This window comes from Onychomys torridus, chromosome 3, assembly GCF_903995425.1.
Source record: "Onychomys torridus chromosome 3, mOncTor1.1, whole genome shotgun sequence".
Classification (NCBI taxonomy): Eukaryota; Metazoa; Chordata; class Mammalia; order Rodentia; family Cricetidae; genus Onychomys; species Onychomys torridus.
In genome coordinates, this window is record NC_050445.1 from 109095934 (window position 1) to 109230598 (window position 134665).

The following is a 134665-nucleotide window of genomic DNA, read 5'->3' on the forward strand; positions in this document are numbered from 1 at the left end:
GGTGGGAAGCACTGTGGTCATGGCAGGAACAGGCTGGGTGGAGTGCCAGCAGTCCCACACCCAGGAGAAATGGCTAGCATTTGCGGCTTTTCACAGTGTGAGAGGTCCTGTGTGGCTGTCATTCTGTGCAAACCTGGGCTTTCTCCTAGCCTGTGGCAAATGGGTTTGTACCAAAGGAGTGCTGTGCTTGTTTCCAACTATGTAGTTTCCCTTCCTGAGACTTAATGAGACTGTAGAGTGATAAGTGGCTTCTGACCATAGTCTTGCTTGAAAAATTATACCAGGTGGACCTTTTTCAGAAGATGGAACCAATTACATAACGGTTTAGCCATGCAGTCTTGCTGACCGTGAGGGCCTTGAGTGAGTTAAACACCTTTTCAGTTGCCTTTACAATGGAATTAGCAATAGTTAACCACTGACTGGCCTCTGTGAATTAAAGGAGTGTGTGAATATTTGTAAACTGTTAATCAGTGACCACTACTACTTTGTTCCCAGTTTAGAGGCTCTCTAGCCACTGTTTCTTTTATTACCACAATGATACTTATTGCCCCAACCAATACTGAAGTGTCATTAAGAGAAAGAAGGTGCCAGTAGGGGTACACACTGCATAGAATGTGTCAGACACAGCTGTCTCTGGAGCTTTCTGTTATCTTCTTCCAGTGGTTTTCTTTTTTGCTTCCATGGGCCACATGGAAGATACCATGTTCTGGCTGTAGTCCCTCATAGCTGAAGCCTCCTTTCTTCTGTCTTCAACATGGACAGTGCATGCCCAGTCTGGGTAGAAGTGGAGATGTACCTTTAGCATGGCAGCCCATGAATGGAGTTTTTGGAAGGACACAGCATGAGAAGACACAGTCTCCAAATGAAACCTATTTTCATGTCACATTCTCTGATAATAAAAGGAAATGCGGGCTGTGATAGCTCAGCAGATGGTCTTGTAATAGAATGTTTTCTCAAAGTTTTCTGTAAGGCATCAGTGAATCTCAGGAATGCACGAGGAGTAATGAGGAACAAAAGACATGGCTTTGTGTGTCCCTCTCAGCAGAACCTATATGAATTGACTCCTTCCTGGCTCAGGTACGTGGTTTTGGAAGATGAGAGATGTGATTCTAGAAAAGTGGCCTGTCCTGTTGCTTTATGGACTCTGGGCAACTGACACTTGACCAGTGTTGTCAAGCAACAAGCTTCTTCTTGGCCCCTGCCTGTTCCATTGGGGTTCGCTTTGGCCAGGACATCTGATAATCCATGAAAGAGGCTCTGCAGCTCTGTAGCCCTTTCCTGAACAGTGCTGACCCACAGAATGGGCTCACTGCCCCATATGGAGTGGAAAGGCAAGAAGGAAAGGAGGACCAGATCCAGAGAAAGCAAGCCCAGGACCCTGGCACTAGAGCATAAATGTACCAGTCTCCCACAACAGCACTGCAAGGAATTGAAGGGGCTTGGAGCAAAGCAGTACCCCATTCAGTGCTCATGACAAGTCACTGAGCCCTCTCCCTCACTACTCATGTCTTCCCCACATCAGCTTCTCAGCAGTGCTGTATTCCTTCTGTCCTCTCACCACACACTGGCTGGACAGTGTAGGAACCTCACTGGTAGGGAAGATACTGTCAGGGAAGCAGGCAGACAGAGCCACATTCCTTCTTTGTAGCTTATCTCTGAGCAGACACAAGAACACACGCCGTGATGTCAGTTCTGGCAGTAATTTGGCGGTTATGCAGGTTCTTGAGCCAGCTTTGTGACTGCGGTGATGATGTGAGGGCCACTTAGGAGAGGAAGGCTGCCTGTGGCATCCATCATTACAGTATAGGCAGGTGGACCTTCCCACATCAGGCTGGAAACCCAGGGCCTTGTTGTGTTCTGCATCCCGGGACAACAGCAGAGGTGGTGGCTGCTGCTTTAGTGGTGGCTGCTGATCCCTCTTCCTCCCTTTCTTTGTCTTCCTCTTCTTCCTCTTGTCTTCCTCTTCTTTGTTCTTCTTGCTTCTTGCCAGTTTCTTCTTCTGTATCTCCGGCTGACTTAGAACTCACCCTGGAGTTCAACTGAAACCTATGGCGACCCTTTTGACACTGCTTCTGTTATGAAGATGTGCTACCGTGCCTTACAGATTGGGCCTTACTCCTTATTCTCTTGGAGTACTGGTCTCTTGACTGCTGGCTTTTCTTGGGTGTTTTATGGACTATATTCCAATATGATCCATTTCCTTGGTGACCCACTATTGCTAATGATGTTTTTGAAACAGAGTTGCACAGCTAAGACCAGTCTTGAACTCATGGTCATCCTGCTTCAGGATCCCAAATGCTGGGATTACAGCTATGCACCACCAGGCCTAGCTATTTTAACATCTTTATTGAAATGTAATTTATATCCCATGAGATCATCCAGATAAAGTACTCTATTCCATGCTTATTAGTGTATTTGTTGAAGTATACTAGCCATTACCACATTGAAGCTTAGAGCAATTATCATTCCCAGAAAAAGATTCTTTTGACCCTAGAAGTCATGTCACATTCCAGTTGCTGACAAGTACTCTCCTGCTTCCTACCTCTGTGTTTGCCTGGCAGGAACACCCCCCACACCTGAGCATGATCATGTAGTATGTGATCATTTATATCTGCTCCCACTTCCTCTCTTACTCTCTCACCTTTGAGAGTTTTGTGCCATGTGTTTTACATATTTACTATTCCTCCTTGACCTGTCCCCATTCCTGCTCGCCCACCCAACTTTGTATTCTTTTTTCTTTTTCACACATCAAGTCCAGTTTATGCTGCCCATATATTCTTGGTTATATGGACTTCCACTGAAGAGTGGTTGACTTACCAGTGTCTACATACTTAAAGAAAACTGATTCTTTCTTCCCAATAGCTATTAGTTGCCAGTAGCTCCTCGTTCAGAGTGAGACTTCATACCCAACTTCCCCTCCATTTTCCATTCTGGGATTTGGCCTGCCTTGAGCTTGCACAGGTCTTGTACATGTTGTCACAACTGCTGTGAGTTCATATATGCAGCTGTCCTGCTGTGTCTGGAAGACACTGTTTCTCACAGTTGTCTACTACCTCTGGCTTTTATAGTCTTTGTGCTCCCTCCTATGTGGTGATCCCTGAGAACTGGAAAGAAGGAATGTGATATAGATGTCCCATTTGATGATGAGCCTCCAACAATCTCTCATTCTCTGAACCTTGCCAAGTATGGATCCATGTTAATTGCCATCTATGGGTATTACAATAAATCATAGGAGTCGGTTTACTACTCTGTCCATTTAGCAGAATAATAGTAGTAGGCTCTCCTATAGGGCCTGTGACCTGTCTAACCACAGGTTCTTGGCCTGATAATGGTGCCCACATAAGGGTTTCATCTTGCAGAGTGGGACTCAAAAACAATTAGAAAGTGGTTGATTATTCCCATGATGTTTGTGCCACTACTGCACCAGTGGGTGTGTCTTGCCAGGCCAGTCATTATTGTTGCTCATAGGGTTCATAGGTGGGTAGGGTTGTGATTACTTTTTTTCTCTGGTAGCATGTTGTATGAATAGCACCTTCCAGTACTGTGAAAGGTAGTCAGTAGGTATGAAGCTTCCAGGTCAGTACCCACTTTATATCTCCATGTTCTGTGACTCAAGTGTGTGGTCGCAAGTGTGGACTCAGCAGAAGGATCTTGCTGCCAAGAAACCAATGCTATTGGTATAGTTTGGGGTTCTATGGGCCCTCGCTGGTCAACAACTCCTGATGGGATAACCCATTCCTGGCACTGAGATTTTTATTTGTTAACCCATGGCTTGTTTCTTACTGTGTAGTTTTCAAGGCTCATTTGTGTTGCTGTGTGTATCAGGACTTTCTTTCTCTAGCCAAATTGTATCCCATTATATAGAAGCTCTGCATTTGAAATCCATTAATTAGTAGATGGCATTGGGTGGCTGGGTATAGGGAAAGAGAAGGGGATTGCTTCTGAAGGTGTAATTATTATATGCAAACTGTATATTGATGCTTAAAGTGCAGGAATGTGTTTTAAATGCCCGTGGCAGTTCTACAGGAGATACCTGGAGGGAGGTAGTCAGAAAGTAAAGGTAGATACAGTACAGGCACTGACACTACTTCCACAGCCACCTTTGTGCTGGTGCCTTAGTGGAGATGATCTCAGATCATCTCAAAATTCTATTTGTCTTTGAGATTTGGCTTTTTACGTTGAAAGCCGGTTAACCATTGCAGTGGTGAATAGGCATGTCTTTTTTCCTGATTGAATATTTAATAATAACACTTTTATTATCATGAAGACAATTCTTGGCTGACATTTAACTTGAAAGCAGTACATTGAATCAGATACTATGTTGGTGCTTTATATGCACACTCTTAATTAACCTCACTGCAGCCTCATGAGACAGAGCTGCTGTCAGTCTGCTTGGTGCAGAAATTAAGAAACTGAGGCTTAGAGAAGCTGGCCATGGACACTCAAGCAGAAGACAGATTCAGGTCAGGTTTTTCTGACTGCAAAGCCTGCTCTCTGGAGCCCTGTGGTACATTAGTGAATACTCTGACAGTTGTAAAGAAGAGACTTTAGGGACTGTAATCTAGATGCCTCATCATTTACTTTCTGCTTGAATCCTGGAGATTGTGAGCAACATACACTTTTGGACCTATCTCAAAACCTCCTGGTTCAGGGGCTACCCTTTATCAAAAGCCTAGGTAACTCAAGTGCACATAAGTGTTTGAGACACACTGTTGAAATCCATGTTATGCATGGCATCCAACTTGAGGGTCAGTGGTTTTCTTTTATCTAAACACAGTTCAAGATAGGCTGACTGCTTGAAGTTGGTTGCCTAGGAGTCAAGATTCTGTCTTCATAGCCCTACATCTGTGCCACCTGCACCAAATTACTTAATCCAAGTCTTACTTAATTCATATATTCAATGAGGAATTTGTTTAAATATTAATTTTTACTAAATAAACATGTTTAAAGCTGTGAATTTACCTCTTAGATTCATTTGCTTGGCTGTGCACTTTCTTTTTGGGAGGGAGCACATTTTGAGTCAGGGTTTCTCTGTGTAACAGCCTTAGCTGTCCTGGAACTCATTTTGTAAAACTAGCTGACTTTTAACTCACAGAGATCCACCTGCCTCTGTCTGCTGAGTACTGGGATTAAAGGCATGTGCCACTATACCTGGCTTGGCTGTGCAGTTTTAAATATAACATTTTTATCCCTTTTACAAAATTTCAGAGTTTTGTTTGATGAATAATTATGCATATTTATGGAGAACAATGGTAATTTGATTCATGTATATAATGTCCAGTAATTGAAATTTCTATTATATGCTTTTAGTTCCCAAAACTTACTCAGAGGGCCTGGAGAAAAAGAAAGGAAAGCCTAGCCGGCAAGGCAGTGACTGAGGCATATGCCTGTGGCTACAAAGCTCAGACAAGCAGCTTTTTCATGAATTTGTGCCCCAAAAAGTGTGATTCTAATTAGTGTAAACAATAAAAACCAGGAGTCAGATATTGAGGATGAAAGTTGAAAAATTAGAGAAGCTGAGCAGCAGCAACTAGAGACTTCTTACCTCTATGAATCCTCATACTGAAAGGGCCTGAGATCCTGTTTCCACCCACCTTATATTCCTGTCTCCACCTCCAGAGTGCTGGGTTTATAGGTGTGAACCTCTCAAGTGCTGGGATTAAAGGTGTGTGGCAGCGGCTGCCACTGCCACCACCTGGCCTCTGTGGTTAACTAGTGGCTGACTCTGCCCTCTGATCTCCAGGCAAGCTTTATTTGTTAGAATACAAACAAAATATCATTCAGCAGTTATTTAGTAGGGTGCATTACTAAAACTGACTTTTAGCTGTCCTTTTCACTACATTGAGCGGTTATTTTGTGTTGTACCTAAAGGAGTGGTGAGTTTTCACAGCTGTCAGATCAACTAAGGAAAGAAAGTGTTCAGCTAGGGGACTTGGGGTGGGGCATCTAGAAATGTATCTGTTCATCAGTCTTACTGGTTTTTTAATCAAACATCCTAAACCCTCCCTCATTTATCTTCTTTTCTCTTGGGGGAAAGTGTGTCACCAAGCCAGTGTTACATGCTTTCCATGTGTCTTCAAAATGATCACATTTTGGTAAACTGTGCTGGTTGATTTTTTTTTTCCAGAGAAAACATTTATTCTTTTTATTTCACATGAAGAAACAAAGATGGCTTTCCTCTTAAAAACTTTCCCAATTGAGCTTTTGCTGTTTGGAGGGGTAAGAAAAGGGAGGGAATGGAGAGGTAGTCCAGTTGACTGAATCTCTATTGTGGACTTCTAGCTGGCCTTAATCATTGGATCAGAATACAAATATTCAAAAGGCACACACATACATATACATGTGCACAAAATTATATGCACACATGTAAGCAGCCGTACACATACAGCCCTACTCTTCTGACAAGCTAAAGGCTAGCTTACTGCTCTGCTCTTCATTCTCCACAGCAGGACCTGAGAAAGGCTTCTTGCCTCCTGACCAATCCTGCAGGTTGACCCAAGAAAAACCTCCATCCTCACTTAGTCAGCTCCACTTTGTCCCCTTGGTGTCACCTACCCTCTCTCTAGATATGTGTGGCTAAAGTTTTACTGAACCTTTCTGGTAAATGTCAGAAAAAATCTGCTTCTCACCCAAGAATGCAAAACATTTATAAAAATATTAAAAAACCATTTTGTACTAGAAGATGCAGAAAAGAAATTCTGGAGATGGGAGAGAAGTATAAGGCTGGTAGTTAGGGATTTATTCTAGACAGCACACATTTTCCACCCTCCAAAACATGATTAACCAAAGTGATAACATTTGGGAGAAATAATGTGTTCTGAATTTTCTTTTTCTTTCTTTTTCCTCTTCTAAAAAAAAAATCTCTTTATTATACCCAAATCTTCAGTTTAGCTTTCTTCCCCCCAAATAGCTATGTTTCCCCATTTTTCTTTTATGAAAAATAGATTTTTCATACAATATGTTTATTATGATTTCTTTTCCCAGATCCTTATCAGCTCCCCTCCCAACTACATCCACACCCTTTCCTCTCTCTTGTTAGAAAACAAATAGGCATCTGAAAAATAATAAAATTAGTAGATAAAACACAAACTAACCAACCAGAGTAGGACAAAACAACCAAACAAGAAAAAGAGCCAAAGAAAAAGCACAAGAAACACATACAGATGCAGAGATACACACCTCTCTCTCTCTCTCTCTCTCTCTCTCTCTCTCTCTCTCTCTCTCTCTCTCTGTGTGTGTGTGTGTGTGTGTGTGTGTGTGTGTGTGTGTGAGAGAGAGAGAGAGAGAGAGAGAGAGAGAGAGAGAGAGAGAGAGAGAGAGAGAGATCCTATAAAAACAGAATTCTGGAAATCATAAGGTATATGCAAAGGGCCTACAAGGTAATAAATAAATGAATGAATGAATGAATGAATGAATGAACAAACAAACAAACAAATAAATAAATAAATAAGCAAGCCCTGACAACACATGAGACAAAGAACTTCCAAAAATGACATTGATCATTTTGTGTTGGCTGTTTACTGCTGTGCATGGGGCCTGCCTTTAAGAGTCGTTTGTAGCTGGGCTTTGGTGGCGCATGCCTTTAATCCTAGCACTCGGGAGACAGAGCCAGTGGAATCTCTGTAAGTTTGAGGCCAGCCTGGTCTACAGAGTGAGATCCAGGAAAGGCGCAAAGCTACACAGAGAAACCCTGTCTCAGAAAACCAAAAAAAAAAAAAGAGTCGTTTGTATACCCAGTGAGACTCACTTGAAGAAAACTAATTTTTCATTTGCAAGCAGTTATCAAATGGGGATGGCTTCTGAGTTAGGGATGGGGCTTGTGTCCACTTCACCTCTCAGTGCTAGGGACTGCATCTGCCCCAGATCAATGTAGGCCTTGTAGATGCTACAGTCTCTGAGTTCATATGGTTTTGGTCCTGCTGTGCTTAGAAGGTCTTGTTTCCTTGGTGTCCTCCATCTCCTTTGGCTCTTTCTGTCTTTTCACCTTCTCTTCCATAGGGTTTCCTGAGTAGAACTTTGGTGGAGACATCCCATTTTGGATGGAGTGTTTCAAGGATTCTCACTGTCTGCACATAGTCCTGTTGTGGGTTTCTGTATTTGTTCCCATCTTCTGCAGGAGGAAGCTTCTCTATTGATGGCTGAGCAAGGCACTGATCTATGAGTGTAGCAGAATGTTGTTGGGAGTCATTTTGTTGCTAATTCCTTAGCAGAAATGTAGTATTTTGTTTTTCCTAGGGCCCTGGTCTCCCTAGTCTCAGTTTCTGGACCACCCAAGCAGTGTCAGGGATGGGTTCCATATCATGTGAGTAGGCCTTAAATCCAGTCAGATATGGGTTGGTTATTCCCTCAAGCATTGTGTCACTATTACACTAGCACATACTGCAGGTAGGTCATCATTATAGATCTAAGAGTTTGCACCTGGGTTGGTGTTTACCTTCTCCTTTGGTAAAATACCGTGTACCTTTCAGTACTATGATCACTAGTCAGTATGGGCGAAGGCTTTAGTAGGCATCAGCTCCACTTCTCTATGGTCAAGTTGTGTAGGTGTCTTCAGCAATAGGGCCTTACCATTAGTTTGTGGAGAACAACCAGTAGCTTTGACAATAACCTGGGTTGTTTGGGGTTTCCCATGTAGCCCCTTTGGCCAATGACTCGATTAGATGCAACCTGTTCTCAGAACTGGAGGCTTCATTTGGTGAGTAGAGATGTCCATTTGGGGGCTCTGTCCCCACCATTACTTAGCGATTCCATTTAGATCTCCTTCATACATGTTTATATTTTAGAAAGCCTCTACTGTATTATGTTTCCATATCAAAAAGTACTTAGTTTTGGGTACCCTTCCTCTTATCCCCTCTTCCCTCTCCTCCCAATTGATTCTCCTGTTTCAGTCCTACCCCACCCCATCTGTGGTGGTTTGAAAGAAATGGTCCTCAAAGGGAGTGGCAGTATTAGGAGGTATGGCTTTGTTGCAGTGAATGTGGCTTTGTTGGAGCAGGTGTGTCACTGTGGAGGTAGGCTTTGCAGTCTCATATATGCTCAAGCCACACCCAGTGTCTCAGTCCACTTCCTGTTGCCTTCTGACCAAGATGTAGCCAACATCATGCCTGTCTGATGAATTTTGCCATGATAATAATAGACAAAATATCTGAAATGTAAGCCACTCCAATTAAATGTTTTTCTTCATGAGAGTTGCTATGGTCATGGTATTTCTTCACAGAAATAAAGACCCTAACTAAGACACCATCCATCCATAACTGTTCATTCTGTTTCCCCTCCCTAGGGAGATCCATCCTTTTGCTCTAATCTCTTTCTCTATACCTACCCTGTGTGGTCATATGGATTGTAGCCTGTTTACTGAACAAAAACTTAACAGCTAACATCTCATATAACTGAACATGTACCATATTTGTCACATCTGGGCTCATGGTCCCTTTGCTAAGCAAAGTAAGTCCCCAGTTGATTTACACACACACACACATACACACACACACACACACACACACACACACACACACACCACTACAGTAACCTTGCACTCCTGCTACAAGGCCCAGGTCATGGAGTGTTATCTTGTATTTCATTTTTAATCTGAGTAGTACTGATTTGCCAACGAATTGTTGTTTGGGATTTTCCCCATACTTTTCTTGGATGTTTGGTCTGGAAATGTCTTTTCTTGACATGTTCTTGTCTAGTTTCATAGCAAAATTACAGTGGCTTCTCAAAGGCTAGTAGACATTTCTTCTCTGCTAAAAGAACTTGCCTAGTCCTGGCAGTTCTCCCTTAAGAACCTAGTACAGATGGTCAGTGGGAAACCTTTCAGATGAACTTGATTTTTTAGAATTCCAGGAAAATGGCTTGTTTTAGAAGATCAGGTGCACAGTGTTTATATTTCTGTCAGTATTTTAACCACATTGTGTTATTTGTGAGTTTGTCAGTAAGCTTCCTCGATTTGGTTTTTCACACATCTAGAGGTATCCACCCTTTTCTCTTAGGGACTCAGATGTTTTCCTGCTGCCTCTGCCTCCCAGGAACTCTGCTCCATGTGAATATTGAGCACTGAGCACCCACTGGTGCAGATGTCCTGTAGTGTGAGGCAGACTGTCAGTCCAGTCGTGTGACGCTGCTTATACCTGCCTGTCCTTCTTGAGAAGTCCACTTGTTCCATCAGCATTTCCAGAGTAGAGTATTCAAGCCTCCAACTGTGGTTGCAGAATTATTTGTGTTCTACATTTGCCTGTTAGCTTTGCTTTGTGTACTTAGTTTATTAAATATATGTACATTTAGGGTTGTTATTTCCTGGGAATACTGATCTGCTTTATTGGGAACTGCTTTCCTTGCATCTGGTAACATTTTCAATCCCAGGCTTTCTTGTCTGATGTTAATACAGCCACACTGGCTCTCCTCCACTAGAGAGGTGTTCAGTGTACTTTCCTTTATCTTTTTAAGAACCTTTTTATTTATATCCAGAGCATGTCATTAGGACTTTGCTTTTTCATTAGGGAGTAAAATAATGTGGCCCCTTAAGATCTTTAGAACCTATGACTATATCCCTTATGCAAAAGGGACTCTTCAGGTGTGATCAAATTAAGGACATCATGAGATACAGAGGTTGTCCTTTATTGTCCAGATGGCCTCAGGGTAACCGAAGGATCCTTTGAAGAAAAGAAGGAAGAAAATAAAAATTGTAAGGAAGGATGAGGTCACGCTCAAGGTACAGTCAGGAACCAAGAGAAGAATACAGTCCCTAGACCCTAAAGTCCATTAGGAGCCAGAGACAGTAAGGAAAAAATTCTTCCAGAACACCACATCCCAGAGAACATCATGGATTTAGCCAGGTAGTCCCCACTGAAACATCACTAAACCTGTAGGATACACATCCTTCATGTGCTTTAGGCCACAATGGCCTGTTTATTTTATGGTTGTTGTCTTAGATTTCTTATAACAGCTCTCGAAAATGAGTATAAGAGTCCCATCCCTCTCTGAAAGAATCAATTTATTTGTAAATCTGTGACGTTTGTTGGTTTTTATTTGGTTACCATTTTAGGACTGCTATACAGATTGCATTCTGTCTGTTCTGTCTGTCTCTCTGTCTCTCTCAACTCTATGACTGTGTGCTTTCAAGAATATTCTGTTTCTTCAGGACTTATTAAATTTACAAAAACATTTGCTTGGAGTTTTTCTGAACATCTCAGATTTGTATTTGGAGATCACCTACCCTACTCTCAGCCTTGGTGTCTATGCTTACTTGCCTCTGAGCTCTGGAATGCTCTGTTCCACTGTGTTGATCACTTGTATATCTTTCTGGTTGATACTTTTTAAGTATTTTATTTCATTTTTATATATTTTTTAGTTTTTAGAAATTAGTCCTTTCATAATTTCATACAATGTATTTTGATATTATCCCTCCCCCAACTCCTCTCAGATTCACCTCTTACTCCGAACCTCCCAAACTTTGTCTCATTTTATTTTTAAAATCCATCAAGTTCAATTTGTGTTGCCCATATAGTCTAAGGTTTTAGCTATCCACTGGAGTGTGGTGAATCTACTAGGGTCCACATCCTTAAAGAAAACATACTGTTCCCCTCCTAGTTGCTAGCAGTTGCCAAAAGCTCCTTAGTTAGTAGGACTTTGTGTTACCCTCCATCCTCCATTCTGGGATTTGGCCTGCCTTGAGCTTGCACAGGTCTTGTACAACTGTGAGTTCATATATGCAGTTGTCCTGCTGTGTCTGGAAGACACTGTTTCTCACAGTTGTCTACTACCTCTGGCTTTTATAGTCTTTGTGCTCCCTCCTATGTGGTGATCCCTGAGAACTGGAAAGAAGGAATGTGATATAGATGTCCCATTTGATGATGAGCCTCCAACAATCTCTCATTCTCTGAACCTTGCCAAGTATGGATCCATGTTAATTGCCATCTACTGCAGAAAGGAGCTTCTCTGATGTGGGCTGAGAGGTGCACTAGTCTATGGGTATTACAATAAATCATAGGAGTTGGTTTACTACTCTGTCCATTTAGCAGAATAATAGTAGTAGGCTCTCCTATAGGGCCTGTGACCTGTCTAACCACAGGTTCTTGGCCTGATAATGGTGCCCACATAAGGGTTTCATCTTGCAGAGTGGGACTCAAAAACAATTAGAAAGTGGTTGATTATTCCCATGATGTTTGTGCCACTACTGCACCAGTGGGTGTGTCTTGCCAGGCCAGTCATTATTGTTGCTCATAGGGTTCATAGGTGGGTAGGGTTGTGATTACTTTTTTTCTCTGGTAGCATGTTGTATGAATAGCACCTTCCAGTACTGTGAAAGGTAGTCAGTAGGTATGAAGCTTCCAGGTCAGTACCCACTTTATATCTCCATGTTCTGTGACTCAAGTGTGTGGTCGCAAGTGTGGACTCAGCAGAAGGATCTTGCTGCCAAGAAACCAATGCTATTGGTATAGTTTGGGGTTCTATGGGCCCTCGCTGGTCAACAACTCCTGATGGGATAACCCATTCCTGGCACTGAGACTTTTATTTTGTTAGGCTTTGGTGTCTAGTGGGGGCATTCTCATCATATGAAAGCTGCATTTAAAGTACTTTTTCTAGTGTTTGGGTGTTTCGTCTGCATATGTGTATGTGCACCATGTAAATGCAATGCCCACAGAGACCAGAAGAGGGCATTGACTCCCTTGGAACTGGAGTTACCGATGGTTGTGACCAACCACTATATGGGTGGTGAGAATTGAACTAGGTCTTCTTGAAGAGCATCCTCTCAACTGCTGAGCTGTCTCTTCAGTCCCCATTTAAAGTCTTTTTATATCTGTATGTGTCTATATTTTACAAAGCTTTTACAGCAAGTTTCATATGGCTTTTTCAAAAGGTCTTTAGTGTTAGTTATCCCTGCCCTCATTCCTTCCTTTATCCTGCCTTCCCTCCCCACCCTACTTAATCTTTCCTGTTCTATTATTTACCTTTAACCTTTTCTATCACTGTCTTCTGTATCCTTTACTCTTAAGCCCCATTCCCCAATGGCCCATTACTAATTTCCTGACCTCCAAGGGTGTTCTTAATAGAAGATAATACCTAAAAATTAAAAGCTAACAAGCACAAATAAGAGAGAACATGTGCCATTTGTCTTTCTGGGACTGAGTTACATCACTCAGAATAATTTTTTTCTAGTTCTATTCACTTTGACATTCCATAATTTCATTTTTCTTCATAATAATCCATTGTGTAAATGTAACACATTTTCATTATCCATTCATTAGTTGTTGGACATCTAGGCTGTTTCTACTTCCTAGCTATTGTGTCTAGAGCAATTAGGACTAAGAATAAAATAGAAGAGACTGGAATAAAAGAGCTAGGGATACCCTGGGTCTGCACCCAATGCCAGAATATAGAATTTTAAAATATGTCCTTATGATCCTTTGAAGTTCCTCAATGACTGTTGTAATATCTCCATTTTACTATTCTGGATTCTCTCTCTTTTGGTTAATTTAGGTTTGTCAATATTGTTAATCTTTCAAACTCTTCATTAATTCTTTGTATTATTTATTTAATTTCTATTTTATTAATTTTGCCCTGAGTTTGATATTCTCTCTCTCTCTTGATTTCTCAAAATTTTTTATGTAGGCACTATCATGGGCTGTCTCTGTTCTGTGTGCCAGTAATCCCTGATTTTGTATCATGCCATCCGCTTGTCAGTGCAAGTAGTCACTAAGGCACTCTCTACCAACCTGTTTTCAGAGAAGCAGTGAAAACAGTGACAGAAAAGAGAGTTTACTTTTTCACATTTTTAAAACAATCTCCCTATGTAGTCCTAGCTAGCCTAGAACATACTATGTAGACCAAGCTCTGTGAGCTTGAAGCCAGCCTCTGCCTCCTGAGTGCAAATGATGGAATTAAAGGTGTGTGCCACCACACCTGGCCCTTTGTCACAATTTTGACCATTAACCCAATATAGGAACATTTGTATAAGAAAATAGAAGACTTTCAGTCAGAACAGTAAAGCTTTGGCCATTTTAACTGACCCTACTCCATCCCTCTCTCTTCAAAGCTCCATTAGAGTCTCAAAACCAACAGCTCCCAGGTAGCATGCCAGCTTGGAGGAGCAGAAAAAGACTATAGCTCTTGTCAGTGTTGTTCCTGCCTACTGTTTTGCTGGAAGATTCCACTTTAAAAGTTCATCTTCATCTGACCTGACTCAGTCTCTCATTGCAAACCTTCTTTTCACAGAGTGTTTGCCTAAAAGCAACCATAGATATTTGTTAGAAACATGGCTGCCTGCAAAGGCAAACAACCTGGTGCCAAGAAGTCTAGAAAGAAAAGCCAGGGCTTTGAAATTCTGCTGCAGGTTCCTAGAAAATTAGACCCAGTGTCAATGTGTGAGATCCCAGAGACCCACACTAGACACTTGGTAATCATGCTGGCAGAAGCTGAGGTCCAATCTCAAAGGACACAAGAAGGAAGCCACATGTGAGGAGTCCTCAGTGAGATTATCAGAGAATTTGTACTAATTGGAGGCCATTCTCATCACTGTAAACATTTTTGTCTCTTCATATACCTCTGCCTTTCCCTGCTAGATCCCTTACATGTCAGCATAGTGTACTGAGCTGTTGGCGATCTATTATTTTATCTCTTGGTGGTGGTAGTGCACTTGCTCTCGCCTGCTTTCGCTCTCTGTCACATATTTTTAGGGTTTTGATTGAATATTAAACCTTCTGTGTACAGAGTGATATACACTACAGTGTTTATTTCCGTCCAGTGAAGGGTTTGGTGTGTTTTGTATGACTGCTCATATAGGTGTCTGGATCTCTCAGAAGTATCATCTACTTGGCTTTTTTTTTTTTTTTAATCCAAAGTGATCCTCTTTTTCCCAAAAGGATGAAATTAATCAACTTAAATTTCATATTTATGTATTGCTAAATACAGTTTACAAAACTTAAGGGGCTTCCGTCAGTGAGGGGTGTTTGTACTGCTGGATGAGGGATCTGGCTCAGTGGGTGTGCCTCAGCCTCCAGGCTTCCCAGTGCTGCTTTCCAGGTATTTTCCAGTGAGCTGAAGACCTCACTGGAGAAGGAGCCTTGCATGTTCCCTTCTGGCTGCTGGAAGCAGGTGAGGGTCTGCAGGCCTCAGCCTCTAGCTGGCTGCTGATAGTGCCCCCTTCCTCGCTGTCCTCAGTTCATTATCGTGTAAGTGTCTCTCTAGGGAAGCTCTTAACACAGAAGCACATGGGCATGAGTAAGCAAGAGGGACAGGGAGCAGGGAAGCCAAACAGACTACTGGCTTGTAGACACAGATATCCGAAGTGACATCACACCGTGTTTGCCATACTCTGTTGACTAGCACTATCTCCAGGTCCAACCCATTCTTAGGGAAGGGGACCGACCACACAAGACCCAAGTGTGGAGGAGAGTTTGGGCCTCTTGGAGGCTTTCTATCACATATTTCCTGTGACAGCTTTATTTTTTCTTTAATTTTTTCAATGTTTTCTCTTTACTATATCTGCCCACCTTCTTCCAACCCTTGTCTCTCTCCTACCTCTATATCTTGCTCCCTATCTTCACGTTGCCCATGCCCACTGCTGCCCTCTTGCCTGCCTTCTATTCTTAGGGGTCCCTTCCCTTTGCCTCTGCCATTCTGTCCATGCTGTTCCTCTGTGGTAGCCATTATACCTGTGCTGGCCAGTTCCCAGCTTCCCCTTCGGACCTGTTTGCCATCCCTGCCTGCTGCCTCTGGTGGGTAACTGTACCATGTCCACTTTGCTTATTTCCTTTTACTGCCCTGTGCTTAGGGTTTATCTTATCACATTGCAGTTCTTATTTTGAAGACTTGAGTATTTATATGCTTTGAGGTTTGCTTATTTCATACTCATAATTTCTTTTTTATAAATGAGAAGTCACTCATTAGTCTTTGAGGCAACATAAACATGTATATTAAAATACTTTATCAGTAGGAGATTATAATACTCTGCATGTTTGATGAGGAACCATATTTTTTTTAAGTGATACTTTTGTTCTGTTTAGGAGAATAAAAGTTCTTGTCTTTAGGAATAGCACATTGACATCTACACAGATGAAGTTACTTGCTGGGACACTTGGGACAGGTGTTTGTGCATGCCTGTGTGTGATTGAGCATGTGTAGGTGCACACTCTTGTCTAAGTTCTTGGTTGTTGAAGCTTACTGATATCATCTGACCTTTTATTACATCATTTTGTCCTGTTTGAAGTTTTCACTATAAAAAACTTGTCATCCTTGTGATATTGTTTCATGACATTAATTTGATCTGGGGTGAATCTGTCTGGCTACTGGTTTTGCCAGTATGTTTCCTTACCTAAATGAGTCTAGATTCGCAGTGTGAGATTTGTCTGGCTGCTTTCTTTCCCTGCTCACCTTCAGTATGGCCTTTGCACACTGATGACATTTTTCTAATTGCCTGTACCTACCAGGTCAGGCCCAGATCTTCCTTCTGTCTTCATAGCTGTTATGATACACTGTAGAGATCCCAGAAAGCAGGTGCTGCTGGGCTTGTCCTGGTTTGGGTCTGGGGCCTCTCACTGTTTATATTGAGCAAACAGAAAACCATGTGCTAGAAGGGTCTATGGAAAATTGTAATGCCTCCTTTTTGCTTCAGGGTTCACTCTCAGCCCCAGATGTCCAGCTTGGTTCCTGCCCCTCCTCTGTAGGATAGGGTTTATTTTTATCCTTCAGGATTGGAAGGTCCTTAGCTGCCCTGGCCTGCTCCTGTCCCAGCCCAGCATGCCTGTGGCTCCCACTCCGCCTACTGCTTTGTGGGTCCCTTCTGTGTTGGCTCTTTAATCTTAGTTTTGAACCTGACTGTCTTTTCAGGCATGCGTTTTTTTTTTTTTTTTTTTTTCCTGCTTCTGTGTGTGTGGAGCAGCAGCGATGCATCAAAGTGTGAACTAACAGTATAGTCTTGATGGAAGGAGAACCTCTACTAATCCACTGAAGAGCCCCTCCAGTCCTGCTCAAAGCCTCCCTTCCACTGTGCACAACATCATAATGGTGATATTTGTCCTGTATATTTGAAGCAACATACTTGGTTTGATTTAGTATTTGTTTTCCCAGAAGACTTGGTTGGGAAATTTTTTTAGACAAAATAGCAGCCTGCTAGCTCACAGGTTTTTTGGTTAATAGTCTCCCCAGCACATCAGACTCTGAAACTGACTATCTATACATATATTTGCTTTTCCCACCAGGACTGAGTTCCATGAACACATGTGATACAGCCAAGGCCCCTTTTCAGAAATACTCATTCGTAACAGATACTTGGGAGCAGCCAAGGAATTACTGAGCCAGTTACTGGGACCATGGTGGCCACTCCAGTGTCACCTGGAGAGATGCCTGTTTCTAGGAAGCCTGCTGACTGTGAGCCTTGTAGTGGAGCTCCCATTATCTGATGCACTCTTCATTCACCAAGATCAAGTTTTGGGTGCCTGCAGTGGGCTCTCTTCCCTGCATTGCCTCCTGTCCATTATTGCTCATGGAGATTTTATTACCAGCCTCGTGATTGACTAGAGTAGGCACTATGGTAGGGACATCATGAGAAAGTGTACAAGCCACAGAGCTTCCTGTCAAGTGGGCTGTCCTTACGTTTCCCTCTCTGAATTCCCATTACATCCTTCCCTGATCCTGCTTTTGTCTTTCCCTGCTGATTTTGGTCAGCCCCAGTCTCTAGCTTAGGCAGTAAGTCTTATGGTGAGGCATCTCTGCCTGGAGCTTTACTTCTGCAGCTTTTTGCTGATGTGTGTCCTAGTGGCTGCTGGCTGAGTATTCTAGGAGCCTCTGCCCAGAGACAGAATCACAGTATGCCATTTGGAGGGTGGGTACATGCCTGGATGAGCCTCCTTGTCCTTCCTGCCCCAGTAGCCCCTAGGGAATGGCAGCTGAAGAGTCTCATGATAGCTTTGCCTTCAGATGTCATATTTCTGCTTGGCTGGAGCTACAGGTCAGAAAATGGCAGGTCCGAGCCCTGCAAGATATTCCCATACTGACTGCTTAATTGTATCAGATGCACTTCTCCTCTGATTGCACCAGAGATCATTCACAGTTGATTCTGGGCTGCTGAGAGGCCCCACACAGATTAGCTCTGCCTGTGTGCCTGGGACACAGCCTCATCATCTCATCATGGTGCTTTGAAAGATCCTGTGAGAAATCCCTGGCATTCAGTCCACTGCCTATGTTTAGCTTTGCTGGAGTATTGGCATTCCAGAGGCATTCCAGGAGCCTTCTTGAAGAGTCCTGTGAGAAATCCCTGCATGTAGTCCCTTGTCTGTGTTTAGCTTTGCTGGAGCATTGGCATTCCAGAACCTTCTTGGGATTTTTAGATTCTTCAGCCTCTGGGGAGACAAGTTGTTTCTTTGCTCCACTTGACAGTTAAGGAGAAATACACAAGGAAGGTAGTTTACCCAAGACTAGAGAGGCCACTGGCCAGAGCCAGTATCAGAATTCCACTCTCAGACATGCTGCTACCCAGCCCCTGGTCTCACATTGCCTGAGCTGTAGCCCTTTCCTTACGTCCTTTAGCACATGCATGCTCACACTGGTATGCAGGTAGCTCCCACTGCTGCTTAGTTTGCTGCTGCTCTGAAAGGCTCTAGACCAGCAGGAATACTATTGCCAAGGAGAGGTGCTTTCAGAATCTTTGCCTCTTTTCTTCCCTTGTATTTCTGAGGTATGCAGATTATCATAGGGTAGCTTAAAATAAAAAACTCAAGACTTGGAAATCTTGTGGATTCAGGTTCATGGTGGACCTCAGTCATCGATAAGCTTGTGCTCTTGGAGATGGTGAGAATAAGTACCACCAGGAGCTTGGGCACACAGCCCTCATATGGGTAGATAGCAATTAGGAGAGAGATTCCTCTTCTAGGTACTCCAGACTGTCCCAAGCTCTTGGGCCCCTGATGGCTGCATCTGTGTAGGGAAGACAGAGGCAGTGGAACTTGATACCTTGTACTGGAAAGCCCCTAAAAAGATGAAGATGGGTATTCCAGTAAGGGGCATGCCCTCCCAGCTGCTCCACTGCTGGGAACCTTTGTAGAGGCCTTCAAACAGTCTTGTAGGTGTAGGGAGCAGAGGACACTTCTGTTTCAGTTTTAGCCATTGCACCAGAGAGATGTTCTGTACAAGCAAGGAAGTTGTTCAAAGTCATATAGCTACCTAAAGAGAGTACTGGACTGACCCCAAGGCTGGTAGCTCCTGGCTGTTCACCCTGGCTAGCTGAGCCAACAGCCTTACCATGACTGAAGGAGGAAGGCTCTGTTAATCTGGCTTCCAAGGACTCACTCACACACACCACCTAACGGACTATATCCCCTCCTCTTTAGAACTCTGCTTCTCTTGCTGTACACAGGGACCCCTGCCATGACAGCTTAGCATATGAGGCAGTGTTGTGTTGTACCACCCAGTATCAGGACTCCAAAACCAGTGCCAGGCTCTGCTCTTTCCAGACTGAAGTTGGAGGCAGCGTGGTGCTTTAGCCAGACCCAAGTTCATCTCTGCTCTGCATGGCTTTTGAATAACTTGGCCCCTCTGTTTTGTCTCCTATCGTGGGGATCCTCTGTGACTCTCGACCCTAATTAACTTATTACACTCTACCTTCCTCTTAGGCAGTGGAAGGAACCTAGAAATGCCCAAGAAATATGTGGAACAGGACTTGGCAGATAGTAAGCATTCAGTAAATGTTCGTGATTATCATCTGCAAAATGGTTGTGCTAATTACCCACCTTGAAGGGCTGTTGTGAAAATTGAGCGTAACACATATGTACGACCTGCCACAGCATAGGCTTTCCATGCATTACCATTGCTCTTCTCTCTGAGCACTGTTGTGAACAGAAATGTCAGTCGCCTTCTCCCTGCTGCCAGCTAACACAGGCTTTGTTCTCTTCCAACTAGGCCAGGGAACTGGAGAACAGAGAGGCTGAGCTCAGCCGCCGGGACACTTTCTACAAGGAGCAACAGGGGCGCATCCAGGAGAAGGTAAGATTCCCTCAGGCCTGGTTCCCTCCAGGTAGGTCCCAAAGGTACCTGACCAGAACCCCACCACCACCATGGTAGGGGAAGAACAGCAGACTGAATGCCAGCTTACCCCAACACCAGTCACCCTGTGGACATGCCCATCCTCCTGCCTCTGCAAGAGCACCACGATCCCAGCCTTTCAACAAGTTGCAATCACAGACATAATTGCTTTTTAATTGGCCATTTTCTGTGAATGTGGCTGGCACTGCTACAATCCAGTTTTAGAAAAATAATTCACTTTCACCACAGGGCGGTGCTGAGACCCAGTACACCTTTTTCACTTGAGTTAAGCTGCATTGGGTAAAAATAATAACATGAAGCCTTGCTGTACAAATGCATTAAAGTTGTATCATCGATTTTCTCCTGGGACTTGGGAAGATCAAAGTACTCTGCTGCTGCATGCTTGCTGCTGTTCTGAGGATGAGCCCAGGAATGCAGGAGAGTCACAGGCATTCTACCTGTTCAAATGTTGGCAGTGGATGATTGAAATTTATTTGGTAATATGCTTACTTTGGGGGCTTTAATTTGTTGATTATGACAGATTTTTCCAAAGAAATGGCTTATAATGTGGGAGAAGATGGTTGGGAAGTTAAAAAAAAAAAAGAAAAAGTATTCTCTCTCATGCCTGAGAAAAGTATTCTCTCTCATAGCAAGCAATCTGAGCCACCAGCTATTGTAGGCAAGTCTTCTCCTGTCATTTGTCAGGGTTTGGAGCTTTAGAAGTGACAGTTTGCTTGAGGGGGCCTGCTTTCCATGGAGGTTTTCTCCTGCAGGATGCCACAGCAAAGCCTGGCGGAAGTATGGCTTCTGGATTTCCAGGTAATGGGGACAAGAGGGTGGTGGCTCCCTGCTTCACAGCCACCTGCTTGCCCACTTCTGCCAGGCATATAGAGGAAAGCCTGCAGCACTGAGGATCGAGCTCTGACAGTGACACCCTGCGGTCGTAGGCACGTGTCTGAGCAGTGCCAAGAGGCCTTTCAGAAGCCAGCATTCTCAAAGCAGCCCGTGTACAGGTCTGACTGTAGCTTGCCATGTTATGAATTGTGATTTGAGATTACAAAAAGGAATTTAAAAAAAATCCACCAGCCATGGCTCTAATTAGCACAGTCGCCCATATGTTCTCAGGCATGGAGCTATTCTTTCTGGTTATATGTACAGTACTCTGTCTCTTGCTGTGCTCTCTTCTCCTCTCTCTTGGGCTTGGCACTCAGAGCATGTGCTTCTGTAGGGTGGAAGGAAATGGTCTTGTAGCAGTTCTCCTCCTAAATCTGTTTTCCTCTCATCCCTCTCCCCTTCCACCTGCACTCCAGGGTTCTCCATAAGACCAGCCTTGTGCTTTGCCAAGGGAGAGGTAATTCTCCCACCTAGCTCTTCCACATCCTCTCCTCCTCCCTGCTACTAGTAAAGGGGAGTACGGCTCCTTACACACAGAGATGGGCGCTTTTGAAAGAGGAGAGGTTTACGTGCTTGTGTGTAGTTCCTCACTTTCAGGAGGTGTTAAAATATGCTCTCCTTTCTGATAGTGCTTTGCTGGCAATAATAGAGAGGCAAACACCCCACATCCCAGCAGATGGAGTTCAGGCTGAAGGAAGCAAGGTTGTGGGGAACCCACAAAAGACAGAAGAGGCCAAAGAGTGAGGCTTAGCTATACTAGTTCTGAAAAGGGTTTGCGATCTTTCCTGTGGATAATGTTCTTCTGGTAATGGCTGGGAAGAGGAAAACACAGCCCCTGACAATCTCGTTATCAGCTGCTGCTTTTCCTCAGTTCCACTTCTGTTGGTTGAGCACTCAGACCCTAACATTTGCAGCTCCCAGACTTTCCAGTCAGCGTGCTTCTCCCTCCCCATCTCCTCTCCCCCTCTCTCAACATCCCTTCCTTGTTTCTTTCTCTCCTCCCTTCTTTCTTTCCCCTTTCTCTTTCCTTTCAGTGTAGATACTGGCAACAGAGCCTGATCTAGGAGGGAATGAAGCAGACATGGACAGTGGAACCTCATCTGGGGTAGGTGGGCTAGTGTGGAGAATGGACTCCTGTCCAGGAAGAGATGGGCTCATTCTGGACCTCTGAGCAATGCAGGGTGGGCAAGGCTGGAGTAGGGTGGAGTGGTGGAGGCCTCAGGCTAGAATCCTGCCACCTGCCACTTGTGGGGTCAGTCCCAGGGCTCCATGTGGGCCTCCCCTGGCCACAGTGACAGACAGGGAAGGAAAGCCTGTACCATTCAGGCTCACAGTCCAGGAGGTATGTGGTGCTTTTGTACCACCATGTTTATTCTGCCATGATAGTCTCCTAGTGTGGAAATGGAGGCTGCTGTACCTACAAAACTTTCTGAATAATGATTCCCTGTGCCCACATGGAAAGGTATAAGTGTAGAGTGTTGAATTTTGCCAGAGAACAGTGAATTGCTAAGGACATGGGCCAATGGAAGGTTCCCGAGCACCTGAGGGAGAACTGTAGGCATACTAGTCCCAGGGACAGTAGTACAGCCGAGCTGGCAGAGTCTGACGGGCTAGGGTGTCTCTGCTGCGCTGCAGTTCCCATTCTTCCCTGTGTCTCCAGTTCCTCATCTTTAAGACGGAGTCATCTGTGGAGACTGATGTAGGCAGTACTTGTGGAAGTGTTGCCCTGTAGCCAGTGACTTGGGATCCTGTGTGATATCATAGTGAGTTCTCTGTTTAGGATTAGTGCATGAGCAGAGGTCCATTGCATGCTGTGAGCTTGAACCTATGCAGGCTGGGGTGAATTTCATTACTGATGGTAATCTGGCCTCATCTTCTGTTCTCTGGGATGGAGAAGCCTCCTCTCTGGGCTTCATAAGGCTTTTTCCAGATGCCTGCCAGGAGCCCCACAGGTCAGGCATTGGGCAGGAGGCTGGAGCCAATTGCTGTTCACACTAGCACTTTTCCCACACCAAGAATACTTTTATTGTGTGAGGATACATGATATATGCACTAGGAAGGTGGTACCCTCAGCCATCTTCAGCGTCTTGCTTATGGGACCCCTTGGCATCTTACCTGCCCTCCCACTGAACATGCACTCAGCTGTCCTTTTGTGACTTCTAGGAGATGAACAAACTGGGGCAGGATCCCCACACGTACTGTGCCTGGAATTGGCTCTCTCAGGGCTGGAGTGTCTCTTCAACTGGTGCATTTTATTTTCTTCTGGCAGGAACTCCTGTGAAATGCCCTCCAAGCCCATAGACTGCTTTTGCTGGCAAAAGCCCTCTTGGCTGTGGCTACCCATGGCTACCCATGGAACTGAGTAAGAAAGGGGACAAGTATGCTTTAAGGTCCCACAGGCATCATCTAGTTCTGCCTTGGTAATGGAACAACCTTGAGCTGAGATGATGTTTACATCCTCCAGTCTCAGTTTTCTAATGCTTGAAGTGGGGTGGAGTGGTAATCTGCCCATTATTTTATTATGAGTGATTATTTGTGTGAAGCAAACAACAGAATGCACACTGACATAAGTAATTTGTTCTCTTTAATGCTACTCCCACCTTTTCCCTCTTTTTAATTTTAAATACATAACCATTTATTAATTACACATCAATTCATGTTGGCCAACTGCCAGGAATAGAGATAGTCCAAACAGGTGTGTTTCTATTTCATGGACGCCTCAGGTATAGAGGGGGTGTAGTGAGGATTGGGGCAAGGTGTGGCTCCACCTTGTGGAGTCCTCTAGGGTAGAGAGAAATGATGCCTATGTTCTGGCATCTGGGCCACAGAGACCTCCCAGTTCTGTAAGACCTCATCTTACCTTTCCCAAACTCAGCAGCTGCACAGAGGAGAAAGCTTGCAGGCTAGCTAGCTTCCAAGACTGAATTTGGGAGAAAACCTCAGAAGTATTTGTGTTCTTCCTGGACTTTGGCTCTTCCCATCTTCCCTGTGTACACATCCTGCTTGCCTGTTCCTATGAATGGTCAGCACTTTGTCTCTGCTCTCCTTGAAGCATGCCTGACCCACACACAGGTATCTTTGTCTCTTGGGGTGTTGATGAGTGTATTCACTTGCTAGTGAGCATGTACAAACCAGGGAGTCATAACCTTCACCCACAGGGTGAAACTGTTGTGCCCTCAGCAGAAGGGCCAACATGGGAGAGGTGAGGACAGTTCAAGTCTCAGACACTGCTGTTAGAGTACATTGGCACAGCCACTTCAGAAAAACAGGTCCAGTTCTATTAGAACCAGATACAGATATGCCCAGTGAGTGACCCAGCAGATTCTCCAGAAGAAATCATATGGCATTCCTAGCATCAGCGCTCAGGAGAGCCTCAGACCAAAATCATGGAGTCCGTTCATCTATCCAATCAGGAGCGAGTATAAGCAGCCTACATCTGCAGGAAGCAGTGGCAAAGATTGTAAACCCTACAAAGGAAGCAAAAGAGGCCAGGTGTGGAAGAGAAGTGTGTGATCTATATGCATACAATTCAGAAGCAGCAAAGCAAAGCTGTGGGTTACAAAGTTGAACTGTGGTCACCTGAGGAGAAGTCCTGACTGGAGAGGATATGTGGCATGGGGGTGGGACACTGGTCACCTGAGGAAAAGCCCTGACTGGAAGAAGATGCATGGGTTGGGTAAGAGTCACTCTCTGACCTGGGAAGGATTCACCTGTCAGTATGTTAGACATTAGAAACAAGGGGATGCCACTGAGGAGGGCAGGCCACCAGGGAGTGCCTGGTGCCTTCTGCTGCCCCGCCCCCTCTTCTGGGGCCTGGGACCCTCTCATGGATTCTAGCACATAGCACAGCATATACCATGTTGACCAGTACTTGCTAGTGTCTATGGGAACCCCCTTCTTCCTGTAAAAGTTATTGAGTACAGTCATGACGAGTGTCATTCAGAGAGGATGATTCATTAGTGGGGGGTCAGGAATGCAGTATCTGGCATATAGTAGGTGCTCATATAGTATTTTCCAGAATAAAGAAAGGAAAGCATGTGCACATAAACAGGAAACAAATGCATTTGGGTTTCTGGAGAGGAAGAAGGGGAGCTTTGCCAAGAAGGCTGCTTAGTGGAAATAGTATTTGGAGAATAACCAAGATGCCCATGGCAGCCTGAAGGGTGGGACAAGGAGCAGCTGGGGCTTCTGGGTGGAGGCCCCAGCCTCAACAGAGGTGCCTCCCACAGAGGCCATGGAGATGAGGCTGAACAGAGGCTGGCATGTGATTTTGATGGACCTGGCTGAAAAGTGTGGCCTTAAATAGTTTTAAGTTCTGCAAGTACTGAAAACTGGAGAGAGATTTGAGCTTGAAAGCCCAGGAGAATAATGGTGCCATTTAGAGAAAGAAAGTCATGTGAGCCATTCCTCTTAGGGAAAGTGGTGAGTTTAATTCTAGACACGTGTATGAGACAAGATGACCAGCAGATGATTGAGAAGTGTCAAGCAGGAAGTATAGATCCTACAAGACAAGCCTGTGCCATGTGCCAGACCCCTTTCATAAGTTATCACTAGTCCTGGCACAAGCCCTGCAAGCTAGATTATATTACATGTGTTCTACAAATGGAAGAACTCAGAAGCAGGCTGAGCAAGCTGCCAGAAGCCATGTGGCTGATAGATGGAGTCTGATCCTTCTACCACACCATGCTGCCTCTCTACATCAGCTTGGAAGAGAAGGTGGGAAGCAGGCCTGATGCTGTGGGGCAGAGAGCTCAAGCCCAAGAAAGCCTGTGTTGGCAGGTTGGAGAGGACATGTGAGCCACATCCAGGGAGCCCTTTGGCATCTCAAGGGAGGTTAACACTGGACTTTATGAGGTTGAGGTTGGCATGGATACAGGAAGCAGGTTGGCTGGCCATTTTTTCAAGAAGTTTCATCAAGGAGAATATGTTGGTAGTTGAGAAAGGAGTGGAAAGCCTGTCGATATGGAAGGAGAGAGCTTCCAATCACCTTTTAGAAAGGGATCCAGTAGAAGCCAGTCCAGAGTTAGAGGAGGATGTGCAAACAAATGGCTGCCTTCTTCAGAGTCTGCCACAGGTTCTAGGAGTGAAGGTTTGGGCCACATCGTGAGTAAGCTTGTTCTGGTTGCAACAGCTGTATAGGCATGTCCATTAGACACCTCTGTTGAGCACAAGAGGCCTACTTTGTGTCAGGCCCAGAGATGCTATTGAGAGGCAGAACAGGGCACTTTTGTGGAGATGAAACCAGATGACAAGGACCCCAAAAGAGAAGCCTTGAGAGAGATGCAACCAGAATGGGGATACAGAAGAGAAGACAGAACAGTGACCTGAAACCAGAACAGTGGCAAATAGGGACATCAGCCACAGAGAAAGGAGCCTGCCTCCAGAGCAAGTGGGCACATGTGTCACCCACTGAACCTGCTGCTAATAGTCTAAAGGAGACATCTGAAAATTTTTGAGTCCAGAAGTCTTTTACCTCGGTACCAGGCTAGGTGAAAGCATGTATCTGCCAGCTGCTCCACCATGGCCTTATTTTGCTCACGGCGCCTCACTTGGATGTTCTTATGAGCCTTGAATGGGAATGGATTAGCACATTGTAAGAGACAGAAGATACAGTGGAGCTGGAAACCCACACCCTGGGCCCTTTCTTAACCAGCTGTGAGAACATAGCCCTGCACTTGAGTGGCTTGAGAACCATGCAGCGCAGTATTGAGTGCTGGGTTTTCAGCCCCACTGACATCTTTGTGGAGTTACCAAATCACAGAAGACCTTGAATGTTCAGAGTCTGCATATTAACAGGGACAGCACTATTAGCTTTGGTTACAGGTTACATAATGAAGGCATTGCATAGAGCCCGTTGCCTTGTATCCCTCCATTAGCTGAAGCCTCTGTTAGTGATCCCAGCCAGGGATAATAGAACAGTGTAACTACTACTGTCCTCAGGTCTCTGTTTACTGACCCTCTAGTTTTTCCATTGTAGTATGAGGAGAGTGCTAAGCTCCCAGTCTCTGGAGTTAGGTGCTTTCTTACCATATGTACTAATCATGTTGTTATTTTTCTCCTTGCTGTGAACAAACACCTTTTAGATTCAACTTAAGTGGGGATTATTTTAGCTCATGGCTCAGAGTACAGCCAGCCCATTTCTGGTGGTGAAGGAAGGCATAGTGGTAGGAGGGTGTGGCACAACTTACTTACATCTTGACTAGTCATGAGGCAGAGATGACGTGGAAGCAGGGCTGGACTATATAGCCCTTGAGGTCCATTCTTGGTGGCCTGTGTCTGTCAGCCTAGCCCTTTGTCTCAAAGGTTTTGCAACCTCCCAAAGTGGCTTCCATGTGGGGACCAAGTATGCAAGCAAGTCTGCGGACAACAGTTCACATTCAAGCCACAACCTGCCTTATCAAGGGTCGAGTTAGTAGGCCTTCCCAAACTTCATTTTCTTATCTGTGTAAGGTATCTTCCTTGCTTCATTATGAGAAGAGGTGACATAACCTATACTAAGTGCTCCTCTAGCATTAGCTCTCAGTAGGCACTCAAGATTGACATCCCTATATCTACCTCCATCACCTTCATCGTCCCCATCACCCCTGCCTCCACTTTCTCCATCCTCTCCATCATATCTACCATTACCACCATCACCATCTCTAACAACTCTACCTCCTCCACCTCCGTCTCTACCACCTTTACTACCTCCACCTCCATCACCTCCATCATTTCTACTACCTTCATCTACACCTCTACCTCTACACTATCGCCTCCATCACTTACACCACTTCCTGTCCCATCTCAGCACCTCTACTACTTCTACAATCTCTTTTACCACCTCTGTCATCTCTACCGCCTGATCTATTTTCTCCTCCACTATCTCGACCTCTACCACCATTACCTCCATCTTTACCATCTCACCCTCCACCCCTTCTACCCTACTTCAACATCACCCATCACATATGCCTCTTCAACCTCCACCACCTCTACCATCTCCTCCACCTCCATCACCTCCATTTTCATTCATTCATTTGTTCATTCATTCATTCATATATTACATCCTGACCACAGTTTCCCCTCCCTCCTCTTCTCCTTGCCCCTCCCACCTCCCCTCTCCCCCAGATCCACTCATTCTCTGTTTCCTTCAGAAAAGGGCAGGCCTCCCAGGAATATCAACCAAACATGGCATATCAAGTGGTAATAAGACTAGGCACCTCCCCTCATATTAAGACTGAATGAAGCAACCCAGTATTTTCACCATCTCCACCCTTCTACCTCCTTTACCTTTAATCTCATCTACCTCTTCATCGCCATATCCATCTCTCTTCACCTCTGCCATCAGGTCCTGTACCCAACTCCAGCACTGTCATCTTTACCTCCTCTACCCTCTCTCCTTCACCTCTGCTTCTGTCAGCTCCGCTTGCACCTCCTTACCACCCACTCACTCTACCTGTCACCTCTTGGATATCCACCAGCACTGCCACCTTGGTCACCACTTATATTACTGCTGCCAGCGTCCCTGTGCCCCTTCCCTTCTCTGCGCTGCTTCTGCTCCGTCACCTAAAGTGGGTTCTTCACCATGCAGTCTTATCTCCTACTTTGCCAGACCCTGCTCCACCTGACACCTCCCCGAGATGAAGAACACAGAAACTACAACCTCGGAGGCCTGCTGCTCCCCAACCTTGCAGCCACCTCTTTGGGACAGATGTCTAAGTCTAGGACTACTGACACACCTATACAGCTGTTCTGTGCTAGGTACAATACCTTAGTTGTATTGCTTAGGTTTTGTTGTATGGCTTTGGAATTGTAGGATTATTTGTCACATATGAAAATGAAGACACAGAGAGGCTAAGTGACAATCGGAGGTTTCTTAGCTATCAAAGTACAAGCAAAGAGGGAACCAGGTCCTTGAGAATCTGCCTCAGGAAACTAGCAGCTCTGACCTAGTTAACTTTGGCAATTGCATGAGTTAATACACAACAAATTAAACCCATCTCTAAAGCTGCTTTTCCTGGTACCTGTCAGCTAATATTTATTGAGTGCACTCTGCATGCAAAAACATTGACCGTCCCCTTTACCCTTCAAAGTGACCCTGAAAGCTGGGTGACAGCAGTGACTGCTGCCCTGGCTTGAGTGATTGCTGGGAAAGCAGCAGGTCATTCTCATTCTATTTGTTCCAACCTCAGACAACTCCAGGAAGCGGAACTCTCACCAGCCTACTGGACAGCAGATACAGAACTGGCATGGACATCCACAGCAGTGGTACCATGAGTTGAGTGGGGTCACAGTAGCAGCCAGAGTTTTCGGCCCTAAGACCCTACCACCTGAATTGAGGGCTCAGTACTTAGCAGCTGATGGCACCATGCCAGCTGCTGCAGGACTGAGTCAACACTGCTCGTGGGGGAGGGCTCCTGAATGGAGGGAGTCACAGGAGTAGAGCAAGCATCCCTCCCTGTGGCATGTTTGCTTATGGCTGTGCCATATCTGTTTATTTAAGCACCTTAAGGCCAATTCCCAGCCGCCGTGGCCTTTCTCCCCATGTACTTCACACAAGTCTCAAAAATGTAATTCTTACGTAACTACAGTGTCCTCATCTTACCTCAGAAAAGTGACATTAATCCTTACGCTTTTTTTCAAAAATATCTTCTTTCAAGATATTTGGCTTTCTATTAGTTTGGGGTATGAGTCTGTATCCAACAGTCACATTGAAGTTGATTCTTGGTTCTAAAGTTCATGGGCATCATCATGTAGTTCAGGCTTTTTCATGACAATGACTTGTTCCATTTTTCTTCCTTCAGTGCATAGAACCTGAGCCAGAAACGTTAAAATAAATGCTTTGAGAGCCTGCTAGCAGAGGCGAGTTCCCTCCTAGGTCGAGGGCTAGCCCTGTGGTTAAGCTGCTGCTTGCTGCTACTGATTTATGTCATTTGCCCTTTAATGTTGCTAGGGTCCTTTTCAGCCCAGACTCACTCAGAATCTGCTCCTGAGGTGGTTCCTGTGCATTCCTGCAGTAGCCATAATATGCAGTGCTTCTTGCTCACGTGCGTTGGATGGTGGTCCCCCAGCACTTTAAGTCTCTTAAATGGACACTTACAGGTTGGAGAGCCAGGGGTGACTTTCCATCACACGTGCAAGTTGCCACCCATTCCTCCATTGGGAGGACTCAGTTAAACAGATAGTTTTAGGTGGCTAGCTACTACAGGACCCTTCCTACCCTTTCCTTTTTTAGTGCTCCCCTCCAGGCCTAGATCATCTGGGTGTGACCAGGTAAACCTCTTAGTATTCCCTGCTGGTGTGGTAGTAGGAGCCAAGAAAGGGCACACTGACAATCAGGATTCAGTATACTGTGCCCCTAGTGCTGGGAACCAAGTGTCCTGCTCATATCACTGAGCTAGTGTTTCCTGGCCCACTTTAATCCTCCCTCTATCATGGCAGCCTTTAGAGTCTCTCATGAACTGCCATGTCATCCCTCCCTCTATTGTACTTTTTTCTGGTTATCCAACATCCAGTTGTACAGCCACGTTTTTTGGTGTTCTTCATTGACTTTTCACTGCAGTCAGGACAAGGCCAAGATCGCTCAGCCTGGGCTGCAGCACTCTAGTCTGAGTTCTGCCTGTGTCTGTAGGCCCTTCCCCAGCCTGGCAAGCATTGCCTGATCTGGAAGCCCCTTCTGACCCCCTGTGCTATCAGCATGTGCCTGCTATCCCAACAGAGCTGTTCCCTATCATGGCCTCACCTAATTCACGTTTGGCCTCCCCAGATTCTTTTTTTTCCCCACAGAGTACAGCTCAGTGCCTGAAAGACCCTGTGGTCAGTAGACAGCAGCATACACAACCAGGCCAAGGTGGACCCATAGGATAGAGAATATTCTCCAAATGTCACTGAGTATTCTTTGCCACCTTCTCAGTCCCCAAACTCTGCCTGGGTACTTGTGTCATGGGGATTATTGGGCCATCTGCTTGGAGCTTATCCAGCCATGGGATAACATTGCCTTTTTCTTAAGTTGCCTGTTATTTATTTCTGAAATGTGTTCATAGTAAGAAGAAAAAAAAATACAGGTATGCACAAAGAATAAAAGGAAATTGACTGAATCAGCCTGCCCTTAAGAGAAACGACAATTGTTCCACCTTAGTTCTTACTTACTCAGACCACAGTCTGTTACAGTAGTATTGTAATGTCTCAGAAATTTCGAAAGTGGGACCATAAGCACGCATGTGTCTCAGTGTCCTTCAGTTCTCAGCCTGCCATCAACCTTCTTTCACATCCAGTCTATCTTGATCTAACTAGCAAGATCCTGCCCCTTGTCACCTGTCCTTGCATTGTGTTGCTTCACATTTTTCCATCATTAGAACTATCTGAACTGGTTTTCTAGGAAAATGCATATTTAGACCTAAAATTACTGGGTCATGAGTTCTTACATCTCCAGGGGAGTTCAGATTCTACACTGCCACATGTAGGAGGAGCTCACTCTCCCATGCTGGTATTTCCTGACTTTATACCTGGGGTATTTTCCTCATTACGTTTGCAGAAAGCCAAAACACCAGAGAGCATGGGCAGCATGGCCTTCCATCTGCAGATCAACCCTGGGACAGGTCTTGCAGATGCTTTGTCTGTTGGGTGCCTTCCTGCAGCAGTACAGACATTGATTTTCATAAATGGGGTTACAGTTTATTTTGCAACTTATTTTGTAGCTTGAACATAACAGAATGTCTTGAAGAACTTTACATACCACATTAATCTCACATGTTCCTTTTGACAAGTGCATGATGGGAATCCCTTTATTTGGCATTTTCCTGTTGATGACAATTGGTTTTAATGCTTACTTCCAGATTTCTCTTCAGAAATAATACCAGTGAAAAGGCTGTTCAGGTTGCAGCCCCATACCTGTGCCATTGCAGCATCTTATCCTCTGTAAGAATGACTATACTTTACAATGGTTAACATAAATAAACTTTTCTAAAATAGTGTTTTGATCCCTGTATTTCTTCTCTTGAGAGTAGCTTCTTTATATCAACCAGCTATTTTCCTATAGGTCATTTGTCTTTTTTAAATGATTTATAGGTCTTTTTTTATATGATATGTTTATTAGTGAGTAATTAAACTATTTATTGTTAGAAAATTTATTTTTCTTGGTCTGTTTACCTTATAGATATTTATTTATTGGGATTTATTTATTTATGATTTACAGAATTGCTGTTGCCCGGAGTGGGCTCAAATGATCCTTTCACCTCAGCCTCCTGGTGGCTGAGACAACAGGCTGTTTGGGCAGCTAGATATTAGTAATCTATCTATTTTATGATAAACTTAAATGCTCCTCCTTCCTCGGTTTTACTCTTTTTGTCATTTATGATTATTTTGAAATCATATTCATTAGTAGTTACCTGGTTCCATTCGTTTTTGATTTGGAACTCTATTCCTTATCATAAACGCTCGTGTGTGTGTGTGTGTGTGTGTGTGTGTGTGTGTGTGTGTGTGTGTGTGTGTGTATAGGAGCTCTTACAGATGCTGCAACCCTCCTGCTGTCTCCTCACAGGTGATTAACCACTGATGGAATCCATGGCCACACCCAGATCTGACTTTTTCCCTGGCACTTGCTAACTGACCTTAGGTCAGTGAGTCACCTCTGCTGAGCTTAGAGTCCTTGTTCTTGGGGAATCAAGCAGATGAGGTCATGGGTGGCCAGGCCTGCCAGGATGGAGCTAGATGGCCAGCAGTCTTCTTTTCTTTCCTTCTGTGCTCAGAATCACTGTTGTTACATGAAACTCAACTCTGCTTTCTAGTGCAGGATGGTGGCCACTGGTTTTGCTTCCACCCTGAAGAATGGCAAAGTTGTTACAGAGCCACAGGGTCCTCCTCTGCCATGTGTGCTGTGTCAAGAATTGGGAAGAGCTGCTTTTCAGTCTCCATTTTGTCCTGAACTCGTGGTCCTCCTGCCTCTCATTAGAATACATGAAAACAAAAGGCAGGAAAATGGTTCTGGGCTGGGAAGAATCTGACATCCTATATCTGCTCCCCTATCTGTCATTTGTGATGTTCTGTCCTTTTTTTTCTTTCTTTTTTTTTTTCCTTTGTTAAATTGGATGTTGCTTGTCTTGGGCATCTTCTTATTTACTGTGAGTCCCCAGGAGTGCTGCAGCCCCAAGGTTTGTCCTGTGAGTGAATCCACTCTGAGACTGGATGCATCTGGATGGAGAGATTTGAATTCATTTAGTGTGACTAGATGTTCTCTTGCACTCTCTCCTGCCTTGAGTTTCAATTCTCTCATATCAGTCTTGATTCGGTCTCAGCCAGGAGATTGTTCTCTTTGATAGTGGAGGGAGTTTAGGAGTTCTTTCTTTCCATCTTGCTAACTGGCCACCTTTTACCCCAATATGAGCCCAGCCCTTCCTGTTCTTACTACTCCTAATCCAATTTTAAAAGCTTTTTCCTCCCCCTTTACATTTTTTTAAGGCTCAACTTTCCAAGCCTTAGCCCTGCTGATCTGTCCTCACAGGCCTGGGCCATTCCTTAATGTCTCTAGTCAGTGCTCTGCTCTCTGTTGGAAATAGGTGTTTCTGGGAAAGTGACTGCTAGGTCATATCCTTAGGGGTCTCTCCTAGAAGCATATGATGGAAACCCACGAACTGCCTTGCTACAAACTGATGTGTTCCTCTGAGCCCTGCATCCGTCTCTCACCTTGTGAGCTGCATCGGTGGGTATCATGATCTTCATGATCTCACAAGCACCTCCTTCCTTTTAGGAGTGCTCATTTTATTTCTCAGGAGGTTTTCTTTTTGTTTTTTGCACTCTTATCCTCACAGAGTGTGGTCCTCCTTGGTAACATCTGGAGACAGTTGAGGAGATGGTACTTTGGGCAGCTAGTGAGGGCCCAAGGGTGTTGCTTTCCACCTTACAGTTCAGGACAGGGACCATGGCAAGGAGTCACTTAGCATGAGACAGCAATGGTACAAGAATTGCCCAGTGACCCCAGTGCAGAGCAGCTTCCAACACCTCATCAGCCTGAGGTGTTTACCAAGCATGATGACACATGCCCATAACTGGGAGCATTGAGGCAGGAGAATCGCTCAGTCATCAGCCTTATCAAGAACCTTCTGTGGGTAAGAGAATGCAAGAGCCAAGAGAGACCACAGGACTATTTGCCCGTTCTGTGTTGGAATGTGCTGTGGTGATGGCCCCATGCCTGAAATACGTGTTAGTCCCTTACTGTCCCCTGAAACGTCTCTGCCTTTCTTTGTTTGCTACCTCACTGTAGTCCATTATTCAGGGTGTGCTTCATAGATATCAGCAGGGTGTGCCCAGTAAGAGCTGAGTAAGGGAGGCTTCAACATCTGATGACAGAAGGACTCTAGGGTGTCTGATGGTTATGATAAATGGCAATGGTGGCAACGCTGGTGGTGGCTCTAGTTACCGCATGGAAACGTCACAGTCATAACAGAACCAACCCAGTGGTACTTTTTAGAGCTTTATTAGGAGGGGAACGGGGGAGGGAAAGAGGGGAGCCAGGCCTGGGGGAGGGAGCAGAGCAGAGAGGGAACAGAGAGAGAACACAGAGAGAGGGGGGTGTCCATGTCCAGCTTTTTAAGGCACACACGTAGCTACCAGTGTCCCTTGATGATGTAATGCACAATACCCCAAACTGTGCATGTGCCGGAGTGAGGGCAGAATCCTAATAGTGTCCTCCTCTGCCCTATGGCCACTTGCTCATGACACCATGAGGTGCCAATTCAGCCAGGACTTGGTTTGGGTTGGCTAGCCAGGGGAACCTAATCCACAGAGCCAGGGCTGCTGCAGTGCAGTGATAAGACCTGCTGGTCCATGCTGCTTCTGGGGCCTCCACAGGCCTGCCTGAACATCACCTCAAATGGATGGGGAGGAGGGCGCCTTTTCTGTGGCCTCCTTTTAGGCCAGCATTCTGGGAACCTTCTCTAGCTGCCATTTGTGGAGTGCCTCAGTCCTTGGCACTTTGCCAGGGGCTTTATCTCTAGTCACCACAGGTCTTCTGAGTGTATACAGACATTCTCTTTATATGGTGGAAACTTGGGGCCCTGGTGCACAGAGTTGCTTGGTAGGTGGTGGACATAAGAGTTTAAGTGTAGCACTCACTGATCTCAAGTCTTTGTTTTTGTCTCCATGTTGATCTATGATTTCTGTTTTTCATTGGCAGGAATTTGAGCCATAAGGAATGGGAATGACTCTGAGGCCAGCTGAGTCATATACCTTGTTCTAATTATTCTGCTTCTCTGGCCCAATCATGTCCCCTCTAGATTGCTTCAATGTCACCTGGGAAAAATTAGTCCCAGGTACACATGGCTCCTTAGGATGACCCTCTCAAGGTGCCTATGGGATAAGGAATCAGTGTCATCAGAGACACAAGGTGGCCAGGTTCACTTAAGATTCAGTGTTACTGTGTGAAACCACACACCCTGGAGGCACTCTGTCACCTCCAGGTACATGTGCTCTATACATACTGTTACCTTCCAAAGAGTACCCCCTGACCAGATATCAGGAAACTCAGAGTCTAGTGGGGCCTTTCTTCCTCCTACCCATGTCAGTCTATTTCTGAACTTCGTAAAAAAAAATGGAGGGGTTGGGGATTTAATGCTCAATGGTAGAGTACTTGCCTAGCAAGTGCAAGGCCCTGGGTTCGGTCCTCAGCTCTGAGGGAAAAAAAAAAGGAAGACCTCCTCTTCATCCCTGCTGCCAGCATCTGTTCACTGGACCTTAATGGCCTCTTGGCCTTTAGCTCCAGCCCCAATGAGTACACAAGGTAGCCTTGTCTATGCCATGCTCATAGGATGCTTTTATCACATGATTATTGATTCTTAGTCCCCAGCCTTGCCTACTCCCACCAGTAGAACTGACCTGCTTCTGGGTTCACTTGATGCTCCTACAGGCCTCTCTGTTCCTTGAGCCTCACTGAAAGTGTCTTTTTGTTCACCTGTGCCCATCAGACTTTGACACCTCCCCTGAACCTTCCTGGAAAAGTCCTGTGCTGGCCTCCACATGCTAGTCTTTTCCCTGTCCCAAACTCTGCAGGTCAGAAAAAGTGATCCTTAGACATCACAGCTGCAGATACCAGAATCTCAGGCAGAGAAAGAGGGAGAGAAGATGGATGCCCTGTGGGACCCAGTACAGGTCCTGGGAAAATTCATGCCTTGTGTGCCTGCACACCCAGCAAGGCACTGGCTGCGGAAGACTGCCAGGGTCCATTGGAAGCCTAGGAAAGCTGGAGGTGGAGCCTTGAGCTGGCCAGGTGTATCCTGCCCAGCTGCAGTGGCAGTGTGGCACCTGAACACCAAGGAGAGGCTTTTCTTAGACATTTAGAAAGCCAGTGAAGGTGGAGGGAGGCCCATGTGAGGTGTGTTCATGTTTTATAGTGTTTTCATTAAGGAGTAATGGGCATCAGGTAAGGACTGTTGACATCATACTTCATGCTGGTCTAAGCAAAGCAAATTAGTGCAAAGGCAGACAATGTTTTCCAAATCTGAAAGCCCAGATTGTAACCTCAAGCTCAGGGAGGTTCAAGTTACTTACCCAAGTCACAGGGTATGTGAAAGCCCTTCTTAGGAGTGTGCACTGTGTTTTGTTTCTGTCTGAGATGATTGAGAATATTCTAAAGTTCCTGTACTATCACAGACTCTCCCTAAGGAATACCGCCTGAAAACCTGTAGGCGACTGAGCTTTCTGTATCTCCTGGAGGAATGTAGGTCACATCATTGTCGCTTGTTAAAATGGTCAGCCTTGGCAAGTATCTTTGCTGTTCTAATGGCATCTAATGAGAACATCAACTTCTGGCAAAGTAAGAGACTAAAATGTAGAATCTGCTAATTTGCTGGTGCTTCTTGGATATTAGCCAGTGACTTTGCCTGTCTAGAATAAAGACTGATATTTACTGCGTTCCTGTGTATGGTAGACACTGTGCAAGTATTTCATAAGTATTGGCTCCTACAGCCTGCAGATCAGTAAATACTCAAGAAATGCCTGTTGTGTGAACTCAGTAAGTTAGAAAGGTCTCCCCATCCCTGTGGCGAGGCTATACTGTGAGAGGAGGAATGGGAAAGAGGCCTGGCTTTTTCAGAGGATCCGAGAAAGAGCTGGTGTAAAGGGTGTTGCCTCCAGTGAGAAGAAGCTGAGTCAATTCCAAACCTCCAGGGATGTTTGCCTGTTTCTGTGAACTGGGTATGAGGTAACAGAGCAGCCTGCCAGCACTGTGACAGTGTTGGGTGTCGTTTCTATTTTGTGACATTTTAAAAAATGGTGAAGTATAATTGTTAACATTTCATGTTTTATCAACCATGTTTTGTGAAAACTGTCTTGCTTTCCTCCTGAGCATATGATCTTAAACCATAAGCAGCACATGAGCACCTGGTGTAGGTATCCTCCGGCCACTCTTATTAGTGGATTAGAATGTGAGTCGCTGGAAACCTTTCACAGCCAACTCTAACAGAGACTGCGTTAGGATGCACAGATCCCTCATTTCTGTGCAAGGGACTCATAGATGTAAGTGATTGATGAAGAGTAAGAATTATGAGGAAGGTCTGGGAAACACCCTGCACCAGTAACATAAGAAGGGGGTGGCAGCAGCCAGGGCATGAGACGGATTGAGGAGTGTGAGCAGAATGGAGGGAAGGGGTTTACGCAGAAGCACAGGCCTCTAAGGGTGCTGACAGGAGATGCTTCCAGGTTGTGAGGACTGGGAGTCTCTGGGGTGTGAATCATCAACTGCTAACAGACTCTCAGGCCTCTGCTAAAACAAGACAGCAAGAATGCAAGGATATGAACCTGCTTGTTTTTCAAAAAGAAGTGCAGGAAGAATAGTCATGAACTGATGTTTCACTGACAAGGCTGAGGAAGAGGAAGACGTCGGGGATGCACTTGTCTGAGCGGAAATTTTATGTGTAGTTTGAATTTTGAACCATATTGTTGTTTTCTTTACTCAGAAATTATAGTACTAAATAACCTCCCCCATGTTCCAGCAGGCAACCCTGATTAAACTCTAGGACACACACATTCACACACCCCTACACACACACATGATATCCAAGTTGGGATACTTGTTAGAAAGAAAGGTTTCAGCAGAAAAGACAGTGAGATAAATTAATAGGAGGTGAAAATGAAATTTGTTATATGTGTGTGTATGTGTGAAACTGTCCAAGAATAAAAAATGAATTAAAATTACATCCATAGCTGGTGTGGTGGCGCATAACCAGAAGCCCTAGGACTTGGAGGATGAGCCAGGAGGATGTTGAAGTTCTAGGCCAGCCTAGGCTACATAGTGAGACAAGCAAACAAAACAAGAACATAGATCAACAAAGACAGAAATAAACCTCTCTGTTTCAAGGGCACACCATAACCCTGTGAAAGGGACAGTATCGGTAGGCTTTTGATCAAGATGACTGGACTAATTTCTCCCCATTCTTACCTTCCAAGAACAGCTGCAAACCTGGAAGTGTTCCAGGACAGCCAAAGCAGAGCTCGGAAAGGTAGGTGGAAGTACAGGCTGACTAGAGACCCAAGACACAGCACAGGTGACTGAGGTCCACTGTCTCCCAGCCCTGGTATAGTGCCACATGGAATCAGGCACCTGTGCTCCTTTGGATTGAAAGTGGCATACCAACAAAACTAGGTGGGCCCTGCAGCACCAGCAAGGGGTAGGGGGTGACATTAAGTGGCAGAAGTAACTCTCCATCCTACAGGTCAGACACCTCCTGCCCCAGCTTGTAGTTTGGAGCTAAGAACACTCTAGCCAGAATGCCGTCTTTGTTCTATGGACCAGACTCCATTCTCCACCTAGAGCTGTTAACTGGACCACATCAGCAGGGGGATGCTACCACAACAGTGTCCAAGAAGTCCTCTCTTCCCCCACCTGGAAACACCTGGAGCCGTGACACTGACAGGGGTCCCCTTCAAAGCCCATAAACAGAAGCATTCTTCCCTGCACAGGGACATGGCTTTCCCCTTTCGGGTCTGCAGGAAACCCATTGGCCTCTGATGGCCCAGATAGACCCGGAGAGTGCAGTGCTGCCTCTGATTCCAGAAACTGAACACCAATCACATAAACCCAAAGAAGTCCTCACCTCTATAAGGATATAGAATAAATTAGTTATTTTCCACAGCATTGTGACGAAATACCTGAGGGGTTTTTTTTTTTGGCTCACAATTTGAGATAGTATACTCCACCCTAGCGGTAAATAGCAGTAAAGCCATAGTGGCTGTGTAGGTCCATTCCTAGGGGTGAGAGCTTGCAGCCATCACCTCCTTAACAATAAAAAAATAAAAATAAATAAAAAAGGAACCAAGGTGGGAGTTTCTTCAAAGACCTACTTCCAATGACTTACCTGTACTTTTATCACTTCCCTTGAAACCCACAGCAAAAAGTTGCCATCTGTAACACTAGAACAGAAAGACAGGAGTGGGTGGAGGAATGTGTAGTATGAGGCTGGGGGCAGTACTGATAAGAGGCAAGCCACTGCCAGGCTCTGCCCAGGACACCTACCATGCTGCAGGCCATGCAGGATCTAAGACTGCCACTAAACAGCAAGCCTCCTAGAAGGCAGGCATGGAAGGGACCTGGGAACAGTAATAGCTGAGTCTGCACAAGAATAAGGGGACCTGTCTCTGTACTGTAGTCAGAGTTGAAGGCCTAGGTGGGAGGTGCGTCCTGCCTTCTTCCTGACATCTCTTCAGGCAGGTGATGACCCTTCTAAGGGACTGAGATATGAAAATCATAAGCAAAAGGCTGAATGCAGAGGGGAGGGAGGGAGCCAGAAGAGCCATCAAGCACTCAGCTACGGCTTCAATCTACAGTCTTCTGTGCAGCCAGATTGGTAATTGAATGTGAGAACAGACAGTTCAAATTTGCTTTATCCTTACACCTTTCTTAGGAGGGTGCAGAGGCTGTACTGAGGACAGACAGGAACTAGGGAATTGTTCTTTAGCAGGAGCTGTGCTAAAGAGATGCTCAGAATTTGGCCAGGCTATAGGCCAGGAGCTGCCCTGGGCTCTGGAGTGGGAACACTGCTGGCCAAGACCAGAGATCCAGGCAGATGCAGAATGGCACAGAGCTGCTGAGAGAACTGAAGAAGTGGAGCTAGGGCTGAAGAAAATAGATCCTTAAATGGGGGGATTATTCATTGTGGGGAAACGGATGCAATTATGTTACAGAGTGGCTCAGCAGTGGACAAAATGTTGTCACAATAGCGAATATCAGCTAAGTGTACAGCCATATTTCTGTGGGAAGAGGCATGGAAAGTGAACCCTCACCGCCGTCATAGGAAATTCATCTCTGATATTGCAAGTTGACAAATCATGAAATCGCTGTAAAAACAGCAATTTAGAGACCTGGAGTGAGTGCTGAGGAGAGGAAAATGGGCTCTCTGAGAGGTGGTGGTGATGTTAGGGTGGGGGCAGAGTACTGCTGAGTTTTGCTCTTACTATGCATGCTTTCTTTGATTAGCATGGAAACTCATCACATTTTTTAACAGATGAATACTCAAAAAAGTGACATGTGGTACATGTGTTGGGAGATGTATCTGTGGTCTGAAGGTGGTGGTGAGGTACCCCAAGTACTAACCACAGATCTCTAGGCCCCCTTCTTTCCCCTCTGGTCTCCTCTCCATCTTGAATTGTTCTCAGGTTTTCATGGTTCCAGTGAGGAAAGCAACCCTCTTGGATGGCAAGCCTTAAAGTGAATGGTCAGCCCCACTGTGTGGCACTGCTTCAGGGTAATCCATGGAGGACTGATGTCCTCAGAAGACATGGGGCAGGTTAACCTAGGCCAAACCAGAACAGGTAATACGTCAGCCTTTGAACTGCTCACCTGGTCATTATGGATTGTCCTAGTAGGGGTACTATTGTGATGAAGCACTATGACCAAAAGCAAGTTGAGGAGGAAAGGGTTTATTTAGCTTATGTTTCCATGTTCATCATTGAAGGAGTCAGGACAGGAACTCAAGTAGGGCAGGAAGCTGCAGGCCCAGGAGCTGATGCAAAGGACATGGAGGGGTGCTGCTTACTGGCTTGCTCATAATGGCTCATTCAACCTGCTTTCTTATAGAACCCAAGACTACTATCCCAGGAGTGGCACCACCCACAGTGGGCTGGGGCTGGGCCCTCCCCCATTAACCCCTAAGAAAATGCGTTACAGCCAGGACTTATGGAAGCATTTTCCTAACTGAGGTCCCTCCTTCAGATGACTCTAGCTTTTGTATCATGTTAACGGAATAAGCTGGCACATGGATGTGGAGATGGGTCACCCCGAAGTCTAAAAAGAGCTATTGTATCCATATCTGGAGAGCAGAGGCTTCATCTGCCTGCAGGTAGTTTATCCCCTGAAACTGACCCTGGAGCATGAGGACAGCTGAGTGGCAGAAAGTGGTCTGGTCAAGCCTCATCCAAGGTGCAGCCACATGTCAGTCAGTCATTGTCCTCTTTCCAGCCTGTCTGCCCTCCTGGCTTACTATTCCCAGACTGTGTGCTGATAGATGCCTTGCTGATTATCAGCTACTCATAGTCCTTGGGGTAATGCCCCGAGGGGTGGGATATTGAAGGCCTATAGGAGGTTCTTAGCCCCATAGACCAATATGTTTGCTAAGAGACTCCTGATCTTTTTTTATTTAAGAGTATATTTCTTACTTCTATATAAATAGGAGCAGATGTTTTGCAACCAGCTATTTTGACTTGGTATCATATCCTGGACATCTTTCCTTGGCAGTGTATACAAGAATCTGCACAGCATTTCCTTCTTGGGGCACACCATAATTTATTTACATATTCCCTTCATGGCAGTTACTAGTGTTTTGCTGTTATAAACAATACAGCTGCAGAATCCCTTTAATTTACATCTCTGTACCCTATATGCTTCTCAAGACAGAGCGTGCTCATTAGCCATGCCAGTGCACATCACAGCTTCTCCTCCAGAAAGGCTGCATGGATGTGTCATGACAGCCTCAAGGACTATGCCTAGTACAGCAGGCCTTTCATCTTGGCCAATTTGATCAGCAAAACATATCTTAGGTCTTCTTAGGATTTTTGTCAATTAATAGTAGAGCTGAGAGTATATTTCTGAGTTTATTGGTAATTTGTCAATGAAGTAGGTTCTGAAGGCTATGCTATCAGCTTTGGGGACACTATGGCAAATATCTCAAGAAAAGCCTCCCCCCACCCAATTCTGAGTGACAAAGTGTGAATGATGGCCTCTCCTGTGAGGATGACCTGGAGTGTGACTGGCTGAGAGATACTTTGTGGGGACATATGGCTGGACCAGACAGATCCCCAAGGGACCTCAAATGTGACCCCTGGTGAAGCTTCAGTCCTGAACAGTGGAATGCCACCTATGGAGCCTGTTTCTCCTGCCTCTCATGTCCCCAAGTGCCCCTTATCTGTTGTCAACTGCCAGCCCACATCACAGGAAGGCAGGAGCCTGAGTAGGTAGAGTTTTACAGGCTGAGTATGTTATAGCTTCTGCCCAAGCTTCTAGATTTATGGGAATCTGAAAGTATGACACAGCCACTCTCCCACAGGAGGCAGTATGGAGCATGGGAAAGTGCAAACTCCTAGGCACCAGCCTGGATTTCCCTCCTGGCCCTGCATCTTTTTAGCTAGTGGGCAAGTAGGGAGTTATATGGACACCTATCTCCCCTCTCCAAACCCAGAGTCAAACATGTACATGTGACTTCTCAGAGCTATTATCAGGACAGAGGAAGAATGTGCCAACTAACAGAAGCAAGGTGCTATGTGATGCTAGCTGTGGTACTGATTGACAGGCCTTCCCTCCCCACCTCCCTTTTTAATTCATTTTCTCATGAATGGATTTCTTTTCACCAATCAGTGTTGATAATAATAATCATGACAGTTATAATTCATTTGACACCTACAGAGGCCAGGCACTGTACTAGACACATAAACAATCTTTTGTACTCTCTCAGCCATCTGTAAGGAAGATAAGTTACTTCCCTTTTATACAAGTGCAGCTTGACATTTCTAGCACTGCCCAGAGTTGTGGGAGCCAGGATTCCTGAGTCCATTGCCTTCACTCAAAGCCCATGTTTCAGAGGCTGCTCATGGGGACAGTCTCTCTCCTCACCTGAAGACAGGTGTGTCAGCCGTACTGTCCCCTCCACCCTTAGGCTCACAGTTCCTGCCACCTGAGCTGTATCAACAGAGGGTCAAACATCCAAGGGGGCTGTGGGCTGTGCCTTCTCACCCTGTCCTGTTTTATTTATGAGTTAGTAATGCTTCTTAGCTGTCTTTGCAAATGCTGGACTGTATTTGTGGATATGAAAATGGAACCTTTTAGAAAATACCTTTTCAAAGCCCCCAAACATTAGGATTATGTTAAAGACTCTCAGTTTTCTCAGTTCAGTGACATTTCCTGTTTGCCTTTGCACAGCAGGGAGAGCAAATATGCACTTGGGGCTACAGATTTAGTTCCTGTTCTCAATTGCATAGTTCAGGGCTTGAATCATCTGCTCTTTGGTTTGTTTAGGAGCAAAATACTTGAGTCTGTTACTTTGCTTTGTAACAAATTTTTGTTTTGTTTTTTATCTATGATGGATACTAATGCTGGGTAGGGAGAACACAAGGCTTGAGTCTGCTGTGCCCAGCCAGATTGCAGCTGCAGGAAGCCCTTGGGAATAGTGCAGGTTATCTTCCCCAGGCCTGTAGTAGTGAGCATCCAACAATCTCCTTTGCTGGAAGAGTCTTACAGCCTTGAATACACACTAAACTAGAACCTTTTGTGTGCTTAATATTAGTAATTTTGACAATAAAAGGTAATTATTTTTAACTCAGGTAATAAATTGCACAGCATACACAGTGAACTATATTATCCCACAAAATCCCACTGTCTACCAACATTTTGAAACTGTTCTAAAATTGAAAATTGGAATTTGTAGTTGACAAACCATGAAGAAAAGCCGTCCTGTGAAAGAGAAACAAGTGAGTTTGCTGTTCTCCTGAGACTTGACAGCAGCAAGAGGAGGGTCCGTGAGAGGGGGTGTGGGGTTTGAATGATAGGAAAGTGTGCTAGTGGGCCTTTAGTCTTCTTGTTTTTTTAACTTTCTTTCGTAGATTAAAAAAAAAAAAAAGTCCATTCCTATCTAGCAGTTGCAAAACTGAATACAAAGGACCACATTGCAGTGCCCTGTCTTCCATTCCACATTTTGAAAAGTTAGATTCTTAGACTAACAGTGGTCTTTGAGGGCATGTTTCACACATGGTACAGTGGGTTTCTTGTGGGGTCCCTTGGAACTCTGACTCTTGGAGCTCTTAGAAGAGCCTGTCCTTCACACTTCCTGACTTCTTGTTCCTTCAGTCTGTGGAGTAGACACACATGTGTTAAGTGGTAAGCAGCCCTCTTGGGACCATAAAGTTGGACAGGACTTGCCTGGTGTCTGGGTCCATTAGGCAGAGAGCCATTCCTGAGGCCCATTCCCAGACCCAGCATGGCACCCTCACCCCAGGTAACTCTCCACTTGGAAAGAGAGAGCGCAGGGCAGAGAGGCATTGACACAGACAGGTGCTCAGGACTGTGGTCACTTGGGCTTATTGTAGCTCCGAGTGCTACATACCTTACTCCTTAGAGAAGCTGTTGGTCATTGAGGATTCAGATAAGAAGAATGCTGAGAGTTCCTGGCCTCCTTCTGACTCCTCAGTAGCTGCCATATTCCTTTTTCTTCCCCTCCTCAGCTGTGAGAACTTCACCCCAGTTTAATGAGGTTCCTGGATGCCACATGCTGAGCTATACACACTTGAAGACAGAGTACCTCAGTAGAAAGCAGTTCAGAGACATGTATCTCAAAGCCAGTGAAATTATGGTTTGAAAAATGTTTTGAGTAAAACATCTTGTTCAGAATGCATTTGTAGCAGAAAATCTCTTTCCTGTAGACAGAAGCAAAAGCTACTGAACTGTGTATGGACTGTGAAACTGGGGAGGGCTGGCATGTGCTTTGTCACCTTGCCATGGTCTCTCTTCTACTCCTAAGTGAGAAGCAGAAGAAGGAGCCAGACCCTAGGAGTCATATAAAGAGGAAAGGAGAGCAGAAGAAGGGCTCTGGCTGCCAGGGTAGTGCCCCAAGATTGAATCCCTGGGAGCTCAGTTCTACATCAGAGTGAAGGCATGGTGGGGGTAGGGTGGGTGGGGAGCATAGGCAGTTTTGGAATAGGCCTTACCATGCATGAGGACAACAGAGCTAGAGAGGCTGCCTGATGGTATTGATGGCTAAGTGCGGATGAGTTGTGCTTGTCAGAGCACCCAAACTTAAATAACACCAACAAATCAAGGCCTGTTCTGTTTCAAGATCATTCCCTCTTGCTTGTTTTGTTCTGAGGAATGGTCTTACCATGTTGCAGGTGGCCTGGTACTTGCAACATTCCTACCTCAGCCTCTCAATTGCTGAGACTTCAGGCCTACATCCCAACACCTGGCCATGAAGCTCTTCCATGAACAGATGTCCTTACAGGTATAGCTGTGTGCCAGCATGGAAACATGGAAACCTTCTCTAGGACAAGAAGCTCACTCAGCCTTCAGTTTCAGACAGGTGGACTCACAGGTTGTCTGAAGGATGTCTAGTGAGTTCTTTCTGTCCATGTGTTCAAATGCCAGGAAGGAAGGGGTGAGGTAGCTCAGTGGCAGAACATACGTTGAGTTTGTACTCAAATTTGGTCCCCAGCACTAAAGTAAGAAAAGAAAGAGACAGTGTGGTTTGATAGACACTTCATTTCAGCCCTAAGTGTAGTATATGAAGATGGTCTGCTCTTCTGGTGTGGGGGTTTCTGAAAGGGAATGAGTATCCTGGGCTCATCCTCCAGCACAGCCTGGTAGTTGAGTGCTCACTGCTCAGTCTGCAAATGACCATCAAGCCAGAGCACACCTGGGGTCTGGGCTGGAGGGTCAGCCCCAGAACTCAGCACCCAACCTAAAGATATGAGAAAGAGGGTATGGCCTATTTCTCTACCTTCCTTGCTCCTTTTCAGGACAGAGAGTTTCTTACCTCAGGTGGGGGCCCTGCTGACCTTAACAGTCTCTTGGCAACATCCACCCTGCTTCAGCACTGACTGGAAGGGACGGGATCATCTTCAGGTCTCTGGGTTCATCAGCCTTGGAGATCTATCCAGGGCCTGCTCTGCCTCTCCTAGCCTGCAGGGAAGATGAGCAGGTATAGGCAAAGCACTGGATCAGGGCAGGAGTGGCCCAGAAGAAACCCTCTTCCAAGTCCTTACTCCTCAGCTCAGACTGGAAGAGCAGTGTGAGTTGGACAAATAACCACCTAGAAATGACACTCAGGAAAGCTAAGGTTTGAGTCTTAAAGGTGGTATGAGGTGAGGTGGAGGGCTTGGTTGGAACCTGTAAGAGTACATGGAGTTGGGAGGCCTTCTTTAGGGTGCATTTGAGGCTTGGAGTGTCACTTGGGACCTACACACGTCGGCATGGAATGGCTTAGCACACTGCAGTATGAGACACCAAGGAGAAAGACAAGCAGAGGATGTAAATGGGCAGGAAGAGAAATGCTGGGTAAGCTGACAGCAGCTTCAGCCATAGTGCTGTGCTGACCTTCTACAGTGAGTAGCATCCCAGCTCGGAACTAAATACCTGGCACAGCAGCTGGTAAGGAGACAGGCTTACTGTGGTTCATGGTCTCCGAGATCTCTTGCCACACAACTCAGTCCTGTTGCTTTGAGCTTGTAGTGGCATAGCATGGTGAGAATATGGGATGGAGGAGCCCATTCATTTTACAGCATGCTAGGAAGCAAGAAGAAGAGGAGGGGTGGGAAGGGGTGGTGGTGATGAGGCTTAACACTCCTAGAATGACAAGTGACATAGGCAGAAAATAACTGTGAGTGAGGGAGGCACATTGTGTGTGTGTGTGTGTGTGTGTGTGTGTGTGTGTGTGTGTGTGACTTATAGTTCATAGACTATAGAAGGGTCTCAGTGACCTTACAGATTGTATGGGCCCAGTCCATATCCACTAGGTATAAGTAATTTCAGCATAGGACTCAAGAGTCACTTCAGACCAGGATATTGGGGTCAATGACAGCCAATGCTTACATATCTCCTACAGTCATATTCATTAAGAATCCATGTCAAGAGGTCTTTATATGGCCCAGCAGGCAATGGCACTTTGCCACCAACATGATGATGACCTGAGTTTGATCTTCAGAATCTATAGAGAATTGACTTTTATAAGTTATCATCTGACCTACACACACATGGTAAATAAATACACATTTTTAAAGAATCCATGTGAAGTGCCTGCCTTGACATCTTGTACTTTTGCCTTTTTCTCTGTGCTTCTATGAACATTGCCAGTACTCCCATCCTTAGTGTATTAGGAATAAAGAGCCAGTAGTCTGCCTCACAAGCTGGTTCCAAGAATGCCCAAAGAGTAGTTCCCAAGCCATTTGGTTTGGAACCATTTACACTCAGGAATTACTAAGGACATAAACATGTGCTTCTATGGGTAATAGCTCCTCATTCTGGCTACACCACATCGAGTTAATCAAACCAGATACCAGAGGATGAAAACCACATGTTCTCATCTGTGGAAGCGAAGATTGCTGCTCTCCCAGAAAAGTGTGGAGGGGGAGACAGATTGTCAGTAATGCTGCAGAACAGGCAGGAGGAACTGTGCTTGGGTTCTGTAGCACAGTAGGATGAGCATAGTGTACAGCAACCTATGGTGTGTTTCAGAATAGCCCAGTCTGAAGGTTCTTCACACATAGAAATGATGAGTGTTTAGGTAGACAAAAATGGTAATTCCATGGTTCAGTCATTACATACCACACACTGGGGTACTGTACTATGCCATAATTATGTACAAATATTGTGTGAAATTTTTAAATATCTTAGGACAAAATATTTTAAAATGCTATATTTAAACATTTAAAAATAACTGCACAAAACTTTATTATGCTAATATATGTAACACTTTAAATGAAAATAACTTTTTCTAAAGAAATGTTTGAGTAATATGAAGGGCCGTGTTTTGGTGCCTGTGAGTCCCATGGAGTATGGCTTAATGAAAGCGGCCTCTGTCTCCTGTCTGCCTCTGTTCTGTCTGCTGTGACACACTGACTGAAGCCATAGGAAGATAGTCTTGGCTCACTCAGTCAAAAGTAGCAAAAGGAAGTCCTAGTTGTCCCCATCCTCCTTTGGAACTGCTGGTCATGAGTGCTGGTGGGAGAGCCCTTGGCCCCTGAGGGGCTGTGTACTCCAGGCAGAATCCTGTTTCTTTTTAGCTCCCAGTGGAATCTGAGTTGTCACTAGCAACAGCACCCCTCCCACACCCCCACTTTGTATGAGCCTGGTAGTTGATGAGGCCTTTATACACTGACTCTGTCTCTCCATCTCAGCTTTCTCAGTGTTTGTTTGTTTCCTGGATCCTAGCCCACCTTTTTCTGGGATTTGCAGGAAAAGCCTGCAGGCAGAGTCAGGAGGCCTCAGGACCCTGGAAAGAGGCAGGTGCCACTTGGACCCAAATTTCTGTTCTTCAGACCACTCCCAGCATTACCCAGCTTCTCCCAGTGAAGCCTGCCAAGTAAGGCCTCCCACTGTGGCTTCCAAAGCACTGGGTAGTCTCCCATGCCAGAAGCCATAGTCCCTCCCAGCACCACCACCCCCAAGCTCACTGTGTTTTTCCCATCTCTTGGTTATCTTGGCATTACAGCTCAGAAGCTAGAACTGACCTGGGAGCTGTCCCTACTTCTAGGGCAGACTTTAGTGAGCCTGCTGCCCCAGGTCCCTTGGTTTCGTGTCTGCTCTGAGTTTAAGCTTTGTGTTTCTTCCTGAGCTCCATGCTGTGACTTGGTATAGTAAGATGGACAGCCATCGGCCTCAGAACTGGCTGTCCTGGATGAGAACCCTAGCAGTGCCACTTGGTCAATGCCCAGTTTAGCAAGCGCTTCCTTCAGGGTGGTTTTAACCAGCTGTGAGGGGGGCTGCTCTTCTGTGTGGCCATGGCAAGTGTCTACCACACACTGACGGTCTTTACTGTAGTCATTATTGTCTCTTCTTTCATGAAGGGATTCTGGACTTCTTGAATCTGAATGCTGCTATTCCTGTCAGCCTCTGGGTGTTCTGGAGCTGTCCTAGTGTTGGTAGGGCTTCTGAGAAGACCTGAATTGGTCCTTATACCAGGAATGTCCAGGGAGTGTCCAGGGGCAGGGCTGGATCAGGCCTTAGAGTCTAGTCTCTGACCATGGCCACTGAGTTCCACAGCTCCAACAGAGGGGCTACCAGGAAAGAGTCACACAGAACAAGCTGTAAGGTGCTAACTCTATCCACTCTGACTTTCTCCACTGATCGAACCCCAACTGCAATTGGGGTGGCCTAAATATTGCTCAGCCTCTCTGCCACCCAGAGCTCACACAACTTCATTTAAGACAGAGGCACAGGAGCAGGGTACGGCTGATTGCAGGCCACTGCCTTTCCTGCCTACAGAGTTGGGATAGTGTTCAGAAATAGTGACCTTGCTGAATCACATGGACATGCAGCTGGAGGCCATGCTGCCTGTAAGATCAGCATGTCACTACAGGACCTACATGTTGGCTTCTTGTGGAAAGAGTGAAGAGTTTCTGTGGTTAGAACCACTGTTACTACAAGCTCTGTTATCTGTGGCTGAATCTAACCCTAACAGGTAGAAGATAGCTAACCACTCATCTAGCCACAGAGCTTGCACAGGACAGGAGCTGTGCCTGTGTTTACCACTGAGACCTTCCTTCTTGAGTCTGTAGGGCTGTGCCATGGCTCTGTTCCAATTAATACTGCTGAAAAGGAGATTCTCTCACCACTGTGCCCACTCCACAACCTACTGGATCTTATGGGATGGCATTTTCTGATTGCATACCCCCTCAGCCCCTGCCAAAGAGGGCTAGACAGAGCTAACAGGCAGGACAAGCCCTGAGTCTGGGGCTGAGGAGGAGATGCAGCCCTTGGGCAATACTGGGACTCTTGCCCAGAGGCTGCAGATTGAGGATGGGGCTTGTGGGGGAGTTATGCATGGCCTGATAGTTTGCCTCCAGGAGCAGGTACCCCACAGGAAAAAAAATAAAAAGCCTACATACCACTTTACCCCCTCTCCAGGGCAGCATACTTCTGTGCCCTTATCTTCTCCCAATATCCATTTTAGAGGCCACCCCCTCTAAACTGAGGCTGCAAGAGCTAGAGATTTTTGAGAAAGAGGATCATATACATTGAGTAGCCACAGATGTGCTTTGAATGTTAGTGGAAAAGTTCCTGAGCAATCACACCCAGAGACAGGAGATGCCCCTCCTCTGTGAGTAAACATAAAGAGAAAACACCCTCTCTGGCCTGCATCTCAGGCCATGCGCTTATTCTTGATGGCAGGGCAAGCTGTGTCTATCCTTTGTGGCTATGCCTTCACTTGTAACTCTGGCCCCAGCAGACCCTGGGATTCTCTTGGACTTTCTTTCCAAAAAGAGAACAGACAAGCCAACCCTTATCTCTATGAGCGATCCTTCATGGTGATCATCTCTCAGACAGATTCCACCTCCCCACTGTTCAGGAGGTAGAGGCAACCAGACTCTACCCTGGAGAGACTCTCACAGCTTAGTGAAAGCATCAGGTCAGGTCTGTTGCCAGTAGCACTAGGCTGTAACAGGCTAGAGTTGCTGGTTAGTTCTGTCAGGTCAGAGGAAGCTTCTTGAAGGAGACAGTGTGGTGGCAACTCATTAGGAAGCTCTGGGGATTGGCCTTGCCGGGGACGTGGAGAAGAGGCCAGGCTGTCCAGTGAAACAGAGCTGGTGACTTGCAGATGTGCTATGGAGAGGAGGGGGTCCAGGCAAAGCAGCCAAGGGCACTGAGGAGCCTGGACTTGGCTGGAAGCAGCGGAACATTGTTTTCCTTAGTGTCTTGCAGAGGACAAGTCCCTCTCTTGCTGTGTCCCTGCCCCAGGGGTAACCTGATATATTGCCCAGGGAACCAGGTCTTGTTGGTGCCAATAGACCCTGCCCACAGCTCTGTTAGACTCTGTGGTTCAGCCTTTTCCTGATGAGCCCCTGTCCTGGCAGGTGCCCACTAGAGCCAGCCTATCATCCCAGCTCCTCCATGTGGTAGAAACACTGCATTCCAGCATCATCCCTGTAACTCAGTGGCCCTTTCTGCTGGGTACTTCCATGTATCACCACTATGCACCTTCTGTCTTTTCCACCTCCTTTGTGTGATACTCTGAGGCTGAGGACTCTGAGTGTCAAGAACATCATTTATGTGAAGAAGCCTGTTGCCACAGCAACCCAGCGGTTTTCCTGCTACCTGGTCTGCAGTCTCCAACTAGGTCCACAGAAAGTGTTCATGGAAGGAGGAGTACAGCCAGCTGGGCCTTGCTTCTCTGTTCATAGTTTGCCACTCATATAGATGCAGAAGCTGGGAAAGGAGCCACACCTGCCCTGAGTGGGCAGTTCACAAGGCCACTTGATTGGCAAGCTTTTTGTACAGGTGCTCATACTTGCTACAACTGCCACTGTTTCCCCCCACGACCTGCCTAGCCTGTACAGAGAGGCTAGTAAGGGACAATGCACTGACCTCAGTGACGTGCTGGCTTCGGGGAGGTGGGGGGCTTCCCAGTTCATACACCAGCTGCTTGGCAAGTGGGGTGGGTTTTCTTGGGAACTGTGGAAACAAGGAGAGCCAGGATTCAATAGCTCTGGAAGGAAATAGTTTCTAAGAAGACTGAAAATGCTTTACTCTTCTGGGTAAGATGTAGGTTAGCAGCACAAGGCTTGCTGTGGTGTGCTAGGTAAAGCAGGAGCTTGTTCTCAGCCACACTCCAGGCAAGTACATGCCTGACTAGCAGGCGATTTGGCTGTGCTCCTTCGCTAACTGCTGTGCTCCTGTGATGCTGAATTACATAGGCATACCATGTCCCTCAAGGCGTTCCAAGCAGCTGAAACATCCCACCTGAAATGAAGACAAATGAGACCTGCTGAGGACCCTGTGGATGTCCCCAAAGCTCCCTGAGGCCCTAGGGCAGCAGAGTAGGGGAATAAAAATAGGAGCTAAGGTTGAGTCCTGTTCCATGCTCACACAGAGCAGCGACCCTGGAGTGTCAGATATATATCTGGCTTCCCTGTGAGAGTGTCTGTTTGCATGGTAGTTTTGCCACCTAACCTGTAAGGCCTCTGGGTCATGCTGCCCAGCACCTGCTGAGTCAGGATTGTGAGATGAGGCACTACCATCATGCCAGCAGCTAGAGGCCCATCTCATTTTGCTGCTGTGGTTCTCCCACTATGTAGTGGGTAGCCATTCCAGCCTTGGCCTGGAAGTTCCAACCCCCATTGAGGATTCGGTAATGGTCACGCCTACAAGGTGGGGCTGAGAGAGGATGCTGAAGACCCAGGATCAAGAGGAGAAGCTTCTCTTAGTTCCAGGACCCTGGACGCTGGAGGTAGACTGAGCAGAGTTCTCCAGAGAACACCGCCGGACTGCGCCATACCTTTCCCAGACCCTGCAACCTATCCCTTCATTTGTAAGTTACCCCACAAAATAAACCTCCCTTTTAAACTACGTGGAGTGGCCTTAATAATTCCACCAATACCACTATGCTGCTGATCTGTGACCCTCATTTTTGTTCCTGTCCCCAACCCACCTTAAGGATCTGGCAGCAGTCCCCAGGGAGCAAGGATAGTGACAAAGGGTCTGACCAGAGCTCCCATTCTGTGTGAGATTTGTTGGTGGAACTGTACTGAGACTGGGATTTAGCTGCAGAGGGATGGAGGTTGAGTTTCTCAGCAGCTGTATGCCCTGGGTGGTGGAGGTTAGCAACAAGCAGGACAGTGCCCTGCCTGAGGACACACAGACCTTGGAGGGTTGTAGCCAGATATTACAGAAGGTACTTCTGAGGTTAATGGGGGTCCTAAGGCCATCAGGGATATAGTGTCGGAAAGGGCAGGGAGGGAACCTCAGCTAGGCTTATGGAATAGCTTCACAGGGTGATGGGTAGTATTTCACTGTTCTTCTGAAGGTCTGGACACATTAGATGAGATGCTTTTATAGGTATCATGTGGCTTTTGAAAAGATGGCTGCATCTTCTGGAAGGAACCAGAAGAGTGAGCCTAGAAGCTGGAGACCAGTTAGGAGGCAGCTGCTGAGTCATTCTGGTGTGAAAACAGCATGACAGGAGCCAGGGCTGAGGGTGTTGGACCAAGAAGTAGTTAAACTTGAACTGTGTTTGGGGTTAACATAGCATACCAAAGGCTTCCAGGGTTCATTTACAGTGAAGAGATAGCTCAGAGATGTCTTGATACTCTTGTCTTGGACTGCTGGGTGAGTGGGGAACAGGGAGACTAGGCTTATACTGGAACATCCAGCCCAGAGCCCCTTGGACATCTGGGTTCTTTTGTGGTGATGCTTTCAGGCATTTGGGAAGCTTTATACATGAGGCTGTACTAGAGCATCTGGGAGAAGCATGCTGCAGAGTCCACAGTAGACATTACAGGGGACAGGAGCCCAGCCATTGTCACCTTCCTCTAGAGTTGTCCGCTTCCTCGCGTGGACCCTAGCCCTCTGTTCAGAACCAAGTATGAGGGGTGTTCCCTATGCTTGTGGCCACTCCTCCCTCAGAGGACTGCCATGGTGACCTCAGAGCCAGCTCAGCCCTTGGGCTGTATAGCCTGGAAGTCTCTCATGGAGTAGATGTAGTGTTTAAAGAGACTGAACTACAACCTGAGACCAGAAGCCACAGCAACAACACAGTCAAGCTGGCCTTCATCAGTGGACACCATTCATCCCTGCCTCCAGTGCTGTCCAGAATATTCCCTACAGCATCCCCAGAAACAGCCCCTGACCCCAACCTTTCTCTCCCAGGACTCCAGCTCCATAGAATAGCTCATTGCTTCAGGCTACAGTGAACTCTTAGCACACTATGTCCCTAGTCCACATCGGAATTGGAGATGACAATATCACCTTTCCTACTGCTGTCACAAAGTATCTCATCAGAGAAAGTTGAGGCAGGAAGGATTGGTTTGGGCCCATAGTTTGAAGGTGTCTCCTGGCAGAGATGGCATAGTGACACAGGAATAAGACCACTGGTCCCATGCCACTTACTGTCAAGCCAAGATGAATGCTAGTGCTCAGCTCACTTTGTCCTTTTTATGCAGTCCTGGATCCCAGTCCATGGGATGGTATCACTCACATTTAGAATGGATCTCTACACTACAATTAACCTAATCTAGAAAATTATACACAGACCTGTCCAGAGATTTGTCACTTAGGTGATTATGGGTTCTGCCAAGTTGACAATATAACCCATCATAGTGGCATTCATGCCCCTGCATCTGTGCATTAGCCCTGATGCTCCAGTCTCTGACCTCCTGGGTTTATTTCCACAGAACACTAGTTTAGAAACCTCCTGGTCCTGTTATCACCTGGCTCAGGACCCATCATACTGGCTCCCCTGAGGTACATGCTAAACTCAAGCCTTCTGTTGTAAGGCCACGTGTTTATTCCTTGACCCACACTTCAGTCTTCCTGTGTCTCCAGTGAAAGCAGTGCTGATTAGGACTGACTTTCCCTTTCTCAAATAGCTCTTATTGCTTGAAAGTCACTTCAAGCTGATTTGTGTTTAATTGAGTGATCTCTGAGATCTGACAGAGCAGTGTGTAATGATCTGATTCCTGAGATGGGAGTATCATCTTCAGCTCTGTTAGTGAGGGGTCTGTTGGCCCTGAGTAACTCATTCATATTCTCCACCTCATCTCACTCATCCTGTGGGCTGGTGATGCAGCTTTCCATGCTCTGGCCTACCTTGAATGAGGTCGACACAGATGTTAAAGCATGCCTAACAGCTCTCAAGTCTTGCTCAGGAATTGCCACGAAAGCCATTAATATAGTGAGTCCAGTTCTTTATTATTATTACCAAAAAAAAAAAAAAAAATGAAGTAAGGCCATACAATGACTGCAATACAAGGGCTGCAGAGGGAAGAGTGAGTCTGTGACAGGAAGCCCCGGAGTTGGCAGAGATCGCTGGGGACAGGAACTGAAGTCCCTGAGGGAGGTAGATGAAAACATGACTTGAGGGCCAGACCCCTGCAATAGAGTGGAGATGCTGTAGCCATACCAGTTTCCAGCATGGCTCTGTTCCTGGGCCTGGTAGAGAACCCACCCAAATAGGTATCTTTGAGCTGTGGGAGAAGCAGGCTATTCCTGGGATAGGGGTCCCAGTACCCCCAAATACAGAGGATTTAGGGAACAAGCAGAGGATAACCGCTGATGCTGCCTGAGACTCTGTTGTGCTGTTAGATACCGTGTTCCATTAGTGAGTGTTACAGCTGAATCTGAAATGTTTCCATGGAGCTCATGTGCTCAGTGCTTGTCCCAGCTAGAGGCACTGTTTTCAGGAGGCTGTGTCCTGCCTAGAGTAAGTAGTTCCCCAGGAGGTAGACCTTTCAAAGGTTCATATCAGGCTCCTGTTCCCTGATTCCTGGGCATCTGCTACCTACTCTGCCTCCCTCCTTGGTGATGGAAACCATGAGCTGAACTAAGTCTTCCCTTCAGTGGTTTCTGTCAGGTGTTGTGTTTACAATGACAAAAGTAGCTTACGCAGGAGCGAGCAGAAACAAGCCTCCCAGGACCAGCTCGGAAGAGCCGAGGGAATTTGGAAGGCTGTGCTTGACTGGCACTCCACTGTATTTCCTATGTCACCTTTGCAATTCCTTCCTCTGACTATATCACAGTGATTCTTGCCCCTTAGATGTCCAAGGAACACCTCAGGGTCCCACTCTGCTGAGTACCTTGGTTTGAGGATACATGTTCCCCTTCTCTGAAACACAAACTAGTAGAGATGCTTCAGGCCCTAACCCTAACTCCCTGGTTTTATCCATACACACACTACTGTCCCCTCTGTTTCTCCTGAGCATTAAACAGGGAGCCCATGGGGGATTCTGAGGGCTTGCAGTCCAGGAGCAATACCTCTGAAGCTGGGCAGCTTAGCTTGTCCGCTCTCTTGGACATCCCATGCCTTTGTAAACAAAGGGCTACAAGATGTGTGTAGCTGGGCCATACAAGCAAGGGCACTGGGTTGTGCTTCCAGCATGAGAGATGCAAGCAGAGATGAGGAGCCCTGCCAGAACACGTAATGACAGGTATGCTCTGTGCATGTATTTATTTCATTTAGAAGTCATGTCTTCACGTGGTCCAGCACTCAAGCCACTATAGGATTGAGCACTGCCTTCATGCCAGCCCCCATCCCACCCAGCAGAGAGTCACCTTTCTTAGTGCTTTCTTGCATATCTTTCAGATTTTTAATGCATATTCAAGCATATATTTTATCCACATGGAATCACACTATATTGTTCGGTAACTTGCTTTTTTTCTACTTTAATAATATGTCTTACAGTTCCTTCTGTTGGGATGGAGAAGCTGTTCTCATTCTTGTTAACTATAACCTAGCTAAAATAATAAATTCTTCCAACTGGAAAGAACCTCCAAATCAATGTGATCTAATTGCCTCATTTTGCTGCAACCTAGAGGACTGAGGTGACTTGCCGGAGGGCACAGAGTAATAGGAAGAGGAATAGATTCCTCTGAGAGTCTTCTCGAAGGAAGAACTTCACTAGGGCCAGCACTGGAGATGACAAGTAGGAATGACCGTACCCAGCTGCCCATTTGCAGTGGAGAGGCAGAGCTGCCCTCTGCACATGCTGAAAGGGGTGCTCATAGGATTCTGAGTGTCCTGTGGGCTGCATAAGTGTAGGTCTTCCATTCCTGTCCTGCTCAACAGCTAACTCACCAGTATCTAAGCATTTTCCTGAAACTCCCTGGGTCTTTGCTGTGCTCTTCCATAGTTTTTACAGGGCTCCATGGCAGGCAGATGTGGCTCCTCTCTCCAAACGTGACCCTTTGCTGTTTCCTGGCTTTATCCCCACACACTACTGTCCGCTCTGGCATTCGCATACATGGCATAGGTGAGAGGGAGTGGGGCTGAGCCACAGCCTTTCTGAGGACTGTAGGTGCTCAGGGCTGCATGGTTGCCAGGCCTGAGTTGGGTCTTTTTGCCCTAAATGGCCCTGGTCATATCCAGGCCAATTTGTATGCAGCAGAGCGCTCTGGTACACAATCTGTAGGTGCAAGTCCTTAGCCCAGCTTGTCCCTCCAGGTACTTATCTACCAGTATGTGCTCCCACCCCTGGGATATGGGATGTGAAACCACAGACCCAAAAGGGCATGTCTTCCTGGTACATCCAATTGACACAAAGCTTTGAGAGGAGAAATGCTATTTTTATATTAAAGCAAACACTGATATTATGGAATAGCACAGAAAATTCAAGTTACAATTCAAGATAAAAGAGGCAATTTCAAAGCAATTTTGTCCTTCTTTGCCTCAGGCATGTCAGGCTTTCCCCCCCTGGACCCTGGAGGGCGTGTGCTAGCTCCACTCTGCTCATGGGGACTTGACTAGAAGTGCATTAGTTAGATTGAAGTCCTTTGTCCCAGAAGTGGAAGTTTCTCTTAGGAGTGAAGAGGCAGGCCATGGTTCTCCCCTGTACTGGGCTTGTCAGCTGGCCACTGCCTGGTGTCTGTGCACACATAGGTTTTCGCGGCCTCTTTAGCATTTCTCTCGAATGGCTCTGGTTTACCTTGGCCCTGACCACCATGGCAATCTCTTGTGTCACCCCCATTGTCTACTGGCCTGCTGCTTCTCTGTTTATCCCTCTGGAAATCTGGTTGACTCATCTCATTTCCTTAGATATGCTCATAGAATACTGGCCAGGCTGAGAATTGGCTGCTCCTGTGTGTCCGGGGTCACCTTAAAAGACACTCTTGCCTGAGCTGCGTCTGCATTGGTAAGCAGACTGGGATGACTTCTAGAAGGGTGTGTGCACTGGTGATGCTTTCAGTCCAGTGTGTTCCCAGAGAAGTGAGCTTCTCTGCCCCTAGCACATCCTACCCACTCCATGGACATCCTTTCCCAGGCCTCCTTGCCTTACCGTACTCACCACAGTACACTGAGGTTGCAAGGAGCGCCTGTCCAATGCTGCACAAGTGGCCAAAATGGCTTTCCTCCTAGAAGCTTGCCCAAATAGTCTTCCCCTCAGGCCAAGCTAGAGCATGGTATCACTGGCAACCAGAGGAAGGGGTGAGGGAGCAGAGCCTCAGTGTGACGAGGCCCTGATTGGTAGAGGAGATCTGCTGACAGGCCTCATGGATGGATCATTAGCCCTCCTGTGTGTCTGTGTGCCATGATATGTATAAGGTTCTCATCAAAAGACAGCCATGCTATCTGTAGCTAGCAACTCTCAAGTATTTTTCTTCTTCTCTTGGATTAAAACAGTGGCAACACTGTGGTTAATGTGCTGGAGATCGGGTGTTCCTCTAACAGATATTAGGAACAGAACATACTTGTCTCTCATCTGACTCATCCTGTCCCTGTTGCTCTCTGCTTATTCACTGAAGGACTCACTCAGTATTGTGTGATGGAGAGTGACATGTGGGGAGTCACACAGACCTGAATATCCACCTTGCCTCTGCTGCTCACAGGATCTGTGACCTTGTGCAGGTTTCTCCATCTGTCTGAATCTCTTCGCATCTATATAGAGATGATGCCCTGGCCTCTGGCTGAGGGATCTTAATGAGCTCTTATGTCTTAAGTGTTGAGAACCTCGGGACATTCTTACCTTTTCCCAGGGTATCCCCATGGGGCCTCAGCCTGAGGTGTTCTCCATACCTTCTTTTCCTCTAGCTGCCTGACATTGTAGACTCAATTGGAACATGAGCATGGAACTTGCTTTGTATGGACCAAGTGCCACTGAGACTCTCAAGGAAGGTGGTAACCTCAGTCTTTGTCTGTAGGGGGAGACATAGAGTCTACTGTATGTTTCAGTGAGAACCACAGGGTGGGGCACATGGAGAGCTCCCTCCTGAACAATTGTCAGGATGAAGCTTTGTGAATGTGGCTGATATAGGCCTGGCAGCGTCAGACCAGACTCCTCAGGTCTACAGCTTCAGCACTGAACTTAACCACGTCTCCAGCCCAGTTCACTTCCTGATGGGCTGGCTTCCTCTTGAGACAGGCAGACCTGGTACTGGGCCTCCCAGTTTCTCCTTAGCAAAGATGAAAGGTAAAGACTTGGTAAGTTTGTCTGCTACTTGCTCATCCCTTCTGAGATTTCCTTTTCTCCTCAACTGGAAAGTTACTAGTTAACAGACATGGTTATAAATATACAGTGCACTTGAATATGCCAGGCACTGTGCTGGGCAGCATGCCCTTACCTCATGATAAGCAACCATACTTCTTGCACACAGATACCCAGGTAGCAAGTGAACAGGGAACAAGGCCACTAAGCCTGTCCTTCCCAACTCCTCATAATCATGTGGGTAGCAAGAGATGGAACAGGCCTGCCAAGCTCCACATGGCAATAGAGATAACAAGTGAAGGAGCAGGCTCTCTAAGCCTGGATTGTTTGACTTTTTTTCCCTCCTTTTCTTCCTTTATCACTTAAGTCTCAGCACTTTGGAAATGGTCCCTTCTCATCTGCAGTGCAGCAGTAAGCTCCTCCCTTCCTTGCCAGCTTACCGTGTCTGCCCTTCTCCAGCCCACAGGCCCCTAAAGAGACCCTCTTTCTGTCCTAGATCACTGTGGTCCTTGAACCAGTTCTGGTTCTAAGGAGGTACTGCTGCATCATCAGCTAAGTGGTAAATGACATCTGCCATGGCAGCACAAAGTGTCTATATTTTCTAGGATCCCAGAACAAAGGACCCCAAGCTAAAACAAAGCTCCTGAGGCTGGAAGCTGCAAGTCATGATATGGCAGGTCATAAAGCCTCTGAAAGTGCTAGGAAAGGGTCTGCTCTAGGTCTGTCTCTCCACTCTGGTAGTCTCTTGGCTTGTAGAGGAGATGCAGCTCTAGTTTTTACATGACAAACTCCCTGTGCATGTGTCTCATGTCCAAATCTCTACTTCTCATAATAATGCTAGACATGCTAGATTGGATCACCCTTCTCCAGTATGACCTCATTTAGCTAATTACATCTGTAGTGACCTTTATTTTCTAGTAAGGTTATATGCTATATATAATCAGAGTGGGGTGGGGGACACACAGTTCACTTCATAAGTTGTGCTTTGTGTTGGAATTCCAGCAGGCATCTTAAGTTTAGTTTATCTGGGCTGGACCATCACCAGCTACTCACCATACTGGGACCAGGGATCTACTGGATGCCTGACCATGGACACTTCACACCAGCCTTCACCTCTGTAGACCCATGTGGATTCCCCAAAGGATATCAAGAGTAGTCAGAGAGGAAGAAAAGGTATGGGGAATGGATTGACTCAGGTGCACTCACCCTGAAAGCTCATAGTCTCTAAGAGGCATTATATTGGATGTTGTGTGGGTATGACCAAAATGCCTGGCATAAAAAAAAAAAAAAATGTCAGGGTGTAATTGTTTCCTTTAGCTGACTGGAGGATTCAGTCCATGGTCACTTGGCCCCATGCACTTCAGCAGAACATTATAGTGGCAGCAGCTTGTGGTGGAGGCTGTTTTTCTCTTCTTGGCAAACAAGAAGCAAGGAGAAAAGAGAGACAGGAAGGGAGAAGGACACACTCTCAGTAGCCTACTTCCTCTAGCTAGGTCCTATGTCCTGAGGGTTCTAGAACCTCTTAACATAGTTGGAGACCACATACTCACCCCATGAGCCTGCAAGGACATGTTACATCCTAACATGTCCTGCAAGCAAGAGGAAGCAGCAGGTTCCAGACTCTAGCTCAGGCTCATTTTCTTCTCTGGAACTTAGGCTTTTTCTAAACAGTGCAAGCAGAATTTGGAGGTGGCTGGAAAGCGGCTTTCATGAGGAGGAAGGGTTGCATGCTTATTGAAGACTCAGTGGCATCAGTTACTGTATGTTCCAGGTCTTCTCTGTGACCTCATATGAAGGTGGGTCAGTGACCACTGTCACACTGGCTTAGTGACAACTACATTGCCAGTTGTACCATGTTCTCCACCTTTATGGTCTCCTGATTCTTGCATTACTTTGAGGAAGGGAAGAAACTTGCTAAGTGTTTTCTTCCCACTGTCATTGGGTAGTTGGGGAGACTAAGATGGAGAACAATTAAGCATCTTGCCTGAAGGCACAACAATAGTAAGTGGAAGACCTAGAAGGATATCAGCTCGGGTTGTGACCCTCCACCTTGACTTCACATTAACATCCCTAAGGAGAATGGTTTTTCCATCCCTGTACCCACAGGACCCAGCCTGCACCAGCAACCAGCCTCTGGGGCTGAACTCAGGTGTAGCTTATGAACATGACTCAAGCGATTCCAGAGTATAGCCAGGATTGGGAACCATAGACCTACACTGGACAGGCTGAGCTGAGGGCCATAGCACAGCTGCCTTTAGAGCCCTGTGGGGCTGTCAGGCACATGAAATTGTAGTTATGAAAACATAGTGTTATATAAGAACCAAGGTAAGCCGAAGAACAAGACCCAACCAAGTAGACTCAGTTGTTTTTGTTGTTTTTGTTTTGTTTTGTTTTGTTTTGTTTTGTTTTGTTTTTAAAGCAATGCAGTGCTCTAAAGACTGAGCCCTGGGAGGACTGCTTTTTCTTCCCTCTTATCTCAGGCATCAGATACGCATGAATCTGCAATCTTGTCAAGAGTGGGTGTGTGTGAGACCCAAGGGATCCTGCATTGTTGGAACTCTTGGGCCATGTAGATCCTAGTGGCTCAGCAGCAACCTTCTACGCTACAAGGCCACCACTGCCTAAGCCCATCCAGCTAGAAACTAAGTGGAAAGGCTGCTTCAGTGAGGAAAGGGGCGGGACATGCTCAGAGCTGCCTGCCTGGGGCACATCCTTCTCACAGAAGTCTTCTAAGAGAGATAAGACCTTTTCTCAGGAGTCTCCCAGAAGGGACCTGTCACAAAAGGCTGGGAATTGCTGAATGTGCAGTCTCAGCCAGCCTTGCTTCTGTAATTCCTCTGCAAATGGAACCTTTAGGATCAGCACAAAAAGCTGAAATGTCTTCAGCTTCTGTGGCCTGAATGCACAGCCCTTCTGTGCACCTCAGCTTGAACTAGCAGGCTAGATCCCCAAGGCCTACAGCTGTTCCTTAACCATGGCATTTCAGCCTCCAACTTTACAGCTATGGATTTGTCCTTGAGAATTTGTGCTCTTTCTTTCTACAGAGAGTCAGTGTAGGCCACAGCATTGAGACCCTATGTAATTTTATTGAGGGTCACATCACCCATCAGTAGCAAAGCTAGAATTAAGACTCACACTCTTTGTGTCAGGTTATGCATTTTGTTTTCATACTCTGGATATTCATTATTCAATTATGTTTGCAAATGTCAAAAAATACAAAAACAAAACCCCACCTAACTAGCAGTCCCAAAGCATGGCTGGCTGCCTGGTGTTTGTTGGAGTACCACCGCTCCCTGCTGCATGGCCGCCTCCTCCCCGCCCCCACCAGTGGAGTGATTACAGTGGTAGATTACTTTGTCACTCCTGCTTACTCCAAGTACACTCTTAAATTCATTCCTATCTGCTTTGGATTTTGTATGTCCAGGTTAAGGGCTGCTCCATTCTCACAGGGTACAAGCTCTGTGCTAGCCATTCTTCCTAATACCTGTCCCCTGGCTTCAGAAAGTTCAGGGACTCCAATCCCCAGCCATAAACTCAGGTCTAGACAAGTGAATCTGACCTCTCAGTACTGCAGCAATCTCAGAGATTAGTTCTTACATTCCTTCAAACAGGACTTTGACCTTTTCATTCTTGACTGTTTAGCAGGAACTTCTGGGAAGTTTTTCTGTAGCAAACTCACAACCCCGAATTCACCTTTTCAGACCCATTCTCACATACTCAAATACAAAACCTTCTAAGAATTCTTGGGCTATCTCTTGCTGGGTCAGGGTCAGGGAACACCCTCTTACCTATCTGTTACAGGCTGCTCTGCTCTGGTGGAAGGAGCCAGACACACAACTGGTCATCTTTCCTTCAGTTCTGATCAGTTCTATGGTATCTGCCCTACCGAAGGAGCTACAGGGTACACCTTCTGTCATTTCCAGACCAAAATTCCAAAAGGTTACTCACATCCAGATCCACATCTTGCCCTCACATAAAAAGGGGTTTCTGGATGAAGCCTCTCACACCTGAATGTCTGGTGGCTCACGTTTAGTATTCAGTGCAAGTCACTAAAGAAAATGTTCAGTTATCGTCAATTAATACAGCCTTGCAAGTTTTTGGTTACTATGTATGATGTATATGTATGCAAGGATAAAACAGTAAATCCCTCTTCCACCCCAGTACACCCCAGCTATACCCCATCTACACCCCAGCAAAGCATACACAACCCTAGAAATGGCTGAAAGGCTGGGAGACACAGTTGAGATTACAGAGATATGTGTGTGTGTGTGTGTGTGTGTGTGTGTGTGTGTGTGTGTGTGTGGTTTCCCTCTCCCTCTGCCTCTTCACAAATGCAAATACTTCTGGAAGGGTCTCACTTAAACCACATCATCGGGGCTCTAATTAGCAGTTCATACCTGAAAGGGTATAGGGGGTTTAGACAGCAAGTATGTTAAGAAATAAGAGCATAGATTAATGTCCTAAGAATGAGGGATACCTGAAAAGGTGAGGGTGGGATGCCCTGGAAGAGGAAGGAGAGGGTATGATAGAATTGTTTCAGAATGGTCCTGCTGGTTGAGGGACTTAGATCTAATCATATAGGCCAAAGGTGATGAGCACAGAACATTCCAGAATGAACTGAAAATGCCTTTCAGACATTCTTCAAGTATACATTGGTTGGGCCTGGTGTGATAGCACACACCTTTAATCCCAGCACCTCAGAGGGCAAGGCAGACAGATCTCTGTGAGTTTGAGGCCAGCCTGACCTACATAATGAATTCCAGGACATCCAGGGCTACAAAGAGAGACCTTGTCTCAATAGATAAACAAATAAATAAAAAAAAATTCATTGGTTAGGCCCAGGGCTTGCCCAAACATTGGCAGTAAAGATACAGAGCTGCCCTGGAGCTCAAGCAGTTCCCAGGGGAGACAGATAATTAGCAGATGGTTGCAATGCACAGTGAGAAATGCTACTGAAAAGCATATCTTAATACAGAGCATGGAGAAGGCTATGAGAAGTCTGACTAGAGAAAGAATAGTGTGTGTTCAGCGGAAGGGAGGCTGCTGGGCCTCAAGAGAGTAATAGCTTCCCAGGTGGACAGGGAAGAATTAGCAGAGGAAGGAATGTCCAGAACATCCTGGAGGCTTTGAGAATAAGGCATTGCAAGTGAAGCACAGAGACTGAGGGTAGTACCAAGGTCATTAGCAGAAGGCCATGTCTGCAGAGGGGATCTTAGGGGTCTTTGGAAGTTCCCAGTCCAGAGTGTCTGTAAAGATCACTCTTACCACTGTCTGGATGGTGAGCTGGAAGCAGAGGCTGCAGCCACAGGGGACATCAAAGGCATGCATACAGTCCACTGAGAAGACCACAGTGGGGAGCAAAGAAAGGAGTTAAGATGACCAGGAGGCAAAGTCATCATCTGAATTCACTTGCAGTTTGACATGGGGACCCCAGGAACAGGAAGCAGTGATAATTGACAGTTAATCTCCAGGAGTTGGGGGAAGGGTGGCATTCTCTAGTGCAGGACTGTAATGAAAACACCAGGGATGGAGTGTGAGAGATGGGGAGGCTCTCTAGAAAGAAACTGTTGAAGGGACAGAGAAAGAGGAAACAGGGTGTAGTCAGTAGGATATTTATTGTAGACAATCTTAAGGACATAGGCTTTCTGTGTTCAGCCAAGATTTAGCAAATAGACCCTGACGAAAATGCCAGCCTTGTCCTGAGCTGATCACCTCCACAGACCAAAGCTAAGGTTTGTGCCTCATTCTCCATCACTGCTGTTAGAGATGGTTTGTCCTCCACTAAGTGACCTGGCCATCTCACCAAGGTCACTGCAGTAGCCTCCAGATAGACAGGCTCCTCCACTGCCCTCCATTTAGGCTGCTACATGCTGCATGGTCCTTCCAGAAGGGATCTCTGGTGCCATTTCCCCTTTAGCACACCCTCCAGTGGCTTTCTGTTGTCCCTAGACTAGGCTCTGCATGTGTGGTCAGCGCTGGATGAACTTCAGTATCCATTCTTCTCATCCTGGAAGTCTGCCTGTGCTCATTTTGCTATCAAGAATTCACCAAGTGCAGTCACCCCTCAGCATCTGCCCAAACCCTGACTTCACGTCTGTTAGCTGTCTGCCTGAAGTGACCAGGCAGAGGGAGAGGCCTTCCCTGACAGCTATTGAAAACCACAGCTCCTTAAGCATTGTGTGATCTTTTAAGTGGCATTGCCACTGAGAGAAATTATCTGTTTACTTCTTCCCTATCCAGACTGTTAGCTCTGTGGAACAAGGACTTCATCACCTCACTGCCTGCCATGTTCACTGCTTGTAGAGCAGGCCTTGGCAAATAGCAAGCACTCACTAAATGCTTACTAAACGTACAAAAGAAGCAAGTGGTGGAACTATGGTGTGTTGAGCTAGGCATGCTAGGCATGTTTGGATCCATTCATGGCTGTGTCTTCAGTACATTTCTAAGGATCACTGGGAATCACTGCCCACTAGACTCATGAGTAAACAGACTTAAGGATGGTACCTGCCATTCTATATTGAAACTGGGATTAGCACACCAGATGTGTGGCAGGTATCCCTCTAAGGCTAAGAGATATAGGTGTGGTGCGGCCATCACTGGAAAAAAGTGTTATGGCAGGAATGGGGTACCCAATGGCATCCTGAGTCAGACAAAATCATCTTCTGGCAGTGGGAATGTAGATCTTGGGGACATATGAGGCTGAGTGGCTCACAGGGAGAACAGACAAGGAAACCAGCCCAGAGCCTCAAGAATTATAAACTATGTTGAAGGTAGGATGGAGTCTAGCCTCGGGAGGGCTAGGTTGCCACAGACAGGTTCTGAAGGTAAGAAATAGAGAGTGTGAGGGTGAAAGATAGAACCTTGTGGGCTTTGACGTGGGACACCGTCTTGGGATGGATGCCCTATACCTGGGGCTGGAGGCAGGCTTTAGGGTAGAGTGAAGCAAGCCAGGAAGGGGTTCCTCTCTACAGAGTGATACAGGGTGGGTATTTCTGGCTAGGATCAGCTGTGCAGCCACTTAACAGAATTGAATTTCAGTACTCCTGGGTAGTGCAGTGGTTCCATGTCTAGCATTCACACTCTTGATATATTATGCTAAAGATTTAGACCATTTAAAAATGTCTGGTGTACTCGGTGTACTCTTTTCATGTTAGAGACTCCAAATTCTAAATACATTAATCATCTTAGCATTCCTTCCATCTCTAAAAGCTTCTGACAATTAGGCTGGTAGGTTCCAGACAGCCAGTGTTGGCTACTCTGGCAGCACCTTGTCCTGGAACTGTCCTATGATCAATCTCTCAAAGTTCTGGTATTCCCTCTGGCCTGCAGCTCTGGGCCCCTTCGAGCCTATACTGATGTAGCTAGGAACACTCCTTACCCCACCCCACCTCTAGCGTCAAATAAATTTCCTTGGTTGTAATTGCTTCAGATCTATGTTGTATCAGTACTCCCATTATTTACTACTTTTCTCCCTGAGTCACAGCAGGCACAGCAGGGAAGTAAGTATAGGACTGTTGGAGAAACCTGTGGCTGTTCTACCCTGCTCTTTGGCTTGATGTCTTTTTACCCTGGTTGTCCCTTTGCCTTTCTGGGCCTCCTCAGTTTCTTCATCTGCCAGGTTCTTACCTCAGGATTAACTATTATGAGCTTTCCAGGAATTGGCCTTCTGGGCTATTCATACTATAGTGCCTGGCCAGGCAGGGCCTCTGAACTTTCTGAAAGGGCATGCCCCTCACCTCCATTGGATACCAGTTCTGTGTGCATTGCTGCTAGGGCCAGCACACGTGTGCCTGTTGCTTCTTGTATCCTCCCACAGCATGTGCTAAAATACTCCCACTACTTTGGAAGGATTCCAAGTCCCTGAGCTTCAATCCCCCCCCACTTTCCCCCATAAGCCATGCCATTAGTATCCTGTGCCCTGGTCATACCATGTGCTACCCCAACTTGGTCTGCCAGGTCCCTGAGTGCAGGCCCAGTACAGAGCTGGAGCTTAGGAGACTGTCTTGCTAGAGCTTCAGCCAGTGGCTGCCTCCTAACTAGCGTGTGCATCACTCATGTGGTTCTGGCCTTGGTTTGCATTTATTCAGCAATTCCTATGCCAGGCCTTCCCGTTGGCTCTGGGGATAGATTATGAGCAAAAGAGACTAAAAGCCCTTGGTGGTGAAGGTCATGCCCCCTGAAGAGCCTTCTTTAATTCCTCAGCACTCAGAACTCTTCCAGACACTCTGCTGGCCTTGTTGGTTCATATGCATAAAGTCGAGGGACGTTTGTTAAGTTCTTAAAACATTCTATGAGTGTCTACTGTATGGCAGGCCTTGTATAAGTACTTTATAATGTATTGCCCCCCTCATTCCCACCAAGCCTGTGCCGGCTACTCCACCATCATTCTCACTGTGCAGAGTAGAAGCAGAGGGGGTGGCATGGAAGTCCTGCCCATGACACACATTAGGAGGGCTCCTGTCCTGAGCACCTGTAGCCTCACTCTGTTACTCATTCATGGCCCTGCTCTGTATCTCCATAGTGCTTGATCAGCTTGGGGGAACCTTAGTCCTCTCTAACACTGTGGGCTCTCTCAAGCTGGGTCTCTATGATACCCAGCTTTACTTCCTTTAGTAGGTCATTCATGAATGCCTTTGGCCTAGTTGTCTGTGCTGGGCTCTGGCCCAGGAGTTGCTCTTTTCTAGACATGAAGAATAAGCTCTTGTCTTTATACCCATCATTATATACATGGACACATGGGCCTCACCCTGACCTGCACTTGCTAGACCTGCCACAGATCTCTGTGCCCCTGCATCCTCCCATTCTGCTTCTTCTCCTGGCTCTGCCTGGGGACAGCAAGTAGATGTCTCCTGCCCATGATGTGTTTTACTGCTGTCCTCCCCTTCCCGCCTTCCCGCCTTCCCACCTTGCTTCTCTCACCCTCACACTCTCTTTTGATCTTGCAAATCCAGGCCCTTGGAGAAATCAGACGGTATGAAATATGAAAACTGCTTGGGAAGTAATTGAAGAAACACTGCGACTTTTGAAACCCACAGAGATAATACTCACACCTTCTTACTCGCGTTATTTAATTTTTAATGGCAGATTTAATTAATGGAGATCAGGTCTTCTGCCTTCAGATGTGCTCAAGAAGCAGCTGCAGGCGCAGGAGGAGGGGCAGCTGTCTAGAGCAGGGAAAAATGCAATCCAGAAGTGGGAACCTGAGGAATCTATGGGGAAGAAAAGTCTCCAAAACTAACAACAGTTCATGATGGTAAGGACTGATGATGTGGGCTCAGTGCAGTCCCATCAGAGAGTATCCAGAAGCCCATGAGCTTCTGTGGTGTCTGTGACTCCCAGTCCCTGGGCCTCAGTGGTAAGGACCCTCTAGTGCTGATGGCTCTCTGGGAGGACAGGACTCCATCACCTACTGCTACATCTGTCCTTTTAAAAATAGGGCTCTCTGCTATTCCCTCACCTAAAAAGCCAGGGCTTGACCAGGTGTAGTGGCTCGGGCCTGTAATTCCAGCACTCAGTAAGCTGAGATAGGAAGATCCAGCTTCAAATCTAGTCTTGCCTACATATTCAGTTCCAGGCTAGCCTGGGCTATAGAGCAAAACCTTATTTCAAAAACACAAAAGAAAGAAACAAACAAACCCAGGCTCTGAGCCTGAAGTTGAGGCTACTTCACCGAGGGCACCTCTTGGCTCCTCCCTGCCATCACTCTGAACATTTGACAGACTCATCTTCCCTCATATACCCACACTGTCCTTAGAAACCCCATGCATATTGCTGTCTCTCCTCATGAGACCCCCTCCTTGCTTGGCTCATATCTGCTCACCCTTTAGTTTGTTGGAAATGAATATATTCTTTAACTCAAGAACCTGACTTATAGAATGTTCCCTGTAGATATGCTCATTCACATAGAACTGCAGGTAGGCACTTGTTCTCCTAGGACTGTTTACAACAATAGAATTTATTGCCCTAGAGGACATGATGGGAGGTGCAGAGCGCTTACTCACAGAACCCTCACCTACACTGTGCTCCCTCACAGAGTGTGCTCACTCAGTGTGTTTGCTCACAAAGTGCTCCCTCTCAGTGTGCTCACCCACAGTGTGCCTCACAGAATGCTCTTTAATAAAGTACTTGCCCATAAACTGTTTGCCAACAAGGTGCTCACAAGTGTACCATGAACTCACCCAAGGGGGTATAAAGAGGAAGGTGGGCTGGGGTGGCTAGGATACAAACCTCAGCAAGCTCACCACTCACTATGGCCCCTGCCCTGCTTTCACTTTTGGAAAATATTGGTGAGACAAAAATAGTGCCTTAAAGTTAGGGTGTCGGTCTCCCATGAACTAGGTCATGGGCTCCGTTGTCAGAACCCCCAGAGGCAATGAGAGGGAGCAAGAAAGATACTTTGGATTGCTTCAGTTCAGTTATCAGCTTCCAAGAAGACAGTCTGATCAAATTTGCAGGCTGCTTTGGTAGGTGCCCACAGAGCATCAAACTACTGGCCTCATGCTCATTTGTAATTGTGACATTGTGTTGTCTGAGTACCCCCACATGGCCAGGGCACAGGCTCCACTTGCCTTGGACCCCACTCCCAATACCAAGTGGTTCTCAGGATGAGCAAGTTGGCCAGTACTCAAGAAGCACACAATGAAGACCAGTAGTCTACAGGGTTCTTGTCCTCAAGGAAGAAGGCTGGAGAACCAGGGGCTCATGAACAAATGTAGTGACATGATGTGCCCCCATTGTGGCTGGGAGACCTTCCTGTGCTTCTGACCAGCGGTTATTACAAAGACCATTGCCAGGGGTCTACAAAGACAGGATGGGACCAGCTGGGGATTTTCACTGAGTCATCCTGAGGAAAATAGAGGAAGCTACAGTGGAGTGGCCATAATCACTTCTTGGCCTGTGGACACTTCCTATGACAAATCCTACTGACCAAATAATTGGCTCCATGTCCCCTGGGACAGATGTGTCCTGCTTACCATACAGAGCAGTAGCTCCTCTTGGGTCTGCCCACAGTAGATGGGCCCCATCTCAGCCCTTGGGTCCTCCCTCTGAGAGGGACTCAGCAGGTGGCTGGGCTTGGAAGCCTGTGACCTGACCCTGTGAACACATATAGGAGAAAAGAAACTCAGAGCTAGTTGAACCAAACAGATTTCTTATGGGGAAGAAAGACCAGGTTCCATGGAAGGAACATTGTATGAGGTTCTTTGTGGCTTCAGAAACTACACAGTGCTGTATGGGTTGAGGAAGATCTATGTTCCTGGTTTTCTGTCGCTCTACAGTTAAGAAAACAAAGCTTGGAGGAAGTAAGTAGTTTACCCAGAGACTGTGGCCAGCACATGCCCAAGTGCTGTCATACTGTGGGTCCATGAATCAGGCCATATCCTCAGAAGGCTCTAGCAGAGTCCCAGTGATCCCAAGGATGTCACAAAAGAATATCTCCTGGAGGAACAGGCACATACTGATCAGATTGCCTCTGCCCTTAGCCTTAGCCAGGATAGCCATATCAGGGAATGTTACACTATCCTAAAGCAGAGCTGACTCTCTTGATGTGAGTGCAAGGACTCCAGAGGAGAAGCAGCAAACCTTCCTGGGCATAACGTAAGTATAGATCTTCCACTGCTGGCTGTAGGAAGACCTGTATTTACTTCATGCCTGTTGTGTGCTGGAGTTAGTGGCATGCCTTGGAGAAGGACCTCCCTGCCGGTGACTATGTGTTACTAAGCTCCCTTGCAAGAGTCTCCTTTCCATGCTGACCCCCCAGTCAACCTTCCCTGAAAGTGTAGATGGTAGGAATGTCAGAGAGCAGGTCAAAGTAGAGCCAGGTTGCAGCCCAGACCTGCATGCTGTGGTCCCCTAGAGGAAGTCCTCTGTCTTAGTTCCCTTCCCTCTAGATGTTGTTGGGCTCCATACCACAAGGTGTGCTCTCCTGGCAACCCTGATCCAGACCTCTATCCCTGTTCATCCAGGGACTGGCTTGGCTTTTCTTCAGCAGGTAGGTAGGTGGAGCCAGGCTGAGCCTGACAGATGTGCAAGGAAGCACAGCCCTGAGACTTCACAGTCCCTTCACTGTCACATCAACTTGTTGCAAGAACTGACTGATGAACCTGAAACTGTTTACTCCTCTGTGAAACAGGAAGAGTCCCTTCTCAGGCGTGAATGTAGTCAGCTATGCAAACGGCCTGACCTTGGCACACCACACAAAGGCATCTGTTATTGGCTTCATACCCTACTCAAGACACCTGACCACTTACCCTACACCTCTGCACAGGGGCCACTTGACTCACTCTGTCTCGGCTCCCAAGTTTGCCCTTCCCCCATCCCCTATATGTCTATCCAACCATTCATGGGACTGAGCACTCCCACCTGAAGTGCAATGTCCTAAGGCTAGAAGGGGTGTCAGTATCAGTCTCTGAGAACAGGTGAAGATGCTGGAGCTTTAGAGAAAAAAGGAAGTGCTAGTCTAGACCTGTGTGGCCAGAGTGACTAACAAGTTAAGCAACTTACCCATCACCACAATGTGGCACCAGGATCAAACCCAACTGGCTTGTTCTTGCTCCTAGGCTTTCCCTGCCAACCTGGCCCTGTAAGTGTATGTGCAATGGATAACTTCAGAAAGGACAAGGTACATGCCTTCAGAACTTCCCACAGTGCATCATGGGAAGCAGCAGAGCCTAGGAATTAAGACACTGGATAGCCCTGGCACTGCCCCCTTGCTATTTTAGCTTGTCACTTGACTTCTTTAGGCACCATGGTCCACTTGTCCAATAGGGATTGGAGTAGATCAAGGTCAGCACATTTTTCTTTACCAGTAATAAATGTTTCAGGCTTTGCAGACCATGCAGGCTCCACCACAGCCATTCCACTGATCCTATAGCATACAAGCAGTCAGAGACATGGGTGTATATGGTCATGGGCCAGTGAAACTTTATTTACAAAGAAAGTGGCCAGTAGATTTGACCTGTAGCCTGCAGCTTGCCATGCCTTGAACTAAAAATCAGCAAGTCACTTTTCTGGGTTTCCACCACAGTGGTCAGCATGCTGTGGGAGCTAGAACCTAAGCTGTACTGACACCAGTTAAGATTTTAGCATCTGTCCAGTTCTAGTGTAATTTTGTCCCACAAGCTTCCAGAAGGAGACTGCAATCTTTGGTAACCATTTCTGTGTTTTCTTTTTGTAGAATGCCGAGATATATAAACTGTCTTCCCAGCAATTCCATGAGGCGGCTTCAAAAGCGGAGAGCACAATAAAGTAAGAATCTACTTATTGTTCTTTGTAAACTTGCCTACATTTGTGAAAATCCCCTTGTGTGGCTTGAAACCTGCCACCACCTGCCTGATGGCAAATTTCTCTAATAACAAAACAGCCATCTGTTCCTCAGCCCCTCAGCTGGGCTACAGGTAGCCATTGGCCATCAGTAATTGCCCAGCTTAGCACACAGCTCTTCCCAGCTCCTTGGCATGTTACAGTGTACTGCAGTCACTGCCTTTCTCTGGGGCAGCAGCTTCTTTATTATCTAGCTAGGTAAGGGGCAGTGAACAGGCTCCAAGGGACCTGGGGGTTCGTCCTGGTCCTCTACTTTGTGAAGAGTAGGGATGGGGTTATCTCAGCATATCTCCTGTGGGAGCTTCCTGCTCCTGATGAACACACAATGTTCTTCTAACCTAGGCCACTCATGCTTAGGACATTCCATGCTGTGCTTCCAAATGAAAAGGACTCAGAGAGGTCAAAAGCTCATAGGCCAGTGCTCTGCACTATCTGCCATGCTCCTGTGCTGTCCACAAACACTCTGAACCAGGAAATCAGAAGCAGGGAGCTATGAGCTTGTTTTTGAATCATTTGGGTGCAGATCCTCGGGGAAGGAAAGCCTTATTTAAGTGTGAAAATGGTCTCTGTGCCAGGAGACTAGAATTCTCCATTGAACTCCTATAACCCCTTCTGCTTCCTTGGCAGTCTCTCTCCCAGAAAATTGGGTGAGTCACCAGGAAAGCCCATCATGGTACAAAATGGTTGATCTGGCAACATAAGAAGGTTTGATTAGCTGTGAGGTGGCAGAGTACTTGTGAAAATGCTATGAATAACTGTAGGCAGAGTTTTTCATCAGGATCACCGGTCAGCTCTGTCCCACCAGCCAGTTTCCCAAATAACCACACTCAGTCTTATTATTAATTATAAATGCTTGGCCAATAGCTCAGGCTTGTTACTAACTACCTCTTACAACTATATTTGTTTTTTATATTCTGCCACATGGCTCAGTACCTTATCTCAGTGCAACAAGTTCATCTGCTTCCTCTGTACGTCCTCAAGACTCCTAAGACTCTTATGACTCCACCCTTTCTCCTCCCAGTGTCCTCTTTCCCCCGAAATCCTGCCTAGCTATAGGCCTTCATGTCTTTATTAGCCAATGAGAGTGATACATATTCATAATGTACAAAAAAAATTGTTCCACAGCATTTTTCCCTTTTTGTCTAATTTTAAAAAAGAGGGTTTTAACTTTAACATAGTATAACAAAAATAGTTATCAAGTAAGAATTACAGTTACAATATCCAGTTGATTTATATTTGGCAAATTTAGAGAAAATATTTTCTTATTTATCTTATCTTTATGAGTCTTATGTTTTATACCTAATTTACCTTTTATCATAACTAAGGAAAACTTTAAGTCTAATTATTTAGTCTTTAACTCCATCAAAGACCCCAGAAGCATATAATGTTACCTAACCACAGGGACATCTGGCTGCCTGGACAGTCACCCAAAGTTCTTCTGCAGCGATGGGGCATCTGACTTTGGCCTACAGGCTTAATATATCTGAAAGACATTTTTGAGAAGCAGGGAATTTTGAAGGACTGCTCTACCTTGTCTTTGCAAAATTTGGCAGTCTTTTTTTTTTTACATCCTGCTGGTTCAGTTTGGACAGTATACTATCAGCAATTGAGGCAACAGACTAGCTTTGCAAGGGCAAAAGCACAAATAGCTAGCTTTTGCCATAAAAAAGTAAACTACAGTATGGAGGTTCTTTGATGAACATCATCTTTTTTGAAGTGATTTGGTGCTGTCAGAAGCAGGCGATGTGTCTCACTGTTATAAAAAGCCTTAGGTGATTAAACACCTTAAGTGCCATATTATGTAGATCTTTGAAGTATTTAAAGACCATCTATCTATCTAAATGTATCTGTTTAACCTTGAAAACATATCTAATGTGACTACAAATTTGATTATAGATGACTATTAACCTGCATTTTGTAATTATACATTACGTTTAAATGAGCTACGTAAGCATAATACCCTAAACAAAAATAGAAACATACATGCAGTATAACAAAATTAACTTTAAATTTGTATCAATAAACCAAAGTCCATACCAATGTAAAATATTTTGACATTAATATTTGTTTTTTGGATTAAAGCAAAATCAATAGTCTACCCTTTTATCTCATCATTTTTATATCATATACCTCTTTTTTTCCTTTAGAAAGAAATCTTTGAATTGAATTCCTTTGTTTAGCTTTTTTCTTGACTATGACCAATAACCACTTGTAACCAACCCCTTTAAATGATGACAAACATTCAAAATTCCTTTGGGAATTTGGGCATTGTTTTCTCTATAAAGTTTCCTGTTGTCTGGGGCACTGGCATCTTTGGGGGACCCTGAGAAAATGTAGGATAATTGTTAAGTCTTGGCTAGAGTAGTTTGTGAGGGTGGACCATCTCAGCCAGCAGCCTTGAAGCTATTCTAGATGCAGAACTCTGAGGAGACTGTAACAGAGACATGCTAGATCACCTGGGCCATTCATCTTTATTGGTATCTGGCTTCCTTGATCTGAAAATACATAAACTTTTGAAGGTAACATATATATTTGTATTAATACAAGTATAGATTGTGTATTGTACACAAGTTAGTCAAAGATGATTTTTTGTTTTATTTTTAGACAGATAAAATATATGTTATGTGTTTTGTAGTTTTTCTAGGTTTATTTTTTTGTATCTGTAGCCAGGGTTTTCAGGGAGCTTTCCTCGATCAAATCTGATTCATATCAACCTGGAATGAATCCACAGCCTCTCATTTCCTGTGGAAATAAAAGCATAACCTCTTCCCCTAAGCAATATACCTTTTGACTTCCATTTTGAAGTCAAGATATTTTTTTAAATATATAGGTTGGCTTAATCTAGCAGCTTTCATAATCTAATATCTCTTAGCAGCTATTGCTCATTCATCAGCACTCAAAAAATTCAAAGACAACACAATAATATATAGGATCCAGGCTCTCTGTATATTTCTTATCTTTATGTGGCTTATTATTTTTTTTATTTTACTTTATTCCTTTTTTAAGGACTTTATCATTTTTAAACTTTTTTATTCTATGTCTCTCTCTCTCTCTATATATATATATATATATATATAGAGAGAGAGAGAGAGAGACTTAGAGAGACAGAGAGAGATCCTTTATCCTTTCTCTCTCTAGCCTATATATACTTTTAAATGCACTATAACCGGTTTAGAGGTTTCTTTTGTCTGGATCTGTCTTTACTCTGTATCTGTAATCTTTTTTGTCTATATGAGCAAAACTTAAACTGCTATGCAACTTAGCTCATGGCATGCTGGCAGCTGGCTCCTCCCCACTCAGTTCCCTGGGAGTCTAGCTCATGGCAGAGGTACCGGGGAGCCGTGTTGCCTGCCCTGACTCTGGGAAGGTTTTGGATTCATGTTGCCACCAAGTAGCACACTGTTGGCGGCAGCTGCTCATGAATCCCATTTAAGTTTTCAGTAGCAGGGCCTCTTAAAAGAGCTGCTCCATTTGCCACTAGCCCTGAGCCTACCCAAGATAAGGTATTTACCAAGAAGCCACATTTGAATCTGTTTTGTGTGTTTGGAATCTTTTCTAAGCTTTCTTGGGTTTATGTGGCTATATGTTGCCCCACATTGGGTGCCATTTGAGGGAGAGTTTTTCTTCAAGACCACTGCTCTGTCCTGTCAGCTGGATCCTCAAATAACCACACAGAGACTTATTAATTATGAATGCTTGGCCAATAACTTAGGCTTGTTATTAGCTAGCTCTTACAACTTACATTAAACCATATTTTTATTTATATTCTGCCACGTGGCTTGGTACCTTATCTCAGTGCACCATGTTCATCTGTTTCCTCTGCATCTTCTCAAGACTTCCGAGACTCTCCTGACTCTGCCCACCCTCCTCCCAACATCCTCTGTCCCCCAAAATCCTGCCTAGCTGTAGGTTATCAGCTCTCAATAAAGCCAGTGAAAATAATCCATATTCATAGTGTACAAAAATAACCTTGTGAAGATCCAGGAGAATGGAATGGGATTAATGTGCAGTCAGAATGGGCCGAGGGTTTGGAGGAATGGCATAAGGTACTGTGTTGGGCTTCTGTTCCCATGTTTGAAGCACTTGCAGCTGGGACAGTGCTGGCAAGCAGCACCAAGGAAGAAACAGTTTGGGGACAGGAAATAACAGTCTTGAAACTTTAAGTCCTAGAGTGACAGTGGGAATATGGAAATGTGGGAGGACAGGACTTTTCAAATCAGGTAGAAGGAGATAAGGAAAGGTATGTACACAGCCTTTGGTGTGTTGTTCCCTTCCCCACCACTCCCATGGGCCTGAGCATTGCATGTCCCCTGAATAATAGAGGATATTTAGATGCCCTGTAGGTGTGTGCCATCTGCCTACAGGCATCCCTGCCTTGATGGAGGGACAGCGAAACCTATTTCAGAAAGGCTCTATTTGCACACTAGCTTCACCCAAGATTGTGAAACCCTCATGTCAGACTGGTAGGGAGAGCCAGGTGACAGCCACTGCAGCAGTGCAACCCCTGGCCATATGAGAGGCCTCTCCACCTGCAGGAGGCTGATTCACTCTTAAGGACCTGGTGCCCTGTCATATGCCCCTGTGAGCCTGACTTCATTGTTCCAGGCCACTCTTACATCCTCCTGTCCTCTGAAGACAAGGTAGAAGTGGACCAGTGTGGTTTTTACCAGGTGAAAGTCAGTGGCCTTGTATATGTTTGTAGCATGCCTATATTGAATAGTTTGTAGCATGAGCTATATTGAATAGTATGTAGCTTTGCCCACTTTCAGTTTGGTTCTCTAGTGTGCTATTGCTGCTGTCAGTGTACACATGGTGAAGGAGCTGGAAAAGGTTGCAAGGACCCTTACTTTGCCTGAGATCTCAGTTGGTGATATAGTTTGTATCTTACCTGCCTCACCCACCCAAAGTCACAGATATTTAAGATATTATCCCAGCCATAGGGTAGATGGTAGAACCTTTAAAAGATACAACCTAGATAAAGGGAGTTAGAACATGAGGGACATGATCTTGAAAGGGATATTGGCCCTCCTTTGTCCCTTGCTTCCCAGCTGCTGTGAGGTGAATAGGGCCCCTCTACCACAAGTTCCCTACATGGTCTGTTGTGTTGTCACAGGCCCAAAACATCAGTATCAAAGTGACCGCATACTAAAGCTTCTGAATCTATAAGCCAAGTAGACTTTTCTTTTTCCCTCCGTTAAGTTGATTTGACCAACACAGTGAATGTATGGTGGGGCTGGGCTAAAGTTTAACTCAGACTGCTTCAGAGCTCTGTCCTTCCCTTATGTCTGTGTCTCTGTCTTTCTTTTTTTAAAAATCTACTTTATTATTTGTGTGTGTGTGTGTGTGTGTGTGTGTGTGTGTGTGTGTGTGTGTGTGTGTGTGTGTGTGTGTGTGTGTGTGTGTGTGTGTCACAGACAACTGTTAGTCACCCACATAGGTGCCAGGAACCAAGCTCAGGTCCTTTTCAAGAACATTGTATGCTCTTAACCGTGGAGCATCTCTCTAGCCCCTCTGCTGTCTTTCTAAGACCTCTCTGAACCTAGGGTAGGTAGTTGGGACATTAAGCCACCAGGCTGGCAGACTGGCTCAGCCCTTAGCCCTGCACTTACTGGCAAGTCACTCCACTCTGGGAGGCCTCCGTTTCCTCAACTCCAAATAAGACACACTTTGTAATACTTTACATGATGGGGCAGCAAGTCTGCACACGAAGGGGACTCGTGGGGTGTCGCCAGCTGCTGGTAGTGATAACAGCATGACTTTTGGCTAGAGGCTGTGTCAGCATTCTTCTCAAACTTGGCTGGATCTCTGAGAGATGACTGGTTCATACATGTTGAGTCCTTGTCAGGAGGATCAGTGTTCATATGAAAGGGACACCAAGGCACTGCCTTGTCCCTCCTACCCTGAGAGGACAAAGGCACTGTCCATGAAGCAGGCTTGTGGACCTCACTACTTAGGAGCTGCCTACCATTGGGCCACATGGGCTATCCAGCCTTCAGGACTGTGTTCAAGAAGTAGATATTATTTGTGAGCCATCTGTGAGTCTCCACTCCAGCCAGTACTAAGAGATGTTAATAATGGCAGCCATTGAGTCGCTTCACAGTACTGGCTTGGTGGAGAAAGATTTGATAGAGTTTCCAGAACACTGTCTTTTCCCTCATGTAGTAAACAGTGCAAAGTTAGAAAGTATTTTCCTTAAATATCAAAGGAAAAAATGTTTGTGAGATTTTTCGGATTAGCAAATGATTGCAAATTGCATTGTAAATGTCACAGGAATGAATGCCAGCTGCTGGTGGCAGAAACGGTGGGAGTTTCCTTCCAAGACAGCGGAGCATTGCTAACAGAGCCGAGGAGACCGAATGATTACTCAGATGGTGAACTCTGTCCTTGTTTTCATTTGTTTACCACATGTGGTGTGGCTCCTGGTCCTGATGGATCGCTAGAATTGAGGTTCTAGCTAGAACAAGGCAGCTTCTGCCTCTGCCAAGAAGAGCCTGCTGACATTTGAAATACAGAAAACAGTATCTTAAACTGAATTGCAGAGACAGCAACTTCCCAGACAAATGTTCACTGTGGTCTAATAGTACTATGAAGGTGGAGTGCGAGTTTGAAATGCCCAGCCAAGGAACCTGACCTAGGCTGGACTTTGCAGAGGAAATGACATTTGAACTGACTCCTGTGAGATGAGCAGCTGCCAGAGAAAGGAAGGGGAAGCTAGTTTCAGCATGTGCAAAAGCCCTGGGACAAGAAGTCATGTAGTTCACTTAAGGAACTGAAAGACGATCAGTGTGGCCAAAGTAATGAGCAGAAAGACAGACACAGATGAAGTTCCTAGATGTAAGCAGGGGCCAGGTTGACATTACATGGCATATTTTAGTTTTGTTGTAAGAATGCAAAGTGTGCCAGGTGGTGGTGGTGCACGCCTTTGATCCCAGCACTCGGGAGGCAGAGCCAGGCAGATCTCTGTGAGTTCGAGGCCAGCTTGGTCTACAGAGCAAGAGCCAGGACAGGCACCAAAAATACACAGAGAAATCCTGTCTCGAAAAACCAAAACAAACAAACAAACAAAAAACAAAAAAAGGTGCAAAGTGCATCCATGTTCTATTTAGCAACACCGCAACCAACAGTGGACTGCATGGGCGGTGACCCCAGAGGATCACAGTGGGGCTGAGCACTTCCACAGCATTGCACATCACTGTGTGTGATCTGTGCACACAGACTTCCAGCAGCCAATCCTGTGAAACAGCACAGGCAGTTGGGCATAGCACACCATGCTTGGTGATCGTGTGTGGCCATGCTGCTGGTTTAGCACTCATGCCAGACGACTGTTGTCATTATTTTAGTGTGTGCTCATTCCACTCTAAAAGGAAAAATCAACTGTAAGGAAGTCTGCTGTGTGTCATGGACAGTGGTTTCCAGCATCTTATGGGTACTACGTCTCAGTTGCATCAGGAGGCCACACCAAGATTGACACACATGCCATCTAAGTTTGTATCGCATGATTTGGCTGACTTAAGGGATAAATAATAAGCTGCTCTGCTGTTCACATGATGTTGCTAACAACATATTTCTTCAGAACAGCTCACTGTGGATAAGCAGTGGATGACTTTGCACGCCCAGCTTTATTTCCTTTTTTTTTTTTTTTTAATCTTCAGTCATGCCTGTAAATTCTCTCTTGAGCATATAGCTTTGCTACATTTAAGGTCTGGGCTAATGTATTTTCATTACAATTCAATTCAGTCTTTTTCTGCTTTTAATTCTGATTTCTTCTGCTGAAGAAATGTATTAATGATTTTCCAAATACTGGAAGATTTTCTACTTTTGGTATGATTGCTCTGTAGTTTAATTTGTTAATTAGTGACTTGAGAGCAGGAAACTGAAATTGTCTGGAAGCTTGATTTATGATCCAGTATATGTCTGTTTTGGTAGCCCTCCATGGTTACTCTTCACTGTCAGCTTAACTGGATTTGGAGTCACCTAGGACACACCTCTGTGTGTTTTTTAGTATGTTTGCAGAGAGGGAGACTTGCCCGAAATGTGGATAGCACCATCATCATGAATAGGCTCCTGAACTGGAAAAACTGAATTGAGCATCAGCATTCTATCTCTGTTTCTTGTTTCTGCAACTTTTTGTTCTTCTGGGGAAGAATTCTTGATTCCAGAGCAGGGAGTGTTTCTGTACCTTCTGCCAGAAGGTACAATAATCCCATTGAATTGGAAGCTCAAATTTTCCTGGCCACTTTGGGCTTGTGGTTGTCCTTCACAACTTACTGTTACTGTTTGGTGATCCAGACCACTAAAGGATAAATTGAACTGTTTCTCTCCTCAGTGGAGGTAAGGAAAATGTGACTGGAAGGCAGGAAATCCTTTAAGGTAACTCTTGGTGTTTCCATGCTTTATGATTAAGGTCAGGAGGAAACCACAACAGCCCCATCCAGGAAGGGTGATAAATGTCCCAGACCCTTCAGGAATGAAGTGTGAGTCACCCCTCTAGGTAAAGAACCAAGACCTGCCTGCTGAGGGTGGAGGGAATGTGGAGTGGGTAAAAAAAGAAAGTGCTCTAAGTGCCAGCTAGTCAGAAAAAGGGAGGAATAGCTGATATAGTCTTTGTGTGTGTTAAAAGGAAATTCTGCAGTGGACATGCCCCACACTCACCCACTGGGTAAAGTTCTTAGGTCTCGTGCACATCACTGCTGTCTAGACTTACTCATTGGTTGTTTCTTTGAGACTGCTTCCCTTCCGACGAAAGAACTGATAGTGCCAGGCCTGATGGTGCACACCTGTAACCCCAGCGCCCCAGCACTTGGAAGGCTGAGGCAGGTAGAGCAAGAGTTTGAGGACAGCCTGGGCTACAAAGCGACATACACACACACAAAATCCCAAATCTTCCTTTAGTGTTTCTCTTAGTGTAAGTTTCCTAATTAAAAAAAAAAAAATTCTATTTTTAGTTGTCTGGGGCATCTGTACGTCATTGTCACTGGGAAGGAATCAGCAGACATTTTCATCTCTGAGGAGATTTCTATGTTGATGTCTTTTTCTATTGATTTGATGCCACCATCATTACCCTGGGATTCTTTTATGATTTCTGTCTTCGACTTTTAACACTGTTAATAAGAATGTATGTAGGCATGGATTTTCTTCCTTTTTCTTTTTTTGGTGGTTCGTGTCTTGGATTTAGCACCCTTGTCAGTCTTAGGAATTTTCTGGCATTCTCTAGGCAAATATCCATCTTGGCTGTCTTATATTCTCCCCTCTAGGCTTCCAGATTTGGATTACTACTGCATGTGTCTCTTAGTCTTTTTTCTGCTTTCACCATCTCATAAAATCTCATTGCTATAGCCTGGTGTTCCAGTTGAGCTTGGGTTCACTGGTCCTCTCTTCATGGGGGCAAGTTTGCCTCTTACCAAGCTCTGGATCAGTTATCATGTTTCCCCAATTATTGATGCCCCTCTTAAAGGCTGCCCAGTCTGATGAGCTTCTGCCCTTTGATGTGTCTTTTCTTGGATGTGTTAGCTATGCTTATTTTGAACCCATCTGAAGTCTGCTCCTGCCCCCCTTCTCCATCTTAGACAGTCTCTTTGTGTTCCTGGTGGTTCTCAACTGCATGTCCACACCATAGATGCTTTGGTTATGTTTTATTTTCAGAGATGTCCTTGGTGGCCACTTGGATGATGTAGGTCTTCTTATTCTCAGGGACTCAGCTGACTTGACTAAGCTTGACTAGTCTTCCTGACAGTCAAGTGAGTCACTCTATACTCAGGGTGTGGCTCTCCAGCATGTTTCCTTCTTAAAACTCTGAACTATGGTTTTAGTTTCCTCAGTCATGGGAACTTTCTAGAAACACGCTTGGCCTTTCTGCGGCCTTTCCATGAGCCTCTTACTTTAAGTGGCTCAGGAATTTGTAAGTGTGTTAAAGAAGAAAAAAACTGCATGTTTCTAGCCTCCTACCTAGACTCCTGGGCCTTGAGATAGCTGTGTGGCCGCCTCCCAAGGAATGCTGTCTCTCTGCATCCCCATGAGATCACCCTCCTGACCTCCTGGCCTTTGCTGAAGCCATGAGCTGATAGAAATGCTATGGGAAAAGTGGCCCAAGAATGCACATCCATGTCTGCATGGCTCCCTTCTCAGGTCATGGCCTGTTCAACCTGGTTTCTTTGGTACTTAAGACACCTGCAAGGCCTGGCTTTTATGGCAAGGGAATGCAGGTCTCCCTCTGTTCCTCCACTGCTGCTGAGGCAGAGCTGACAACCTCTGAGGACTGGCTGGACTCAGCTAGCAGAGAAAGGCCTTGCAAGTTCAAAAAACAGGAAGTCTAAAGCAAATTTGGCAGAGCTACTCCAGCAGCACAGGGGGATGGTCCTAGAAACCTATTATCTCCAGGCCCTGAGTCAAGGTCCTGATGACTCTGGCCTCCGGGTCAGTGGAAGACTCTTGGTGAAGCTGACAGTAACGGTTGGGGACTTGTTTTGGAAGAACTGAGTTGTAGGTGTATAGGGGTAGGCCCTCCACTCTCCCTCAAGCACCATGGGCGAGACTGCTCTGGTTCTCTGAAGGAGAAGATTAAGGCCCCAGGGAACATCCTGCATTTATTGTGTCACATCTACTTTTATGACAGCCTTCAGTCCTCTTCCCATGGGATTCATTCACAGCCTGCCTTGGCTTCTCATTGTCAGGAAGCTTGTAGTGTCCTCCTGGAGCACAAAGAGCCAACCTTTGAGAGCCTAGAACAATCAGGCCAGGAGGAAGAGAGTTATTAGCTGTCTTCGGATGAGTCATTGTGCTTCTAGGACTTTGATCCCAGGATCTCTGACTAATGTCCCTTCGAACTTGCTGTTTGAGCTGCCACCCTCCCCCCTCAAAAGACAGGAATTACTACACAGACTGAGTTTGCATCTATTTAGTGAGCTGATGACAGATTGATTTGAACACCAAATAAAGTGGCATTCTTTCAACATTCTTAATCCAGGTAGCAGTCAGCTCCATCTGAACTCAAGGGATGCCAGTGGCTCCATTCCATCTTTAGTAACCCTAGCTATAACTTCCTCTAAGAAGTTAACAAACCAAAGATCCATCAGAGGTGGACCAGTACACCCAATGAGGGAACACCATGACACAGGTGCTTTGTGATACTCCATCTGCCATCTTTTTCTGTCATAAGGCAGAGGCTGGTATCCATGTGGGAAGACAAGGCAGCTGTGGCAGGTTAGTTGGCCTCTCAGATACAGAGTCATGGTGTGGAAACAGACAAGCCTATGTCTTCCTGTGCACATTTTTATAGAGACCCACTGTGTTAACCACAGGGTAGGCATGGAGGCAGTTCTCCATGCTTTTCCACATGACTTCCCTTACTGTACCTCAAGGCAGGGACAAATTGCTCACTAATACACATGCTGGCTGACTACCATTGCCGTCAGAGAGAGAGAGAGAGAGAGAGAGAGAGAGAGAGAGAGAGAGAGAGAGAGAGAGAATATACACATGTACATATACTTGAGCTTTTCCAAGCTGCAGGATATTACTCCCATGCAGTGGCAAAGAGATGCCTCTTGGGGAAGGAAGGAGCCATAAAAAGGAATTATCTCCAGAGCATGGTGTGTGTAGGTAAAAGGTTGGATGATCACCCGCTCCAGTCAGTGACGGGATAGAAATCACAAGTGGACCCCAGTACACTCTCACTGAACCTGGATGTGGTACCCAGGCTACTTTCAGCATTGCCCTCCTGTGCCTAGTAACAGCAGTTAGATAAGCATTTGAGCTGAAACCCATTTGCCACCCCTGGGTCAGATGAATTCTGATGATGGAATTGCGAGTCTGAGACTATGTTTGGCTCCTGCTTTCAGAACAGACACTGTTGGGTTATATGTGCTTGCATACATACCCTGCTTTGTGTGTAGCATGTCCTCCTTTTTCTGTCTAGACCATTCTTGCTTAAGCTTGTTTGCCGTCTTGCTCATCCAGGGTCACACTGCTCTATGTCCCCACCACCCAGCCTAAAACATGGTATGGTAGAAGTGTACCAGGTGGTTAGGCGAGGGAGCCAATGTTCCAGGGTGGCAGGCAAGGTTGGGAGTGAAAACACACTGCTCTGTGGGAGCCTCTGCCATAGGCAGCAGGGTCCTACCCTGCTTTGAGGTCAGTCAGGTGCTTGTGCAGACCATAGCTGTAGTGCTTAAGTTAGTACGACCTGCAAAGAATGTGACACACAATATGTGCTGTTAGTGTTCGCTTACATATTAGCAAGCACACACCTGTCCTTGATACACAGAGCATGGTCACAACTGAATCGGGAGCCACAAGGGCCAAGGAGGGGAGGCTGAAACCCAGCCACTGTCCTTGAAGAGCCCTGACTCAGAGGTACTTTGGACACAAGTAGCTGTGGATGGAGTACTGCAGTTGTGTATAGGTGTAAACCACCAGAGCAGCTCACTGCAGCTGATAGGAGCTCTGAAACTATCGACTCTGGAATAGCAGTTACCACAGAGAGTGAGCCATAGCGGGCTAGACAGGCAATGAAGACAGAGACCATGGGGGCTGTATCTGTTTGCTCAACTGCCACACGGTACCTGATGCTCTCCTCTTGTGGGTATGGGCCTGTGATATAGAGAGGCAGGGAAAAGCCACCCTCCTAGTAGAAACCAGTGCTGACCATGGCCACCTGAGGGGAGCTGGGGGTTTTTGACAGGGCCAAATGAGACTGTAGCAATTTCTGAAGTGCTTATTTTTAAACTGTATTTGTGGGTGGCTTGTATAATTCAAACTAGGAAAGTTACTAAAGGGAATTGTGGGGTGGGGGAGTGGAGTTTATGGCTATTGTCTTCTTGCCAGAAGACTAGCCTCAGTGACAGAGGCCAGTCCTGCTCTCCCTTGGACCTATATCCTATCTGTGGTTTTTATCAGAAAAAACAACACCCACTGTGGGCCCCTGAGGCACAGATAAGCTGATTGGAGGGTAGGTGTTGTAGAGTACAAGGAGTCTTCCTGATGCTTGAGGGCCTCAGTGTCCAAGGCCAACACCTAAGAGTGTGGGGCTGGGGACACTTGGGACAAATGGAGCAAATGAACTATAGGAATTACCAGCAGCTTTGTGTTCCTGTCGTGTCAGCCTAAGTGATGAGTCCTAAGTGAGCTCCTGGTTAGGACCTAGGTCATCCTGGGTGAAGAAATTGACAGACCCCCACAGGGAAGGACTGAGTACCTCGAAGAAAGGCAGGTCTGGTCTGTAGCTTGAGAAGAAGCTCATGCAGGCCCACTGGTACTCCTTGGAGAAGCAAACTTTATCTGAGAAGTAGAAAGGCAGAGACCTAAATGGTCGCTATGAAAACTCAAGTAAGGTCTAGGAAAGAACTTGTTGACTTGCAGTGAGCCTTCATAATGTCCGGTCTTCATCTTCTACCAGAAGTGTTTAAGGAGAAGTAGTAGTGAAGTGTGTACTCCGAGTGTGGCTCATGTTGTCCAGTGTCTCCCCCTCCCTGGTGAACCACCAACATGTACCCTCAGGAAGAGCTGCTAGGTATTTCATTGTGGGACTATATAGGACTAATCCATGGCCTGCGTTCTGGGACCTGGGCCTATCGTTGGCAGAAGGAAGCTGGGGGGGGGCTAGTGTGTTTTCTAGAAACTTCCTCCCCTTACTGTTTTCACCATCCTTTCTCCCTAAACATGAGATTGAGTGATGTGACCTCTGACCTAGTGCAGGCCTCCTTCCTCAGCTAAGGATGAGATTTGGTCCTTGCTGCCTCTGATACTAGGCAGCCCTGCCTATGCATACCCTCTCCCACACAGCACTCACCGCTCTTGTCTCAATCAGGTCTCTGCAAAAGCATCTTGGCAATCCCACTGCCTCCACACTGTCAAGCCAGAACCTGAGGTGGGACACCTGGACTACCCCTAAGTGTGTCCTTTTCCCATACCTAGTCATCATAGTCTGCATAGCTGGGAGACGATTTGTTACTTCATCTTTGTAGCCCCAAACATTTCAAGCACTCAAGGGGCCCTCAGGGACACAGTGGCCCCTTAGGAGCTATGGGAGCCATGAAATGTAAGGGAAGCTCTCCTGGAACAGAAACCATGGCACACCTATCTCTGCCTAAGCTTTTGGGTAGTGGCATGAACCAAGCTCTGGGGATCATCTGAGTACACTGAGCTTCACCAGGCAGCCCCAGAGAGATGATCAGGTAGCTCTGTGCTCAGCGCTGGGATGAGCAGGAACCTGTGGGAAGGTTCTGGTGAGGTGTCAGGAAGGCAGGCCTGGGGTGGGCAAGGTATTCACTGCACAAAGCTGGGAGTTGAGGCTGGTTCTGGACACAAGGCCAGCAGTGCACAAGAGCTATTTGGAACTTGTTCTTCAGGCTACAGCAAGTCATAAAATAAGCTTTTAAGTGGGGAATTGATAGGACTGGGTTTGTGCTTTAGAAAGATAACTGGCAGCCTTGGGAAGGACAAAGTGACAGTGTCGAGAGCAGAGACAGGGCTCAGTGCTGCCAGCTGAAATGACTCACCCACTCCACAGCCACAGATTGCAGTATTCCATGCACAGAGAATGACAGGACCTTGGGCTCCTACTCCCAGGCAGCGAAACAGAAAGTCAGCAGTGAACCAGACCAAAACACACAGTGTATGAAGGAAACATATAGAATAATATGGGGAAGTGTGGGTAGGACTGTACTACTTGGAGAGCTGGGACTGAATGATACAAAGTGCTAGGAAGGAAACAACAAGTCAGGGTGGGAGACAGTGAGCAGGGCTGCGCAGTTGAGTCAGAATGGACTCTGTGCAGCACAGGTGAGGTGGGAGACAGTGAGCAGGGCTGTGCAGTTGAGTCAGAATAGGTTCTGTGCAGCACAGATGCAGGCTCTGGAGAACAGGGGACACCTGACCGGGGCCTGTTTGTGCACTGTTATCTCCTGTGTTGCAGACTACCAATACCTAAGCAGGAAAGGGAGAGGAACAAGTCTGAGGACCATGGGATGATGTGTTCTTCACAGTCTGTGATCCAAGGGCCTGGAGCCCATACTTGTCCAGCCAACACCCACCAGGTGGGTTTAGAAGCACTGGCCATGGGCTTACAGGAGGTGCTGCCTCAGCCCCAGGCTTTCTTGACGTTCAGAGATCCATGACTTAAAACTGAGCTTAGAGACAACAGTTTGGTAATCCTCTCCCCTTACAAAGACAGAAATGGCATTTCATTCCCAGCTCTATTAATGTGCTCACTTTGGGAATAAAGCCAGTATCCCTGAAGGCAGGGGCTGGGCACATCTCTTTTGTGCCACTTTTGTTTTCTTTTGAGTGTTACATTTAGATTAGCTTCTGGGGATTAAATGTTATTACAGTCCAATCTTTTTTCTCCTTTTTTAATCAGTAGAGAGGTGACTGCTTAGCATTGTTGCTGTTAGATTGTTTCCCTGGGTTGTGTCACCTCCCCATTCCTAATCTTTGGGGAAAGCTTGGCTGAGGCTGCAATCGCCCCTGACATGGGTGGAGCCAGGCCATCCGATGCAGCCCTGTGGTGTGCACATGCTGTTTCTCTAGGGAGTGTGGCCTGGCAAGTGAGTAGCAAAGTGTCAGTGAAGAATCCCTCAGTGCTGGGTGCTGTCAATGAATGCTGCTTACCCAGCACCAGCCGCAGAGGCTCTTGCCTGCCAGATTCCCAAAGGCCTGATAGCAGGGCCTGCTGGCCTGGAGGCTGGTGAGCCCTGTCTCTGACCCTGACATCTAGTTCTCAGGAGACCAGGATGGATGGCACAGAAAGATGGCTCATACATAACAGATGGAGATTTCGAGACAAGTGTCCCAGGTGGAATCTCTAAACCATTGGGAGAAATCATATCTCCAGGCCATGGGGGCTTCTACCTTCCATAAGTTGACATAGTCTGACTCCCTTAATGCAGACTGACTATTCCAAACAAAAGGGTGGCTCATTCTGGGTGCCCACTCAAGAGTTCTTCCCACTCATCTGTAACAAGTTGAGTCACCAGTGGCCATCCATACACCTCCCATCTCCTATCTGCTTGGAAGTTAGCAAAGAGCATCTATAGGGAGAACTTGGGTGGGCCTCCCTCTAAAGCATCCTCATTCCCTGTCTGGAGCTCTATGGCACAGAGATGATGCAGCCCTACAGCCAAGTGACAAGAGCTTTCATATCCCCTGCCTTTGTTTTCCCTCAGCCCTCAGAGGAGGCACACACCTTCCTAGAGTCCCCTCTGCTCTCACCATCAGTGTGTGTGGGCACCATCTCCCTCATCCAGAGACTGCTCTGTCAACAGTAGCATGCCCACCAGATCCTCCCTGGGGAACTGATGCCTGCTGACTCCTCAGCTGACTCCCCTGGCCGTTGACATAAGCTTCCTGCACTTCCTGAATGTTCATCTCCACATAGAGTTAGGAAGTGCTCAGCTGGAGCCTAGGATCAGGACCCAGTGTCTACTCCATGAGTGGCACTCTAGTGGACTTAATCCAGCCCGAGGATTAGTTTTTGTAATTGCATATCTGTTGGTCCTCATACTCCACCTTCTAGTAACTGTTAGTCACTGTTTCTTCGTATTTCTGCTAAGTCACTGGTAACTTTGGTGAGGTGTCCAAGCCTGGACACCTCCATCAAGACTTCTACATGTAGGCCCTTGTTCAGAAAGCCCTTGCCTAAGTTCCTGGCCATCAACGTGTGCTATCACTCCTTTGAGGCAGGCTGGATGGTGAAGGAGTTCTTCCAGGGATGTGGATGGAGGCTGGGCTGTCAGGCCACTGGTGCTTACTCTCCTAGCCAGGATCCCTAGAGAAGAAAAGGCAAGATGGCAGTATGTATGTTCAACATACCCATGCACTCCTCCTGCTGTGTCTCCTTTCCAGCTTCTCTCAAACAAGTTTCCTGCTGAAGCCAACTCAGCGTCTACCAGGGTTACTTGCTCCTCTGCAGTGTGCTGTGCCTGTTCCCTGCTGGCTGTAGCAATAGTGGCATGGTCTCCAGACTGCACACACTGTGTTCTTGAGCACAGTTCAGTGGATAGAGGGGGTGGTAGACATGGGAAGAATCACAGTCCTCTGATCATTCTCCTGCCCACGAAGACCTTCTGTGCTTTCTTCTAGCATTTGTTCTGTTTGCTGGGAAGAAGCCAGCTATATGCAGAAGCTCATGGGCTTTGCAGCAGAGAACTCAGAGTTAAATAATTTTGGTTTCTCCTGTGATAGCTCCTCTCAGCCTCAATTGTGTTATCTCTAACACTTGACCCGCAGTACCTCCCAGGGCTATAGTGAGGGCTGAGTCCATCCTACCCATTCCCTTCTCAGATTTGTGATATGGGTCTTCATCTCTTTTGGAAGGCAGATAGGAGATTGTGTCTGTTTTCATTTCATTGTCCCTCAAGCCCATCTGATTATATACTCTCCTTGACCCCTTCCCCCAAGAGCCCCACAGTACAGAGAATGAGGACTGCCTTGGCTCAGTGTTTCTCCTCCTACTGCCTGGTACCCGCGTCCATGCAGCCTCCTTGGCCCTGCCAAGGAAGCCTGGGAGGGTAGGGTGTGTTCCTTTTCCCTCAGATGACAGCTTTGGTACAGCAGTAGCAGTGGGTTTTGTGAAGCTTTGTCCTGTCCAACACCTGGAGCCCTGCCTGGCCTCACTCCTGCAGGACTCACCCTCTTCCCTTCCCATAAAGAGACAGGATTATCTAGTGAGCAGTGTCTTTTAAGCTTAAACTCCATTCCAGATTTCCCTTTACTTCCCCTGGCCCTGGCGCACAGATCTGCTGATGAAGCCAACTTTGGTCTATCAAGTTGACCCTCAGCCTGTGGGCCAGTCTCTGGTCCCAGGAAGTCTGTCATTTGGAGGCCTGCTTGGAGTTACAGTCCTAGTTAGAAGGACTGACCACTGGACTCTCGTGCCCTCATTGTGAGGCACTTGTGATTAAACTACCGGTCACAAGCTGGAGACCTCTGACCTCACACTCTTCTGCCCTAGCTACTAAATCAATCTGCCTGATTTCAGAAGCTTGCCTGGTCCTCCCCTCCTCCTTAATGTATATACCCAGCCCAGAGCTCTACAGACTCCTGTTCTGTAGTTTACTCTAAGGCAGTTACCAGGAGAAATGGATCCAAACCCCAAAACTCCAGCTTATAGCCCTGGTGCTACTGCACTTGATAAGAGGATATGGTTCAGACCACCAATGAAAGGAAGAATGAGACCACCCTTGTCTCATGAAGCTCTACACCTGTCTACATCAGGGAGCTGGCACCTTCCCCATTGTCAGCATGAGGAAATTGAGGTGTTGTTTGGCTCCCCTGTTCTGAGTCATTCAGTGGAGGAACAGGGTAGAGGCAAGATTCAGGGCCTATCTTGGCCATAGTCCAGGCATGTAGCTTTCCATCTTGTAGCTGCTAAAGGTCAGCTTTAGCAGATGAGCTCCCAAAGATTCTGGTACTGTGTGGCTTGATGCTTCCGGGCCTTCGCTGCAGTCTGCTGCGCTGAGAGTCTCCCTCAGTAGTCTTCATAACCCTCCACTGCTTCATAGCCTGCTTAGGCCAGCCGACCATAATCTAGGCTCATTAGGCTATGGACAAGTCTCCATAGAATCACATGAAAAGCAGAGATCTCAGAACCTGCACTGCCTGCAAACTCTCATGTGGCCACTACATACCCTGGTGTAGCATGAATTGTTAGAAGGTCTTATTAATAAAATCAAACCCAGAGTCAGGTATTGGGGTGAATGCTGAATGATCAGAGAACCAGAACTAGCCACAGCTACCTCACCTCACCAATTCCTCAGCTGATCCTGTTTCCTCAGACCTCAGAGGAAATGGACCTCAGATGACCTGCTGCTCAAAAGCCTAAAAGCTTAACCAGCTCTAATTCCTGGTTTTCACGCCTTATATACCTTTCTGCTTTCTGCCATTACTTCCTGGGATTAAAGGTGTGAGTCACCATGCCTGGCTGTTTCTAGTGTGGCTTTGAACTCACAGAGATCTGGATGGATCTCTGCTTCCCAAGTGATAGGATTAAAGGCATGTGTGCCACCATTTTCTGGCCTCTATGTCTTATCTCGTGGCTGTTCTGTCCTCTGACCCCAGATAAGTTTATTAGGATGCACATTATATTGGGGGACACACTATATCACCACACCCTGGAGTTAGATCAGCTGCCAAGTAAGTGTGTTACAGATAACATATTAATGACCTACCCTGTAAAGTCCCCCAGGGAGAGCCACTAAATCTAGGCTGGCTTCTGACTTGCCCCAGGGACCCTGGAGATGGAAAGAACCCACTGCTTTCTCTTGTGACAGCAGCTACCACCTCTCTGGGGCCATCACCTTGTGTGTAGAGAGCATGGATCTTTCTGGGAGGAAATGTTGTCCTATACTCTGTGGTCTCACTGAACCAGGGCCTCACATTTGAATGTGCCTTCCAACTTCTTGCAGAGTGCATACATATCCACTGGTCAGGCACCAAGTGGGTATGCCAGGTGTATGAGCACAGGAAGGCCCTAAAGGTTGTGCCAGACCAGAGAGGAGACGTAACAGCTGCCCCTCTGTTGACTGAGAAGCACTATACTTCAGGGCTCCCGCCTTCATAGAGGTCTGCATCCCGCATCTGACAGGGAAATTCTCTTATTGTTTCTAACAAGAGCCAAGTTCTAGGGTCAAGCCCTTCAGTGACTTCCAGGGAGCTTGTTGTAGGAAATGTGAGGAGTCATACCTGCCTTGTTAGTGGACATGCTTATTATGCCAAGAAGTCACCTCCCACCCTGGGTCTCAGATCCTCATCTGCTCCATGATGTAAATGGACCATAGGGTTTCGAGGCCCAGAGTTCCACCTGCTCCCAGGCTTACTTCCTCTCGAAGGGATGGCTGTGCCCCATCTTTCCTGCCATTTCTAGGATCCAGGTGAAAGCCCTGGAAGCTTTAGGTGGTTAATTAAATTATGTACTAGTAGTGAGGGCTGTTAAAGAGAGCTAATTCTCTAAGATCCCATGTCCATGGGTTACAGAATCTTTCTCTGAATAATAGGCATTGGTTTAGACATCACTGAAATACCTTCCAATAACAAGATTTCTTTACAGTTCATGGTTTTTAAGTTGTATATAAGGTGATCACAGTCATCTTCAGAAAACTGCTGCTTTATCTTTTGCACAAAAGCTGAGTCAGAATACCTCCTTCCTATACACAGACAGATACAGAAGTGCAAAGCCCTCTTACACTTGCATGCATGCACATACATGCACACACACAGCCTAGCACCAGCTCTCTCCATTCCCTAGTGGGATTCTGGAGTGATTCTCTTCTCTGTGGTGCTAGTAGTCCCTAGACTCCAGTCTGAGGGAAGGGGTAGGCCTCACAGGTCTCTGATCAGGAAGGTGTGCATGGGGGAGGGTTATGGCCTACAGGAGCACGTGCCTGCTACACTCACCACACTCATCCCTCAGCTGAGGAAGGGGTTCCTACAGCAGATGCCTCACAGAGTTCATGTATGCTTTTGTGTTGTCAGGTTCATTCTCTGAATTTCACTGGAATAGCGAATTGCTTTCCAGGACGTTCTGTGATGATGGTTGTCAGGAATGCCTGGGAGTTTTACTTAAATTAACAAATGATTGCCCTTCCCATTAGCTCTGCAAACAGGCCCTAATTAGTGAATTGGCTAATGATGGGTGCCTCCGGGGTCATTAGTCCTGACAGACAGTGTTGGCGGTGTTCCGGGCACTGTGTCACTGTCACAAAGCATGTTGTCAGGCTCCACTGGAAGTTGAAGCTGGGAACACATGTCTTGTTGTCCCCTCCTTCTGTCTTTTACATTGTTTCCTTGGCTCAGTAAATTACCTGTGGATTAGCAACATGGATTTTTAGAATAAAGACAAGAAAAGTGGTTATATAGATTCTAGGTAAAATAGTTTTCAAGAAACCATTGGTCTGGGAATCACTTTAGAAACAGTATTTTGCCCTGCAGCCTTAGGCTTCCCCAGTGAGCACAGTCATCTCTCCCCCACAGGCTGCACAGCCTGCTCAGCCAAGTTCCTTCAACTTGGTTTTCTTCTGAGCCTGGAGTTGTTAAGGAACAGGAAGACAGCATGGCAGGATGGAGGCAGGGCAGGTCTAAGGACTTGCACCCTCAGAGAGTCTCTTGCCCTCTTGTCCACGGGAGTGGACATCAGGCTCACACAGTCTAACACTTGATGGTTTGGGTGTCCTTGAATGCTAGACACTCCACAGATTTGCAGATCAAGCTTCACAATAACTCTGTGGAGGTCCCAGGCTGGTGTTGCAGAGGTGAGGACAGCCTTGCTGGTGAAGCACAATTAAGTTGTACAGAGGCAAGAATACAGGGCCAGGAACTCCCATGACAAAAAAGGTGCTTTGCATTTGGGCTTTGTTACTCTACAGAGTCTTGCTACACCTGCTCAAAACCTTGTGCTGGTTGGCCTAAACACCTATTTAAGCAAAGGCCCAAAGTTTGTTTGAAAACAGAAAGGGCAAAAAGGGTATTCAAAGCTTGAAGCAAGTCATGGATATAAAATGTATACTTTTCCATATGATAAAAATGAACAACACTGCATTTAAATGTTCAAAAGTAGCAGAATAATTAATAATTTTGCAAAGGTAATTACCCAGCAGAGCAGATCTTAACATGGCTCTCACTGAATTACTAGCATGACCATGAGTTTTGAAAGGCAGAAGCACAGTGTTGGTTGAGGTGCAGAAGCCAGGCTTAGGGCTGATGTGGCAGGAAGTGACTAGTTGACCTTTGAAAGCCATAAAGGAAAAGGCCTTGGCTGCTCCCATGGGGGGGGGGGAGGGAGGGAGGGAGAGAGAGAGAGAGAGAAGAGGAGAGGAGAGGAGAGGAGAGGAGAGGGAGAGAGAGAGGGGGGAGAGGAGAGGGAGAGAGAGAGACAGAGAGAGACAGAGAGAGAGAATGTGTGTGGGTACATACACATACACATACATTTGATCCCTGCAATGTGGCTCATAAAGCCCTTCCCAACCCAACAGTTCATGCCTATGGGCACCCACCTGGTGTTCTTTGGCTCTCACACTCTGGACCAGACTGCCCTGTCTGGGAACAGAGCATCCTCACATCCTGCAGCTACTCCAGCCTACCTTCACATCCCTTTCCTATCCTGGGCCAAGGCACATGGCTCCTCTGCTCTGAATAGGTTTTATCATCTGTGAAAGGGACAGTAATGCTGTTCTTGTGGTTGGGTGGGAAGATGGTGAGAAGCTGCTATTAGAGCTTGGGTGGAGAGTGTCTTCCACAGGTTTATGTCTTGAAGGCCTGGCCTTTATCTGGTGCTAATGGGAGAAGTTGGAACTTTTAGGAGATGGAGCAGAGTGGAAGGAAGTCACCTTTCTAGGGGCATGCCTTAATATGGAGATCCCAGCCTCCTCCTCCTGTCTCTTTGCTTCCCAGCCACCATGAAGCAAGCAGCCTTTTCTGTCACCAACTCTTGCCATGGTATGCTATGCAGCCACAGGCCTAAAGCAACAGGGCTGAGCAACCATGGGCTGAAACAAGCCAAACTAAACATTTCCTCTTTTCAAGCTCTCTGTCTCAGGAATTTTGTCACAGTGACAGAATGTGACTAACATAGTCATATTTGTAGAGTACCCAGTTCTAAAAAGTATTGGTCCTGAGCTGTTCAGATACTGCCAGGCTTACTACGTGCAGCTATTGACATATGACTCGTCCCCTTTGAGGTGTGCTGCAAGTGCCAAGTTCACATGGATTTCAACCACTCAGAACAAAATCCTGTAATATCTCATAATTCCTTCCTGTGCATACATTTTGGGATAGCACTTTGTTATAGCTTATAAAGTGAAATGCATTATTAAAGTAATTTCACCTGTTTCACTTTTGCCAAGTAACTATTAGAAAACTTTAAATGTGTATGTAGCTTGCCTTCCATTTGCACTGGGGAGCACTGCAGCCTTCCCTCTCTCACTACCTGCATGCTTCCTCCTTTAGCATGTCCACCACCATGCTTGTAGCCCCACCCAGGAGAGGCTTGTGTCCCCAGTGGAGAGAATTGCACTAGTTCCTGGAGGTAATGAGTTGGATGGAGAACAGCACTGTTCTAAACAGCTTTTTGTTTGTTTGTTTCTGCTTTGAGCATAGGGAAGCCTACACTAAAATTTAGTATTGTTGCCAAGGTCAGAAACCATCAGTAGGCAAGTGAGAACACACACCCAAGTTGCTCCCTGGGGGTACTGTGATTTCTACCTCACTGTATGGCCACTAGTTTTCTTGGTTGGAGTATAGCAGGAACTAAACTGGATTTGAACACAGTCTCCATACTGAATCCAGATGAGCTGGGGACCAGAGAAGAGTGGCCTGGACAGTAAACTGGGCAGAGGTTTGAACAGGAGATGGTGGGCAGCTGTTAGAAGCTAAGCTGGTGTTTTAGAGGAGGCTGAAGGAAGATGCTGCTGCAGAGTTCTGATATTGGGCTTTGGGATCTAGAAGGATGACCTGGGGTGGGTGATTCCTCTGTACTTTGACCTCAGGTTCTTCTGGACAGATGTAGTTTGTGCGAGTTATTTACCTGCCTGTAGGTGCTCCCATTCCACCTCCCCCATGTCTACAGGTCACCCTTCCACACCTGCCCCGAGAGCTTGAAGTCACTGCACAGATCATTGTGTCAGGGCTCTGGGTCCCAGTTGGTCACAGAGCACCCTGCTGTTGCTGTGTGCTTTGCATTCTCTGACTGGTGATAGCAGGCTCCTGTTGGTAAGAATTCAGGAAGATTATGAGCCATATAGCATGAGAGGGTAGAAGGCTTGTGTAGGGAGGGAGTTGCCCAGGCCTAGGCAAGAATTTCACAGGCTGAATCCTGGAGTATCTTTTCCTCAGCCATGTGACAGAAAATAGGGCTTTCCATTTGACACAAAAGACAAGCTGCAAATTATCTCACTGTGCAAGTGCCAGAAGCAGATCATGACCTCAGGTTCCCATGAAATGGCTCTTACCCAGGTCATTATACTGCCCTGACTCGAGGAAAGCCAGAGCAGAATCTATTTCCACCAGGGAGACTAGCAGGCAGTCATTCCTGTGGGCCTGTTAGCCACATCATCCAGTCTACCTAATACAGGCACCGGCCTGAACTCTAACCCACCGCACACAAGAGCCCATCATCCCTGTCCTTCTGTGTGCCCAAGGGGTAAGACAGGGGCCTGAGGACAAGTCAGTGATCAGGGAGTTCACACAGCATGAGTACAAACACATAAAGCAGCAAGCAGGGTCTGGAACAGGGTGAAGATGTGCTCTGTGGAGGCTGTGCTCATTCATTACTGCCATCGATAGAATGCAGTGCTCCATTTAGACTCTTCCAAGTTGCATGTGCGTGCTTGCATGCGTGAATGTGTTTAACATCAACGTCATTTAAAGATGAACACCAAGGATTTGAAGTGAATACCTGTCATGACAGAAAGAGTGACAGCTCAGTCATCAAGGTGTCCCTGTGCCCTTCCTCCTGGAGCCACATTAGTACGACCCTGTCCTAGTCTGCTTTGTGTTACTGTGATAAGACATTGATTAAAACCAGCTCGGGGAGGAAGGGGTTTATTTCAGCTCCTAAGTTACAGACCATCATCTAGGGAAGCAGGGAGGAGCTCAAGTCAGAATCTGAAGCAAAGACGACAGAGGTACACTTCTTTCTGGCTCCCAGGCTCACATTTAGCTACCTTTCTTTACAGCCCAGGCCCACCTGCCCAGGGATGGTTCTGCCCACAGTGGGCTGGACTTTCCTACATCAATTAGCAATCAAGAAAATGCCCATAGGCCACTCGTGTTGATAGAGTTCTTCAGTTGATGTTCTCTTCCCAGATCTGTCAAGTTGACAACAGGACTAACAAGAATACACCAGCAGTAGGTACCAAGGCAGGGCCACCCTCAGACTCCTTTGCAGGCTCCTTGGCCCCTCCTCACAACTGACCAGGATCTGAGCAGAGGCCCCCTCTGATTCCTACTGTGGAGTCTCTTCAGAAGCTGTGTTTGTCACCAACGTGGCCAAAGAGGCCTCTGTTGTGGAGCAGCTGCCTGGGTCTACAGCCACCTTCTGGAACATCCCTCCTTTAGGTGTGCTCTTCCAAACACTGACCCTTCTACACGCTTCTCCCTTCAGTTTTCCTGTAGACAAAGGGCTATGAGGACAGTCCTATTTATCAGACCCTTTCTTTGCTCTTGGAAAATGACATTGAATACATTATCTCCCATTTACTGCCCTATTTTGTAGGCAGTAAGATGAGGAGTTGCCAAAGTGAAGGCACTCGCAAGGTCACAGCTGATGGGTAGCAGCCACAGGTTTCTATCCAAGTCAACCAGCCTCCATCAGCTGTCACGCAGGAGGTATGGCAAGGGACCGTGGCTGGCACAAGACTGACAGTGGAATTTCAAATGCCAGGGGCTTGGGTTTGGTTTTGTCTTGGGAAGCCATCAAAAGTGCCTGAGCTTTGAAGTGACAGGATCAGATGTGTGTTTTCAGGAGATAATTCTAGAAGTCGTGTATTGTCTACTAAGCCACATTCTTCCATCCTGTCCCTGTGCGGGTGATAATTTCTAAACCCAAGTACAAGAAATTACATTTGTCTATCTGATTTTACACACATTCCAGCCTATTGTTCCAGCCTGCCTCTTTCAGTCTGTGTAACTGCCTCACTGTGTATACACACTTGTGTGCATGCACATACACCCATCATATGGGTGGGGGTCATAATTTGGCAAAAGACTGATTGGAGCTGGCTTCCTGCCATGCAGCCACTGGCTTCTAATAGCTGTGACTTGTGTTTCTCACATACCTGAGCAGTGACGGAACAAGATGGAGATACTGAGAAACAAGACCATCTCCTCATAAATATTCTAGAATCCACACCTTTCCCCAGCAACATGATTTGTGACTTCAGTTTTAAATTTCAGAGGCACCAGCAACCTTTGCCCCTTCTCATTCAACGAGTGTTTATTAAACTATCATGCTGTGGGCCAGGGCTCTTATGCCTGGTGTTTCATGAAGGTCTGTAGTCCTCTGTAGTTACTAAAGATGAAGTATGTTTATATGAAACAGTACTATGACAACAAACATTTAAAATCCACTCAGGTCTCATGCATAACACTTCCCATCTGCAATATATGTCTTTTGCTGTTTATTGTAGCATCTTCAAATTACAAATAACACAAAATACATACCAGAGAGTACATGTATCTCTGTAATGTAGTTATAGATAGGCTGCATCTTTAGATTTCAAAATGAAAATAGTGTTTTTTAGTTGAACAGGTATAAAAATGGTATATGAATATTGTATTCATATATGTAATATTATTATATAACAAAATTTAGACAAATATAAAGAAAGTATTCAAAACAAACCCTAAATCTCCCTGTTAATATATTGGGGCCATCACTTAGTTCACAGAGTACAGCCATAAACCATGCAAATGGGCCATGAGTCCCCATGTAGTATACACATCTGTCTGCGGACTAACCTCATCCACATGTGGACACCTTTCTAGCCAGTAGATGTCTATTTGTGTCTTTGTATTAATTACCTGCCACTCTTCCATATGCTTATTTCAGAAATTCTTGACTATCCTATCAAGCTTGTCCCAGCTCCTCCCTAAGATAGCTAACATTCTGACAAATGGACTTGTGTGACTTCCTGTACTTAATTAAGTTCATCTAGAAAAAGTTTCCAGGTCAAAATATATATCAAGAGAACCATATACACCTATGTTAGTATACTTATGTTTTATCAACTGGCCCTCCAGGAAATAAAAGTGCGGGTTTCCACCTCACACTGTGATGGAGGAGGGTGTCCATTTTCTCAAGGCTTCTCAAGCGTGGTATTGTAATAGAAACACCTTTGCCAGTTTCACAAGGGAAGACAACCCTGGCCATTTAGTCTTTTTGTGGCTCACTTACTGGCAGCCTGTGCTGATGTTTCCCTGTATTCATTCTTGCAGGCTGTACCTTAGTGTCACCACTAACCTGTGTTCTCTTTTATTGTGACTGCTCTAGTTAATGCTTTGTCTCATCATTGCCCTTTGGAGTTGATTTGCAGATAGGAACCAAATATGTTTTTGTTCATATTTTTGTTGTGATTTGTGTTACATTGCAAAGGCTTTCCTTCCCCCAGGACTGTAATCCCAGGAAATAGTACTTGTATGATTTTTTTTTTTTTTTCGTTTCATGCCCTTCAACTGCTATTCTAAATATCCCACTGGGGTCCACTTGGGAACCAGACATGAGCACAGATCATCTTGTATTTTCTCTGAGTAGGAGTCCTTTGTCCTGTTGGTTCTGATCTAAGTCTCACGGGCCACACGCTAAGGCCTACTCAAATACATGGATCTGCTTCTAGACTCCTTCCCAGGACCAGCCCTGCATGTTTTAAACACACTTAAAGTGTATTATATATAAAACTGCCATGATTCAAAATATTAAATCTCTGGTAGAACAAGCCCTTGTACCTTGATTATCTTTTTTCCAGCTCATTTTTAAGATGAATTTAGAATCATTTTGTCAACCCCACTCACTTCTAGCTAGAAAAAGAAATGGAAAATCTGGCAAGGTCTTTTTTTGGGATAAGCACATCCTCTTGAATCCATTCCATCCTATCCAATTGCCATCCTTATTGTTTGGCTGCTTATTTGGAAAGCACTCCCCACCCACACAGGGCTGAGGACAGCACGGAGGACTCCTGCGTCCCTTAGCCTTGTGACCCTTACTTGGGACAAGTAAAGCACTTAGGGTTCCTGGGTGCTTTACTCGTCACAAGGTTGCTTGAGGACTGTTTCTCTGCAGAGGAAAGCCACATCGTGGTCTGTCTTTCCTGATAGCCCGTCACTCTTTAACTGAGTGTGTCCTTCATGTACCGCTCAAGTGTCCTCCATGGCTACCACACAACCTTTCCTTGATGAAACCCCATCTGAATACAACTGTCACCTCATAGATCAAGTTCTGCCTGCTGCCCTAACAGCCTCTCCTTGTTTTCTGATCCAGGACACTGTCTGCAAATGTGTTCTGATTTGCTCCTTCATATGGGCCTGTTCCTTTACCTTTCTTGTCTCTAAAGACCTTGGCAGTTTTAAAGCAAGTACAGAACTCTTATCTGTAGGATGACACCCTAGCCTGGGTTTGCCTAATGTCCCCTCACAACCACAGTTAAGCCATAAGTCCTTGGAGACCAATGCTGTGCTCTAACAGGGTGTTGTCTTATTGAGAGACCTGAGTCTCCCATCTATACTGACCATGTTGACTTAGGCCCATTCTACTTGTGATAAAACCCTCATGTTCCCTTTGTTACCAGCTGGTATTTTGTCAGGAAGTGCTCTGGTAAGATGTCAATGTGCTGACATCCTTCAGACCTTCACTTAACCCTGTATTGACACACTCATCTGAATCAGCCACCGTAATGATGTCTGCTAAAGGGTGATTGTTTATATCTAGAATGTCTCCTGTGTTTCTGGATTGCTATTCTATTCCAGGAGAATCTTACCTCCACCCGCCTCTGGTTCTGTAGTCACTTACTTGGTTCTATTTGGGAGGCCCAACAGTCACATTTGTTCATTTGGGTTGTAATGTCTATTTCTCACTTATTTGATGTTCAGAATGGCCTGGATTTTGAATGCCTTTAAGGCTGCCCCTCCATCTTTCCCACATCTCTTCCCTCTCAGAGTACATCTCAACTTGTTGGCATGAGGGATCCAGGGCAGTCTTGATCTCTCTCTGTTCCATCCTTGGAGCCTATGAATGAAGGAGTCAAGTGCCTTTGATTGGATAATGGTATTGGACACCAGCATCTGGGGCTGGGTAGGCTTGGTGCTGCTCCCATTTTTCTGGGTATTCTGAGTAACTGAGCTAGGAAACACAGGTATGCATGGACTACATAGATGTTCACATGTGAATGCATACACACCCAACTGTATCCTTCAGGATTTCTATCTCTGTCTACAGTTCATGTTAATATTCCCAACACCTGAGAGTTGTTAGCCCTTTCCATGATTAAAAGGCCTTACTGTCCTCAGCATAGGAGCTTTCTCAGCCAGTGAACTTCTGCACTCAGCAGAAGCCCTCTCCCAAGCCCTTGGGCTGCCTTTTCACCCACCACCTTCACTTCCCCTCTCTCCTCTTCACAGCACACCACTAGTATTCTCATGGTGCCCTTTCTATCAGCACTCCACTTCTCCTCCTCATGCTAAGGGTTAGATTGAAGGGAAAGGCCTTGTCTTCTGTTTCTGGACTATCCCAGAATCCTTCAAGGACTCCAGGTTGACAGTTTCAGAAAACAGCCAGAGCCCCATTGTGATCATCATATGGCTGGTGATGATTAGTTTCCTCTCCAGAGGTCAATGTGTCATGGGTTCTTCTGAACCCCCATAGCTTATGGCCAGCCTTGTGACCATATTGAGGGAAGTCAACTCTGGTTCAAAGTCGATCAGGCCCTAGAGGATAAGATTGTTTTGGGGTACTTTCTGCACTAAGAACATATGGCTATAGCTCCTTTTGCCCTGAGTGATACCTGAGGTTCAGGGGAAGGAAGGCTCTGGAGAGGATCCCCTTTGGCCCCTCTTGAATCACAGGACAGAGAGTGAACTGTCTGTCACCCTGCTGTCTCCTCATGGTGGAGCAGGCCCAGTGTCCAGGTGTCTTCCTGGAAAACACACAGCTCAATCCAGGTGTTTCCATGCAGCCTCAGTGTCTACATGTATTCAGGTAAAAGTGGTGGGGGAGGGGCAGGACTCATCGGTAAGATGTCAGCTGTAAACACTTCCACAATCCCTAAAACAGTGAATTTCACAAAAATAAATTCTGAATGGATCACAGACCTAAATGCAGTGCACAAAACTCCCAGAAGATAATAGGAGAGAGTCTAAAGGACATGTAACTTCTCAGACTCAATACCGAAGGTACAAACCATGAGAGAATGGATTGACATTGGACTTCATTAAGACAGACTGAGGATGGCTGCAGAAGGTGTGGGTGCATGTGGCCACTGATCTAGAGGGGACAGATTATAGGTGGCACCCAGGTGGTGTCAAGACAAGGTGTACATGGCCAGGCTGGAAGAGATACTGAAAGAATTCAAAGTATTCCCAGGGTCTATGTATGGAAGACTAGAGTGCTGATAGCAGTTAGGAACCCAAGATTGTGGGGGGGGGGGGGTGTCAATCTGGTTCTGGTGAATTTACAGCGAGGCTGCCAGAGATCAGAGTAGGAGAAAGGGTCTCGCTGTGTTGAGGGTGCCTGCAAGGCAGACCAGCTTTAAACCACCCACAAGGAGGTATGTCTAAACATCACAAGCCCAGTCCTTGCCTCCTTGTCTTATGTCTTGTGAGATGGCAGTGTTCTGTCAGGAGCATATGGCACTGAAAATCCACTCTTGCATTTGGGTGGCAAACCTCAGAGATTGCCCAGCACTTGGGCTCAGGGCTGGGCGGTCCAGCTAGACACACTGGTTGTGTGGGTGGATATGGGTGCCTGTGGAGGAAGTCCCATCATGCAGATACTCTCTGTGCTAGATAGTTTTCTGTCAACTTGACAGAAGCTAGAGTCCTCTAAAAGGAGAAAATGCCTCCATGGGAGCAGGCTGTAGACAAAGCCTGTAAGCCTTAATTAGTGATTGATGGGAGAGAGCCCAGCCCATTCTGAGTGGTGGCATTCCTGGGCTGGTGGTCTTGGGTTCTATAAAAAAAAAAAAAAAAAAGTAGGCTGAGTAAGCCAGTAAGCGGCACCGTGCCTTCCATGGCCTCTGCATCAGCTCCCACCCCCAGGTTCCTTCCCTGACTTCCTTCAATGATGGACTACAGTGTAGAAGTGTAAGCCAAATAAACCCTTTCCTCCCCAACTTGCTTTTGGTTATAGTGTTTCATCATATAGTAGTACCCCTAACAGGGGAATACCTTCTGGATTCTACTGGGTGCAGTTGGTCCAGGCCTTGCAGGTGAGCTCCAGAACACTTCACATAAGGCAGCAGGGGTACCTGCTGCTGGAAGGTCTCACACAGGAGGATATAGCGGACTCTAGCCTTGGGAGGATCCTCAGATCTTGGGAGAAAGGAGGAGGAATCACCTAGGACATAGGCTGCCAGGCTCAGGAAGGGTGGGAGCTAAGCAGCAGGGACACAGAGCTCCAAAGAAGGTAGGAGAGCAAGGCTTAGGACAGACACTGACCGACTGACTGCTAGAGAAAGTGGGCAGGGCACAGCCAGCCCATGTAAAAGTAGAGCCCATGCAAGTCCCAGCATCTAGAGCCTGTGCAAAGTAGAGCCCCTGTGCCTCCTAATTATTGATGCCTTGCCCATTTCAGACATGGAATGTCTGCTTTCTGCTAGGTATTCTGTGCAGAACTGCAAAAACAAAGGTAATATATTATGGTTCCTGCCTTCCAGGCACCCTGTTTAATAGAGAGACTGCAGGATGCATGTGTGGTGCTCAGATGGGTGGTAGGCAGTGCCTGAGACCCTCATCAGCAGCCCAGTGAGGGCCGCAGAGCAGAAGAGACGAATTCAAGAATGCTTCTCCCAGTGAGAAAAATCCAGAGAGGTAGGAGACCAGTGCAGGCTTTCACGGGCAGGCAGTAGTGAGATAGTAGGAACCGGCCAGTCACCAGGATCCTTGTAAAAGCATGTGTGGGATAGAGAAAGTATTCTAGAGAGGGGAGCATGGGAGCTATGGTGCAGACACAGGAGAGCATAGCACATGTTAAGAGAATGACCCATCGTGCTTTCTCCTACCACGTTTACTTAGCAGCTGTTATGTGCAGTGCTGGCAGATGCTAGGAGTAGATGAGCAATGCCGAGAGTTTGAGAGAGAGAAAACCAAAAGTGCAGTCCATGATAACTCTGCACTCAGTGGGTCACTCCTGCTGGCAGAAGCTACAGGAGGCCCTCCATTGTATCTGTAGAACTCTTCCTAACACAGGAAAGCCTCAGAAGAAGTTCTCTGTAGAGAAAGGGGGGGCTGGAGCATGGAGATAGGTAGGTTTGCCAATCTACTAGATGACCAGAGGCTTTGGGTGACTGGAGACCTGGAGGCAGAGAAAACAGCCAGAGCCCCCCTGGGGACTGGAGCTCAGAAGATAGCAGCAGTTTCTAAACTAAGGGTTCTCAACTCTAACTGGCAGCAGGAACCAGTGAACAGTTCTAGGCTGGGGAGCTGCCTTGTACTCCAGTGATCTTCCACCCTGTTAGTGGTAGTGGGTGGTGGGTGGTGGGTGGAAGGCAGAAATCAGGACAGCATCTGGAAGCCAGGAAGTTTTGAGGATCTGGGGCCTGAATTCAGGTGGCCAGAATAGAGAGGTGAGAAGAGGTTTCTGTGAGATTTAGTATCTACCAGCTCCAACACAGTCTCATTCTCTACCATTTGAGCTTCTGGGACACTTCCTTCCTATTGTCACTGGCCTGGGACAGCTTAGGGTCAAGCCCCATGAAAGCAGGTACCCTCCTTCCACTACACAGACCTGCGCGCACTGCATCAGATTCTATGCAGGCTCAACTGCTTTGGCTGCTGGGGTCAGGGTGGGGTCTCTACTTCATGCTTTAATGGCTCCCTTAGAGCTGAGGTGGGCTCATCTGTTTACCAGGGTGCTCCACTGGTCACATAGAGCCAGTACCCGCACATACACCATTCACAAGTAGGTGTGTATGCCATGCAGATAGACAGCATATCATTTAAGCAAGAATTGGTGCCCCTGGGTCTAGAACGATGCCAGTGCTAGTGATGAGTTGGGGGATGGGGAAACAAAGTAGACAACCTGGTCATGCCTCATTTGGTGTTACAGACCATCTCATGGATATTCTGGGTGTGAAGTTTAATGTGGGACTCAGAGGCTCACAGGACCATTAGGAGAGATGCAAGACAGGAAGTCAAGGGAGATCTCATCATAGGTCAGGGGTACTGACCCAGAAGACCTCAGCCTCAAACACTGAAGCTGATAGCTCTCGGGGAAGCTACTAGACATCTCAAAATTATCTGAAAAGCTCAACCAGCCTGCATCTCTATAAGCCAAATGTGTGGCTCCCAGGAGCCCCTCAGAGCTGCTGGATGTCAGGCTTTAGGATATCAGGCTATGGCCCTTAAAAGTGGGATTCTCCTTGCTTCTGGGGTCCACTTCAGGCTGCTGGGCCAGAGCCCTGAAGAATGGGCTTTCTCTTTGCACTGATCTAGGCCTCACAGTATTTCTCTTACTGGCAGATACTGGTAACTGCTGGCCAGTGGCTTGACTCTGGGGTTGAAGTGGGCCTGCCTGCTAGGTATCTGTCCCGGTCAGATCTCATTCCATCATACAGAGGGTCTTCCTACCTCACTAGTCAGCCATGCTCCCCCAGCTTCTTATGGCAGAACAGTAGCATCTGCATGTCAACCAGCCTGCAGAGCATGACCTCCACCCCAAAATGCCAAGGCTCCCTTACACCAGGGCTTCTAGTGCCCTCTGCTCCCAACAACAGTCCTATCTCTTGTCTTCCTTCCTTGGAATAGCCTTCACACAGTGAAAGCCACTATAGGGCCAGGCACAGTGTGACACTAAAAGCTACTGTGAGCTGCTTCTATATCAGAACCCTTGGAACTCTATACCATATACAACCCCAGGTTCTTGCAGCACAAGATGGCCCACTGGTCCTTGTGGAAGACAGTGCTTCCTACTACAGCCTAGGTGATCTCCCAACAGTCACAGGGGAAGGTTCTGGCATGCCTCCATATGCCCTAAGAGGTACTGTGCTGGGGTCTTCATGCAGGAAAAGAATAAACCCAGGCTGCATCATGGAGAAGCCTGGATGCCACCCTAAGTACGCCTCTGGGTCTCAGACTCGTGGGTAGGTGGACAACATCCACTCTAGAAGTTGCCACCTGCCTGTCTTGGGGGCAGAGCACAGGGCTGAGGCTCTGTCATTACCTGTCACACTCAGCATCACTAAGCAAACACTTGAAGTTTCTGGGCCTGCACTGTGGACTTTCTCACTGAAGCACCTCAGGAGCTGAGTGGCTCTAGCAAGAACCTTGATCTGGGCATAGCTGGTTAGGCCTTGGGTTCTGGGGCTCATCACTAGGACTAAAGCAGGTCTCAAAAAATAGGCCCAAGTGATTGGCCACAGTCCTTCAGAGCAGCAGTACAGCCTTGCTTTAGAAAGACCCCTCTATAGTTAGTGTCAGCATGGCTGGGTAGGAGCAAACCAGATGAGCATGTGATGAACCAGCCAAGATGATGAACCAGCCAAGATAGGACAGATTTTTCCAGATGAGAAATGATCAAGGTCCCAGTGAGAAGGGAGCAAAGTTAGGAATGGTCCTTCCTTGAGGGGTCCTGGAGAGGGCGTCGAATCCTGGAACTGGACTTATAGGTGGTTATAAGCAGCCATGTGGGTGCTAGGAATCAAGCTCTCTTAACCACTGCTCCATCTCTCTAGCCCCAACTGAGGGTGCTTCTGAATTATACCTGAGAGCCTCAGACTACAGCCAGAGACTACTGTGGGACATCTGTCCCAATATAGTCACCCTCAAACATTAAAGACTAAGTAACCTGCTGTTTCCCTCCCAGCCTCTGAGACCCTGAAAGGGCCTGCCCTTCCACATATATAGTAGGGCGGGGAAGTACTCATATAGTCCTTCCCCTGAGTGACAGGAAGCAGGCCCCTGTGTTTTGTTTTTACCCCTAAAGGTAATACTCCCCTTCCTTCCCAGCTTTTCACGCCACTTAGCCCTGAGCCTCTTACCAGGCTCTAGTTCTCTGAGGGATGGGCAGCTGAAGATTAGACTGGCAGTGATCCCGAGTGGCATGTTGATCAATGATGGACCCCTGGGTCCCACTTACCCAGGTTGAGTGGCACGTGGTCGATAGCAGCCAGTTAACCCAGTCCCTTGCAACCTGCCGGTCTGAGCAGTATCTGCACCTGCAGGATGGAATAGAAGCTGCCTCTGAGCAGCTGGACATGACCTGACGGAGATGAATGTCTAGTGTATGTGGAATATCGTTGCTGCTACTCTAATAAAAAGCCTGCTCCAAGGTCCCCCACCAATGTTTCCTTGAAATTAAATATCAGGAGGACAGATAATAGCCAGATTCCATACCAGCCCAATATTATCAGATTGATGTCAGCGGTGATAATAGAAGAAGGAGAAGTTGATGAGATTCCATTTATTAAATAAGTGAGAGACACAAAGGACTGGGGCTACATGTGAGCACGTGTACAGTGTACACCTCATGAGGGGTAGCTGGGGGAAGGATAACACCCTGGATTTGTTCTGGGAATTCCTCTTGTTCCTGAGGCTGCAGTGCAGGGGGCAGCAGGGGAAGATGCTGTTCCCATGGTGACCTTGGATGGGAACAGGGAAGATCCTGCCCTCTCTGGCCTCCCATTGACTCTGACCTTGTCATGTCCTTTGGCTTACCACTTTGCTTTCCCCTATAAGCCTTCCCTACAACACCCTTTTCCATGTGGAGTCAGCAAGTCTCCTGGCCCGTTGAGAAGCCCTGTATATCTTGTGGTATGAGCCTATGCTTTGTTTTGTTTCTGTCTCATACTCTTGATTGTCTCTTCTTGTGGATTTTGTGACATTTTCTATATGCTGAGTGAAGACATTAGGCTATGGAAATGGACACACCAGGCTGTTATCGTGCCTCTGTCGTACTGCTGAATGCCCTTGAGAAAATTACTCAGGCTTTTTAAGACTCGTCCCTGTGTGCAGAATGAGGTAGTAATGCCCAGCTCACAAAGCTGTTGTTTGTATTTCAGGGACATGTTATAGTTTAGTGATATATATTGTCAGGGACACAGTAGTCCCTAGCAGGGTTTGGTTAATCAGAATAGGAAACACCTTACCTACATGCACTCCCCTGTCAGTTGGCTTTTCTTCCTAGGCTGTTTACCTGGATAGATGCATCTTCTTTCCTTCTCCTTTTCCTAGGCTGTGCCTCACCCCAGATGTCTTTCAGAATGTGGGCTGCTTAAGGAACAAAGTGTCTCTTTGTAGAACTGCTCATGAGATTCTGCCCCTTCTCTTGACTGTGCTCATGACCACAGTCCGTTTACCTCTAAGCACAGAGGATGTCTGTCTCAGTTGGGGTTATTGTAGCTGTGGTAAAATACCATGATCAAGAGCAACTTGGGGAGGAAAAAGTTTATTTTGCTTGTACTTCTTTTTTTTTTTCCTTTTTTTAAATTTATTATATTTGTGTTTTAATTTTACACATCAGCCATGGGCCCCTCTGTCCTCCCCCCTCCCGCCCTTGCCCCCACCTTCCCCCTAACCCCCCCCCCCTCCATTCCCATCTCCTCCAGGGCCAAGAGTCCCCTGGGGATTCATTTAAACCTGGTGGATTCAGTACAGGCAGGTCCAGTCCCCTCCTTCCAGGCTGAGCAAAGTGTCCCTGTGTAAGCCCAAGGTTCCAAACAGCCAGCTCATGCACCAAGGACAGGTCCCGGTCCCACTGCCTGGGTGCCTCCCAAACAGATCAAGCTATTTAATTGTCTCACTTATCCAGAGGGCCTGCTCCAGCTGGGGGCTCCATAGCCTTTGGTTCATAATTCCTGTGCTTCCATTTGTCTGGCTATTTGCCCCTGTGCTTTTCTAATTTGGGCTCAACAATTCACACTCCTACAGTCCCTCCTCTTTCTTGACAATTGGACACCTGGAGCTCCACCTGGGGCCTGGCTAAGGATCTCTGCATCCACTTCCATCAGTTATTAGATGAGAGTTCCAAGACGACTGACTGTTAGGGTGTTTGGCCATCTGATCACCAGACTAGGTCAGATCAGGCTTTCTCTCGACCATTGCCAGCAATCTACAGAGAATGTATCATTGTGGATTTCTGGGGACCTCTCTAGCACTCTGCCTATTCCTGGTCTCATGTGGTCTTCATTTATCATGGTCTGTTATTCCTTGTTCTCCCTTTCTGTTCTTGATCCAGCTGGGATCTCCCACTCCCCTAAGCTCTCTTTCCCTCAAATCTTGCCCTTCATTACTCCCACTGTCGTCCAGGTTGTTTATGTAGCTCTCATACATTTCTCTGCCATTGGGCAATCCCTGTGTCTCTCCTATGGTCCCATTTTCTAGGTAGCCTCCCTGGAGTTGAGTAGCAATCTAGTCATCTTTGTTTTACATCTAGTATCCTCCTATGAGTGAGTACATTTGCTGAGTGCCTGGGGTTGCTTGTACTTCTACATCACTATTCATCATTGAAGGAAGTCAGGTCAGTAATCAAAGAGAACAGAAACCTGGAGGTAGGAGCTAATGCAGAGGCCATAGGGTGCTGCTTACTGGCTTGCTCCTCGTGGCTTGCTCAGCCTGCTTTCTTATAGAACCCAAGACCACCAGCCCAGAGATGGTATCACCTACAGTGAGCTGGGCCCTCCCATATCGATCATCAATCAAGAAAATGTGCAACAGGTTTGCCCACAGGATAATTTAGTGAGATCATTTTCTCAATTACAATCCTCTATTCCAAAAAGACTAGCTTGTGTCAAGTTGACATGAAACTAGTGAGGACACTGCCTCACAAGGTTGGGGTCAAGATTTTGCTGAGCCTGGTGTCCATCCTAGTACATGCACAGTAGGTACTTGATAGCTCAAAAGCTGGTGCCATCCTCCACTCCACCACGTCCACACTGCCTCCTATTGAGGCCTTCCAAGGCTTGGGCATTCTCTCAGTTTTAGAGGTTCAGAGTCCAGGTGCAAGGTGTGAGCAGTTCCTGGCCCTCTCATCCAGTGTGGGAGCTGCAAGATACTCCTGGTAGCCCCTGCCCTCCTTGGCTGGTGAAGTGTAGTACAGTCTCCACCTCTGTCCTCACACAACCGTCTCATGTGTCTGTCGCTGTCATTTTACTTCTCATTGGAGTGTGAACTAGATTACCCCTGGGTCTGGTTCATTCTACTTCTCTGTTACCTGTCTTTACTAAGGGTATCCATAGCCACACTGTGGCCAAATAAGGTCATGTCCCAAAGCCCAGGAAGGGTGTGGACAGTGAAAGAAACTCAAGCCCCGGACCTCTAGGTGCAGAAGGTATCAGGGCTTACTCCTTCCCAGGCCACCCACTTTGAGCACCAGCTTCTATTGTGGCAGATATGTGGGATTCATATTGATGTAAGCTAAGCAGAAATATAACTGTGCACTACAGAAACAGAAAACTGCCTGGCTTCTGCTGTCCACTTCTGTGGCTGCTGGCAACCTGATTGTTGTGCCATTCTTGCTATAGGACTTTTCATTTACTGAATATGTACTGAGACTGTGTGCCCTAGGTAAGCTGAGCAGGGCTTCCACAACTACCTAAGCTGACACCCATTCACAAGATTGTTGTTATCCTTTGGAGCTTTTTCTAGCCACTCGGGGTAAAACAGGTCACCTTGAATGGGGTGAAGCCACCCAACACCTGCTTCCAAATGGTCTGACCTGGCTCGCCCTACCCTACTTCAGAGAGAGGCTCACTTCAGGAGCATTGCCTCCCCTCAGTGCCTTCTGTGCACAGTGTGTAAAATGTCCATTGACATTTGCCTGCCCTTGTGTGCTCCTGCTGGGCTGAAGTCCCTGTGGAGAGGTCCTGTGGCCTCAGCAGTGGCAGTGCTGTCCAGGAGGTAGATTTCACACAACCCAGTTTCTCCCTGCCTAGGAACCCACTGTGTGTTCTCTGAAGTTTGCTTTCAGCTCACAGACCCCCCTCCTATTGGCACTTGAAGCCAAGAGAGCAGCCATCAGCAAGGTGGGCAGCTCTAGTGGCCATGAGGAAAGGGGCTAGTGGTGAAGCCACTCCTCTGCCCACTTGCAGCTCAGCCTAAGCTATTAGTGGCTCTGTCATAAGTGTATGGATGTGAGGTTGAGGCTGGGCCCAGGAGCCTTTCTTAATAAAGACAGTAAGCCTCACAGCACTTAGAGCTGAGATAGCGCCTGGTATCTGTCTGGTACCTGTTGACCATATTCAGAGATCACACAGGGAAGGGAAGTGTGCTCTAAGATTGAACTTGTGCCCTGGAGTCCTAGGCAGGTGACAGGCTGTGTTTAAGGAACATAAGACCTGGCATGGGGACAGCAATACAGGCCACCAAATATAGTTGGCTGTCAAAGGCACCACGATGCAGGGAAGACAGCTGCACCTTCCCAGGTGTGAGCCACAGAACAGAGCCAGGAGGGGAGACAGTGGGATAGGGGTGCAAGCTGGGATTTCAGGGAGCTTCTGGGGGACCTCAGAGTGGTGCTTGTAGAGAACACTTGTCTGAGACAGGATGCCACTAAAAACTCTGTTCTCCAAGGCCATACAACTCCGAAAGGCCCATGACTGGATGTCTTTATTCCAAAAGTACAAAGCAGTCATTCCACAAGCACTTGGAAAGTTATGAAGGAGGTAGCCCCACAGTACCCACAGGGCCTCCTCCATACAGCAGGTAAAAGCTGGCAAGGGGGTCTCCAGAGGCTTAAGAGAAAGAGACCACATCCAAAAGGCACCTCTCCCTCCCTTGTGTGTCTGAGAATTGGATGTCAATGCAGAGGCAAAGACCCCAGGTGACCTCACTGAAGCTTGTTAGGTTGAGGCTCCCCTGGGCAGCATTGAGCATAACTATGAGAATAAGGGGGCTTTTACCCTTTAAATATGTTTTCTCCCCTGTGGCCTGGCAGCTTGCCACAGCAGCCCAGCCAGCCTGCCCACTTCTGTTGCAAACTTCCTAATTTGTTCAGACCATTACTGTCTCAGCCAAACATGGGCTTTCACTCCTTCACTGGCATATATCCTAAGGATAGGCCATGACCAGACTCTGCCAGCAGAGAAAGGTGGACTTGATGAGTGAGGTTTCTAGGAAGAGTCAGGCCTGATTAAAGGAGGCACTATGCCTACAGAGAGGATAGCACATGATGACTGTGGTCTGGGGCTGGTTCAGGAAGAAGGAAGGACCCAGGCTGTAGCATGAATCTTAAAGAGTTCTTATTAATAAAAACAAATCTGAGGCCAGTTGGGGTGAATGCTGGAAGATCAAAGAAGCAGAACAAGCCACAGCTATCTCACCTTGCCAGTTCCTTAGCTGATCCTGTTTCCTCAGACTGGAAGCTTCTGTGTCCTCATCTGAATGGATCTCAGCTGAACTGTGATGCTCCAAAGCCTAAAAGCTTAACCAGCCAAATGCTTCTAGTTTCTGGTCCTCACGCCTTATATACCTTTCTGTTTTCTACCATCACTCCCTGGGATTAAAGGCGTGAGTCACCATGCTTGGCTGTATCCTTGAACAGATGGATTTCTGCCTCTGGAATACTAGGATTAAAGGCGTGTGTTACCACTGCCTATCCTCTATGTTTAATATTGTGGCTGTTCTGTCTCTGACCCCAGATAAGTTTACTAGGGTGCACAATATTTCGAGGAATACAGTACCACCACACCAGGCAGCATTATGGAGTAAATGGCAGTGCTAGAAGTGTCCACCCAGACCACTGGCCTGGGCATGAGACATGCTGACTTACTTCCTAAGCCCCTGATGACTCTGCCGCTGACTCTTCTTAACTGATGGCTTTGACTTGCTTGAGTTATTTTGATGACAGCACTACCTTCTCTAGTGTCTGCTGAATGGCTGACACTCTAAATTCAGAGGTGCAGAACAGCAGGCCAGCCTGGAACACAGCTTGCAGAATAGCCATCCTTTTTATTGCCAAGGAATGTAGGGAGTGGCTTGCTGCAGCTTTATAACTGTCAGGTGTCACTGCAAGTCCACCACAGCTGTTACAAACCCACTGGAAAGATGAGGGGTGGATGGTGCCACCACATTGTCAATAAATAGACCCTCCCCACACATCGGCTACATGATAGAATATCTCTATACCACAGTTTCATGTGGGAGAAGGAGGTGGGGAAGAATAAATAGCCAGGAGAGGTGATAGGGTCTGCTTTCACCAGTGTGCTGCTGTTCTATGAGCTGCTGGGGGTTGAGGCGTGAGAAAGTGTGATCAGGCCCCTGAGTAAAGGTGTTAAAGAAGGTTTGTGGGAGGGGTAGGAGGAGAGTGTGAGAGAATGGATGTGTGGGAGTGTGTGGGTGTGTTAGGTGCGTGAGAATGAGTGCATAGGAGTGGGTGACTATGGGAGCTTAGGAAAATAAGTGTGTGAAATGAATGAGGGGCAGCCATACATGAGGGAGTATGTGGGAGGTGCATGAGAGTATGTGTACTATGTGTGTGTGAGTGGTGGGGACACTGAGTGAAGGCGGCAGAGGGGAAGAGACCTAAGTGGAATGAAAAAGGCATCTGAAAGTGGTCTGCAGCTCAAAGGTGGCCACAGGGAGGCTGGGAGGCACCTGTAACAGTATAATCTATTGTTTACTTTTTATCACTTGTTTTGCATCATAGTTATAGAAAGTCAGCATATTCATTTGTTGTAGATTCTAAAACTATTTTGATAAAGGAAGAAAGAAAAGATAGTAAAGTGCCTCAAAACATTACTACAATTATCTCTAAGAAGTGAGGGGTTTTTGGTTTTGGTTTTGTTTTGTTTTTTGAGACAGGGCTTCTCTTTGTAGTTTTGGTGCCTGCCCTGGATCTCACTCTGTAGACCAGGCTGGCCTCAAACACACAGAGATCCACCTGATTCTGTCTCCCAAATGCTGGGATTAAAGGTGTGTGCCACCACCACCCGGTCGTATTTTTGTTTTATCTTTGGATAGGTTTCCTGCTTCACTTGTGCTTGTGGTAAGATTAGAACAGGGGTTTTGTGGGGAAAATAGTGTTTCTGTCACCTGGCTATGGTGTCAGGTCAGAGCCTGACCCAGACAGCTGGGAGACTGTCCAGTGTTGTGTCCTCTAGCTAAGGCCTCTGCCCACCAGCCCCTTCACACATTCTGGTGGCACTGGGGACTTAGGGCAGCAGCCAGCCATCATACAGCCCTAGACCCTAGTCTGTTTAGCATTGGCCATTGGCCATAGGACCAGACCCCTGCACTTCCTTATTTGTAGAGTGAGCTGAAGTGTGGATGGACATCCAGAGCTTAGCCTAGTGTCTTCTTTCTGGGTACTAAGTGTGAGCTCTTGCCTCCTTTGCCTTCTAATGCCAACCATCTGCTCTTGTCATCCCCCCAGGCCCCGCAGAGTAGAGCCTGTATGTTCCAGCCTACAGGCCCAGATCCTCCGCTGCTACCGTGACCATCTGCATGAGGTACTTCTGTGTTCGGACCTGGTCAAGGCATACCAGCACTGTGTGAGCACTGCCCGCAAGGTGAGGTCACTGCCTTAGTTATGGGATATACCGGTCTATGCCTGGGCCCCATCATTTAGATGTCCTATCCACCACCTGGCTCAGAGCCATGCCTCACTACTCTCAGGACCTATTCCCTGTGCTGCTCTACCTGGCTAGGCTTATGAAGTCTGTCCACCTTTCTGGAGCCAGTGGTAACTTCTCACCTTTCAGCATGTGTACTGAGAGGAGGCTCCCCTGCTCTACCTCCAGCTCTCCTCAGCGGCAGCTCTGAGCCCTGTTCCATCCACCCTGTGTCAGTGGCCACTTTCAGTCCCTGTGCCCCTTGGTGTATCCCTCTAGTGTACCTTCATTGCACAAAGAGAAAACATGAAAAATGTGATGATGGTGGTGGACAGATTGCAGGAAGTTCCAATGTGCCTCTGTCACTACACATGCCTAAAAGAGGCTTGGGACCTTCCATGCTCAGATTCTCCTTCCTGGCCCTATACCTAATGCTCCTGGAAAGCAAATCCTCAGTGAGCTCCTGGCTGCATCAGAGGCCAGCTGAGCCCCCGAGCCACCTCTAAACCATGCATGCAGTCTGGGACAGTACAGGCCTTGGCACTAGGCTCACAGGGCTCCCTATAACTAAGGCATACTGGCTGAAAAAACTCATGCCCTCTGCCAGCTCACTGAACATAGTCCCTGGCAAAGGTGAGATAGGAGTGAAGGACCCTCAGAAAAGATAAGCTTCCTAAGCACTTAGATGACAGAGGCATTCCTGGGACAGCTCAGGACACCTGAGGCCCCTCCAGGTACAAAGCTGTAGCCTGTAGGTATGCAGAGCTCCCTATAGCGTGAACCCGATTGCACAGGTGCACTCTCCTGGTAGCTCTCTTAGAAAACCCCTAGTTGTTAACATAGAGAACAGGGAGGCCCTTGCTTACACAGAGCAGAAGTGGGTGAGGCTGCACTGTACCAGGGTGGGGGCTAGGCATGCCACTGTGAGAGTGGAGAAGGGAACTGGGCCTCTGGAGATAAAGAGGTGGTGCTGGCTATTATTACTGCAGAATGTTAAGTCCTTTGTCCTGCTGGGCAATGAGGAGAGACCCAGTCCAGGGCCCAGGCCAGCTAACTGACTAGTAGCCAGTCATGCTCCCGGGGAATGGCCACTGTCCCATGCAGTCTCCAGGAACCTGGAAAGCATGGGGCTGTTGCCTCTTGCAGCCCTGGCCTGGGCCACCATTGGGACAGAAGAGAGCTCTGCTGAACTCTGGCTATTCTCTTTGAAGGGCTGAGGAGCAGCATCCTTCCTGGAGCCTTGAAGAAGGGACCCATCATAGGACCACAGACCCCAGGCCATGGCCCCTGTACCCTGCAGCTCCCAGCTGGGTACCCATATGCCTCTGAGCATGGGGCCACCATGCTTGAGAAACAGTATGTGCTACTGACCGAAAACAAATAAAGCAGATGTCTTTGTTTGCAGTCATTCACTCACTGGCACCCAGTCACTTCTGTTGACTGTGTCCAGCCGTCTGTTGGTCACCAATGACACAGGGCCTCATAGAGCAGACTGCTTCTCTGGGGGAGTACTAGGCCTGGAAGGGAACAGCATGAAAACCCATAACTACATGACTATACAAAAGCCACCATGGAGCAGGTATGAGAAGAAATAAAGGAATTTTTTTTTCCTTGGGATGGTGCCAGCTTCCAGAAGACCTTCTGTTTGCTCTCAGGAAGGGTGGTGGATAATTGCAGGACTGAATAGAGCTGGGAGGAGTGGGCAAGGTGGTCTATAGCTAAGAGGTTAATGGGCATGAGAGGAAAAGGAAGTTGGGGGAAAGGGCAGCAGGGCTGGGGAAGCCTGACCTTGAGCAGGGGACAGTGCTCTTCAGGCACCTAGAGCCATGTCATTGTGCTCTCACAGAGAAGGGTAGACTGAGGCAGGGCCAAGCCAGAGAGCACTGCGGTGTGCACAGCCCAGGATGATGAGGCTGCCCTTCTGATGGGTCAGAGTGGGTGTCTGAATATGAGATAGCAAGAAAGGATGGTCAGTTTCCAGGTCTCTGATATGGTGTGCATGGCACCACTATGGTACAAATGTGAGGACTGAGATGGACAGGTCTAAATACTGGCCTTTCAGTTCTCAGCCTTACCCTATAACTGCACATCAAGCATCAGGACCACACTGTGGCCCACATCATGTCAGTGCAGGGGTTAGGATGGAGCTTGGGATTCTCTGGTTTCTCTGTTGGTGACCTTGTGTTTCCTGTTCAGGTTTGTTCAGGGAGTCCCTGAGCCATCTGGAGCTGAGTTCCCCAGACTCAGGCTTTGCGGCACAGACATCCCCGTACTTCTCCCTCAAAGCCCAAGGGAGAATTGATGTTTGGGGGATACCCACCATCTGGGAAGGTTTTCCTGAGGTCTTATTTAGTCACACTGTGGGAGTAGTGCGCAGGAAAGGCAGCCATGGCACTCTCCTGTGTTCTGGGTGAGTGCCTCACAGTGCATAGGGAAGCTAACCCTTGCTGTGGTCTGAGCCCTGCAGGGAGGGAAAGACCTGCTGGGATAAGACGGGTCACAGGTCACAGGGCTTGTCCTCCCTCTAAGAACAATGAGCCTTTCTGAGCCTTCCCCAGAGACCTGGGCTACTAGACTTTGTCTGTCTTGAAAATCCCACAGCAGTAACTTGCAGACATCCCTCCTTTTCTGCAAGCTCAGTCGGGCTCCAGGGCTGGGCAGCAGGCATTGCCAGGTGTGTGCACACCTGGAAACTAGACTGCACAAGCCTGTGCCAGCTCAGTCTGCTGGGAAACAGGCCACCCCAGATCTGGTATAAATGGCACCATCATATGTGGCTTCCAGCACTGCTGAGCAAAGCTTCTATCCTGGTCCCTTCCAGCTTCCATGTGCCTTGCTTGCTCACAGGTCTGCTGACATGGTCAGCAGACAGCCACGGACCCCTAGGATCTCCTTCTCACTCTCCTGCCCAGCAACTGCCAGGCCACACAACTTTCTCCAAGTGTCCCTCTGCAGGCCAGCACTGGTCTCAGACTCAAACCAGCTGAGCAGGAGCCCCAGCAGACACACACACACACACACACACACACACACACACACACACACACACACACACACACACGCCGTTCACCCCAGGCCTACACCTTCTAGTCCAAGTGCCCTGGTGTCACTGCTGACTGCCTAAGGGGGAGAGGGAAGGCTGCCTTGGCCTCAGAGCTCTCTAGAACCACATTCTGCTCTGGGAATGGCAACACTGACCAGCCTCAATTGGGGCCTGCCTAAGGAGGCTCTGGGGATGGAAGACAGGAGCAGCTTGACAAGAACTTCACTGACCACAGATGGCTATGAGGCTTACCCAGTCTATGAAGCCTAGAGGGTCTTGGGACCAAAAAGCAGAGCTCATTAGCTGATTTAGAACAGCCTAGGGGACTCCATTCTCCAGCAGAGGTAAGGGAAGTGTAGGGATGCAGGCCCCTGGGCTATGTAGTTGTGCAGAATGCCTGACCCTCCCTGTGCCCTATACACAGTCTCAGCCTAGCTGCCTGGCCACCCTGCCCCCTCTCTCTGCCCCCCCCCATGCCAGTCACAGAATCACAGCAGAGAGGAAGATCTTAATTGGCTTTCACTTGTCGTTCTAAAGCTGAGAGATGCCTCATTCTATGAAATGATGAGTGTCCAGAAGGCAGACAATGGAGGCTGACTTTGTGGAAAGTGCTGGAAAAGCAGAAACCCAACACAGGGGATTGGCCATTTCAGCTATTCCCTATAAAGAAAGCACAGAGGGGGACAGCGCAGTGAACTCTGCCTTGTGATTGGCCACCGTGGGGGCTCCTGTTCCTGGAAGACTGGTCCATTCAGAGTTCAGCTTGAGGACTTGGCACCTAGCAGGAGCAGCTTCATTCTAGAAAGGTCTTGTCTGCTAGGGCCCTTATAGAAGCTAATCTGAAAGATGGCCATCTGTGAACTGGAACAGTGCTCTTAGGCCTGGGCCCCCCAGCATAGCATCTACACACACACACGGACACACACACGGACACACACGCATGCACACACGTGTGCACACACACACGCACACACACACACACGCATGCGCACACACACACACGCATGTGCGCACACGCACACGCACACACACAGACACACACATGGACACACACACACACACACACACGGACGCACACACACGCGCACACACAGACACGCTGATGCTGGTCTTGAGAGCAGGTTGTACTGCTCCAACTGCAGGTGGGCCTGGTCCCCCCACCAGCCCCCCTGAACTCAAAGCACTCCTCCTAAGCCTCCGCCCTCCCTCCGCACTGTACCCCTAGCGTTCCTCATTGCAGCGGAACTTGAGGGGAGGCTTTCCACTAAGCCTGCCTCCACCTCCAGTGCCACCCGACAAAGCTAGCTCATCCACACTGAGGTCCTGAGCTCTCACAGCTCCTGAGGCCGGGTGGGGAAAGGGCCAGGACTGAGCAGTGGACAGACAACCCATCACCAGAGTCTCCAGCATCTCCTGTACCTGTTTGTCTTCGGGATGCCCTTGTCTCCAACTCAGGGCAGGGAAGTGAGCGTGTGGTTCCCAGTGAGGCCTCAGTCCTAGGGACCTCAGCTCATCAAGTCCTTGAGCTGCTTCAGTGTCCCCATCTACAAAACAGCTAAAGCAATGCCCAGGGTCTCTAGGGAATGTCTGCGGCCTCCTCTGTTTTCTTTGACAAACAGCTGATGTTTGCGGAGGAATCCCCCCTCCTCCACCCCAGTCAGCAGCAGCACCTGTCCCCTCCTCCCACAGGGGAAGAGGGTACCCGGAAGTAGAGCTGAGGCAGGCATGTGGTCAGAGAGAACCTGGAGGAGCCAGGGCTGAAGTTAACACAGCCAGCTGTTTCCTTTTGCAGGTGTGTTGGTAGCAGAGTCCCCAGGAAAGAGCATGATTATAGAAAAACCCTGTCACAGTATCTCCACTTCCCTTCTTCCTGAGCCAAGCTGAGCTGTCGGGCTGGAGAGGGGACCAGCTTCTACTGTCTGAGAAGATGAGGCCACATGGTCTCCCACAGGCACCCAAGACTGTGTAGTCCAGTCTGAGGTGCTAGTGCCAGGAAGAGAAGATTTCTGAGCCTGTTTAGGCCAGGCCAGCTGAGATTTGAGCTGTCACCTCACCTAGGCATCCTGCCCACCCTTAGAGGCTGGATGCTGACCATAGCCCTGTGTTCCCACCCAATGCACTGCACAGAGACCAGGGCTGGCAGGCACTGTACCCTCCTCACTAGAGCAGATGGAAGCCAGGCCTATACACCAACCTTTGTACCCCAAAAGAATGAGGGTATGTTAGCTCACTCCATCAGATTCCTTGTCTCTGCTTGTTCCCCATGGGTGTGATTGGGTGAGAAAGGAGTGGCAGACTGCTCGTGGCATTTTGCTCTTGGACCATAGGGGTTGTGTGCACATGGTGTAGATGGTATATGCAAAGGTGCCTAAGTATGCAGATGTATGTGGGAATGCACATGTCCATTTCTGCATGTACATACAGGAGTATATAAATGTGGGAGTTCTGTGTTTACATAGGCAGGGGAACATGCTTGTGTGTATCTGTATGTCTTTGGTGTTCATTCTCCTGTGTGTGCTTTTGTGTGCCTAGGTCTGTGTATCTGTGCACAGGTGGCCACCCTCCCTCAGCAGCACACCTGCTAATACATGCTGTCCCCAGCCTGGACCTCATCCCATTTCCATGACTTCCCTGATACTAAAAGCAAGCTTCTCTTTCAGAAGTGTGTGTGTGTGTGTGTGTGTGTGTGTGTGTGTGTGTGTGTGTGTGAAAGAGAGAGAGACAGACAGAGAGAGATTGGTGCATAGCATGTTTCTGTGTACATACTTGGCACATCCATTACCTTGCCTGAGAGAGGGGTGTGTCAAACAGTGTGCACCTCAAGGATGTCCTGGTAATTCCTGCTGCTGAGGCGCAATTCAATGTGTCATTCTCTCCGTCCAACCAGGAAAGCAGAGAAAGCCCTGGTCATTGAGGCCAGAGGGAACAGAAGGTAGGGAGCTGATCACAAAGGAGAGAGAGGAGCGCAAACCTCAGCTGGGTGTTGTGATAAACTCTAGATGAGCAGCAGCAGCAGGAAGCGCCTGGCCCACCAGGCTAGAGAGATACGAGGAGAAAGGGTTGCTGGCACCATGGGGGTGGGATAGGGGGTGCTGCCCAGGGAGCTAGAGGCTCAGCTGTGGGAGGGAGGACTGCCTGTAGGGAGAAGGAGCAGTGCCCTGCTTAGTTAGTGTGCTCCATCCCATCATCATCACGCCCCCCAGAGCTGCACACAGCAGGGAGCCAGAGGCTCAGGCAGCTGGGGAAGCTGTGGCTACCCCCCGCTGAGAAGGAAGGGTCTGAGTAATGGTGCTCAGCAGCTGCTCACTGCTCTGTGGTGGCATGTGTGCCTGTGCCTAGATGATGGCCATGAGCAGTGGGTGTCAGTGCACGTATGGACAAGGACCTGTGTGTTTTATACTCTGTCTTGGCAGGTAGTGGACAGCTGGCAGAGAATGATACCAACAACCAGATCTAGCACTTAGCAGACTTTAAACAGGAACCAGATCAGTGCATGTTTGCTTAAAGCCTCACATAGCAATATGGGGTAATTACTACTATAATCATCCTCAGAGATGAGGACAGGATGGCACAGAGAAAATGAGTAACTTGCCAAGATCACACAGGAAGATCCAGAGACAGGACTCAGAGCAGCCTGGTCCTCAACCCCTGCCCTCAGACTAACACTGCACCTTCTATTGGAGATGAACCCTAGCTGTGTCAGGGACAGAGATACCCTCTAACCTGATCCTAGAATGCCCTTGCCTGTTCCTGGCTACCCAGAGAGTATCTCTGGCACAAGTCCAGTGTTGGCTATAGAGGCTAGATGGCTGCAGCCCATTTCCCCTTACATGGCATCACTGGCCTGGAGAAGTCCATGACAATGAGTCAGGTTTAAGCCCAGTGTCAGCAACCTTGAGACCAGAGTAGTCCTGCCCGACCTGGTCCTGCCACCATCCCCCTCAGTAGGCATACCCAGAGTCAGTGCAAGGGGCTGCAAGAGGGCAGTACCCAGTACACGGCAGGGTGGTCACCGTGACTTCTGGGAGTGTGCTGGGTGAGATGAACAGACTGTCTTTTAAAATACAGGATCCCAGGGCTGGAAAGATGGCTCAGTGGTTAAGAGTACTGGTTGCTCTTCCAGAGGACTTGGATTTGATTCCCAGCACCCGCATGGTAGCTCACAACCTTCTGTAACTCTAGTCTCAGGATCGGACACCTTCTTTTAGCTGTCACTGGCACCAGGCACACACAGACATTAACGTGGATGCAAAACACCCATTCATATAAAATTGAGTAAATAAAATGCTTAATCCCATAGAGCATAGTGGTTCATAGTTGTAATCCTGGCTACTTGTGAGGCTAAGATAGGAGGATTGCAAGTTTGAGACCAATCTGGACAACTTAATCAACAAGACTCTGTCTCAAAAATGAAACATTCAAGATGGCTGGGGATGTAGCTCAGCAGTAGAGCACTTCCCTAGCAGCCAGGCTTTGGGTCCATTGCCCCAGACTGAAAACAGAGTTTCCAAGTTCACAAAAAGCAAGCAAACAAAAGCTTTCTGTGTGTTGTTTACAGGACACATCACCCTAGTTCTGAGGGCACAGGGTGACTGAAAAGAAAAGAATAGAAAAAGATATGCCTGCAGCTGCCTCTAGAAGAACAGTGGAGGCTGTAACACGAGACAGAGGATACTTCCAGACTGAGTCTTGCAAGGGACAATGTGAAGGGACATTTGGGACAATAGAGGGACAATTCACAGGAACCCTTACACACCTTACACGAAAGCTGCAAAATACAGGAAGCCAAGTTTGCAGAATGGACTAAGGAAGCCCACACTGTCTTTAACAGATTCAAGGTCTGCTTGCCTGGTGCTGCCCAGTGGTTCTCAGAACTGGTGCTAGAAATAAGGTTTTGTGTGTGTGCGCGTGCATATGTGTATTTTCAAATGGATGCATAGCAGCATTGATCCAGGTGTCTGCTCAGGCCATGGTGTAAAGGCCTGATAGACCAGCCCAAGTCAGCTCTTCCATTGGCCATGAGCAGCTCTTGGGCCACCTACCCTCTTTATATTTACGGATATAACCTGCCAGTGGAAGGGCCAGTGACCCCCACCAGTGACCCTCACTGTGCTCTTCTAAGACCTGCCACAGTGCACTGCTAATAATCCTACACTGAGTCCTCTCTCTAGGAAGGGCAGGCTGAGTACTGGTTCCTGCATCTAATGGGAAGTGGGGAGTACTCAGGCTGGCTTTGGTGCCCAGCCTGGGGTGACTTGAAAGGTTGTCCATGAAGGCTGGGCAAGGCCCACGGAGACTGCCTGGCAGCCCTGCTTCTCCCTCTGCCTCTACTGTCTGCCCTTTGCTGGCACAAGGTTTCTCTGACAAACATCCCGTAGGCTCCTCCTTGCTTCCACATCGCTGCACAGGGGACAAGTGTCCCAACATAATCATTGTGTCCTGGGTACTATCAAGCAGGATTACACCCAGTCCATTTTCTCATGTGGTCAGAGGCCATCAAGAAGGATGGGTGGGTGTCCAGGGTCAGGTTACAGCAAGTCTGTCAATGGGAGGCCTTGAGAGCTCAAAGCCTGGGTGCTCCAACTCCAAGATCAAAACATTGGAAATAGGAAGGGAATAGGAATGTCGAGGTCAGGGCTAAACCAGGGTTGACTCAGTGAAGTAAGTGACTTACAAAGGACTAGAGACAGTCTGCATGCCTATGGGTGGGGAACATGAGACAGTGGGATCAACCCATAGGCAGAGCCACATCCACCAAGAGTGTGAGGTACTTGCTGTGTGGTACAGAAATGAATGTGAGCCTCTTGGAATTAATTAATTAATTAACACTGTTGTCTAATGTTCTAAACTGGCCTCACGTATTTTATCTATTTATTTTGAAATAAGAGTCTCACATATCCCAGGCTGTCCCCAAACTCAACTGTGTAGCCAGGGGTGACCTTGAATTCTTGATCCCCCTGCTTCCCAAGTACTGAGATCACAGGCCTGCACTACCACACCCAGTTTATTTAATGCTTTGGTATCAAGCCCAGATCTCCTGCATGCTAGACAGGCCTCTACCAACTGAGCTCTCCTCCAGCCCCAGCAATGGGCAATGGGGGTAGGGGGTGTGGTCCCTGACAGCCTAAGGTCATGAGGCAAGCAGCCTCTTTCCCCCTGTGTATCTGGGCCCTTGGCTCCTGTTACCAGGGCCAGCTTTGTTCCAATCCTAGACAGTTTGAGCCTCCTTGAACAGCAAAGTCCTTCTGCCTTCTAAGAGAGACCAGCAGAGAAGCAGGCTCTGGGAGTAGTAGATCCCTGAGATAGGACCAGGCAGGTCTTTCTGCACTCACCAGACACCTATAGAGACCACCTTGCTGTGCATCACAGTCGTGGTCAGGCACTTGCTGAAGACAGCACAGAGTAAAACCAGGGGAGGCTGCCCTTGCGTATGGAGACCAGCAGGAAGGCAGGTTATAGGAGGAAACTACAGTGGGGTCAGGAGTGCCCAAGGTGGATCTAGTTCTCTGCCTTTCCCCTCTTTGCTGGGTTCCCATGGCAGACCCAGGCCAGTCTGGCATCACCCTAGGTCTGGAGCCAGGACGACCAAAGCAGTTCACTCTGAAGGAAGCACATTCCCACTTCACGTGAAAACCTGCCTCATTAAATTTAATGTGCTGGTTATTCCTGTTAAATAAACATCAACTAATTATGAAAAACATATTTGCTAAAGTTTGACTATGGAACGTATGAGCCAATTACATGGTTATTCAGCCTCAAAACACACTTGGTAATGAGTTGGGTTATAGACCAGCAGCAGGTAGGGGTGGCTGAGTCTGGATCCAGGGAGCTCCTTTCCAACCTTTCCTGCTTCTTCCCCAGAGTACAGGCACCTTGAAGAATGTCTATGTCCTAGAGAGTCAGGGTCTGGGCATACTGGGATAATATGTCAATCAAACTCCTTCAGCATGAGCCACAGACCCTGACCTTAAACAAAAACTAAACAAAAACTCATGGGCTTGAGTGATTGAGATGTTAAGAAGCGTGGCTGGGGGTTTGGGGATTTAGCTTAGTGGTAGAGCACTTGCCTAGCAAGAGCAAGGCCCTGGGTTTGGTCCTCAGAACTGGTCCCTTCTGACTCAGCTGTCTTTCTGTGATGCCATTATTCTTGGACCCCACGAGATGCCCCAGTGAGTCTCACTTTATCCCTATAAAGTTTCTCTCCCATGGACTTCCAGTTTGGGATTCAAGATGATTTTTTAAGACCACATTACAGCTATATAGCTAACATCAGGAAACTCTCAAGAGTTTCATAAACATGCAAGAGTAGGCATGGGTGCAGCTTAGTGGAGCACCTGCCTCACACATAGTGTACGAGGCTCTAGGTTCCACCCCTGTTCTGAGAAGTTGAGGAAAAGCTCAAGTCATGATGTCTTGCTGAGGAAATGCAAAATAAAACCACCAAAAAGTCCTACATACCAGCCAGGGCAGACATGAAGGCAAACAGCCCCACAGGGGCTCCTGTTGCTGCTGCTGGGGATAAGTGGTATGGGGGTTTTAGAAAACTGCTTGATGGTTTGTTGTTGTTTGTTTGTTTGTTTGTAGAGCTGTTTTGTTTGATTTTGGTTTTGTTTGTTTGGGTATGTGTGTGTGTGTGTGTGTGTGTGTGTGTAGTATTTTGCCTGCAGGTATGTCTGTGCACCACATGTGTGCAGTGCCCACAGAGATCAGATGAGGGCATAGGGCCACCTGGGATTGGAGCTACAGAAGATTCTGAGCCACCATGTAGATGCTGGGAACTGAACCCCAGTCCCAGCTGGTAGTTTCTTAAGAAGCTGGAATGCCTGTTTCACTCCTGGGCTGGCACTCAAGAGAATGGCTGTTTTTGTCCTCTCTGCCCATACAGGATGTATTCACAGAAGCCAAGGACTTAGGGCAGCCCCACTCCTCTTATTGTTCCTAGGAAGTCACACTGCACAGTGAGCAGCCAGAACTACCCAGTCCTGTGAGAGAGAAACCTGCACAGAACCACTACTGTTTGCTTTCTTTCATATTTGCATACGTGTACTTGCATGTAGATTCCCACATAGGTGTTGGATCCCTCAGGAGCTGGAGTTACGGGCAGTTATAAACCACCTGGCATGGATGCTGGGACCAAATTTCAGTCCTCTAGAAGAGCAGCATGTACTCTTAACAACTGAACCATCCCTCCAACCCATGCATTTGCTTGTTCTGCTCCCCAACACATCCACAAACCTGGGCTGGCCCAGCACACATCTCATCAATCTGGGTTAGTTCTAGGCCCAGCCAGCTGGGTCATCAGTCACTCAGGCTGCAGTGCAGGTATGTCCAGGCTGTTCCTCAGAAGCAAGACTTCACTGCGTGCACCTGACTGCCACCAGCATCCATTCCCTTGCAGCTGTCTTTTTGCTGATGTTGAGCCCAGCTCCTGGAGACCACCAGCTGTCCCATGGCCCTCAGTTTTATAAAGCTGTCTCTTACCTTGCATGGCATATGTGCAGAGCATCCCTGCCCCTTTACCCTGTATCCATTAGAAGCTAGCCACACCTAAGAAGAGGCAAAGATGTGACACTGATGGTCACAGATGCCAGAATGCAGAACTCATGCTGACATGCACACAGAGGGGTGGCGGGGACAACAGAACTACCTGGAAAAGTCTCCTGGACACCTTCATTTCCCTTGTCATCTGCTCCCACCCTAGATGCAGAGCAAGTGAACGGTGCCATGCTGACATAGAATGGTGTGGTTCTGTGTGTTTAAGCCTGTGTACTTTATGTAAATGAAAGGGAGGAGGGGGGAGTGGAGAGGAGGAGGGAGAGAGGGAATGAGGGAAAGGGAGGCCTCCATCTCTAGGCACTCCTGAGGAATGATCACTCAACTTCTTGGTACGAGGGAAGATGGACAAAACACACATCAAAGTTTCTGAGCAGCTATGTGAGCCCAGCCCAGGCTGCCAAGAGTTCTCACCTGCCGTCCCGAGTGCAGCTTGAAGACAGGCTTCTCATTGTGTTTCACTTTATGTACTACTTGAGTAAAAAGGAAAGAGCACCTATTTTAACCATTAAAGCATTGATTGTTTTAACCAAAGGTGACTGCATGTAAGTCCTGGGTTCTGGAAATGTCACCATACTGCCTGACACAACAGTGCAGTTGAGAGGTACATGTACAGTTTGTATTTCCTGAATGGTGGCAGCAATGAAGGGACATTTATGTGATTCTATTGCATCAGAGCCATGTGAGAAAGATGTTCTAAGAAGACTTGGGAATAATGGTAAGGTGAAGCCAAAACTGGATCCAGCCATGCCTGAAGCTCAATGTCCTTGGGCCATTCCAAGTGAGTCTGCAGTTATCTATGGGAACAAGTAAAGCCAGGTTTCCACAAGGATGGATGTCTGCCAGCCCAACCTGTTAGATGCTGCCCATTGCTAATATCTGGTGTCCATTCTGGCTAGCTATTAAATATTTGGAATGTCATTTTAGAGTTCGCTCCTTGAGTCAAAAGATGTTGCTATTCAGGAAGGGTTTTCCAGGGCATGCAGTAGGTACATGGGTGTGTGCTGGACTTGGAGCTCTTCTGGACCAGTGCCCTGACACCTGGTGTAGCTGGTGCCCAAGAAGGGCAGGCTGAGGAGCTGCATATGAGTCAGTGACTCTGGTGCCCTCACACATTCCCTGTGGATCTTAGCCCATGCTGGGGAATGCCAGGGCCCATGACAGATGCCTCTGCTTTTGAGCTAGTGCTGGCACAAGCCAAAAAGCATAAGGTGCTGGTATTCAGTACAGGCCTTTCTGGTCCAAGCAGAGGACTGGGGAGTCTGAAGTCACAGCTAAGCTCAGCAGCGTGGCTTCATGGAGGAAATCCTTCCAGAATGGAGTGCCTTCAGACACAGCACATGGTGTCAGGGAGATCCTGAGAGGAGAGCAGGGACGGAGACAGCTGCAGAGAGAAGGGACCTCTCTCCCACAGCCTGTTCTGTCATTGGTTCTTTGGGTCTGGTGCCTTGCCATCCCGTGCAGCTTGCTCTGTGTCCTGGAGCATGCCACTCTGCTTCATGATGGTTCATACTCAGTCCCCTCCTTTCTCCCTGTTGGTCACAAAGCCTGAGAGTCTTTAACTTTTGCCCTGGTCTTCAGACACCCTATATCTGCCCATTGCCCATGAGCCTCCAAAAGATCCTGAGGTGTCTGCCTATGCTTCTGCTTGCAGATCAGTGCTGTTTCCAAGGGAAACCATGACTTCCCTGGACCATTCCTGGAGTGGGGCTTCCTTGGAGAGTAGATGTACAGGAAACAGGAAGTGACAGGACCACCTGGAGAAGCCGCCCTAGACACCTTCCTTTTCTTTGTCATCTCTGCTCCCACCCTAGATGCGAAGCAAGTGAACCCTGACAGGAGCCACAGCCAAGTGGCATAGGTGTAGGCCCCAGATCCAAGATCTGAGGAGTGGAGCACTCAGTCCCTACAGTAGCTTCTGAGGGTGGACCCTGGAGACCCCGTAGCAGCCCTGTCCAAAAGGAAACACTTGCATCAAGTTGGGAAAGGGTCAAAGCAACAACCAAGGAATTTTCTAAAACTTATTTTGAAATCATAACAATTGTAGGCTTAAAGGAAGTTGGAAAGAGCAGAAGGACTCGTGTTCAGGTCACTCTGTGACACCACCTTGAGAGGAGGACATTGGTCTTGGTGTCAACAAGTTCTTTGTCATTTTGTCATGTGGACTCATGTCACCATTACAACATCAAGTTACACAACCACTCCCTCAACTTGGAAATTGTAGCTCACTCACTCATATAACCCCAGGGCTCAGAGGGCTGAGGCAGGAGGATAGCTGCAAGTTTGAGGCCAGCCTAGGCTACACAGTGAGTACCAGGCTCGTCGATGCTACATGGTAAGATGCAGTTTCAGAAGGGAGAAGAGGGGGGAGGAGGAAGGAAGAGTAGAGAACTTTGTCTTGGCTTGAAGTTCTGAAGGTCCATGATTGAGGGTCATCTGGTGATGGCCTCTTGCTGTAGGGTTCTATTGCTTGGACACTATGTTGAGAGAGAGACAGGAAGCATGCATGTGTGTGCATCTTCTAGTCCTGTCCCCCTTTTCTTTTAAAGCCACCAGGATTCAAAGGAGCTCTACAATTGACATCCTGGACAGACCCTGGCCCTAAACACCACAGGAGAGTTTCTACTCCTAAACACCACAGGGGGATTAAACTTGAATACACAAACTTCAGGGGCTCTACTTTAGCCAGAGCATCTTGGTAGCCTCCAGTTTGTCCCTCTATCTCTGTAATTTTGTCATCCCCAAAATATTACACAAATGGAAGCATGCCATTTGTTTTCTGTAACTACTAATAATATGGCTATCCGCCATTTTAATTTTTGCTTTGCTTCCAGTTTGTTGTTTTTGTTTTCTTTTTCCTGTTTAGTATTTACTTTTGGCTTCTCTGTCTTGTTTTTAGTATCTGTACAGGTTTCTGTGGCTAGTATTACATCATTTATTGAACATCAGGCAATTTCTAAATTTAGATACTCTACAGATGTCTATTGCATTTAACTATTCTTCTTTCATCCAAGATTCTTTCTTTTATCATTTTCTTTCTGCTATATCATGATTTTCTTTAGCCACAAGGAGTATATATATATATATTTTTATTTATATATATATATATATATATATTTTTATATATATATATATATATATATATATATATATATATATATATATATGGATGAATAGTCTGCTGGTGAACACCTCTTGTCTCCATTTATGTCCCTGAAGGATAGTTTCATTGGGTATAAAAAAAAATCATGATTACCATGTTTTCTTTCAGCACATAATAATGTTCTGCATCCTTCTGGACTCTATAATTTCTAATGAGAAACCTGTCTTATTTGAATTCTTTTCCACCTTAATGAAAGTGGTATTTCTCAGTAGCTGCTTTCAATATTTTTTTTAAGTTTTTGCAAGTGTGGTGTGTCTTAGTGTGGATTTCTTTAGGTTATGCTATTTAGGGTTCATTCAGCTTCTTGAATCGTTAAGGCTACTGCTTTTGCCAGAGTTTAGAATTTCCAGTCATTATTCCTTTGGATATTTTCCCAGCTTCCCCACTTTTTTCTCTCCTGGGCACTTGGATGACATGAATGTTACATGTTGTTTTATCCCAGGAGGCTTGAGCTGTTCCCCTTCCCCACATAAACTATTTTCCCTCTGCTTTTTAGACTAGATAGTTTCTACCTGTCTGTCTTCAGGCTCAACAGACAGATTCCTCTGTCTCCTTGCTTTTGTTTTTGTCTTTATATGATACAGTTATTTCCTTAGTGAGACTCCATATTCTCATTGTTCCATTCATGGTCATAATTGCTCATTGAGGCATCTTTTATGATGACTGCTTTAAAGCCATCAGCTTGTGCCAATGCTGACGTCATCCCTGATGATGGTGCCTTTCATACAATTTGAGATGGTCCTTGCTGTGACAGGTGATTTTTAAAAATCTTTTCACTGAAATCGACGTATATCATGTCTCCCTCCCTTTCCTCCCTCCAGCCCCTCCCAGAAACCCTCCTTGAGCCCTCCCAGTGTCTCCCTCCAACTTTCAAGTTTACCTTCTTTCGCTTTATTATTGTTACAGTCAGACAGACATGTGTATGTATGTATATGCACAAATATATATAAACAGAACCTACTGAGTTTGTTTTTGTTGTTTGTATGTATATGGTTTCAAGGCTGACCTCTATGCACTAGACAACCAGTAGTGGGGCTCATCCCTGGGAGAAGCTAAGTCTCCTTCTTCTAGCAGTCATTAGTTGCCTGTAGTTCTTTGTCTATGGGTCAGACCCCTTTCCATGTTAACAAATCCATAGACATCACCATTGTTCCAAGAAACCTCCTTTCAAATGGCTGGTCAGGGCAGTCAAAGTAACTCCCAAAGTATTGCCTCTTGGGTCTTTATTTTGTTTTGTTTGTTTTATCAGCCCTTAAACATTTGGAATTTGTCAGGTTGAGACTCTCAATCCTGTTTCCTTCTTCTGTGTCATAGCTGTCCTCTTCGGGCTGGTACCTGTGGGCAGAGCAGCACTGCCCATCACTGTCAAGAGGGGAGAGAAGTCTAGCCTCTATACTTCTGCCTAGCTATTTATACCACAATGGAAACAAAACAAAACAAAACAAACAAACAAACAAAAACCAATCTCCAGCAAAGCCAGGAGGCTCAGCCTTGGTTCTCTGATACTTGGCCAAGGGCTCCCAAGTCTTAGTGGAGGTTTCTGTGGTGGCTAGAGAGGTTTCCTTCCTTGAGGACATCATCAGAGCCACTGACTTGGAGGGAGTACCAAGGCCCCCTGGCCACGGGAGATCCTGCATGGCTGCCTTCCAGTTCTTTGAGCAGCAACACCCCAGTGTTCCCAGGCCCTGGGCAGCTGCTGTCACCTGCATCTATCTGTCAGATGTGGGGAGGGTGGAACAGGTGGACAGGCTGGGAGAGTGCTTGGGGCCAAGCACGCCCTCTCTCTGCAGTACCAGCTCCTAGCCTAGGTGCTCCTCCTCCTCCTCCTCCTCCTCCTCCTCCTCCTCCTCCTAGAGGCTGGACAAGAGCCAAGACCAAGCATGGAGGCTGGGAACACTTTCCACTGACATCCTCCTGTTCCTGACCTGGAACAACTGCCTCCATTTACATTGACCTTTCTGTCCAGGGAGCAGAATGGGTTTCCCAGAGTGCAAGGGACTGCACCCAGCCCCTGTCTGCTCATCAGGCTTCCCAGGGCCTGAGGCTGGGGAGCTCCAGAGGACCATGCTGGGGACAACTGGGTGTACAAAGCTCTGGCAGGAACAGTAGAGGAGTGTTGTCAGAGCCTGCAGTGGGGTCATGGTCTCCTTTTGGGGGCACAGAAATCACACATGGGCTGGGAGGGCATTCAGTGAGCCAGAGGGGTAAGTAGGCAAGCAGGTGGACATATGTATGAGTCCTCTGTGCTGGGGAGCTGTACAAGTGCATGTTTTTAAATATGTTTCTATGTACACAAGTGTTTCACATGTATGTGCATGTGTTTCTGTGAGCTCATATTTGTGCGTACATGGCTGCATATGTGGGTGCAAGCAATACATGTGCATATATATATATATATGCATGTGTGAGTGAATGTATGTATGTATGCCTGAGTATATTGTACATTTGTATGTATGCCTGAGTGTAAGTACATGTATGTATGCATTTATGTATGCCTAAGTATGATTGCCATGTATTTGCCTGTGAGTACATGTGTGTATGTATGTCTGAGTGTATACACATATACCTATACATATATAGGTGTGATGTGTGTACATGTGCATGCCTGTGTGTGTGTGTGTGTGTGTGTGTGTGTGTGTGTGTGTGTATTACATACATGCATGTATGGAGGGTTTTGAGCAGGAGGATCTCCACCAACTCTACTTAGGCCCTCCTTGGATCATAGGTAGAAAGCTAGCAGCAGACAGTGGGGTGGAAGCCGGAGACAGGAAGGGCCCACACCCTCCAGCCAGGAGGTGGCAGCAGGGAGAGAGGAGAATGGGCAGAGAGGCACTGGTGTGGGGATAGGGGCTGACTGGAATGGCCTCAGCCTGGGAGAAGTGGGCTTTCCCTATGCTGTCCTCCTGACCTCTTCTTATCCCTAACATGGGGCTGTCTGTAGGAAGGAAGAACCAATTGAGCCATTTCTGTAGGAGGCCCTGTCACATGTGCACAAATGGCCTTGAAATTGGGGCTAGAGCATGTGAAGGGGCCTTGCTCCTGGGAGCCCTCCTCTCTCTCCTCTCTAGTTCCTGCCCTCTGTTCTGCATCAGGCAGAGAAGTGACCCCGGAGGGGAAACCCAGAGGGAGAAGCCCTGGCAGCCACAGTCACAGCAGCTGTGCTGACTCACTTCCCTCCCTGAAATGTGGTCAGGAGCCATAAAGCTGCAGACCCAGGTTCAATCCCAGCTTTTCTGTGGTCATGGGCTCTTCTACTTCTGCTTCTCGGGACTCAGTAAGGTCACACAAAAATGAGCTGAGACATCAACTGAGGGGCAATTGACAGGCTGAGGGATCTGAGGAAGCCACTAACCTGGACTAATCCAAAGCAACAGCCCCTTGCCATTTTTCAACCAGAGAAGGGCATGTGGTGGTTATCTATCCCCTCCCATGTATGGGGAGGTAGCCACCTTTTTGTTGCTTGGGGGTCTTCATATGTTCTGGATACATACTCACTGTCATTTGTATGGTACTGTAAGGGACTTTTGAAATCCCAACTTGTGCCTGAATTGCTTCCTTTAGAAGCTTCAGTGAACAGAAAATATTAATTCTAATATAGCCAAATCTAGCCACACTTTAATTCTTCCTTTGTTTTTAGACTCCTGTTTAAGAAAGCTTTCCTGGGAGCTGCCCAACTTGGGTGCTGGGATCTGAACTCAGACCTCATGATTGAACAGCCAGCCTTCTTAACACTCAGTCTTCTCTCTCCGGCCCCCACTAGCACATTCCAAACCTTGCTCCACACAGCCTTCCCTATCACCTCACCGGGTGACTGTACATGACATTATTTGACATGAGATAGGGACTCCTGAAGGTTCCAACAGGGTGACACAGTTGAGGCACTGACTTCCAAAGCTCTTGCTGTTCACTAGTAAGTAGACAGATGCTGCAGAGCAGGGCTGGGAAAAACACATGGGAGACAAAGGATTTGAGAGCAGCCTGGAGTTAGTTTCTGGAAGAATTCTCAGGGTTGGAAAATGCAGGATAGAGGGACTGGTCAATGGCACTAGAGTTTACAGTTGGACAACTTACAGGGATGTGTTGTACTTTGGGGAGACAGGTACAGGTGGGATTCCAAGGTAACCCTGAGCTAAGTTCTAACCACACCCAGCCCCAGCTTTCTCAGAGAAGCTGGAGATGAGGACCTACCTCAAAGCAGAAGCCGTTGTTTTCTTGGACATTGCTGATCCCAAAAGGGGAAGAGCTTTGAGTGTCTGCCAAGTGGCACTCCGGAAGACAGGTCTGCAAAGGAGACCAGGCAAGTGTGGGCAGAGGCAGCCAGCCTCTGGAGCCAAGGAGCAGAGGCCACTCGGGGAACAGCTGGATGAGCACATCCTGAGGCTGGCAGTGGCCTTCGCATTGTTACCTCCCCCACGTGTTGCGAGTAGACTACTGAGTCTGTGTAAGGCTGAGGAGTGGACAGCACAGCCAAACACATGAATCAGCCATGTCAGTTCTGTACCAGGTGTGCAACTGGGAAGCCCATGGTTTGAGCTGGACTTCTGGGCTAGGCTCCAGGTTCTGCCACCAACCAGCTAGGGAGCTTGGGCAGGTCATATGGTCTATGCAGTCTCCGTACAGCACAGCAGAGATTTGTACAGGACGCCAAGTGTAACAGAGAGAAGAGCTTCACCACCATTCGGGGACATGGAGAACCAGCTCCTACCCTCAGCCTGGCAAATCAAAGCACAACCTTTTCCACTGTTGCTGACACTTCTCCACCATGTGGAGGGGTGGGACTTCACCGGGAAAAACGAGTTTGCAGAATCTGCTGAAGCTAAACACACACCTACCCCGGCCCTGCGCTCCAAGGGAATCCTAGTGCATCAGGGGTGGGTAGTGGGGTGGGGTGGGGGGGGGGGACGGAGGGCCTTAACTGTCCAGAGTGGCCCACACCACACAATGAGAGAAAAGACTGTCCAAGAGCCCCTGCACTCCTCTCAGAGAAGATAGTGGGACCCCATTTCTATAGCATCCCCAAATAAGCCACACAAAAGAATATGTCATTCGGGGAGACAAAAATATAAATGGTCACACCCAGAGAAAAAGCCAGGCAAGGATGAGCACAGGGAAAGAGGGTGATGGCTGCCTGGGAGGAATAAGTAGGGACAATGATTCTTACCGGGTGAACTGCACTGGGTCCCCCAGGCTGTGCCCAGCCAGGGCTCGCCCCTCCCATGACCACCTTTTGTGGTTGCTGTGTTCCGTTCAGCGCGCGGCTGCCAGCCTCGCTTTGGTCTGGTTGCCTTGCACCGGGTTCTCTTTGCGCCCCAAACCGGACGCACCCAGCTCTGCAGGCCAGTCCCGCGCCCACGGTCCGCCTGGCTGTCTCTATCCTGCTGGAGTGGTCTTAACACGCCCCGCTGCGGGACCGCGTACCGGACGAGTCAGCCGTCC

General features: G+C 47.1%; 1 long non-coding RNA gene across 1 annotated transcript; it reads left to right on the forward strand.

Moving 5' to 3' along the window:
* The first annotated feature begins 19898 nt into the window (after positions 1-19898).
* Positions 19899-115882, forward strand: LOC118580483. Its single transcript, XR_004944536.1, has 4 exons — positions 19899-19977; positions 72152-72222; positions 114293-114428; positions 115682-115882. It is a non-coding gene; the product is annotated as an uncharacterized LOC118580483 (long non-coding RNA).
* Positions 115883-134665: the final 18783 nt, after the last annotated feature.